This window comes from Nyctibius grandis, chromosome 1 (assembly GCF_013368605.1).
Source record: "Nyctibius grandis isolate bNycGra1 chromosome 1, bNycGra1.pri, whole genome shotgun sequence".
Taxonomy (NCBI): domain Eukaryota; kingdom Metazoa; phylum Chordata; class Aves; order Nyctibiiformes; family Nyctibiidae; genus Nyctibius; species Nyctibius grandis.
Genome location: NC_090658.1, coordinates 11195370 through 11339548, shown reverse-complemented (window position 1 = coordinate 11339548; position 144179 = coordinate 11195370). Strand labels below are relative to the sequence as shown.

The 144179-nt window shown below is 41.7% G+C and overlaps 3 protein-coding genes across 11 annotated transcripts in view; 2 read left to right on the top strand and 1 right to left on the bottom strand.

Moving 5' to 3' along the window:
- The window catches only part of EHBP1 (EH domain binding protein 1), a 240952-nt gene extending 220431 nt beyond the window's left edge, over window positions 1-20521 (top strand). For all 8 annotated transcript variants that reach the window (XM_068406149.1, XM_068406140.1, XM_068406131.1 and 5 more), the window contains 4 exons: window positions 11640-11739; window positions 12890-12963; window positions 19621-19735; window positions 19892-20521. In XM_068406149.1, coding sequence (XP_068262250.1) covers window positions 11640-11739; window positions 12890-12963; window positions 19621-19735; window positions 19892-19982 — 380 coding nt within the window. In that variant the 3' untranslated portion in view covers window positions 19983-20521. The remainder of the gene's footprint in view (window positions 1-11639; window positions 11740-12889; window positions 12964-19620; window positions 19736-19891) is intronic.
- A 4800-nt stretch (window positions 20522-25321) lies between these two features.
- On the top strand, window positions 25322-27600 carry OTX1 (orthodenticle homeobox 1). Of its 2 annotated transcripts, XM_068408699.1 has the most exons (4): window positions 25322-25418; window positions 25905-25919; window positions 26003-26154; window positions 26842-27600. In XM_068408699.1, exons 1-4 carry the CDS (start codon window positions 25322-25324, stop codon window positions 27598-27600), a joined length of 1023 nt encoding a protein of 340 aa, XP_068264800.1. The 2 variants fall into 2 exon arrangements, with proteins under 2 accessions (XP_068264800.1, XP_068264809.1); XM_068408708.1 differs by lacking the exon at window positions 25905-25919.
- Window positions 27601-33261: 5661 nt separating this feature from the next.
- Window positions 33262-139625, bottom strand: WDPCP (WD repeat containing planar cell polarity effector). Its single transcript, XM_068406821.1, is given in 17 exon segments — window positions 33262-34212; window positions 34215-34274; window positions 42465-42565; window positions 51458-51593; window positions 76442-76544; window positions 82326-82389; window positions 99430-99553; window positions 102125-102313; window positions 106476-107085; window positions 116159-116350; window positions 120783-120916; window positions 124534-124648; window positions 133827-133886; window positions 134137-134207; window positions 136771-136821; window positions 137783-137827; window positions 139547-139625. Coding segments are annotated over 17 exon segments (2163 nt in total). The 5' UTR covers window positions 139608-139625; the 3' UTR covers window positions 33262-34165.
- Between the last annotated feature and the right edge of the window lie 4554 nt (window positions 139626-144179).

The window sequence follows — 144179 nt, the reverse complement described above, 5'->3', positions numbered from 1 at the left end:
TCTGCCATACAAATTTGCACTGGGGAGGGATAAGCTAGGAGGAGACATCCTGCTCCCTAAGCCAAGTTTTGTCTTTTAAAAACAATTGAATTCACAATTCTCTTTGGGATTCTCAAAAGTAAATGCAGATTTGTATTCACCAGTGGCAGGGCTTGGGGAGGAAAATGATGAACGTTCAGTTTTGCCTGAGAGATGAACTCCATTTAAAAATTGTTTTTGTCACCGTCTTCAGGGACGCAAGCACACAGTGTGAAAAATAGCAGTGCATATGCATAAGGAGAAAGAAATCATCATGGTCTTTTCATATTTTCATATCTTACCTAAATCAGAAAGAATGAATTAATAACACCGTAAGTTTTATAGCAATTTGCCAGCCCTGCTTTCCTACGCTGTTGTTTTGCTTAGCTCAGCATGATTAATCTCAGGTGAACTAAAAACTTGCCAAACCACAAGGTGGTAGAGAGTTGTCCAACCATACTGTGAAAGACAAAGATGCACATGCCGAAGCGCAGCAAGAGAAACGACGTTATTACAACGGCAGTTCTGGAAAGACAGAAAACTTAAAAATATCGCTGAAAACAGCATCTTTGCCATTTACCTTTCTACATTTAGCATGAAAAGTGAGTGTAACTGTTTTAAAAAATTCTGAATATGTGAATGATACATATGTGACACTGGTTTGTTTTTTTGCTGGTGCTGGTTTGTGAGCATTGCCTGTTGGAAATACCTAACGATTAGGAGGCTAGAAGGATATCACTAATAGAAATTTGTGTTGGACAAGAAGAAAAGGTTTTTGACACAAGCACAAGAGTTAATGATTTTTATTGTAACATAACAGTTCTCCAAACTATGTATTGGTAGTTACTGCTTTTTTTGAAGCAAAGCAATATTACGAAGCACTTGATGAGATGCTTCTCTCCCCAGTGTTCAGGAATGTTAACTTGCTGCCAGGGTTATGGTAATGGGAGTTTTGGCAACTACCAAAACCCTGGGTGAAAGAAGTGCAACGACATTATGATCGAGATCTCATTTACAATATGGTGACTGTGCTTCTATGTTGCATACAAGTGTGACTGACTGACCTGAATCCTGCTGAAGCCCACAGAGCTCTGCAGAAATGCCTGCTAGTACTGAATCCATGGAGTGCAAAGCCATTCATTAAAAATTGTTAATGCAAATAAACTGGCATGCTAGTAAGCTGTTTTTCTGACGCGAGTCTTCAGGGTCCAGATCTTTCATACACAAATTTCTGCACAAGTATTGGTTTTGTAGTTGCCAGAATCATGCATTTGATGAGAGACTGAGAACTTCTTGAGGCTCATCAGCCTTTCTCCAGTTTCCCTTCTGTCATGTTGCCTCCACAGTCTCTTACTGGCAAACTCTTTCCTCTCCAGTCTCCATCTCCTCCCATTAGCAGTTCCTGTGAAACAATCTTGACTTGCTTTTGGTAAAGGAAGACCATACAGTCTTCAGCTGTAGACATGCTGGGCATTTGGAAAAGTATGGCCTTCCAAATGCCCAGCATGTCTACAGCTGAAGAGCTCCCACAGAACAAACACACCATGCCAAACCCTGCAGTTCACAGTTCTGACTCTCCAATTCACCACATCTCTTCAGTCTTAGATCTGTTGGTAGACAGAACTTCCCGGGAGGAGACCTTTCCAAGACCAGACATGGGCAGTGTGCGTGTTGAGCTTTCCCAGGCCAAGTTCATTAAATTGTTAAAGCAGCTCAGCAGCAACAATGACCATATTTACTTTTTTCTCAAAGTAGCACAGAATTGCCATTGGCTGGAAGGCCTGAACGATAAGTCAGCCTCCTTTCCGTGCACTTCCCTGGCTTGTAGCCTCATCATTGCCTTAAAAGAACTTGTCAACAAAGTGCTTGAAGCCAGCTTGAAGAAGAGAGCCCGAGCACAGCGCTGCACACATAGCAGGAGGCTACTCTGGGAGAGCCCTAGGTGCTATGAATAGACTTGCAAGCCTTACAAAAGTCTTGCAAGACCCAACAGACACTTGCTTCTTTTAACTTATTTCCATCTTTCTTTGTGGTATTGCAGTATAAATGCTCTTTCATGTGGTAGGCATAATCTTTGGCTTTATGCCTGGATGTTAGCTTTCTCTACAATCAGTGCCTGCCTGTAAAGAGAAGGTGAGGAGAAAGGCACTTTGGTCACCCCGGGGCTCCCAGCCCACAATGCCACTGCAGTCTGCAGAAAGCCCTGTTATTTTTTCTTGGTTTTCTCCTGTTTACCACCAAAAACACCTTTTCTGTCAAAACTGGAAATTGTGAGGCTCCAAAACGCCTCAGCCTAGCTGAACTTGCCCAGTTAGCCCTGGGAAGCTTTGGATCCCAGAAGTACTAACCTGCCAACTCCCAGTAAGAGTAGGCGTCTTCATTAACACCGGTACAAGGTCACGTTCAATGCCAGCCATATAGAATCATAGAATCATAGAATGGTTTGGGTTGGAAGGGACCTTAAAGATCATCTAGTTCCAACCCCCCTGTCACAGGCAGGGACACCTTTCCACTAGACCAGGTTGCTCAAAGCCTCATCCAACCTGGCCTTAAACACTTCCAGGGAGGGGGCAGCCACAACTTCTCTGGGCAACCTGTGCCAGTGTCTCACCACCCTCACAGTAAAGATTTCTTCCTAATATCTAATCTAAATCTGCCATCATCTCACTTCAGGCAGTTGCTTGGGTTAAATTCAGCCCTGTCCATTAAAGAAGTCATTTTACACTGTCCACCATCCCTTCCCAGCCCCAGGACAAGGTTCTGAAGGAAGTAAGGCAACATTTAGTAAAAATGGGATAATATGCTGCCTAGTAGAGCACAATCCAACAACTTTAAAGTTAGCTGACTTCTCACCATCTCACCTTACCCAGCCATCACTTGCCAAGTAAACAGGCAACTGGTCTATGGAGTACTTGTGAGCCATGGAGAAATTGCTGTCACTCATAACAAAGCATCCAACTCTACTTGTCAACCTGCAAGCAGAATAGTTCATCTGCCAGTCCGTCATCCCCTTCTTGGTGAATTTCCAAGTGTGTGAACTACTGTTTCTCCAGTAGCTTCAAAGGTTTGAGTGTATTGGTTAATGGTGCATGTTTCCTGTGCTGCAAGCAAAGGTCTGATACATACTTTTCCCAAGCCCGTGCTTCTTCTGAAGTTGTGCTACATGAGAAAATTGGGGCACGAAGAGTACCAGAGGGTGATAAAAGACAAGTGTTGGTTCTGCTCAGTGCTAGGATCCCTGCAGGCACTGTCATCAAGGCAGGAAGCATCACTTTCTTACAGGAGTCTCTCCAGATGTTTCAGTTGAATCTCACCTCTTGTTGTCTGAATTTTGGGCCACAGACTGTCTGTTTTCTTGGTCTGGATTGATGGTCCCACATTTAAAATATATTCATAATCTTTATCAAGCCCCAGCATTCTGTTTCTGTTGATTTTCTGTTATTTTTTAGTGGCTTCTATGTTGACTCGTCATGTAGAGAAAATCAGCAATCCTTTAGGCGATTCATCTTTTGTGGAAGTTTCAGTCCTGTGATAATTTTAGGTTGCCAAGACTGCAGGCCACAAATGTTTATCTTCCTGTGAGTCAGTCCCACTCCAGGTAGAATCCTCACGTGTGCTGAGATGTGGTCAGAACCCTGACCTTCTGTTTACACAGCTCTCAAAATTTTAAATAGCCTCTCTGATTTATTATGTTTCAGAAACCAAAGAAATTACAAGTTTCCTGCTTGATATTAAGCTGATTTGGTGTGTTCTTGTGATGAAGGTATTCCCTTGGTGGCAGCTCCGTTTTGTTAGGGTTACAGTACTTTTGGGGGCTCAAATAGAGTCAGACAATGCACTGCAATGTAACTCTGCCTGGCAGATTCTTGGCAGTCGTTACCTACCTTTATGAGACTCCATTGTGTGGACATCAATGTCTCCTTCTCAACTGCTCTCAGACAGCAAGTTAGTGGCCATGAATTTGCCTTTCTAATGTTCCTTAGGCATTTTCCCGTCCAGTTCAGACTTGGAAAATTGTGCCAGGGCTTCATCTGCTAGGTAGCTCTTCTGGAGTGTCATCTAAACAATGGTTTATCTCTTGGTGGCTATTCTTGTTCATTTTCAGTGACTTTTAATAACCAAGGAGGTCCTCCTTCAGTGAAAGGAAGGAGTATTACGGAAGAAAGCTGGGCATGGTAATCTGAAATGGCAGGCATGAAGCTCAAGGTGGAACAGCCCATCTATTCATGCTGTGGGGTGCCTACTGCAGTGTCCATTTTGACACTTAGAACTTTGAAGAATTATTTTAACCAAAATTCTGAGCTTTTTGACCAAAGGTGGTCTTCTGAGAGCAAAGGAGGGTGATTTTTTAGAAAATAGGTCTCTTTTGGGATGCCTCAGTTTCACTCAGTGAAAAATTGTGTATCACTAGTCGTTTAAAAACCTTCACCGTAGCTTTCAGTTGCGTCAGACACATTTTGCGGTAGGTCTCGTAACTCTCCTTTACAAAGAGTATCTGTTGTGAATACAGGCTTTTCTGCTTAAGTATTTGTTAAATTCAGTAACTCGCATTAAAAACAAGAGCTCATCTGTGCATAAGCTGTTCACAGTGAGCGAGAAGAGAAGACTATTAAAATCAGTGGGAAGTCCACCATTGACTTCTAAGGGTTCAAGACCTTCCATCAGCCTTTGTTAGCGATGTGAGGTTCGTCAGCTAGAACACCCAGCGTTGTTTCTCGTCCCTTCTCGTCTTTCCGTAAAGCTGTAATTGCCACAGTGGATCAGCCCCATGGTCTGGTCAAGAACGCTGGCCCGTAGAGGGACAGGTACGGGTTGAACCCAAGCAGGGGCAAGAAACTCCACAGGGGCTGGTTACAGGCTAACTTGGCCCCAGGGAACATTTCATTTAACCTCTAAAAATTAAAGGTTAGCTCATGTCCTAAAGCAGGAGGATCCAATTCTTAATTGCCGTGGTTTTTTGTTTGTTTGTTTGAATATTTATTGCTACAGCTTTGCCTTTCCATATTCAACATTCGACCTGTTTTAATTCTTGCTGAGCTCTTAGTTTCAACATTGCCTTGTGGCGACGAGTTCTACTGGTAAATCATGAGGCTTTGAGGAAAGATCGTTCTTTTTATCGGTTTTAAACACACCACCTTCAATTTCAGTGAATTTCCCCAGGTTCTTACAAGACGAGACACATCCTAGAACTATTCTTTATTTGCTATTCATGTTCTCCTTCAGGTAAACAAGCCAATCTGTCCGCTCGCTCCTAATACAGAAACTGGTAAATACTCATCCCCGTGATTGGGTAAATGCAACTTTTTTGTTCAGCGGGCAAATGAAGGTGGCAGGGTACGTTTTTTTAAAATTCTTCCCATTAAATCTGGGGAATTTGCTGGCATTTGGATGGCTCTCAGTGGTCATCTAGCTTCTGTCAACTAACAAATAGCCCAGAAAGAGGAGCAGAGCGAAGCTGGCCGGTTTTTGTCGTTATTTGCCCTGCTCTAGTTCACATGCGCTGGCATTCTCCTGCTGGCCTCTTCACCCAAGTGTGTTGAGTGAAGAAAGCTTCTTCTATTCTATTTTAAAACTGTGTGTAAACATCAGCAAATGGGTAAAGAATGGGCTCTGTCTTAAGTAGGTTGTTTTTCATGTAGTTCTGTTGAGGTAAATGGGGAGACATGGGGAGTTTTCTGTGTTTAACCATGACACCATGGCACACACACTATACGCAGTGCAAATAAAATTTAAAAACAATTACTGCTGAAGACGGCATACAAAGTGATTTCTGTAAACCTGTTATTTCTTGCCAGATTGAATGGGCTGGTTTGGGATGCTGATAGAAACCCTTTATTATTTATCTTCCGCGGGTTGTAATTCATTTTTGCACAACAGCTAAATACGTTTACATTTAAGGATTTTTAGAAAAATATTAATCTATTGGCTTATCTTGACAGATTTACGATGGTATAAAGTGTAGAGGAGTTACTGTGTTCATCCATTTACGCTGTAAACTCATCTTGTCCCTGCATGTTGCTGCTTTTTCTTCCTTTTAAGTGGTATTCACAGTGTTCCATAGCACTTTCTTCTCTGTTTTCTTAGCAATGTACAGTTTTACTATGTTAATCCATATTGGGTTTATCTAATGACTAGCTGCCCAAACGGCTTAAAAATGATGGGTCTAATGGCACATACACGTACTGATAGCTGGCTGAGCATAAGGGGTGGGTTTGGAAGTATTTTTAACAGGAAAGGAAAAAAAAATAGAAATTGTTTTTTCAAATTGTTTCAGAAGGGACATTTGTCAAGATGCTTCTTATTTAAATATTTACCAAATAATTAGCTTACAGTGTAAACTAAAATCCATTTGTAAATCCTGAAGAACGTAAAGGAAAAGGTATTTTTAAAAGACTGCCTGGAAGCTGTGTAATGTTAAAATAAGCTGGTTGCTTTTGTTGTTCTCAAAAATGGTAACATATAAACATGCTTGTAATTCTTGAGCATTGTAGATGAAAATTGGCTCAAGTTGGTTTTGAATAACAGTCAGGAAAATTATATTTGATTATGCGTGATGAACCACGGGAGAAAAGAAAGGGTTTTGGAGTGGGGTTTGGGGTTTTTTTCACTATCGTTAAAATTCTGGCTGTCATTAAAATTTATCCCAGTAAGGGACAAAATCATCAAACTTTATGCTGCAGCCTTGATTGAATCCTGCACAGGAGCTACTACAGCGCAGAATCACAACTCAGAAGTCAGTAGGAGTTTCTCGTATCTGTGGGCAGAATTTAGTGTCTTGTGCTATTCCAGGCTTGGTGTTGGGGTCGTTCCTAATCATTGAGGAGGGTTCTGGTAGATGTCAAGTGAAGAGAAGAATAGAGCACGCATCCTTCACCACTCAAGCCAGACAATGAAATTAGAAAATGGCACTGGGAGTTGCTGTGAGAGAATTCCCCTGGATTCCTAGAGGAAGAATAAAACAAGAATGTATTGATTAAAAATAAAAAGAAAATTAAAAAAAAAAAACAATTAAAAATCAGAAAGGAAGAGGGGAAAAGAAATAAACTAAAGAAACCTTGCCAGAATCCTCCTCAGAACCTATCTAATAATAAAGTCCGACAGTAAAAGCTGTATTGTCTTTTTACATAAAAGCGCATGTACTTACTGTTTTGTCTTAGTTTCTGTTTCTGCGTTTTTCAAATCTCTTACCGAGCGTTTTGCATGCGTCTGATGTTTGCGGCACTACGCGCTCTCATTTGAAGACTGTTTTCAGAAGTCATTATTGAACTATAGGATAAAAAGGTAGAAGCATAATTACGTGTTAAAGAGAATAAATATGTTCTGCTAGATAGTTAACCAGGTGAGGTTAAACAAGATAAGATGAATTCTGGTCTTTTTAGAAAGCTGACAGTCTTCATTTTAAGCTACAATGTAAAGTGCTTTATCCTGAGATTAGGTATTGTGGCAGAAGCTAAAACTGCCTTTTTCCCCTAACCGTGCCAGAATACAACCTCCTTTTCTTTTTGCGCTAACAAGACTGCTTTACCACCACAGCCCACTCTAAGTAATTAAATCAATCCTTTGTACTTACCGTATTCTCCTCTAGTGACGGTACTAGATCTGATTATATGCTTCATGCATATTCAAAGTACGGCACTGACAGCTCTTTAATGAGCTCTTACTTAATCAGTCCGAACAATGTTCATCTTGTTCTTTTTTTCCTCATACATTAGAGCTAGGGAACAGTTGGGGAAAAAAATGAAACATCCAGCATTCATTTGAAAAATATATTGTACTTTGAAAAGTGTCTAAGCTGGGGAAGTTGCATTCTGCCCTTTAAAAGTCTGATGGACAAATTGGATTACTAGTATTGGATTAAATAACAAATGGTTAGAGGAGAAATGAGAAAAGCTCGCTGTGATCACAGGCTTTAATATTTTTTGTTACTTATAAAGCTGAAGGGGTCTTTAACCAGTTATTAAAGTCAGGATTAATTTGTAATGGTCCAACTTACTAGCTTTAAAAGGGTTTTGTTGTTGTTGTTGTTGTTGTTTTTTATCGAAAACAATAGTGTAATGCATGTATTATGGGAAAAAATGTAAGTTTAAGATCTGTGGGCTATTTATAGATTTTCATCGTCTTGTACTGGCTCAGATAAGGGGTTTGCATGTGTGGGATCGATTTGTTCTCAAACATGTTTGTCGCTTCATTTAAATAATCTGTACTGTATTTTTTTTTCCCCAAGAACAACACAGATATCTTCCCAATTTTAATTTTCAAGCATTTGAACAAGTCAATTAAATACTTGTTTTACACTTGGAAAGTTGAAACAAAAACAACCCCAGCAGCAGCAGGGTTTTACAGAGTGAAACTGTGTTGAAGAAAGGCTTTTTTCTAAATTTTTTATTTTAGACATTGTAAATGTGAGTTTAGCTTGCAGTATCACTGCAGTAACAACACTCAGTTTTTCTTTATTGCAAGTGTTCTGCGTGCATCCTTCCACCAAGGAAAAAAAAATAGCAGTAATGTGCTAATGGCACTTTATTTGCTAAAAAGAGTTGTTTAAATTTTTTATATATGGCAGTTCATCTTTATTTCACGTGCCTGGGAAGAATCTGTTTCAGCTTCATGCGCAAGAATTTAAAAGCTGACGGTCAACAACAACAAAAAAATCAGCGTTGACTGCTATTAATATTGCACACATGTGTCATTTCACTGATCAAAAAGGCCTTCGCTGGGGTACAATTGGCCTTTTTCCAAATTGCAAGCTTTTTCTCAGCTTTTTCTTTTTTACTCTTTCTTCTTTTGTTGCTGCCCGGGGATTTGTGCCTATCGCAGCCGATATCACATGACCGGTGTCAGGGCATCACATGGGTCCAAAGCGAATACAAAAACAGATTAAAAATTCTCTAAAAACAATCAAGACTTTGTTAACTCACTTTTAAACCAGCCTATTCTATGGATATTGCGTGTGCTTCAGTGTCAGCGTGGAAATATCAAAATAGGCACCTGTTCAGATCTGACTTGACAGCTCCAAGCTTTACCTAGATCTTTTCTCGTTATATGTTGCAACTAACTTTATTTAGGAGGAATACATTAATAGAAAGAAGTTTATATCTTAAGTTTATGTTCTTACCCCGAGATTGCATGACACGAAATTCAAGTTCAGATCCGCCGTTGAGTCAAACTCCTTTGAAACATTTCTGTCTCCCGTTTCTTTTTCAAGGCTTGCAAAATGAAATGCAGCAAGAGCTTGCATTTATAATGGCATCTTTTAGCCAGAGATCTCAGACCACCCCAAAACCAAAACATTTAGTGTCCTAAATTGATTAAAATGTTACTATAGCCATGTGTGTCTGGTTCTGAGAGCTTTTTTTCACCAACAGTGTGGTAATCTCATGTGTCACAGAATAAACTGATCATTTTGCAAGGGGAAAAAAGCCATCTATCCCCTTTTTCTTGCCCTCTCCCCCAAATAAATTTCAGCTACTTTGTGCATTTCAATGAAAGCTTGCTAACATTGATTATCATCTACTTCTAAAAGCAGACCCCGTTAGATGGACCAGTACAGCAATGCCTTTGATCTGTAACTTAATAGCAAAGTGTACCTATGTTTTAATCCTCTTTGGGGGAGTGCTGAACTGGTGAATATTATTGCAAATGCCGTGGCGGAGTATTTTCTGCACAAAACCATAAGTTGGAGATCTTGGGGGAGAGCATTTTTATGTGACAAATTTCTTCCTTCATTACTCCATCATCCAGGAGCTGGACCCTGCTTCTTCTGCTTGGAAAAGGGCTGCAGGGTCATCCCCGCTTTAGGATGCTCTGCACTTCCCATCTTGCTGCTAGCAAATCATGTGCCCTAAAAGCACCCTTCTAGGAATGGTTTCATCAACCAGGAGCTTCCCAGGGTGATAGGTGGACGTGGGGGGATGTCTCACATCAGAAAGAAGAGCATGCCGAATGGCATAACTTTTTTTTACTGTGTGGGTCCACCAACTCAACCCCAAGCTGATCAGCTTCCCTGTTCATCTCCTTTTCCTTCCCTTGTGTGGATGCACCAAGCCCACAGGCCACAGCGGGGGGAATCAAACAGTTTGGAGAAGGACGGTGACCTTCCCTTACACGTAGCAGGGTCATAGCTGGGTGAGGAGGTGGTTCTCCATGCAGATCTGGGCTTGCACACTACTGTGGCGCTGGCGTGTGAACGTGCGTGTGGCAGGCACGTACGTGCAAGCATTTCAAACTCTCCCATCCGGAACTTGAAAGCTTTCTTTTAGAGCGAAACAATATTTTTTCTGGTGTCTTTCCAGCTTCTGGTGCTGGAAATTGCTTCTCTGCAATAGGGTCCTATGGTTTAAGTTAATAAGATCGCTTCCACGAGTGTACAGCACCTTACATCGGAGATTTCAAAACCCTTTACAAACATCAAAGAATTAACTTTTAGCACCCTTGCAAGACTGATGTGGGTGATTATCCCAATATTACACACAAGGTGCTTAAATGCAGAGATCTGCCCACAGTCTCCCAGGGAAGCAGTGTCAAAGCTGGGAGAAGTACTCAGAAGTCCCAGCTCGTGCTCCTTTGCCACTGTTCCAGGTTTCTTCCCACATTAATTTTAACCATTAAGAAGTGTGTGAGTTTCATAATTCAGTGAGGACCATATAGTCTTTGCTCCTCAGCTCAACTTGAGAGATGAGAATGGCAGGTCACTATGGAGGTGCAGTCTCCGCAAAGGACTTTGATGAGGTTTCTCCTAGTCCCCCAGCTCAGAGAGAGTGAAATTTGGCGGAGCGACCCTGTTAAGTAGAAAGGACAGTTGGGAGCCTTCTGGATGCTCGTCTGCCTTTCCCCTGCATGACCTGATGGTGCAGAGGTGGTAACATAAAAAGTCTTTTAGAGTCCATAGAGCATACCACTGCCTCCAGGTAGGCTATGGAAGGTCCTGATCCTGATCCTGCCTGGGAGGCAATGATGGACGTGGGCTGGGGAAAGAGGTGCTAGTCCTTGCATACACACGTGGGGACCCTTAGGCACCTGGACCCCAAAATGATTTGTATTTGTGCAGATGCGGGTTGAGGAGAGGAGCAGCGCTTTCCAGCTCATCGTCTGGAAGAGTGGCCATAAGTATAGAGAAGCTGAGCAGGTACCCGTTCCTTGGCCAAGGGTTCAGGATTATCATCTCCTCTGCAGCTACTTTGATCCTTACCACATCATCCTGACTGCGATGGGTTTGCATGGGTGGAGTGGATCTTGCCCACAAGGATTACTTTTGTGTTTGGAGGCCAGTGATGACCAGACATCTTTTAGCGGCAAGGTTTTTTTTCATTAGGAACTTCACAACAATATAGTTCTTTTGTGAGAATTTAAAAGACATAGTACTTTTTTAACAGGTGTTTATTTAGATCAGGGTATCAACATGATAAAGAAGACTAAAATGTGTGCTGAAGAACGGCTGCTTTCAAAGATTTATTTATGGAGCAAGCAGGATTGGGCAGCATAGTCATATGATGTTTTTACCATTTGAGAGTTCGCCTTATAATGCTCAATAATATTGGAGGCAAATACTCCAAAACCTGAATTGAAATACGTAGCTCAGTTTGTGAAATGCCACGTAAATAATGAAATTCTTTCCATTGCAGGAAGAAACACAGAAGAAGAAGAAGCTATGATGCAGGAATGGTTCATGCTGGTTAATAAGAAGAATGCCTTAATAAGACGAATGAACCAGCTTTCTCTTCTGTAAGTATGGATGGATACGTGTATTTACAAAAGGGTGATTTACTGGAATATTTACCCAGCAGGTAGATGCAAAACTTTGTTGTTTTCTTTCCATTAGACCTCAAAAATGGTCCCTCAAAAGTGAGTAGCATGGATGATTTGTGGAACACAGCGAATAATTTGTTTTTCTCATATTTCAGACTTGAAAATGAGAAGCGTGCAATGACACAAGATTAGCCAGAGCTGTGAAAAAAAATAAAGAAATATTAAGCACAGTTACATTTTCCAAGGCCCAACAGTAGAATAAAATTACATTTTAGAAATGAGCAAATAGGTTTGGATTGTGCCTTGGATATGACAGGTGAAGGCTATTTGGAGTGAGAGCAAAATTGGAGTCGCTACCTGCTTCGTAGAAATCCTCAATCCCATCCCTAGTTCAGCAGCACCCGATTGCTGAAAGGATATTAGTGAATCAGTCACGGTGCGATGATACCACCGATACTGCAGAGTAAGGACGAATAAACTTTTTTTCTCAGGCACCGGCGAGGAAGGGAGAAGACACTGCTCATTTTTAGAGGCGTTCTGCCCTCAGCGTTTCTTTTCCAGTTTCTTTTCGGTTTGATTATATTTCTTTCCGTAATGCCACCTAGCGTAGATGGCCTGCATACTTCCCTGGGAAGAGCCTGTGCTCACGAATTTCCTACCGTGTCTGAACTTGACAGAAGATTCTACCTTCAAAATATTAAGCTTTCTAATCCCGTGTCTAATTTTCATTATTCATTAGGGCAGAATGTATATAGGATAATAATTCCAGTGTCATATTATCTTGGTGAATAGGCTGATGCTGGAATTTGTAGATCTGGGGGAATGTTTTATACTTAGGACATTCCACAACAGCTGCTCCAAGGATGAATATGAAATAATTACGTCCTGTAGCACAATAGACTTAAACTGACGGAATTAAAGCTGACATTATAGAAAACGAAAAGGCCCTGTTACTGAATATGCCACCTGAGCAAGGTTTTAAGTTTGTGTATCATTTGTTTGGAGTAGCTTAAAGTTAAAGAGAAAAGTCGGTTACGAGTCCTAAAATCAATGTAAGTTAAAGGTTCTTTTAAGCGTTTAATGATTTAGTAATTAACATATTGATGAACTTTTGCAACTTGCCTAGGGAAAAAGAACATGACCTAGAAAGGCGCTACGAACTGCTGAACCGGGAGCTAAGAGCGATGCTTGCTATTGAAGGTAAGAGCGACACTGGGCACCAAGGGAAGGAAAATGCTTGCTGCCAAAGGTGGCTCCCTGCGAGTACCAAACATGGAGGCTTTTCTGAAGCCCAGTTAAGAATTAATGCTGATATTTACATCATTTTAAGTGACAGCACACAACAAACACACTGGGTCCGTGATCCCATTCTTAAGTTTTATTTGGGGGGAAAAAAAAAGTCCAAGATATGGGACAAAGAAATAAGGTCTCCTTGGAATAAACTTTGAAAACAAAGTGATGAGGAGGTAAAGAGTAGTTGTCCGGGGTTTATTATTTTTTGTCGCAGTAACGCTCTCCTGGCTTTCCTGTGGCGTCGCGCTGCTTTGGGTGCTGCAGAAAATGGAAGGGGTGACCCACAGAAGGGACCCTCCTTCCTTTTAATGTTTCAGACCTGTTTTACAACAGTATCTCACTGAGGGGAAAAAAAAAAGTCTCATCAGTTTTGGTGGTAAAACACTAGGTTTGCCGAGTAAGTATTTCATCACAAGCAACACCAGGATTAGTGCGAGCCTTTGCACAGATTTTCTCCCTTCTCCTGAGTTTAGTCACCTTACCTGAATGAAAACTCAGGGGAAGATTGACATGTGGGATAAATGAAACAATCGCATCCTTTCCATAGGGCTTTCAAGTGAATTGTACAATAATCCTGGGGATAATTCATAATAAAAAATAAACATCCAGATAGCTTAAACCATTGCTTGCATTATTTTCTTATTTAAATATCTTAAGTGTTTTCTAATGCTGCACCGCTTATACCTCTCAGTCACAAATGCTGTCTTATAGTTCAAAGATGTTTGCTTAAAAGTTAATCCTTTGGGCTCTGTAAAATGGACCTTTTGTCTAATCAATGCAAATTGATTTTGCTATTCTGTATTGACCTCTCAACCCTTTGACTGTCCATGGTAATTTCTTTCTTCACCTGATAAGGTACCTGATCCATAATAAATCAATTCTAATTAGTTTGGAGACTTCACTGGGAGCATAAGTTTGTAGGAAAAAAGCAGCAAGTTTCAGGTAGCTTTTTCATATCTCTCCATCTGTGGTTATATTTTTTGCATAAGACTATGTTCACTACATTCTTGCATAAACTTGAGTCATAAATATATACATTGCTTTCTGCAGAGACAAGCAAGTTTAATTGGGAATGATACTAACGAAGTATTTAAAACATAAAATACTCTAAAACCAGAGAGGAGTTAAGAGATACTGGCTTTAAGTCTGAAATTTCAATGCTTCATTGCCTCATATATGTTTTACTGTCTTGGAACGTCCTAGCAGCAGCCTTTGAATGTCTAGCAGCCTATGCCATTCACACGTTGACTTGAACAAAAATCTGTCCTTTTTTCATTTCTTTTTTGTAAGTTCAGAGGGAGATGCCAAAACCCAGGAAAGTCCTTTTTTTTTTTCCTCTTTTTTTTTTTTTTTTTTTTTTTTTTTGGTGCTACTGGTGATATGGTAAACAGGGGTTTAAGGAGAAAACATAAGTGCTGGAGAGTTTTGGTTTTGGTTTTTTTTTTTTTTTTTAATACGAGAAAGTCTGCATTTAGCACTTTAACCCTCAATAAGATTATTAGCCTACTAGAACTTTTAGCAGCTATCTGCATTTGCCTAAATAGCATATGAAAGGAGAAAAGTCTCCCAAGAAAATGCCTGCGAAAACTCAAAGTACACGTTTGTGACACCTCGCCTCTTGACGTGCGCGTCAGTGCTGTATCGCTTTCTGTGTCCGACATACGCTGGGCTGCAAAGATGCACTTTTTGGGAAGCCCCGGTAAAACCACACCGTTTATAATATGATTTCCCGGAAGAAGAAGCGTGGGCTGCCCAAACAGCCCGGCACTGCCTGCTCTGAGACCATTTAGGCGATTGCTAATGAGCACTTGGGCTCTGTGAAAGAGTTGAAAAGAAAAATCTCAGTTTTACCGGCACCGATTCCAAACCTGAAATATATGGGCAGGAAAAAAAAAAAATATATATAAAAAAACCAGGATGGGACTAGTTTGTTTGTCTAAAAGAAAGGCAGAACACACCAACCCAAACTGGAACGTAAAAAAAAAAAAAAAGTCTTTGAAAGGTGATAATTACTGTTTTGGTAAATTGCTCTAACTCTTCCACGCGTGACTGTGCTGTTTAAAAATCTATCAACCAATTTACTTCGCTAGTTGATGACAGGAAGAAAAAAAAAAAAGAAAAAAAGAAGAGAGCCTTGCAAAAGGTAGCAGCCTGCTGCTGGCAGCCAAAGGCGGTGTATCGGTGGCCGGCATGCCTTGCCTGCGCAGGCAGCGCGCGGGCAGCGCTGGCGTCCGCAGGTGCTGACCGTTATAGTGTTCAGTGATGTGCAGACCATGTCCCCTCGTAGCCAGCCGCTCAGATGGAGGCGTACACAGCTGAATGGCCTTTTGGAGGGTTACGGCACTTCACGCGGAACACATGAATGACCGAGGGTGGTAAAAAAAGGCATACTTCCCCCCCTCCTGTCTAGCGTAGAGATAAGAAAGAGAGAGTTAACGTGCTGCCTTCGTCCAGCTAGAAAGTGTTCCTCTCTTTTCCACTGCCGAGACTGCTCTGAACCGAGGAAGGCCTGAAATCCTTGACTAATAGGCCAAAGAAAATATAGGTTACGGGGTTTGTTTTAACGTGCGCGCACGGGAAGGCGTTTTGGCTGCCTGTGTGGGAGCCGGACGGCTCGTGTAAACAAGGTGCTGAATTTCAGAGCCTGATTTTTACCACGTCCGCGGCTGAGCAGCTGGATGCCTTACTTTCAGCTACCTTTCCTCTCGCTCCTTTCTTTTTTTTTTTTTCATTCGGGATTTAATGCCTCCTTAGAAAAGATAAGTTCATTTTTGCACACCTTGGGGTGGTGTGTTCATTTTCTGCCCAAGAAATGGATCTTCTTTTCGGATTTTGTACATCTTGATTTATTCTTGGCTTATAGTTTGAAGTGGGTGCTCTTCTAAAAGGATTTATGCATAGGTTCACTATTTTTGTAGTTATGGTTTATATGATAAGCTTTTTATATTTAAAATCAATATGTAATCCTGTGGAGGAGCTTATCCTCTAAAACCCCATTTGTAAATCTATTTTAGCTTTGTTACACCGCGCAGCCACAGTATTCCATAGATTGATTAGGTTCAGCAGCAGAATCCTATCAAATGGCCTGCTCTGATGATGATGCAAACTCTTTCAGGATTGCTAGTTGACTGGAACTAAAGATAAGACCGACTGCAATCCCCCAATGTGCTCTTTACAAAACTAGTGTTAATTTTCATCAAAGTGCTGGGCTTATTTATTATAGTGGCAAGGTGGACGGTTTTACTACAAGAACTTTTGACTATTTCTATTAAAGCATTTCTATGGGAACCAGCCGCCTGTTTGCTCAAAGTAATTATCAATTGAAGCAGTGTGGGAGATAAAAAAAAAGACAATATGAAGTCAATGAAGATGAATAATTGCAAACATTTCTACTTGAACGTGAATTTAGCAAACTCTGTCATTTTAAAATGCCCATCGCAAGCGGTGGCATGGGAGGCTTTAGCTTTCAACACTTTCAGCTCATATACAGCCTCAGAGCTTAATCCTATTTTTGTCGGGAGTGTAGCCTTTATAACAGTATTATTCTGAAATCTTCAAATTAATCACAGCCCATATTGTAGCTTCCCAGAGCTGCAGTCAGCCTGGGTAACTGTATGTGACAGGTGTTATAGGTAATCCTGGCTTAAAAGGCACAACAGGTAGGAATCCAACTTGAACACAGTTGCTGTTTAAACGTAAGGATCCTTCCCGAAACTGCTGCCCAGGAGTATTTTGTTGGAGAAAAAAAAATTGCAATGTAATCACATAGAAAATGTTATTTAAATACTTTGCGTCGGTTCCTCTTTTAACCATTTGCTACTTGACTGTATTTATTTTGGGAGGGGGAGAAAGTCAGACTCCTTTTCTAGGAAACAAAGTAAAAACGCAAGGGAATATTTCTGCCAGCAAGCTTTCCCATGGCGTATTTCAAACACTAATAATAAGCAAATGCAGAAACAACAACAACAAAAAAAGTTTTGTTCCATGAAGTCCTAATATGACGTTATTTACCCCACAGGGCTACAAAATGGGGCAACAAAACAAACGTAGGTCTTAGAAAGGGACTTAATGGAGGAAAAATAGTAGTGGACTGAGCAAAACCTGTACTGAAATATTTTGACTGATGTTTGCCGTTTCGAAAGCTGAAATTGCTGCTGAAACTGGAGAACTAGGGGGTGATGCAAAAAAAAAAAAAAAAAAGAAAAGAAAAAGGGTTTTAAAATAAGAGCTTTTCAACTAAGTGAAAGCCATCAAAAGTGCAAAATAATTAAATCGAGTCCAGGTAGAGATTGCGGGGGGGGGGGGGTTTAGGTCCCTTTTCATCCAGAGCTTCCTGTGCCCAGATGTGCGAGGGAGCCCAAGTCGCAGCGCGATTATCAGCAGGAGTGGGGGGGAAGTTAACCTGAAAGTTGGGAGCCACGTCTGGGGGAATTTCACACCCGTGAAATTCTCTGCCGTGTCTCTCTCCTCCTTTTCTGCCCAGCTCGCCGCTGTTTGCCCTTCGCAAGACGGGTATTTGTCACGCTGAGATTGCATTGCGCATGCAGGGGCTTTATTTGTGTGGGTAAAACCCTCCGGTTTTGGGAAGCTCTGGCTTGCAGAGGTGCAGAGCGGTGTGTTTTACACGGGCTGAACTGAAGGAGCCTTCCCCAAAAGGAGCAAGAGGGCAAGCAGCAGTGGAAATTGAGAGACCATGTTGAAAATCAAGCACCTAAAAGGCTGCTACCTAAATTAAAGCAGCTTTGTCGCAGGAGAAACAGCTTAGATTACCTGTCGTTTTGGGCTGGGAGCTTCAGTTCTGTGTACACCTGGAAAATGATTTCCTTAACAACAGTGGAGGGGAAGCAACACGTTTAGAAAAGAAAAAGAGAAAGAAAGAGAAAGGGCAAGAAAGAGAAAAAGGAAGAGAAAGAGAAAAAGGAAGAGAAAGATAAAAAAGGAAAAGAAAGATAAAAAGGAAAAGAAAGATAAAAAGGAAAAGAAAGAGGAGGAGGAAAAGAAAAAGGAAAACTCCTGGGAAGTTTTGGCCATGCCCTGCCAGGCCAATGCTCTGGGAAGAGCTCTGCCACTGCACCGAATCCCTCAGCATGCGAGATGCCGCCGTGCGTGTTCGCCTCTCCCACGCGTGTCCGTGCACACACGTCACCGTGGGTTTTCCCTGCGTGCGTGCGGACCCGTAACTCACTCGTGGGCCCGTGTGCCCAGGCAGAAGGCGAGGGCGCGATAAAAGCAGTTACACATTCCTGCCTTTCTGCTGCTGTTCCAACCTTTATTGCATGATGATGCATCTAATTTTTAATTTGTAAATACAAGGCTGAATTCCCTCTAGCACCACTTGCTTTCATAAAGCTTCTGAGCAGTTTGCTGTCTTGAATAAATTTGGCTTTGGAAGGGGGGTCAGGGGGATTTGAACCAGCGCATTCTTGCGGGGGTTTGCGAAGATTCACATGGTAACCGGGGTTGAGCATTGTTCGGGTTATCTGAATAAGCACCAGCCATGTGAGTTTTAACATGATCGCCCAGGGCAATGGAGAGCGAGGGGAGAAAGGCAAAAGGACTGCACCCTCTCTCCCCTTCGCCTTCGGGAAGCGCGGTTGGGGAGGAGGAGGAAGAAGAGGAGGACAACACCGGGCTGGTGGCGATGGCTTCTCCCGGTGGTTTTTTTTTTTTTTGGAGCCGGTGTCCTCTTTCCCTCCCGCTCCTCATTTGTCCTGCTATCTCCCTCATCATCTACTGCTCCTGCTTTTCATTGTTTACCTTCTTAATGAGGGAGGCGGGGAAGGCTGGGGCTTGACTGACAGCGACAAGCCCTTACGCTCTGCCTTGGAGAGCCGGAGGCTGCGGGGCGGCCCCGGGGGGGCTGCGGTGTGCGGGGCCGGGCCGGGCCGGGGGCTCCGCCGGGCCGGGGAGCGGCGAGAAAAATCCCTTTGGAAAAAGCGGCGCGGCCCCGTCCTGCGCTGCCTGCGCTCGCCGGGACCCCGCCATAGGGTGTAGCAAGTGTATTTTTTTACTTCAAAGGGGAAAATGCTAATTAACGGATACCTGCTTTTAAAGTGAACTGCGAAGCATATGGTGCCCAGTGTGAGATTCCTGCGGCTGCTAAGAGCAAGCGAGGAATTAGGAGAGAAGAGCCGGGGTGCAGGGAAAGGGGCTTTCCTCCTAGGAGGGGAAACTTGGTAAATGTCGGTGCCCGTCCAGGAAACACAGTCGTAAAAAAAAAACCTAAACTAAAAAAAAAAAACCCAAACGACCCCAGAGTCGCTGCTGAGTTCCCCCAAACCAGGTGGGCAGGAGGCGAAACGCCGGCGGGCTGTGCTTGGCCCCGCGGTGGCTCCCGATGGGGACAGGGGCAGCGCTCCGCCGGCCGAGCTGTGCCGTGCCGGTGCCGGGATGTACAAGGCTGTGCCGGGCCGGGATGTACCAGGCTGTGCCGGGCCGGGCTCTGCCGGGCCGCTGCCGGGCTCCCTGCCGCAGCGGCCCCCGGTCCCGGCGCGCCTGGCTGTGCCCCGGCGGTGGCATCCCCAGCATCTCAGCTCGGTTTTTGTTCTGTTTTTTCTCTCGCAGACTGGCAGAAAACCGAAGCGCAGAAAAGGCGAGAGCAGCTTTTGCTGGACGAACTCGTTATTCTCGTTAACAAACGGGACGCGCTGGTCAGGGACCTGGACGCCCAGGAGAAGCAGTGAGTCGGGTGAAGGGAGGTGTGGGGGGGGTCCCCGCCACGGCCCCCATGGAAAGTTTGGGCCAAGTCCGCGGGTGCCGTGGCCATGGCCGGGGGGGGGAGCTGGGCACATCCCGCGCAGCCCCTCACCGTGCCTCCCGCCGCTTCTTTCCGCAGGGCCGAGGAAGAGGACGAGCATTTGGAGAGGACCCTCGAGCAAAACAAAGGCAAGATGGCCAAGAAGGAAGAGAAATGTGTCCTCCAGTGAGCGGCCTTCCCGCAGCGGTGGCGAAATCGCAGCGCGGCTCTGTCTTAATGTTTTTAAAATGCCGACATGAGACTGGGAAAAAAAAAAAAAACACACACAAACAAAAAAAGATGTTTTGAACAAAAAAAAAATATTAAACTTTTTTTTTTCCATTTTCTTAGGCTGCGCCGGGCCCCGCTCCGTTGGTTTTTTGGTTTCCATTGAAGCGATACTCGCGTTGTACCATGGTTTCCTTGTGGGCTCAGCTCTCCTGCCGAAAGGGTTTGCAATGGAATCGCCGAGCCCCCGGGCGTGCGGGCGATGCGCAGAAAGAGCAGAAGAAAGAAAGTCTGTCCTGGTTTCTGTAGGTGGAGGAGGGCTGAGTTTTGAAATAAATACGTTTTTTTGTCGTAATAGGATTAGAGAGGGGGATATAGGAAAAAAAAAGTCATTGGGAATGGTTTCATCTAGTCCTGCCATATGTAATACTTAATAAGCTACCTACATTTTATAGTTAGGTCAGATCCACCCCAGTTATTATTAAAAATGTGCTGTATTTACCAGTGTTTTATTTCAGCAGTTTTACATTTCCCCGGGAGCAGAGCTGAGCTGCTCTGCTTTACCTGGGGGGTTTCTCCCCCAAAACCACCGCAAAGCTCGGGGAGCAGCTGCCAGCGGGGCGGCCCGGGGTAGAGCCCGGCATGGCCCAGCCCGGCCCGGGGCAGCCCGGTGTTTCCCCCCCGCATCCCCCCGTGGACCCGGGCCGCGCCGCCGCTCCGCGTTATTTATTGCTCCCGGGCCGCGTCCCCCCCCCAACCCCGCGCCCCCCAGCCCGCCCCGTCCGTGTGCCCCCACGCGTGTCCCGCGCTCGCATCGTCCCTTCGTGGAGCTCGTCTCGTTTATTTATTACAATACCGAGTCATATATAAAATTTTCAATAAAAGCCGAATCTTTCTTACCGTAACTGCCGCTTTGCTCTTTACCTGGGAAACTCCCTCCCTCCTCCCTCCCTCCGCCGGCCGGGGAGGGGTCCCGGGGGCCGGGAAGGGCCCGACCCCGCGGGGGGCAACAGGGGCTTCTCCGCTCCGGGCCGCTCCGGCCGTCACCGCTTCGCCGACGCAACGAAACCCACCAAAGGGAAAAGTTTTTCGTTTGTTTTTAATAAAACCCAGGTCGGGGAGGGGGAAGTAAAACTTTTCCCTGCGGGGCCGATGCCGCCCGCCGGCCGGCGCGCGGAATGCGCGGCCGAAGTCCCGCTGCGGCCGCGCAAGGAGCGCTCCCGCGGAGACCTGAGCGGGCGACGGGGCCCGAGTGAGCCCAAACCCCATGGGGACGCGAGTGCCGTCCCAGGAGGGACCCCCCCCGCCCCCATCGCCGACGGCTCCGGGTGCAACTGCGACCCGCCGCGCCCTCCCGCTCCCACCAAAAACCAACCCCCCCCCCCCGTGGAGGAGGGAAGCGCCCGGACCTGTGCGAGCGGCCGCCGGTGCCCGCGGGCTGTGCCGGGCCGGGGCCGGGGGACCGAGGGCTGCCCCGGTGCCTGCCGGTGCGTTTGGCCCAGTGCGAAGTTGGGGAGGATGCGCGGAGAGCCGGTGGGGCAGGGGCGGCGGGGAGCCGGCTCCGCCGTGCCCCTCTGCCCTCTCCCAAAAACACAGGGGCTGGGGAGGGGAGGAGGGACCGGCTGGGAGAGCTCCGCGGCCGCGGAGGGCAGCGGGGGCTCGGGAGGGGAGAGGGCGGCAAAGCCCGCGGCGCTGCCTGCCCGGCCGGGCGCCGGGAGCTCCGGAGCCCCGAAGCCGGGGGTTTTCCCCGGGGGTAGGGTGGGGCCGCGGGTACGGGTGGGCATCGACCCCCCCCCCGGGGAGGCCGGTGCTTGTCTGTTAACGAGAAAAATGTAACTCAGCCCCCGGGATGCGGGAAAAATAAGTGTCGTGTTCCCCCCCGTCCTGCCCCAAGCCCCCAGCCTGGGAACCATCCGAAAGAGCCCCCCCACCCCGTGGCCGGTCCGAGCTGCCCTCCCTGCCCCTGCCCCTGCCCCTGCCCCTGCCCTTCCCTGCCGGGGCCGGGGGGACGCTCTGCCCGGCCCCCCGCGCCCCCGCCCGGCCACCGACCTTACCTGGGCGCAGCGGGGAGGGCGCAGGCTCCGTCCGGCGGAGGGAAGGGGGGGTTCGGGGGAGGGGGGGACCGGCACCGTCACCCCGGGGGGCGGCGAGCCCCGTGCCCGCCCTGCCCGCAGCCCCCGGCTGAGCTTGCGGGGACGCCCCCGCAATTGGGGATTGGGCAACGGCGGTGGTTGTGGGGGGGCACAGATACCCCCCGGTGTGTGTGTGGGGGGGGCAGCCCCGGGGGGCGGCTGCTGGCCGCTGCCCGGCGGGACCGGGGCTGCCCCGGCGGGGCGAAGTGATGGGAAAGTGGCGGGGAGGGGAGCGCAGCCCGGCCCGGGAACTGCCCCGGCGGGATGGGGGCAAAAGGGGGGGGGTGGGGGCTGGAGAGGGGGAGAACTGCCCCCCCCCAACCCTTCCTCCTCCCTCCTCCTCCTCCCTTTGCTTTTTGTGAATGGGCCGCGGCGCCTTTGTTGAGGGGAGAAGTGTCCGTGTCGCTGACTTTTGTGGGCGAGCGCAGGAGCTTGTAAACCTCCTTTTCTCTCTCCCTTCCTCGGCCCATAGTCTCCCTCGCCCGGATTAGACGGTTCCCTCCTCGCCTGGAAAAAAAGAAAGAGGGGAAAAAGAGAAAAAAAAATAAATTAAAATGGAGGGGGGGGGGGGGGGGGGGGGCGGAAAACCGCGCTTTGGTCGGGGCCGGTGGGCAGCGCCTTTGAACATTAGCTCGCTTTCAGCTCCAACTGCAATTAGAGGGAGTTGATTTGGGGAGACCAACAAAAGCCGCGCACCGGAGCCCTCGTTAGAGGTCCGGAGCCGCTCCGCCGCCTGCGCGGCTTCTGCGCCCCACTCCGCACCCCCCCGCGTACCCACCGCCCAGCTCCGCGCCCGCCCCGCGCCGCTCCGCTTTCGCTGCCGCTGCGAGCAACGAGTCGGGCTGCGCGGAGCGGTGCGGAGCGGCGCGGTGGGTTCCATGTCCCCCCCCGCCCCTCTCCCCGCCGCCCCCGGGCCGCCCCCGCCCGCTCGCCCCCCGCGGCGCGGAGCAGCCCCTGAATCCAGGACACGCGGGGAAAGGTGCGGCCGCTGCTTTTTTATTATGATTTTAAAGCACAAAGTTTGGGCGAGTCTCCAGACACCGGGGGGGGCTGGACCCCTCTCCCCACCCCCGCTCCCCACACCGCCTCCCTCCGCGCCGGCGCAGGCGGCGGCAGAAACTTTTCCGCGATCCCCTCGGACGTCGGGGGCTGCCCGTGAGAGGGGGGCAGAGCTGCGCGGGCGCGGAGCGGCTCCCTGCCGCATAACTTCTCTAACGATCCCCCCCCCCCCCCAATCCCCTCCACGGAGATTACGCGGGGCCCTACGCACCCACCCCCTTTCTCCCCCGGCCAGCTCTCCACCGGGGCCGGGCCGGGCGCGTCGGCGGCGGGTACGCGGGGGAGCGCGGAGCGGAGCGGGGCGGAGGGGGGGGGTGGAGGGGTGCGGAGGGAGCCGTCGCCCTGCGCTGCCATTGCCCGGGCGGCTGTCAGTCAGGCGGGGAGCGGCCGGGGATTGGCGCCGGGCTGGTTACGCAGATGCTTTGCGCGCACATACAAGGGTAGGGCCGGGGGTAGGTGATCAATCCTCATCAGGGCCGCGGCTCCATCGCCCCGACAGCGCGGGCCGCCGGCAAGGTAACGCGGGGCGCCCCGACAAGTTGGGGGTGCGCGGCTGGGCTTCGGGCATCGCCCCCCCTCCTCTACTCGGCCCTCCCCCCCCCCCAACCCGCCTCTCACCTGCCTGACCCCCCCCGCCCGCCCCCTCCTTCCGCGCCCCCCGCCCGCTCCGCCCTGCGCGCAGCCCCCCGCCGCGGCGCTGGCTCCGCAGGTGGCCGCGCAGGTGAGGCGGGCGGGAGGTGGGCGGCGGGCACCGCGCTCCCCGACGGGGCGGGCGGCGGTGGGACGGAGCGGGCCCGCGGCACCGGCACCCGGGGTACCTGTGTGTGTGCGGCGGGGATCACAGCCGGGCCGGGGCTGCCCCCCGGGATTTTCCTCTTTCTCTTTTCTTTTTTCCCCCCTTTATTCGGCTCTTTCCGCCCCCTCTCGCCGCCCGGGACGGTCCCGCTCCGCCGCGTTCCCCGGCAAAAGTTATGCAACGGCGGGTCACGGCGCTGCCGCCCGGCCCCGGCCTGCCGAGGGGTGTCCCTCACCCCCACCCAAAACTTACCACCCCCGCGGGCCGGGATGCCCGCGATGCTGCCGGGGGGGTCCCGGCCTCGGCAGCGGGGGCCGTCCCCGGGGCTCGGCGGGGCCGCCCGGGGTCCCTCCGCCCTTCCCTCCCTCCACCCGCTCCCGCGTTTATCTGCTGTTTTTTACCACCGAGCTCCGCCGCTGGCTCCCGGGTGTCCCGTGTGTCGTGTGTCCCCCCCGCCCCGGCTCTACCGGAGCCCCCTCAGCCACTGGACGGGCCCCGCCGCCGTCCCGGCGCCCGCCGCCCGCTCGGGTGCTCTGCGCTTTCCTTTTTCCCTTTCTCACTTTTTAACTCTTATCCATTTCTAATTAAAACGTCCCCGTCTGCTCGCTTTTAAATTAATTATACTTCCCTCCTCTGGTACCTCCTTTTGATTCCTAATCCAATTATCTTTTTAAATAATTGCTTTATCTCTCCCCATCGCCGGGCACTGTTGCCTCTCGGCGCAACTCGCCTTCGTTTAAAAGAAAATAATAATAATAATAATTAATAATAGTAATAATAAAATTATACAACTAAAGGCCGCCTGCCCGATGTCCCCGGGCCGGAGTGGGCACAGCCCCGCGGCCGCCCGGCCCCCGGGGCGCCCATCGGCAGGACTTGGGGCGGCCGGACCACCCCTAACCCGCCTCTCTTCGCTCTCTCCCCAGGCGCTCCAGCCTCGCCTCTGCGCGGGGAAGAAATTCACCTTTTTTGTTTCCCGATCCTCGTTGTTGTTTTAATTTCTTTAATATTTTTTCTTTTTTCTTTTTTTTTTTTTCCCCTCCCTTTGCCGGCGATCGCCTGAGGACCTCGCGGCGGTGACGGCGGGACGGAACGAAAAAAACTACTTTTACACCGATTTTGTGCTCCGTTTTTTAATTGTTGTTGGCTTTTAATTTTTTTGCTGCTTGTTTGGGGTTTTTTTCGGGGATTCTTTTTGTTGGGGCGCTTTTTTTTTTTTCTCCTTTCCCCCCTCCCCACCCCATACTTTTATTTCTTTAATTTTTAATTATTTTTTTCTACGGGACTTTGGAGGAAACCTGCCCGGCTTTTAGCATGATGTCTTACCTTAAACAGCCCCCTTATGGCATGAACGGGCTGGGGCTGACGGGCCCCGCCATGGATCTGCTACATCCTTCTGTGGGGTACCCGGGTGAGTGTCCCCCACCGTGGTCCCCTCCTCATCCCCGCCGTCACCCACTTGTGCCCCGCCGGGAGTGAGCGAAGGGGGGAAAGCTCTGTCCCGGGTGGGTTTGGAGGAGCCCGTGGGACCGCACAGTTTGGGGTGGGCTGTGGGGTGGGTACCCCCCCTTTGCCCGTAGCCTGGGGTGGGGGCACAGCACTGATTCCAGCTGAATTTCCCCCCATCCTCGGGGCTCCTTCGTTCCCACAGGGATTTTTAAGGATAAAAAAGCTTTTTTTTTAAAAAAAAAGAAGTAGATTTATTTCGACACAACGAAATCTCGCTGCTGCTCCCACCGGGGCCGGGCCTGACCCTTCCCCAGCCCTGTGCCACTCGCCCTGCCCGCACCGGGACAGGATCCGGCCCCAGCGGGCAGTGCCCGGCTGCTGTGGGGCTGGGGTGTGTGGGAAACACCGCTGCTCTTCGGGGTCAGAGAGAGGGGGAGATGCTTCCCAGGCCCCTGCCCCAGTGGTGCTGGGGCTCCTGCCATGCTGGGGGGGTGTGGGAGATGCATGGGGACCTGGTGTGACCGGTGTGGGGGTGCTCGTCCTCAGCCACCCCGCGGAAGCAGCGGCGGGAGCGCACCACCTTCACCCGCTCGCAGCTGGACGTGCTGGAGGCACTCTTCGCCAAGACCCGCTACCCCGACATCTTCATGCGGGAGGAGGTTGCCCTAAAGATCAACCTGCCTGAATCTCGAGTCCAGGTACCGGACCTGCGCGAGGGGATCCCGCACCACTGTTGAGTTGGGGGAATGCGGGGGCACCCTGGCTCGGCTGGCGCCGCTCGGACCTGGCTCCATCCACACTCATCCCTGTTTCCTCAGGGCTGGGATGTGTGTGGGCTCCCGGCCACTTGTCTGTCCCACCATGGTGGCATCCAGGCAAGGGGGGGCTTTTATTTTTTGTTTTTATCCTCTTTTATTAATTTTATTTTTATCAATATTTTTCTGCCCCCCTCCACCTGCCCCAGAGCGTTAGCAGCCCCACTACCCAGGTGCTTCCCAGGGGTGCTCCCTCTGGCACTGTTCCCCAAATGCTGGTGCCCAGTGGGGTGGGATATGCAGGCAGCACCCCACGCAGGATCCGTCCCCCCAAACTGTTTTGTCACCGTGCTGGGAACATGCACAAGCCTGGTACACTCCAGCCACTGGCCCTGGGCACCCTTGCACCTGGATATGGGGTGGCCCAGGTGCCAGACGGGGCGGGTTTTTTTTTGGGGTGCGGGGGTGTGCGTTGCTAATGGCTGGGTGTGGGTGCTGGGAGAACTGGTGCTGGGGTGAGGTTGGCTGGGTGCTGCCGAGGTGAGGGGGGACGGCGGGGTGAGCGGGTGGCCCAGAGGGCCCCTCCTCGCCCCACTGCTTATCCCCCTTCACCCCATTTTCTCACTCCAGGTCTGGTTCAAGAACCGCCGTGCCAAGTGCCGGCAGCAGCAGCAGAGCGGCGGCGGGGCCAAGACCCGTCCGGCCAAGAAGAAATCCTCGCCGGCTCGCGAGAGCTCGGGTTCGGAGAGCAGCGGGCAGTTCACGCCACCGGCAGCGGCCTCCAGCTCGGCCTCTTCTTCCTCCTCCAGCTCGGCCTCGTCGGCCCCAGCGGGCGCCCCGGCATCTCTCAGCACCCCGGCGTCGTCCATCTGGAGCCCGGCTTCGATCTCTCCTGGTGCGGCGCCGGCGGGGGTGACGGTGCCTGAGCCCCTGCCGCCGGCTGCTGCGTCCTGCATGCAACGAGCCGGCCCCGCCGCCGCTGCCGCCTCCGCCAGCTACCCCGTCTCCTACGGCCAAGGCGGGGGGTACGGGCAGGGTTACCCCGCGCCACCCTCCTCGTCCTATTTCGGGGGCGTGGATTGCAGCTCCTACCTGGCACCCATGCACTCCCACCACCATGCCCACCAGCTCAGCCCCATGGGGCCCTCCTCGGTGCCTGGCCATCACCACCACCACCCGCTGAGCCAGAGTTCGGGCCACCACCACCATCATCACCATCATCACCACCATCAGGGTTACGGCGGCACCGGGCTGCCCTTCAACTCCTCCGACTGCCTGGACTACAAGGAGCCCGCTGCTGCCGCTGCTGCCTCCTGGAAGCTCAACTTCAACTCCCCCGACTGCCTCGACTACAAGGACCAGGCGTCCTGGCGCTTCCAGGTCTTGTGAGGGGCCAACCGCTGTCCCCACAAGTGGCCATGGACCCCCCCTCTGGGGTCTTCCCGCCGCCTCCCCGGCAGGACTCTGGCTCCAGCTCTTCCTCTTCCTCCTCCTCTCCCCTCTCTTCGTTAGCAGTGGCGATGCCCCCAGGAGGGTCCTGCCACCCCCCATCTCTACTGACTGATATTTATTTGCTTCCTGCACCCCTCCAGCGGGTTTATTATAATTATTATTTTTTTAAATGCAACAGAAGAGGAGTTTAAAAAAAAATTAAAAAATAAAAAGCCTAGCGTCTCCCCTTCTGCCCCCTGGGCAGAGGCGCAGGCTGGCTCCTGCCATGCCGGTGCCCCCCAACTTCATGGGGGGACCCTCACCCTGCCCTGGGTGCGGGAGCCCCCGGCTCACTGGTCCTGTACAGCCTCTTGCCGCTGGGAGCGGTGGGAACGATGTAAATATTAGGTCCGTTCCAGTGACCGTGATTATTTTTAGTTGATGCTGTTGGGTTGGCATTTATCTAGAGTCTAACATGGAACAGAACTTTAAAAAAAAAAAAATCTTTTTTTTAATTTTAATTTTCTTCCCTCAAAATGAATCTTTCCCTGTTTTTGCGTCCTCTGTCCGTCCTCGAGGGCTCCCTGCGAGCTCGGCCGTGCTGTCACGGGACTGGGGCAAGGGCAGTGGGGTGATTGATAGGGCAGCAGCAGCCTGCGGGGGGGTGCCCAGAGGGGAGGGAAGGGCTGCCCAGCTCATCCACAACCTGCAGACCAAAAAAACCAAAACTTTTGGAAAAAAATTAGAAAAAAAAAAAATAAAAAGGAAAGTAAAAAAAAAGTTCTGGTTTATTTTTTTGGGAGAGGGATGCAGGGGAAAGCAGCTCTGCTTTGGGGTTGGGGGGGATATGACTTTTGGAGGCTGTTTTTTTTGTTTGTTTTTTTTAGTTTTTTTGGGTTTTTTAGCCCCTTCCGTTGGTTGGTGCGTTGTCGTGGGTCTGGGCTGCAGCCCTGCGTGTGCGGCTGCCTTCCCTGCCCCAGACTGGGGTTTTCCAGCAGCTTTGCCTCGTAAGGGGAGAGGGACCGTGTCCGTGTCATTTTTGATGCCGTAACCCCACACTTACCCCTTTAACTGTAAGGCAAACACCCCCCCCCTTTCCTTTCCCCCCCCACCCCAATAAAATCCAAACTAATAAACATGGTGGTGTCCCGTCCTCCTTCCCCCCTCCCACCTCCTCTTCCCCAGGAAACTTCCCTGGGGGTGCTGGGAAAGGCTTCCTGGGACATCCCAGCAGGATGGGGGTGTGTGTGATGAGTTTGTGAGTGCTCTGCGGGAGTGGGCTGGGGACCTGCTTTTATGTTAGTTGGTGCCGTTAATTGGTGACTGATTTGTTGCTGCACTGCAGTGCTGGTGGGACCTGCGGGATGGGCAAACGCTGGCCAAACCGGCGAGTCCCCACCCAGTGGAGCAGCCCCACAAAGTCGGGACCCACAGGCAGGCGTGGTTGGTGGTGGGGTGCAAGGGCCACCCAGCCATATAGCTACACAGACAGACCGACCAGCCTCTGCTCCACTGTGCAGGTATGTGCACGGAGGGATGCTCAGCACCCATCCTTCCAGCCCTGGCTCTCAGCATTTCCCCCCTCAATCACGATCTAGCTGGGGAAGGAGGGGATTAGTAATTTTTTGTGATAATCTCCCCCTTCCCCCCCCCCCCCCCAGACTTTCCCCGCAGTTGTCGGAGGCTGCCCCATGCTGCTGGGGCCATTCCCACTCCCACGGGGCAGAGAGGACCACCGGAGCCACTGCTACACTGCCCGGGGCACTGATGCACTGGGGGTGGGGGGGCATCCCCAAATTTCCATCCTCCCTGTGGTCTTGCAGCACTGCCCGCTGCAGCTGGGAGTTCTGGGGCAATGCCACATGCCCCATCCCTGATGTCTGCGAACACCCTGGGGACAGCATGGATCATGGGGTGGGGGTGGGGGTGCAAGAGCTATTGAGGCACCAGCGTGCTCTGGGTGTTGGCTTTGGGGAAGGTTTGCCCCCCCCCCCCCGTACTCCCTGGCAGCCCAGTGGGGTGCAAATGGGGCTGGCAATGTGCTGCGGCAGCTGCTGGGAAATGGGCTGCAGCTGCAAAAGCAGCTGGGTCAGCCCCAGGTGCCACCAGCGCAAGCCCCATGCGTCCTTCCAGGGTCATGGCCACGGCACAGCCCCAAGGTGGGGGGGGTGGCTGATGGCCTCCAGCACCCCCACACTGTGCAGCAGGGAGAGATGGGAGGGGACAGGTGCAGCCGAGTCGATTTTAGGGGAATTTTTTTTTTTTCTATAGGGCTCTTTTCCTATATATACATACATATATTTATGTATTTTAATATGTATCTTTACATATAAAATGATTATTCTCTTCTGTAAGCAGCAGTGAGGCACTCAGGACCCCACAGAGTGGCTGTACCCGCAGTTCGAGGGAGGACCACGCGTGCTGGCTCCGGGTGCCACCACCTTATGCATTCCCAAGCCCTTCTTTTAAAGGGAAAAAGTTATCACAGCCCTCCTGGGGCTATAAAAGAAATAAATCTGTACTGGACACAATGTGAACTGAAGTTGCCTGCCCAAATTTAGTGAGCACCTGAGAGACAAGAGCCAGCAGGTGTATAAACCACCCCAACCCCCCCCCCCCCCCCCCCCCCCCCCCCACTTCATCATCTTTAAAAAAAAAATTACACACTCTTCATTGTCCTTAAAAGATGTGGCGCTTAGGGACATGGTTTAGTGGGACTTGGCAGCCGAGTTAGGTTTATGGCTGGACTCGATGATCGTAAAGGTCTTTTCCAACCTAAATGATTCTGTCATTCCATAAAAAAATTGTGTTTAATTATAACTCAGTGAATCAGCACTGCGGAGAGACACAGATGGGAGGGGACCCTGAATTTTTCTCCCTTGGTTTCCATGGCATGGTCCCAAACATCTTCATCCACCACCCCACAGTGCAGCTGGGTCCAGGACCTGCTTCAGGGTTTGGGTCTCCAAGGGGTACCTTTGTCCCTCAGGGGGATTCCCCCTCCCCCCCAAATCTGGGCACCCAGCAGCTCCCAGTGCCCCAGCCCAGTGGTTCTCCAGCATCCCCCACCCCACAATTTGGGCTGTAGGCATTTTCCAGTCCCACTCGTGCAGACCTGGGGCACGGCAGCGGGGCCTATTGCTGAGCCTGGCTGGCAGCAGGGCGCAGAGGAGATCTTTTCCTGATCACATCAAATAATGGCTTTGCCCTCCATGCCTGGCTTCATTTTTTATTTTTTCATTGCATTTCTCCCAGCCCTGGAGTTCCTTCAAAGGTCGACAAGCACGACTCCAGTGGGAACAGCTGGTTTGCTGGAAAACAGCTGAAATTGCGTATTTTTTTTTTTTTTCTCATATTGGGTAGAACTCCCCTGGAAAAAGAGTGTGGTGACTAAGCAGTGCAATGCCCGCTGGCAAGCTGAGCGTGGTCAGGCTGTGTCTCTGTCACCCATGGGTCGGTGCCAGCAGGGCAGGCAAGATGCGACTTGCACCCATCGGCGGGCGAGAGTTGTGCCTGGGTCTGGGGGGGCCCCAGCACCCCCATATTTTGCTAGCAGCACGCCCGCACCACTGGAACTCAGGCAGCAGCACAAACTTCTCCCACCGTGGGCTCCCCCGAGGCTTGACCAGGCGCTGCCACCCCAAGCACAAGTCTTGGCAGGTAGAGCGGCACATCGCCGCGCTGCTCGCTGCCCGGCTCCGGAACAGGCAGGGACGGGATCGCGGCGCTTTTTGGGCAGCCTGGTTGTGAAACAGTCACCCGGGTGAGTTGGTGCCTCACGTCTCCAGCAAGAAGGCTGCTGCGTGCATGGCGACTATTAGTTTTTGTTTGTTTTTTTTTTTTAAATAGTATATTTGCTGCTGGACCACGGTGGTGCCAGTGGCCAGTGCTGTGGTGACAAGACGCCCAGTTACCCAGCACAAGCCTGGTGAAGCTCCTGCCTCTTGCCTGAGTGCAGGCAGCTGCCTCCACACGCAAGCGCCTGCTCCAAAGGCAGCTGGTGCTTTCCTGCCTGTAAGTAAGTCTGGACTTGGGGTGAGGGGGGAAGAGGGGCAGAGGGGGAGAACACTCCCCAGCTTGGGCTGTCGTTAGTTTTTATGCTTGGTGCTTCACGGATCTGAAATAATTTATGATTTATTTGCTATTATCAGAGTATTTACTCTGTCGAGTCCCCACTCGGAAAGCTTTGCTTTTAAACACTCGGCATGTGGTGGGGAGCTGTGACAGGCGGTGATTTGTGTGCCCTTAGCAGTACCCGGCCATGCAGCGGTGGGCAGAGGCTGGGCAGGGTTGCTGCTGGCTGGGGTGGCTGACAGCCGTTTCGGATGCATGACATGCTTTGGGCATGCAAAGTGTTATGGCTGAGCATGAATGACATCGTTAAAAAATTATAAATTATAAGTTTCAGGAGACGTACCCACTAACAGAACTTATTACAGTTATTTTGCAGACAGCCTTTCTGGCAGGGCGCAAAGAAAACAGATGACTACAGCTGAATAAGGAGCCATCACACCCGACCATTTGTGGTTTTTCCCTGTGCTGTCCTCTACGTTAGCCAGCCACTGCTAATTCACACACTTTGCGCAGCAATTAATGCACGTAAAATCCTGCATTGGTTCCAAATCTGTTTGAATTTGTCAATAAAAAACCTGCCGGTGTAAGTCCCAGCCGAGGAACCTGCCATACTGGAGAGCTCTTCTTTCATGTCGTCTGGGCGAGCACAAAAAGCTGTGGGGAAGGAGGAGGGTGAAAATGGTCAGAGGGATAAAGCCTAAAGGAAAACATATGCCTATTTCCAGTTAAATCCCTATTCAACACTTCTTTTTTTCCAGGACAGACAGGACTTTTCCAAGAAAGCCATGAGAGGATTATTTTTTTTTACTATTTTATGAAAAAAACGTGATTTTAGGAACTGGCATTCTGGATCTTATGTACATTTCTAGTATCACTTCCTGTATATTTTTTAAGCTGAAATCCTCTTAGCATGCAAAGTAAATAGATTATGATATACTGAAGGATTAAGAATCACTGTCTGGTGTCAGATTAATCCCTCATATAGACCATCACTTGTACTGACAGAAATATGGCTGCAATTCAGCAAAATAGCTGCACGGCGCAGCAACGCACCGCGGCGCCTGACGCAGAACAAGCGCGCGATCGCTGGGCCCGTCCTCACGCTGCACGCATTTCAGAAATCACATTTGAATCTATAGGACATTAAAGGCGCGTCCCCCTCCAAGCACAGCCATCGCAGGCACAGCTCTGCACGGGGAGGCGATGCAGCCTGCTCTGTTTCAAAGCTCTCTTTATTAATTTTTCCCTGTTGAGCGTACAAAAAACCTACGCGTCGTAGCCCATTCGCTCCCTTCAACCTGCAAAACAAAAAAGTCTCCTTTGAATATGCTCACGGAAAGGATAAAATGCTGAAATGGGTCGGGAGTTGTTCTGGTGCGATCAAAACCGCCCATCGTGCAGCAGAAACTCAGCAGAATTTTGGCTCGTAGGGGAAAAATGGCTGACGGATTGGGAGCACAAATATTTTATTTGGGTAAATGCAGAATTTTTGTTAATAAAATACTTCTAATGGCTTGTGGTTTTTATTTTTTCACGCTGTGCTTTTATTTTCAGTCCATTCACCATACATATTTGTTTGGCATACAAAATTGTTTGTTGTACAAAACCAATTTCAAGAAGCTCTTTGGCTTTGGGTTGCAACCACCCAATGCTCTACAAAACCAAGATCAAGCTTAACCCACATGCGTGCCTACTGTAGAGTACAAAAATCTGCATCTTTACACACTGCACCCGATCAAATGGTGTGAAGAAAGACCCGCGAGGATGCTCGCCCCTCTCTTCATCATCACAAAAAAACGAGAGGGCTGAAACAGGTTATTTTACCTTCTCAGCGCATTTTCTCTTTGTGGTTAGAGGCGGCAGATTAAAATCTGGACTCCAATGGAATGATGTTTAAGAGGCTCTGCGTCTTTTTTTTTCAAGGCAAAATAATGGTTATTCAACTAAGATGATATATCTAGATATGAAAATTGAGAGCATTCTTCGAAAAATGCTGCCGACTGTGACAGGCTGCTCTTTCACAGAGGTATCCTGAGTGAAGATTTTATCTGCTGGTATCTCAATAGGACGGTTTTCAGAGCCTTAAGTGGAAATTCAAATCTGCTTCCAAGTGAAGATTGTTAAAATATATAATGCCCAAAGAATTACAGACTTTCCCCTGAGAAGTTTATGGATTCGTCCAACAACCCCCCTCCCAAATTTTTCAACGTTGCATTTGTACCATAAACAGGGATCCGCAATTTCTTGCTTTTTTAATGTCTTTGAATGACACCATGACAATGTCACCAAATTGCCCTCCATAAACAAACACGAGGCAGTTTGTTTGTGCTAACCCAGAAATAATTTGGAGGTCTCAGGGCAACACTTTTTATAAGCCTGGTGCTTCATCTTCTGCTGGTGGCTGGATTCAGGAACAGCTGGAATTTTGTTGAAGGATTTTCCGTGAACTTCACCACCTTGGTGAGGTTCCCCCTTTGCTTTGGCAGCAAAGAGGGTCCCACACTTGATCACACCAGCCCGAAGTGCACGACTTTGAGAGACCCACTGGCTCCGGTCTCCTGTGGGGAGGAAAATACAGGCAGGATCAGGCAGGGACAAGCAATGAGGAATGGAAACCTTGCATGGTCATTGGAAACACCATTCCAACCCAAGGAGAAGAGACAACTGCAGACTCTGTCCCAGTTTGGCCTGGGAATGGAGGATGCAGCCCTAAAGCGGTGGAGACTTGTCATGCATGGTAAGGCACCTCCCCCCCTTTTTTTAAGCCCTTTTGCAACCCCCGTCCCCTGCTGCTCTTGGGGAAACCAGGGGCTGCAGCTCCAGCGACAGCTCCCTGCGGTGGTGGACACAGGGTTGGGATGCGAGGGGCTGGGAGCTGAGGCTCCACCTGCCTTTGAGCCCCTGGAAGCTTCTTGGCAAAAGTGAAACTTTAGATTTTTGTTACCTTTTAATTAAAACATACTGCGAACACCACACGGCTGGGTTAACGCCAGCGGGTAGCGAGCCAGGTTTTCAAAGGTACGCGAGGATGGCATTTTGCATTCCTCATAGAATGCAAATAACATGATTTAAGCACAAATCCTCTTTCTGCGCTCGGTGCCTGTGCAGGGTGGAAACCCCAGCCCTCTGGTTTTGCAAAGGACACGACGATGGGGAGACCGTGTGCCACAAATAGAGGTTATTTCATAACATGGGCTAGCGTGCCTGCGAAACGCATGAGATACTTTGCCTTGGAAAGTGCTGCAGTCTAGTGAGTCACTGCTTTCTTTTGAATTACAGATGAGTCGCAGCCCTTCATGATGTGAAGAAAAAAAACTAGGTGTGGAGCTGAAAACAAAGGGAAATGTGTGTTTGTCCTGTCTTGGAGGGCAAGACACGCTGGCTAGCGTGGGAAGTGGGGTGGGCTCGGCCCCAGGAGGTGGCTGTCAGGGCTGAGTCAGGCTGCAGGAGCACTGGCAAGGGTGGAGGGGACTCCTGAGTGACTTCAGGAAAAGAGGAAAAAAAAAATTCCCCTAACTCTTGCAAGCTTCATAAGGAACTTTTACCAGAGCAGCAGCTCCATCTCATGGCATGTGCATTTCACCACAGAGATAGAGATCACCCTCCGAAACAGCAGTGTACAACCTCCCTACCTCAGCGCGGAGGCAGCACTAAAAGTGCAACGGCTCAAAACAAGCGCTGTGTGGACACGGAGTTTTGTTTCCAGCCTGTCGCTTGGTGCTTCCCGTGCAGGGAGATGGCGGGAGGTGGCCCTGCCACAGTACGACTCCTTGTTAATGCTCAGAGATGATTTGAAGATGATAAGAAAGCATCTCCAGCGTCCCATCTGAACCAGCGCTTGCATCCCAGAGCCCACCAGGTTATTCCAGCAGTGAAGCTCAAAGCATGGCATCACCGCCGAGACGGCTGCTTAGGCAGGTGTCTTCAAGGAGGTTATGAGTTGCTTTCCTCAGTAGCAGCCCTCATGGGGGGGACTGTGTGTATGTGCTTTGGCTTTTGGGTGGCTGCAAGCTTTCTGCGTGCTCTCCTTGCTCTCCAAAAGGCACTTGTTGGAGGCTCCAAAACATATGAAAGTGTTTTTTTTGCAGCGGAGCCACAGCAGTAAAGCCTTGAGGAGCATCAGTGGTTGAAGGTAAGGGGTGGCTCTTTTTTCCCTAGAGCTGTGTCAGTGCCTGATACAGAGGGGTTTCTGCTGGTGCTTGCTTTGGGGATCAAGGGAGTAGGTGGGAAGGTGAACGCAGGCTGGAGAAAAAAAAACCCCAACACATCATGTTTAACCATGTAGAGTTCAAGGTTGTTTGGCCAGGTCCCTGTTGTTCAAGGCTCAGAGTCCTGAGTGTATCAGCTAGGTATCTGGCCTGGGTTTTGTGATTTGTGATTTGTGCCTCTGTCTGCAGAGAGATTAACAAGAACCCAGCTCCACAGACCTACCTAGTTGCTTTTTCAGAAAAAATACTTTTTAAAAAAAAAACTATTTGCAAACCTCTCTGGTCACACTAAAGCAGACTTGGTGGTGTCGCATGGGAAGCCTGCGATGTGGCATCAAGCTTGTAGAGGTGTTTAACAACTAGAACCCTCTTCTGACATCTGCATCTTTTCTGCTGTAGCACCCTGGCAATAAAAGAAGGTGTAATAATTTGACGAGAGTTGATTTTCATAGCTCAGGAAGAGGGCTGTCCAGGAACAAGGGAAGCCAGCATCGCAGTGCTGCTGCCAATGGTAATGAGCAGCTAGTCATCCAGAGCAGGAAAACATGAATATCCTGACAGGAGAGCATCCACTCGTGCCCTGGAGAGTTCAGATCGTGGGGCTTTGCATGGTAATGATGTGGTCCCGCTCCGGCAGGTGACAGGAAGAGCGGTATGGGAAGGCACACCCTGTAATTGAAAAGCCACTAAGCCATCTCGGACCTGCAGGGATAGCAGGATGGAGGCAGTGGTTTGCATGGTCTCCTCAGGTCTGAGGTAGAATGGAGGATCCCTTTAGTCTCCTGAAGCGGGAAATACAGCGAAACGTCTTCCCCGTGCTGCCGTATCGCTCCAGGAGGCTACACTTCTCTTGGGGATTATTCTCAAAGGCATGATGAAGGTGGGAACGGACAAGAGTGGGAGAGAGAGGAATAAATGAAGGAGCCATGAGGAACTATTTTAAACACCTGTTTTTTCAGGCAGAGACTGCCCGATTCCAGGCTGCAGGAATGGCTATGAGGAAGGACATGTGTTGTTAGGATCCATAGGTACTGCTCCCTTTCACTGGAAGTGCCTTGTTTCCCTTGGATAGCATCATACAAAACCTTTCTGGCTGATAGGTATTTAGCTGAGTGACAGTATATTAACACAACCATTTGGTAGTCATAAGGCACCATTGGCTTCAGCACCTCAAGTTACCATAAATGAGATCATTTTCCAGTCCAGAAACGACAGAGCAGTTGAGATTCACGTTTTCCAAAGGGCCTAATTTGTACCAAGGTTGGTGACCAAGGGGTTTGGAGGCTCAGTTTTGCTTATCTAAGGCTGGGTGCTGCTAAATGGAGCCTCTTTGGACCAACCTGCAAAGTTGCCTCAAGATTAATAAATGCCGGAATAATGCAGGTCAGGAAGGACCTCTGGAGATCATCCTGCTCAAAGCAGCAAGAGTAGGCTGGGTCTCAAGGAGCATGGCCCTCGAGGCTCCCCCCATCCAATCTCCAGCCTTTCCTGGAAGACAGGACTGAACACGAACACCAAGTCCTGACCCCACCAAATATTGCAGATGGGATGCTCACTTCTCGTTTGCTTCTTTAGGGACATGGTTTAGTGGTGGACTTGGCAGTGCTAGGTTAACAGTTGGACTCGATGATCTTAAAGGTCCATTCCAACCAAAATGATTCTGTGATTCTATGATTCTATCCCTTGTTGCTTGAAGAGCCGTACCTGACCAAGCCATGCACAGGGCAAGAAAAATTGCAGCTTATCCTCATTCCTCCAGCAACTACCTATGCCATCCCCACCTTCGTCCTCAGTGATGGGATCCTCCAGCCACCTCTGATCTCAAAACAGCTTGGCAAAGCCACGTGATCTTCATTCGTCCTACCTGGGAGCTGAGATGGCTGCGGCAGCCCTCGCCCATCATCACCCATGCACCAAGGGGCTGCAGCGGGGGCACATGTGCCCTGTGCTACTGAAAAGCCACTGGCACTGCTGGGGGGGACACAGGCGGCCCCCACCATAGCACGGTCTTGCCTCTGAGCCGCATCTTGCATGCTGTAGGGCTAAGGCTTTCCTCTGGAAAACAAATCTTGTTCAACTGCTTGAGCGTTGTTTGGCTGTGTGACAGCCAGCTGCTCTGGCAGGTGACTGGGAACGCTTTGTTGCACGATCTTTACAGTTTCAGGGAGGAGAAACTTCCTCATAGCTGAGAGTGGCAACAAGCAAAGAAGACGCGTGTTATGACGCACCTACAAAAGACAGGGTCCATGTCAGATACATCTCCACCGAGGCCTCCATGGCCATTTGCGCTGGGGATAGGTCACTTCTGGCTCCAGCCTTTTGCCAGCGAACTGGCGAAGGGGGACAAAGCAAACCATCCGGCTCGCAGCTGCAGAGATCTTCCTGCAGAATTGACTGTGCAAGAAGGGCTGGGTTTTGGGTGTGCTCCCCTTGCATGGCACCGAGCCCAGTATTGTGAGGGCTCCCTCTGAAGCAACGTGCGGGAAGTGGTGGTGGAGGGACGCCAGCCTGGGGGAGCAGGAGGGTGAAAGTGGGACCTCGGGGATGGGCTGTCCATCAAATGCTGGCACTGATGCAGCAGGGCTGGTAGTGGTGTCCAGGTGTAGAACTGCTGCTCATGGTGGGTTTGGGTTGGATTTGGGATGGATTGAACCAAAGCCAGAGGTCAGTCCAGCTATAAAAGAGCTGCTCTGATTTGCTAGGTGCTGGTTCTTGCGTTGGCATCCAGTTGCTGCAAGACTTCCAAATTTCCACACGTCATTAAAAGTCAGGACAGAACAGCGCTGGAAATGTATTTCCAGAAGTGCAAAGTTAGTGTTGCGTGGATGGCTTTTCTACTCTGAAAAACCTGGTGTGCACAACAGGCTCCCTCTTACTCAGCAAGCCCTTTCCCTTTGCAGCCCAAGCGCTCATCGGAGCTGCTGCCTCCAACAGCACCACATCTCCCTTCCCTTGGTCCTGCGAGAAGCAGGGCAAGCTCAGCAAGGGTGGAAGTGCCCCATTTTCCCGTGCACAAGCAGCTCTGCAGTGTGTGGTGAAATCAGGGCACCTCCACTGGGGTCGCAGAGGTCACACTTTGACCCACCGGCTTTTAGCAATAGTGACCACTCAGTTGCAGTAACTTTTTGGAACCAAAGGATGCTTTAACCGCTCCAAGTCCTTAACGATGTGACAGCAAGGTTTTGTTCTTTGTATCACTCCCATTATACAGATTTTGCGCTTGTGGATTTTATTGTGATAGTCCAGAGCTTTCAAATGAATTTCTCAGTTTATTAATTCAGCCACTTACGTGGGGACAAGGAGCATCTTAGACACAGCTCAGGGGAGGAGCAGTTAACTGCTGGATAACCCAGCTGCAAACCCAGGAATCCCACCAGTGTCTCCAGACCATCACCGCTGCTATATTTTACTTTACTCTGGATCCTGAGACCACCGAAGCCAACAAAAGGCCACCAGGGATATCCTTTGAGTACGGGGATTTCCTGGCAGCACGACCCTGGTGCGGTGAACTCTGTCACCTGCTCCCCAGCCTTTCCCCATCCTCCACCCCGTGGAAATGCGCAGGGGCCTGCGGGAGGCTGCAGAGGTGGGGCTGGTGCGTGTTGTTCTCCAGCACTTTGGGACTGGTAGAACAGCTCTTAGAGCACGATTTTACTTGGCACAGGCTGGTTTTGTAATAAAGAAATAAATAAGTGCCATCCTGCTCTGCTGGGAGGTTGAAGCGTTTCCTTTCCTTTTTTTTTTTTTTCCAATGATCTGTTTGTACCAAGGCCAAACATTGAATACTTCGGCCTCAAAAAAAAAAAAATTTCCACAAGAACTGTAACTGGGAGGAGGCTAAAATACAGGCACTCTTCTGCCTTCATCCATGCTGCCGTGAGACAGCTTTTACTTTGTTTTATTTTATTTTTTCCTTTAAAGTAGAGCTGAAACAGTGCGTTGGTGCTGCATGCTGCTGACTCATCAGCTCTGGAGACAGGATCACACTACGTGTGTGCTCTATACGCACCCCCATCGACACCCAAGCACCTGGGGCAACAAACCAGCCTGGGAGGGAATGTCCCCAAGGGAGACAGGGGTAGCTGAAGGATTTAGGGGATGGGGTAGGGTCTCCCTGCCCACGTGGAGGTCTTCTCCTCCCCTCCTGCCCCAGTGAACTTCTTGCGGGCTGGAAGTGCACAAGTGCCTGAGCCAGCGCAGGAGAGGGAGGAGGACATAGGACTGGAGGCTGGTGGTGGGGGAAGGGATGGTCCACCTTTTTTGGCAGCACCTTGCACTTAAATCAGCTTAAAGCGATCATGAAACCCCGGGGTAGTATTTCACTCCTCTTTACTGTCGTCTTGCTCTTGAAAGCGCCAATACGAGCGCTGGCTAGTTTGTGTAAGATGAACGTGGATGGGGGACAATAAGTTCTTTCTTAGGTCCCATCCAACAGGCATCGGATAATAATAATTTTCGACTTTTACATGCTGCGCTCAATTCAAGGCCGCAGACGAAGCCCCGCTCTAGCAGTGCGGTATAGGAGCATTTCTACCAATTTCAGCGAGAGCCCTGCAGGCAGACAGCTTGCAGGGACAGGCTCGGGGAGTTGCAGGAAGCTGCAAAATAGAGTAAATAATAATAAGCAGAAATAAAAAAAATAAATCAGAAATGCGTTACCTGCTCTGACGGAACTGCTCTCAAATTTCCTTAAAAAAAAAAAAAAGGTCATCATGTTATTTACATTCCGTTTAACTCGCTGAAAAACCCAAACAAACAAGGGTACAGTATTAGGTAACTCTCTCACATTTTTGATAGGACACAGCTATTTTATATCCTGTTATTCAATGGATGAATTAAAACATTTAATATCTTGCTTATACAAGTCTATACACGTAGGATATGTATATTCCCTCAAACACTACACCAAGTTAAAGCAACCGTGATTTTTGTGGGTAGGGCAGTGTGGAGATGGGAGGCCAGCGATGGATCGGGATTCCCACATTGCCCCACCTCGGTGGGGAGCTGTTGCAGGAGTCAGATGCATGCATTGTGACAGCCGTGGCTGCAGCACACCTCTCTACCTGTAGTGAGGTAGCTGTAGGGTGGTGGAGCTTGGTACAGGCTGCCCGAGTGCTCATCTTGGTGTCTTGGGAGGGTTTTGCAGCCCGTGCGCTGTCAGGTTGCTGCTGGGGGTGCTTGAGGATGAGGCTTCGTGTTACAGCTTGAGCCGAATTATCAGCTGCCAACACCAAAAAGAAGTCCTGCTGCAGGCAATGTGCTGCTGCCCCTCACTTGGTGCTGGCTGTGGTGGCCTCTGATCCTCAGGCAAGGCAGTTTGGTTCAGGGGATGGACAAAAGAAAACAGATTTTTTTGGGCTGGGTTAATATGCTGGTGGCCCCCTCTGTGATCCTGCGAATGTGGGTGGAAGGCGGCGATAAGGGGGAAGCAGGACCTTCCTGTTTCAATGGTGGCAAGCTGCTAGTTCAGCTTCACTGTAATGTGGAAGCACACCCATAGCTGGCTTGTTTGAAACTATCTATTCCAGTTGTGGCTATAGGAACCGCAGTTACGTCTCGACTTTCCGTGTCAGTGTGCCCGGAGACTGGCTCAGTTCCTACATACCTGTCAGTACAGTGATGGGACACCCGGCCTAGGCAGAAGATAAAAATCCTCGTCTCACCCCTTGTGCAAATACTCTTACATATCCCTGCCTGGCTGACTTTACAGGACGACCCTTTAACCATGACTTTCTCGTGCTGGACTACTCCTCTACTATACCGTTGCACTACTTCGACTCTGCTATGATGGAGATACACTGCCAAAGCAAGACGGCCATGTCCATTTACTCCAGAACCCCCTGCAGAAGTAGTGTAAAATGCTGCTTCACAAGCCACGTAACTGAGGAGGCTCTGCTGCTGGCCATTGCACACCGAATAACAGAGCAGCAATGACCAAAAACCAATAAACACTTTGCCTGTCTTTGTTAAATTGTAAATAGCATTGCAAGATAAGGAGATTCATAAGAGCAGTTGATTTATTACAGAATCACAGAATGGTTGGGGTTGGAAGGGACCTCTGGAGATCATCTAGTCCAACCCCCTGCCAAAGCAGGTTTCCCTAGAGCACGTTGCACAGGGTCGCGTCCAGGTGGGTTTTGAGTATCTCCAGAGAAGGAGACGCCACAATCTCCCTGGGCAGCCTGTGCCAGTGCTCTGTCACCCTCAAAGTAAGGAAGTTTTTCCTCATATTTAGATGGAACTTCCCGTGTTTCTGTTTGTGCCTGTTGCCCCTTGTCCTGTCACTGGGCACCACTGAGAAGAGTCTGGCCCCATCCCCTTGACACCTGCCCCTAAGGTATTTGTAAGTATATTCTACGTTGCGAGAGCCAGTAGCTGAGTCCTGATGCCTCTCCCGGCTGGTACACACAAACCAAGTTCACGCTGCAATGCCACTGCCTTATTTTTCTTCCTAGATCCAAGATCTTTTTCAAGATAGCAACCACCATTATTTCTAGCTTCATCCCCATGTGCATATTTGAAAGCCACTCGTTTGCTTACCTTCCTGGCTGCTGGAAAAGGGTTTCCCTGTCAGGACGGCGGCGCGGCCATCCGATCCAGGCTCATGCTCGGTGTCCTCTGCCTGTCCGTGGCCGGTGGGTCTTTGAAAACAAAACAGAAGTGATAGGAGGGGAGGGAGCAAGGACTGAAGAGCTGGGGAGATGCTGCATAGCAGAGCAAAGCTGGTTTGTTTGTTTTCTATCTTTTCAAGTATACAGCAGCCTGTGTAATTCCCTGGCTACAAACTGTAGCTCTTTTTTATCAGATGCCAGTAAGTTTGTTGACTGAGTGTCACAAGGATCACTCATTTGGCCGTGCAGTCGCTCCAGCACCATCCTGTCATTCAACAATGTGGTGTAAAGCTGGTGGTTTTTTTGAGCAGTTAAGGTTTTGTTAACAGGACAGGCTGGGGATGTGCAACACACGCAGCAGGCGCCTGGCACTGCAGCAGCCCTGCACGGAGGCGGTTGGGTGGATGCTGTGAGAGGAGGATGTCAGACCCAAAAGGCAGATATTTGCAGTTAAACCCTGTCCCCACACCACTCCTGTCACTGAAATCCATGTCATGAAGGAGCTGCAGGGAGAAAAATGTCAGCTATGTGTTATGGGAAATGCAGATGGATTTTTTTTTCTTTTTTTTTGGTTTTGCTAGTCTCAGTTTCTTCACTCATCATTAATCTCTGTTTATGTAGGCGTGTGGAAAGGCAATCCATTCCCAAGGCAGTGGAACTGGAAATTTGGAGGTTATCTTGTGCTATCTCGGCTTGCCAACTCACCGCTCATCCTGCCGTCTGCAAACTGCCAGGTGCCCAGCGAAGTCCAAGGGAGTGCTGCCTTGGGCAAGAACAAGTCAAACCGAGAAAATAAAATAAATCTCTCAAGCCAGGCCAACTGGGATCCCCTTTGGGGGAATTCTCCTCATTTGGGTGGATTTTCCCCCTCTGTGGATGTTGTCATGTGAGACTCAAGTAGTGTTTTACTCAAGGGTGGCTTTCAGATATGACAGCAGTGTAGTTATGAGAACGAAAATGTGAATGCTTTTGTGCGGCACCCCGTTTGTTAACTGCCACAGTGCGAAATCTCGCTTGGCTTTGATAATACAAACAATACATTCCAGGCATAAAAAGCCCTTTATTACTGATGAGAATGTAAATAATTAAAGAAAAAGCTCAGATTTTCCCCACGCCTTTGTCTTCACACTACCAGTCGGGCAATAGCTATGCAAGCAGCTGGGCATCCGTAAAGCAACTAAAAGCAACTCTCCTCATCAGCTTTCCCGAGACATTTTTAAGCTGCAGTAATGCAACCCTTCCATCACGCTAAGCTTTATTGGTTTAGCAAAAGAAACTAAGAAACTTCATTGGAGACCAGATTATGCTGGTTGCAGAAATGGAGGGATTCTTCTGCTCTTCAACCCCATTATCTCCTCTGTAGTGTCTTGATCAGCTTTCTTACACACAGTCCCGGATTCTGCCGAGACCTGCAAATTGCTTTTTTGGCTGCCAAATTGCCATAACACTTCTATTTTTATGTTTTAAAAGAGCTTAAAACCCTCCATCCTCTTTGGACGTGTCTCTAAAATTGACCAGTACTGGGAGGATTTCATGTATATCCGAAGGCTTAGAAGAAGATGTTACTTCTACCGAGCTTCTAGTTTTACAGTCAACAGACATGAAAAGCCCAGCGGGGATAAAAGGAACTTAACCAGTTCTGTCTAATGCATATAAATCTACCTAAGAGCTCAAGGCACTGGAAGTACTCAATGCGCTACATTTATCTGAGTCTAAGATACAGAAATGGGTCTTCAGCCCACATGCCACATGTCCCATTTTGATGCCAAGTTAATATGAATTAAGAGACTGAGATGAATAAACAAGGTCAGTCTGGGCTGGGCCAAGTTGAATCAATGTAAAATAATTGTCAGTATTTTCTGTCAGCAACGCTGGTTTATCTTGGCTCGGGATTCTCGGTGCTATAGATTATAAAATGTTTTCAGTGGAACAGTTGGCAGACATTTTATTGATTTTTCTTTGTTTTGTGAATGCTGGAAAAATTTCCATTAAGTATACACACTGCTCATGTGACAAAGCCAAAATTGCTTTTCCAAACTTTTCTTTCTTCAAGTGAGCTAATGTGGTAATACGTTATCAATCTATCTAATTTAATCAAGGGGACCTTTGTCTGGAATCAAGGGGCCACAGAATGCACCTTGATGCACCTCAAGTACTTACGGGCTAATAAGAGTTAATTTTGTATTTTCCAGGTGCTGTATGCACGTTGACTAGTTAATTTGCCCAACACCCCTTTCAAGTTGGTAACGTATTATCTCAGTTTTATGGATGTAGAAATTGAGAGTGCAGCTTTGCACAGAGCCACGTATATCTGCCCGCTGTTGCATTCTTGATGCACGTGAAGCCCCTGTTGCCTTCACTGGGGCTGAGCAACAGCAAAGGATGAGAAGGGAGGCTGCAACAACCAGGCAGGATTAGCACTGCTGAGCTGCTGGATCCCACCTCCGTGATGAATCTCCTACACCACATCACCACATCCCCGCAGCACGCCTCTTAATAGAGTTACTTTGGAACTGGAAATTGCTAGGACAGATAGAGCAGCTTGTAGGATTACACATGGATCCGTGGCAGACTGTATTTCTTAGCCTATATTCTTGTTATTTTAAGACGAGGTTTGCTTCCTGGTTAAAGAGAACTTTTGAAAAAGATAATTGACGGTGGGTGAACAAACAGAAGTGCCATAACAGTGATGAACGCTTATTTTGTTTAATTGCATAAAACAATGGAGTAAGAGTAAGAAATCTGTTTAATGTTTGTTTTTTTTTCATGTGACACACAAAAGGAGATGCAGTGGGATAACTCTAATTCTCTCTTTACGCTGATTTAATAACCAGCATATACAGATATGAAAGGCTGTCATGCAGTTTTCTCTTAATGCTTCCTGAGGTTTGATCAGTGGTGCTACAGATTCAAAATATATAAACATGCTTCTCAGCTTAAATAAAAACCTTGTAGAGCAGTAGAAATATGTGTGTTTTTAAGTACATAAGCAACAGGAAAGTTTTATGATAAAAATCACTGATGATGATACATACTTTTGCCTTCTATCCTAATCACTTGTATTAAAATAAGAGATATCCTAATTAAAACAGGAGTAGTTCTGGTTTAGGGGAAGGGGACAAGATAGATGGACAATAAGCTAAAAAAAACCCAACCCAGCTTCACACACATCCTGACACTACCAACAAATGCAAGATATTCAAATCCACTTGCATTATGGTAAAGTAACAGAATAACACACTGATGGGGAGGAACCCCACACCGCAGTTATCAGTCCTAATGGCAGAGGAGTGAGTGCAGCCATAGCTCTGTGCTGACCCTTATGCGCCAGACTCTGGCACGGTTGCAGGGACTCACTAGTTGACTCATCCAGAAATAAGCTGTCCCACAGGGAGTCAATCAGTTCCTTTAATGCGTTGCCGAGAGGACCTTGGTCCTCTGAACAACAGCGTCCATATCTTCTGAAAATATTTTCCTTTTTTACAGGCAGCAAAAGGGTTACACTGATTAAAATGTTTCCACAAAGAGATAACAAGAACAATGAGAAAGAGGACAAGAACTGCTAGGCTATAACATATCTGACACTTGGAGGGACAGAATGGCAATGGTCAATGGCAAACACAAGCCAAAGATGAGAGCTTTGTCCTGTAAAATTATTCACTGGACTGTGCATCATTGGTGGTATTTAACTGTCCTGTTCATGGTAGAGTGAAAGAAACCGTGCAGCAAATAAAATGCCTCTATCTAGAGCATTGTCCTGAAATCTTTATTGCTGATAACTTACTCAGTGTGTGTGTGTGTGTGTGTGCACGGTTCGGAAAGTTGACTACAGTTCTCCACTGACAACACCACTACTGCTACTTTCATGAAATGTCATGGAGTTAAGCTGATTTTCCCTGTCTGTAAAACATACTTTAGTCTCAAACTAAGTTCTCTGCTTTCTGACTGTTAAGGCAAGAAGAGAAACCAGATTTTGCCTAGAATAAGTTCTCAGGGAAATAAACCCTTGAGATGATTTTATGAATAATCATTTTGGTTTCGGCCTTTTCTGTTCCTTTTCTGTCCCTCTCTCCATCCCAGGCTACAGCTTTCCCTGACAGGCAGAACAGCAAAGGAGATGATGATGTGAAGGGTTAATTGAAATGATTTCTTAATCATGCAGCCTGAAAAGTGGGCTTCTGTTACACACATGCAGATGTTAGGCTCCCTGAAGAGCATCAGTAACAAGGTTTATTAAGTAAGTTAAACAGAAATGTCTTCTGCTAGTCTTAACAGGGCCCTTAGTCAGGCTTCTGGCTAGGTGTAAATCATGAGATACACCTCAGCTGTCCTAAAATAAAGGTTCTGTTGAAGCTGAAATACAGGAAAGCAAGAAGTCTGGGTATGTGCTGGAGATGACCTTCCAGAAACTTGGGTGAGATAGATACAGATTTGGGAGAGTATCTGGGTCTGACAGGGGTGGTAGCGTTAGAAACGCCGTAATGTAGGTCAATTGATTTCACAGGTTTGGTGTGACTAGTTGGTACAAAGATGTAAAGCCAAGGCACACAACAAAAGACGCTGGGAAAGAAGAAAGAGCAGCCGTCAAACACTCTTGCTGAACACCTGCAAAGTCCCATCGTGGTGCCCTACAGAGATTAGGGGAACTGACACTACCCCGAAGATAGCAGAGCCTGGGAGTCGTGTCATGTACACTTGAATTCACGCAGGCCAAGTGCACATGAGCACCTGGCTTTGTGTGACCTGCAATTTACTTGTACAGGTACGGTTGTGGGGTTTTTACTGGAAGACTAATGACACTGAACACTGAGGGTTGACTTGCAATGAACAGATTGATTTTAGGTTGGAAGGGAGCTATGGAGGTCATCCAGCCCGATCTTCTTCTCAAAGCAGATTCAACTTTTAAGTTAGATCCAACTTCAAGGTTGCTTCGGCTCAGGTCTGTGACCCAGTGGGGACTTGTGATGGATAACAGCAGATATGAACCACTGGCACTGGCAAACATCCGGAAGGTCAGAAACAGAGCAGTAGTATGTTCCCTCACATTAAACTTGGAGCAATGCTCAGGAGTCCAGATCAGAGCTGACTCTTGTCACATCACCAGAAAGGACTGTATTCGCTGTAGGAAGTCACAGTACGCCAACGTGCAGGGGAATGAAGCAGACAAAAGCTATAAACTAACCTTGCTCCCCAGAATACAAACCAAGTCCTCAGAGACAATATCTCATGGATTTAAATGATGCTGAGGAGGTAAATCAACAAGTTGCCTACAGTAATACATATAAAGTGTGGCTGAAGTGACTTGGCCAAGACAGGAGGCTGTACTGTGCATGGGGTTAGGGAACAGAGAAGAATAGTAGTAAATCTATCACAAAAATTGAATTTTCTTCTTTTCTTTTTCTTGAGGGGAAAGACTTCAGAAGTAAATAGGAAATGATTCAGGATGTACATTTATCTCACTGGTGAGCAGAATACATAATCACCAAAGACTAGCGTTAAACAGCATGAGAAATGGAGAAAGTCAATAATGAAACAAAAAATGACCAAGCTAACGAACAATGAAGGGCCTTTACAGGAGGGAGAATGTGTCCTGATTATTGATTTTGAAACTGCAGGTAGTGGTTGGAGGCTGCGAAGAAGTGGACAGTGGAAATGTCAGATATGAACTTGTGATGTGGGAAATCGGCTAGAATAATAATGTTGCTGTGCACTTACTAAGATGCTCAGGTGCAAGCACTACACAGCTGCGATTTCATAAACTTCACTGTGTTTTAGTAAGGTGGTGGTGGTGGTGCCATTTTTTTGAGTGAATTCACTGAGGCAGCAGAAAGCAAATATGATTTAATTTTGGGTTCACATGTTGGATCAATTTAAAGAAATTTCCTCAAGTGCTGCGTAACCATCTATCTGTCATAAACTGTGTCCTCTGCCGATGTCTCAGATTAGGCAGCCGTATCTCTAGTATAGAATAGAATAGAATAGAATAGAATAGAATAGAATAGAATATTTCATTTGGAAGGGACCTACAACGACCAACTGCCTGACCAATTCAGGGCTGATCAAAACTTAAAGTATGTTGTTGAGGGCATTGTCCAAATGCCTCTTAAACACTGCCAGGCTTGGGGCATCGACCACCTCTCTAGGAAGCCTGTTCCAGCATTTGAACACCCTCTTGGTAAAGAAATGCTTCCTAATGTCCAGTGTAAACCTCCCCTCGCGCAGCTTCGAACTATTCCCACGTGTCCTGTCACTGGATGCCAGGGAGAAGAGATCAGCACCTCCCTCTCCACTTCCTCTCCTCAGGAAGCTGTGGAGAGCAATGAGGTCACCCCGCAGCCTCCTTTTCTCCAAACTAGACAAGCCCGAAGTCCTTAGCCACTCCTCGTAGGACATTGCTTCCAGCCCTGTCACCAGCTTTGTTGCCCTCCTCTGGAGGCATTCAAGGACCTTTACATCCCTCTTAAATTGTGAGACCCAGAACAGTACGCAGTACTCAAGGTGATGCCTCACCAGCGCTGAAAACAGCGGGATAATCACCCCTTTTGACCAGCTGGTCGTGCTGTGTTTGATGCACCCCAGGATGCGGTTTGCCCTCTTGGCTGCCAGGGCACGCTGCTGACTCACATTGAGCCTACTGCTGCCAACCAGCACCCCCATATCCCTTTCTGCAGGGCTGCTCTTTAGCCACTCCTCTCCCAATTTATACTTATGTGCGGCATTACTCCATCCTAGGTGCAGAATCTGTCATTTTGACTTGCTACATTTCATCCCATTAATCATAGCCCAATGCTCCAATCTTAGCCAGAGAGATAAAACATTGCAGTGACTGCAAACTGAGAACATCCTTATTTATGTAGGCTCCTAACACTCAAAACCTTCCTTTATTTATACAAATTTCTTCAGATGATGAAGTCTGATGCAGACTTGGCAGCAGATGTGTTACAGAAAACAAACTGTGAAACTGGAGGCAAAACACAAGCCACAGTTACGTGCTTGTAACCGTCTGTGGTTTTCTTTAAGCACAGAGAAGAGGTTGTTGGAGTCACCTGTGCCTCAGCAGGTGACCTTCCCAGCCAGTTGGCATTGTCACAGGGAGTGCCTTTAAAACTCAAATTTGTGTTGGCAGGCTTCAAGTGGCTGCGGCCAGCCAGGGGAGCCGTGAGAAGTTTTCTTTCACAGCTCCGCAAGAGGCAACCAAAAACTCCGGGCTCTCCTGAGGGAGGTCAGCTGCAAGCACCGGGTGTCGGCAGGCGGAGAAGCTGGTCGCGTGGGTGGGGTGCTTGCTTTACACTCACCAACCCGGCAAGAGGCAAACAAAAGCCTCGGGAAATCCCAGCAGTTTATGCAGCTCTGGTGATTGCAAGGAGCCACTCGTGAAGCTCAGCAAATTTTGGTGACCCACCTGGACAGGCGCAGGCAAACGTGGTCAAGCTGGGGAGCCCGGGAGTAGAGGTAAAGTTGAACTCTGCAATGTCTCTCCCAAGACGCCTGACGAAGGCAGACGCGGGACTGCCAGAGACGTGTGAGTCATAGCAACCTCCGAAAGGGAAAAGGTGAGCTGAAGGGAGGATAGCGTGTTTATACCTCGGGATCAGAGGCATGTTGGGATTAGTCTCTGCTCCAGTGCTCTGTTAAAGGAGCTCCTTTTATTGGAGCGCTAGGGAAGTCCTCTGTAGTCAATACAGTCTCCAGCATGATCTTACTGTCTTTATTATTTGCCCATATCAATATGGTGCTATCTCCATCCCGAAAGTTAAGACAGAATAATTGTGCACTATATTTTTAAAAGCAGACCCCATCTCCAAATCCATTAGATATCTCTGAAAGCTTTAGACCGTGTTCTGTATCTTAAAAGTTGTAGGCTTTGTACAAAATAAATATTTCACTAGTGGTGTGCAGCTGCTATAATGGATGTCATATCTCATACTGCAAAAGCTCAATCTCTTCATGTGAGGAAAGACAGAAAACTAGGTAATATACAGATTTTCAGAAGGAGAAAGAAATGTGCTTCTTGCCCACACGAAGAGTGTTCAGCACAGTTATATACAAATGATTAGGATGATTTATCAATGTGGAAGTTCAACATTGTATTCACATTAGATTTACTAAAAATGTTCCTACATACAGTAGGCATAGAACATAAAAATAAGTGCATCTATACACTCACTGGGAACAAAGAATTGTTTCTTTTCTATCAAGAATGCATGAAGAAAAATAAGAGAAATAAATGCTTTCTTAATCTTTGCAGAAGAGCTGTTTCATTCTAATTTCCCATCTGTTGCAAGGTGGTGTGCTGGTTCACTAGCAACAAAAGCATTGAAAAAAAACCCCAGTTGTCAGACCTGTTGTTTCTCTCATAATAGGTAAGTTTCAGGTTTTAATCAACTTTGGAAGAAGGGCACTCTCAAAAGATCATTCCGGGGATTTTGATCACAGGCTAGTGATAACCTCACACAAATCTGTAAAGATCATGTTAGGTTTTTAAAAGTTCCATTTACCACCTGTAACTGTTAATTCGCTGCATTTCCATTGCTGTACTTCTCTCTTCTGCACATTCATCAAGGAAGGCTGCATTTGGTTTAATTTGAAAATGGTTGTGCTAGTGCATGCTAAATGCTCACAAACTGCCTGTGTTTCTGGAGATTGCTTTGTGTCCATGCCATGTCCTTCTGCCTTCCAAGTTTTCCTTCGTTCCTGCTTAGTGTCTTAATGTTTTATTGTGTTTACAGTCATGATGCAGATGACAACTGAGGTCGTCAGGAAAGTTCAGAATATCAAACATACATTTCAAAAGTATTTCAGTTAATTGTTCCCCACATCCCTTTCATTTTCCTTTATGGAAATACAGGATATTCCTTGGCATTACGAAACATCTTTGATAGACAAACACATTGCCTGTGTGCCCTTTCCTGAGACACTCACCTGTGGGAGCAGCTCTGTGCTGGTGGTCTGATGGATGGACCAGGAGCAGGCGGGTAGTGCTCTCCTCCGTGCTCTGAGGATTGGTCAATGAAAGCTTCACGAGAAGGGTCTTCTTCGTCTGACTGCCCCAGAAGTTCTGTTAAGATGAATCAAGATACATCAGGCTTACTTAATTTAGAAGTACCAATCAAGTTGTCAACTGTTTGCCTTAGATGTCAATAAGGACAAGGGTGTCCTCTCTTGTAATGGATCAAATTGAATGGAAAACCATATGCTTATATAGCTTTCACCCTTGACTTTTCCCCTTGAAAAGGGGGCCAAGTAGTTAGCAACCAGCAACAATAACACGTCCAAGAGTTTTTGGAAGGGAGTGAGTGAGTGTGTGTTGGCTATAGTTAGCAAGGAGGAAATGCCTTCTCTAGAGTGTCAACTACAGAAGGTCTATCTGGCTGCCAAAGGCTGCTGCATGCGAGTATTTCAGTGTTGCCATATGGATCAAAGTCTTATCAATTGGACTGTTCCCCCACAACGGTATGTGTAACTCCTTCCTTTAAAAATAAAGACTTCCCTTAGCTTTGTTTCAAAATATTTTGGTTCACAATCAAGACCTGAAGGAGGGGTCTCCAATTTCCAAGTTCCAGTCTGAGCCCCTTGGGGAAGGAAATTGTTTGAAAATACCCAAACCACTTAAAAACATAGAGGAGGAATTGCATATTCTAGGTGTGAGACTTAAAATAAATAAATAAATCAAGCCCCAGGCTAGCAGAGTCTTGATTAAGAAAAAAAAAATCCTGTTACAGATAAAGACTTTAAAAGATTTTTCTCAAAATCATAAGACCCTTTTACGTTTTTTCTTTTTTTTAATCCTGTTTTTCTTCCCTTGTTCTCTGCCTTCCCGGATCCTGCATAAGCTAATCTGCACAATACCCATGGCAACACCATGGGCAGTGTGAATAATATAATGCTCTTGCGAGCGTTGCCATACTGCTAGTTTACATTTTGGCTGGAGACCCAGAATGCTCGTCGGCTTAGGAGGGCAAATCTACTTGTAAGCATTCCTGAAGCTCTGAGTCCTAAAAAGCTAACGCCATAAGATTGCTGCAGACTATTTCTACTCTTCATGCTACCCAAATATTATTATCATCTGTGGTGCGAGAGAGGGTGAAATACAGCAACCAATTTGGCTTTTTCAGGTGGAGCAATGTGGGGAATCACTGAAAACAAGCAACTCGGTCAGGGGCAACACACCTCCAACCATGCACACCACGTTACAATAAATAGAGGAGCTAAACTGGCCCTGGTGCAATTTCTCCTCTACCTTGAAGAAAAAATCCAAAGAGAAAGAAAGGAGGGGAGAAAAAAAGGTGTATGAGCAATGTCTATGTCTAGGAAACTCAACTCAAGGGCAAGTAAAGTAGGTTTCTCTGGAGATCTCTTCTTGGAGCCTGTTGCAGAGTGAGCAGCCAAGAGAAGGAGGGGAGCAATACAGAGAATTTAAAAAGGTGCAGGAGAAACTGCTCTGGGAAAGGGCTTAAACACAATTCCTGTTGATGTGTGTGTAGGCAAAATCCACCACCATTCTCGTGGGACAACCTTTAACAGCCTCTGCTTGGGAACACAGCTCTCACTGCAGTGCTTCCACCTGTGAACCAAGTCTTTGGTTCTGAAGAGCCTCGCTCTTCACTTGGCCTTAGCTTTTAAGGAGGAAAATGTTAAACTTTTTAGTTTTCTAAATGTCAAAGCTAAGATGTACAGTGTGAGTCACGCAGGTGTAACTCATCTTTATTTTCTCTTTTTTTCTTTTCCACCTACTCAGTAATGTCTAAGGCCTACAAAACTTACTCCCTTAAAGTTACAAACTTTCACCAATATACGATGTCCATGGCTTCTCCTTAGACCACTCCTGAGGCTGACCTAGCTCCAAGGAGCAGTGACATTTCAGAATGTAAAACCCTGAGAGATGCCGAGAGAGGAGCGTGTATTGAGAAAGGAAACAAAATAGGATTGGGTCAGCTTTGTCTTGGTGTCTTTCCATCACACTACTAATTTGCACTTTCTTGTACCTGCTGAGAACCAGATCTGAATAAATCACAGCCCTCTCATGTCAACACTTGAGTGTAACTCACGCACGTGCTCTGGGTGGGACCTAGCAGTTTTGTAACATGGAGTGGGCTACAATTTGGATGTATCCCATCCCCGTGTGGCATATTTCTAATATACGAATGCTACGAGCAATTATAACCATGGCCACTGACTTTGATATTTTGCGCTGTGAATGCAGCACAGCTATACATTGTTAAATAAGGCTACTGGATCCACAGGAACCTCATGGAAAACAGAGCAGTCTGTCATATGCAAGCACACTTGTAGCCAAAATTGGGGGATGAGGGGGGTTGTTACCCATGGGAGTGCAAATACATTTCTTTGCACTTTCATATCTAAATTAAATATCTGAAACTGACCTCAAGCTACGAGGATCGAGCCTACTCTAGTCTGGGTATACAGCTGCAGTGTTGCAGTAGAACATTAGATAGGATCAGATGCCAGGAGTGGTTCAAAGCCACAAAACCATCAGATATGAGCTCTAGAGTAAAGAAATAAACATTTTTGTTGTGGGACATTGGACTGTGTTCCCTGTGAGAAGTGCTACAGCAGGAAAAACAAATGCGCAAGGAACACTGTTTAAACAACACAGCCCTTCCCAAACCAGAGGCAACATATCCCACATTTAATTAAAAAGGGAAGGATTTTGGCAACAACGCCATAGAGGGTGGTGGTCCTCACATCTACATGAGGGTTCTGGCTAGGGTTCGGTACTTAATGAAGACTCGACTTTGTGCTAGCATTGGAGGTATCACAAGTCACACCTAAGATTTTGTATTCAGGTAATCTGGGATCTTCCCTTGGCTTATTGCACAATAAACTCTTGCTTTTCAAAATTCTAACCTAGTATTTGCTTATCATGTTAGGATCTGGGGATTTGAATCTGAATTTGAATTTTAAAAACTTGAGAGTTGGTACCGTGGCTAACGTTGTTTCATCATTGAAGTAATTTATCAGGTGCAATAACATGAATTATATTGTGCTAATAATCTTTATCTACAAGATCTCATTTGTCATGCTGAATATTAGGATGATGTTGTACACACACAATGGCACCATGCATATTCTGCATTTCCAAAATTTGCTGATATTGCCACATCTAGCGTCTCTCTGAAATAGCCAAATACTTTTCTTTACAAGTCTGCTGAAAGTTTTCCTACGCTTTAATGAGCAGGCTGCTCTCTGAACACTGTACACAGGTGATGAGATCTCATGCCTTTCCTGCTCATATATGTGTCATTATTTAACCGTAACCCTTCTCTTTTGGATCTGTGTCTGCAAATCAGAAGCTGTTTCCATTCTCCAGTATCCTCCACTGGACTTTCAGGGATAAAAATGCATTTTAAAATGTGCAATCCCACGGTAAAATGAAAATCTTCTTTCAATATTGTTTGCAAAATTGACAGCTCTACTTAACAGAAGCCGTTAAATTATTTACAAAGTAGCAGCTGCTCTTGTAAAAATATAGCCTTTATTTGGCATGAAAAATAAACTAGTTGATAAGCGAAAGATAAGCCATTTGACTTCTTCTTTGTGTGCCCGGCATGGTATGCAGAGCCAATTCTGTACAATCTGATGTTTACAGAGCAATCGCAATGTACGACCTCCTTAGGCAACAGGGACACAAGAAGCCTTTAAAACGCTGAAGCAAGCATTTAATCAGAACTCTTCATGCTGATCTTTGAAAAATTCAATAAGTTCAAAAAATGTAACTCCTTCTAAAGATAAAATATCAGTTTTTTGCTTCAGGAGTTGCAAATATATCCCAATGAACTCCCAGTGACCCACACAGACTTCAGACATACTGCTCTTTTTTTTTTTTTAAAAAAAGAAGTAAATAGTAGAGTTTTTCTGAAAGAAACAAACCAAGGTTCTGAAGAAATGCAAATGGATAAGCAAAGTGAGTGCTGTAAAATAGTATAGTTCAGTAATAACCAAATCACACTTTTTTTTAGCTATTTAAATTCTTTTTTTACCTCAATAGCTATTTCCATGTGAATAAGTTCACATCTCCTTTTATTATGCATTAACTTTTTTTTAAATTATTTTTTATTTTGACCTGTTGAAATCAAGCTCATGATTTTGTGAGTTTTTGTTTTGGTTTGGTATTTTTAAGGCAAATAACTGCTGCAGGAGGTGTGAGATTGAGCATGATCTCACGCATTATCAAGTTGCTTCACCTTAACTCTACTCCAGGTTTTCTCAAACTACATGAAGGTATTTCTAAAGCCACTGGGTAAAATTCTTGTGGTATCAAAATTAGTGGGAACTTCCATTGCTGACTTGAGTGTGGTCAGCTCTTTTTGCTGGCTACATTTGTTTTCCTGAAAACGTCTTTCTAAATAAACAGATTCTAATAAAATTGTTTAGTTTCAACAAATCCCTGCAGGGAAACCACACAGCTTTGTTTGTGTGTGTAGAAAAATATAACTAAAGTTCTCTGCTTCTTTCAGTCTAGTTTTCCATGGCTTCTTATCTTTAGATTATTTTTGTGTTGTTTTGTTAATTCCCAGTGCTGACATGTTGTCATTTGACAAATACAAATTATCGAAATATTGTTTTTATAGTACTTTTAAAAATCATTCAGAACAGCTGTTACTGCTGAGAGAGCTGGAAAAGGTACGTTAAAGCAGAATATCTCCCACATGTGTTGTAATTTAACAATTTGATACCTGAGAAGATAAGGCACTTCAATCACTACTAAGTATAAGCAACCTTTAATGGTAGCATAACATGTTATTATTTCAATAGTTGGATATTAGGCATATTAGCAGCAGCAAAACTGTTTCAGTGGGTGTGCCAGGAAATTTAAGAATTCAAAGAAAAGTTATGCGATAAAACTAAAGAAGTAGTTAACATTTATAAACAACTCCTCTTTTTTTTTTTTTTTTTTTCCGTAGCGTAGACAGTTATATTTCACTTAGCAGTCTTTTGCAGCTTGCAGTGAAACCTGGCTTTAAAACTTTCTGCAATGGAAATGCCAAGTCTTTACTAGCTCCGGCTGAGATTTCAATCTCCACTACTCATTTGCTCTGCTAGAATCATACATAAAATTAAGCTAACCACTATATAGGCTGAATAGCTCATTTTATATCTCCCTGGAGCCTAAGTAATCAGGTTCCTTAGGAACTACCTTAGCAGTGCCAATATTATTTAATTAAAAAAAAAAAAAAAAGGTGTGTCTTACAGGGTGATCCAAATGTGGTAGTACCAAGCTGTGATGGGTCGCCAGCTGTAAGAGAGCGAATAACCAAGGATTTGCTTTAATTCCAGGCCCTTTCACTTCAAAGGCTTGACTAGTGTCCCAGCAATAGAGATCTCGCACCTCTAGATTTTATCGGGTTTCCCAAACCACGTGAAGTTTGCCTCGTAACCTTGGCAGCGGGCAAGCAGCTCTCCTCTCGGCTGCCGATGCATGTTAGCAAGCTGGAGTGCCATGACACAAGACGAGCAACCCAAGGCTGCTATTGCTCAGTAATTACAGTAGGCACAGGAGGGAGGACATTCCTGGTGACTAGGCATTTTCTTTGTTTGGTAAGTGGTACTTTAGACCAGGTCTTTTTTTTTTCTTTCTTCTTTTTTTTTTTTTTATTTTAAGTAACTATCTAGAAATACCTGTTCTAAAGGAAAGCTGGGCAAAAGGTTCTGGAGAGCAGAGACATTCCCATTGTTTGGGGTGAAGGCTGCAGCAGTGGAAATGTGGGTGCACGCTCCAAAGCATCTCAGCGAAAGCATTCAGGGAAGACCTGATTGTTCTTAAGTGATGCTCTAGAGACTCCACAGAGGCAAAAGTGCCTCTGGCATTGCAAGCCCCAACCCACAACGGGCAAAGCAGGCGCTGCTGAACTTGCGTGTTCCTTCAGCTGCTCTTCGTGACGCTGGTGTACGGGGCACACCCTCTGCTTGGCACTTCCAGCCCAAGGACCGAGTGTCTCTGCTCCCAGCTTCCATCCTCCAGACATCCAGAGTAGGGAGATGTGCCGGCCGGACCAGGGGCAGGTAGGCTCAGGGGAGAAGAAAATCATTTCATGGGGTTAATTGAAAGAGAAATACATCTGCAAACACAAGATGCAGAATGGAAGCTTGCAAATAAATGCTGCCAGCTGGAAGCTCACCAAACTGATAAAGCAGAAAAGAAATTGAGGGTTAAATGTTTTGGATGCTGAAAGCTTGGAAGTTCAAAGAGGAGTTCAAGGAAACTCCCAGCCACCAAATCCATAAAAAGAGGCTCTAGGCAAACACAAGCCTTCTGCAGGACAGCTTTATCCCAAACAGAGTTTCCAAAAGGGAATGATTCAGATGAATGGTTAAGGGATATCTTTTAGCACCTGGGAGCTCTTGTGCAAGGGGAGACGATGCCCACAGGTGAGCTATGGCTGAGGGGCAGAAGGACTTGCTTCCCACAGGGAAATGGATGAGAAGTGCATCTGCTCACATTGGGTTGGAAGAACAATGTGTAGCTGTGGATGTATTTTCATTGCTTGATAGAAAGAGGCAGAAGGGAGCTGCTTCTCCAGGCCAGAAGGTGAAGGAAACCAGGGCAAGGCTGGAGGTCACTCTGCCTTCCCTGGAGCATCAGGTGGCTGGGTACTGTACCTGATGGTAACCCGGTTTTCACCAGGTATATAAGGACTGAGGGACTGCAACTAGAAACTCCTGTCTAAAACCCAGGGAGAAAACACCATTAGAAGGATACTTCCTTTTCCAAAGAAAAAATCTGTTTCGGGTCTGCATGGGCTCTGCTTTCTATGCAGTGGATTGGGAGTAGGAAAGCCGCCTTTTCCCACTGGACCAGGAAGCTGTACTCAAAACAGAGGATGGGACAACTGGTGATGTGGCTCTCTGATATAACACTCTCTGTTCCAGGCCCGTCTGGTGGTTTTGTGACAAGGACTCTGTGTTTCCAGCCCTGACCCTCCTCTAGAGGCTATACAACAAGAGCACCTTGGTCTTCAGGCAGCCTTTTTTTAATCAGCTGAGGTCAGAATCCTTTACAAATGAGATCTGCATCGTTATCCCATGCTACAGTGGGGTACGAGAGCAGCACGAGGACAGCAAGGCATGGCTGCACAACACTAAGGCTCTTAGTGCAGGAATTACGTTTACAGGTGGGAAAGTCTTAGTTGTAGTATCAACACTTTTTGAGCAGGTGCATAACTATGCCACAGTGCTGGAGCAAGGCTGGAGTTCAAGAGTTAGCTAATTGTATCTCTCTCAAAAAGGAATTGCCTCAGACCAGTTAATTTGTCAAGATAACGAATTGCGGCAATTCTCCTCATTTGGAGCTGGGCCACTAACACTGATCTGAACTGTATTTAAACTCTTGATGACAGAGACTGAAAAAGATATTGCAATACTGGAGGTACAGGTTCCTAAAGCAAAACTGCATGTACAGCTGGAGTTGAAAAGCAGCAAGGGCATGCGAGTACACATCCTGCATATCCCTTAGATATGAAGAAATTCCCTGGGGTGCTGACTCTGGTGCCTGGGCAGGCAGAGTTCATCTTGAATCTTTGGGAGTAACTGAGGTCCAAAAATGATAATATAGTGCCCATCAAGTCTCGATTTCTGCAACATGAGATAACACGAGCAGAATTTTTACCTCCTTCCTTCCAAAAAAAGAAACAGACCCCAAAAGTACTGATCTGAAGTTATTGAAGGTTTTCTGGTAGCCACAAGAAAAAACACCCTCTGCGGGCCTGATGCTGTGATTCCCACGGCACTGTATTCTCCCAAGCCCCAGGTCACTACCACATGTTTCTCTTCTGTGCAGCAGTAGACATGAAGAAGTTTGTAGGAGAGGAAAAGCAGAAGAAAGCTTCAGTAAAAATGCAGGCTTAGCCCAATGACTGTCCTCTGTTTCTGCTGAAAGTGAAGTAGACAGCATCAGGTAACAAGAAATGACATATGTTCTTGTGCCAGACCTCCTCCTGTGGCCGCCAGGCATTCCTTCCCCACAAGAGAAATGTGGACCAGAATAAATCCTGTACATTGACTGAGGGGAACTGAAAAGAATGAGGGATGAGCAATACCATCCCTGAAGGATGCTCCAGACATGCTTAAGTTGGGGAGCGGGACCATCTTTCCCTGAGCTTCACTGGGGTATGCCTCCAAAGAAGCCAGGACAAAGCCTCTGCTGCTACTGGCATCTCCTACGAGTGGAGTAGGACACATTGAAGTCTCTTCCACTTGTGCACCAGCAGTGCTTTATGGTATGAGAAAAAGCAGGAATGTTTTCAGGAATGATTTCATGCTGTTGGGTTAAGTAGAAATAATGTCAGGTAAAGACAGAGAAGTATGCAAGCCCTTTGACAAAGACAACCTGACTCTCACCTTGCATTGGCACACCCTCTCCGGGAAAAGGATGCACTGAAAACAAAACTGTTTGTTGATGGCTGTGCGACTATGTCAGTGCCTTAAAAAGCATCAAAATGAGAAATTAGCCAGACAGTTCGTTTCAGAATATTCCTGCTGAACAGCCTACTTAGGAATAACATTACTTTCCTTCTCATGTTGTTCAGAATAATCATTCTCTACCTGTAAGTCCACTTGATTTAGAAAAGCAAAGTAGCTTTTATTTTGGAATAAGCGCATCTACAGGCAGAGTTCTTTCAAAATAGCTAATCTGATCATTGCCACATGTAAACGAGCCCTTATAAATTGATGGGGATGGTAAAGAACTCGTGAAGGTATGGCCCAGGACTTCTTATTCAATTTGCAAGCACGCACTTAGACCTATCTTCCTCAGGGCTAATATGGTGATCAAGAGAGCTTACAGAGAGCCAGGTTCAATTTAAACAACATAGTCATATGTTTGAAAAAGAAATGAGCTTTTGAAAACTATCTCCTCCTTTTGTCCCCTCAAGTTCCAAGTCTACCTTGCTTGAGTTGATCCTCACTTGATTGCCCACAAGGTTGAGTCTAAGGCTGGTAGTGGCAGGAGATGTAGTGTGTGCAGCCTTTCCTAGAACAAGCGAGTGACTGATAAAGGGTAACTTTATGTTGTTTGCAGCTGGTTTCTTGGCTTCGGCTGCAGTAGAAATGTCTTGCTGTGCGCAGATTGCAAAGAGAGACTTAAATGTTAAGGTAGAAAACTATAGAAAGAACAGATCTTCGCAGGATGGGTTATGTCATCTTGTGCAATATGTAGGGTGCTTATCTGTTTTTCTTCCCAAGACTTTGCTGCTGCTGGAGCGCTCCTGGGAAAAAAAGGGCCATCTCAGACTGGAAAGCTGGGCTGAGGTTGCTCTGACTGCGTTTGTGGTGGCTTAGCGCATGTGTCCACACAGCGTGGCAGCAGCAAGAGCTATGTGGGAGATGCAAAGTGACCTAGATCAGCATCCCTAATTCCTGCAGCTGTGCTAGTTGCTCCGTCCTGTGGAAGTGTGATGTGAACCAAATACCAGTCATGTTAGAGACTGACCTTGTTTTCTTGGAGAAACCTGTGTAAAAATGGCTATAACAACACTCTTGACACTTACCTCACAGGATGTTGTGAAGCTTAATTAAATGTGCGCAAAAGCATTTTGAGATCCTTAGATGAAAGATGTTTTTATAAATGCAAATTATAATAATTACGGCTAGTAACCACCACCAACTACTGAAACAATTAATTCAGGTTGCCACAGGGCAACACAACAACGTGTGCAAAGAGGCATCAGCCATTTAATGACATATATGTTGCGTGAGAACTCAAAGCCTTAAACATGCTGTAAACAAAGAGGAAAAAACTAGACACTCGGGGCTTGCCCCTGCCGGGTGCAGTTGGTGGAAATTTCCTCTATTGCTTCCATCACCCCCATGTCTGCATTGCGACTCGTCCTCAAGGAGAAGAGCCCACCTCAAAGACTGCATCAGTGGGATCACTTTAGGTCCCTGTGATTTTTATGTTTAACATTGCGAGGAAATTGAAAATGACTGTAAATAGCCTGGCTCACAAAAATCGGGAAATACATAAATATAACTCTGTTTTTTTTTTTTTAATTCTCCCTCTCACCCCCCAGCCCAGCCCACTTACAGCATCACAGAATAGACTTTGGCTACAGGGTATTATCCAGCTGACTTTCCAAGGGTGAAAACAAAAGCTAAGCAATCAAGATGTGTCTGGCCAAATACTTAAAGGCCCAGTGCACACATTTAGCTGACAACTGACTGAAATCTGAACCATTTTGCTCAGCCTTTCTTGTTGCTTCAAAACTGATTTAGGCTTAAAGAGCTAAAACCTACAGGTGTTTAAATGCTCTCCCTTGTCGGCAGAACAGCCCCATCAGACATGGTCTGAGGATGCAGTCGGACTGGAAGAGATATCCAAAGACCCCACAGGTGAATCCCAAAGAGCAGGCTAAGCCCACCTGTGCCCCTCAGGCTTATTTCATTGCTCACCTTTAAAGACAAAAATTCAGAAGAGTAGTAGTTACCAAGCATCCAACTTAGCAAAGCAATTAGGCTAAATGCACTGCAGCTAGAAATTTAAGCAATGCACTAAATTTAATTCGAGAATTCATGGTCATAAGACTGAAACCTTTAACATTTAACCTAGCAGCAAATTAAATCAGCTTTCTGATCAAGTGAAAAATTCTATGCTATTGAAGTTTGAAAGTGTGAAGCACACACTTATTAAAAAGAGGGTTTTTTTCCTGTTTCTGCTAATGAAGAAAAACTTGGGACCAGTTAGTTGCCTAATCCAAATAATGGAAAAATGGGAATACTATCTGTAAATAAAGCCCAGATTACAAAATGGTATTGCTTTCTGCCTCTGCCAGACTAATGTGCTGATATTCAGTGGGTTTCAAGGAAAAAAAAAGTTACTCATGCTAGAAGGTTGTATAGACTAAACTTACTCCAATATCAATGAGCTTAATACCTGCAGAATTTAACAGGAGCTAGCTTTCCATGTACCAAAATTGAAAATGCTTCTATGTTATGCTTCTATGTTTTTTTCAGTCCCTTTAAAAATACTGACTTTCAATAATGCCCTTTGTGCTTTAAGAAATAGGATACTAAGTTGGGAATTTCTTGGATAAGTTTTCATAAAATGAGGGCCAAGTTTTCATCGGGTCTGTGTGTGTGTATCTGCATAGAAAATTAGCAGCTCTGGTGCAATGTATAGAAAACATGCTACACAGTAGGTACCGACATGTTATTTTAAACCTACGAAGTCTAAACCTTTACTGTGATGTGTATATAGGCAAGGTGTGTGTTTGCACACACATGCACACGTGTATATACACATGCAATATGCATACTGACATCCTGTTTCTAACCTCTCTTAATGACACTTATACAGTGCTCTGTTCAATGTCTCCTGGCTAAATCCTACGATACGAGATAAAACTTGGATGCATTCTCTAAATGCACCTCAAGGCACCAGGACATAAAAGAAGTTGGAGTATTAGAGCACATCTTGTTTTAACCATCTCCGGAGCACCCTGACTGACACTTTACCATTTACAAGAAAGGTGCGGCTGATAAAGCCACTGAAGCAGATAGAAGGGCAGGTCCTCCCTGATAGGCATTTACGGGCCGCCACTCACCCGCTCCAGCACTTTGCTGCACAGACTTGCCAATAACCACCAGCACATTCTGTGGTTCGGGTGCCCAAAGGCCTTAAAAGCTGATGTGACCGTATTGGCACCTGAAAACCCCAACTGATGGGTTGACACTTTCCTTCCCACCCCTTACCATTAGAAGAGACTAATTCAGAGGGAAAACATAAAGCTTTGGAAAGGGGACACACTACACTTCGTATGCCCTTTTGAAGGGGAAATGCAACCTTGTAGAAACAGCAGGTTTTTCATTCCCAGGCTGTTCCTTCCACTCCCTGGGAAGATCTTCATCTGACTGGCATCACTCAATTACAGAGTGGCACGAATATTAGAGTGTTTGGGTTTTTTTTTTAACCTCACAGAGCTAGTTTACACTATACGCTGCCTTCTGCAAACACAAATACCTTCTCCCTGCCTATTTAAATAAACTCCATCAGCAGAAGCAGTGGCTGCGGATGCTGCTTGGGAAGCTCAGAGCCCCGGAGGAAACTGTGGGCAGCTCCTGGCATTGCTTGTGCTTCTGAAGCTAACCAGGAGGAAAGGCCATGGGAAGCGATGCAAAGAGCTGACGCCTGATGCCAGGGGAAAAAAAAAAAATCACCATGGCCTCTGCTGGAGTCTCCTCGCTGCCCCATTTCATTCCCTTTCTTGCTCCTCTTCTTCTTGAAGTATTGACAACAGGACTTTGGAGATAAGATTCTGTCTCAGACAGACGCTCACCTTTTCAGAAAAAAAATTATTTTTTTTTTAAGAGAAGGTAATTAACCTAGACGGCATTCTCTGATATCTGTTGAATACAGCGTTGCTTGTCAGCCACTCCTTTCATCACTTTCATCACAAGTGCATTTTGTATCCATGGAAAGCAATTAATGTACAATAGGGAAAGTCTGCCCTTACAAAGCATCTTTCCACATTCCTGCATTGCCACAGCGATCTTTTTCTTTCCTTACATGCCACCACCAGTCCTTCTCACACAGACGTGCCTCACCCTGAGATGTTTACTATCTACCTGGTTACTGCTGTGTCCTTGAAGTCCTTCCTTACAGTCTGACTCTGCTCCCTCTGCTTCTTTGACTTCGGGTGGAAACTCTTCCTTGCACTTCACGTTTTGTGGGACATTTTTGGACTGGTTTAGGTTGCAGGTGGGGACTCAGCCCATTGCAGGGAGAAAGAATCAGTCAGAGGGAAACTGTAAAGAGTGGCTTGAAGCAATACCGTCTCTACAAGAACAGTGCTCAGTTTAAAGCAGGCTTACAGCTCTCTGCTGCTTTCAGGTCTATTTTACTAATGATTTTGCTTCAAAATCAGCAAAATTACCTTCGGAGTCACCTAAACTAACTCTGGGTGAGAGTGGCATGTGAGCAGGTTGTGCCTGGCCCTGGACCCTCTACTTATACCCACGCTGGGACCCCAATGGAGCAGGGGGTTCTCAAACTGCTAGCCCAGATGGCATTTTCATCTGCTCCCTTTGTACCACAAGCAAGAAGAAGAACCTGGTTTGAAACCACATGTGAAAATAAGGAGCTCTTCAATTCTGAAGTCAAAATAGATGTGTAGGATAGCAGGAACTTTCAAGCCCCCACCAGTACCAATATAAAGAAAGGTTTAATCATTTGCTATTTAAAATAGCACAAAGCAAGAGAGAGTTAGGATGCAAGTAAACTGAAGTATAGGAGACAGCTTTCTAAGCAAGCTGAGTAGCATAAGGAGTGGAAGAACAGCATTGTGGCAACTCTCAATATGAGAATGGTCAAGGATTACTTCACAATCTTGTATTAGCAGGTGGCTGAAGCCATTTAATCAGGCATCTTTTCTATTCCCAATGCCTATAATTATCTATTATAAAGACAAGGTCAAATGGCACATGAGAATTCTCTTTCTCCACCCCCAATTTGAAGGGGGGCAGGGCTACCAAATTTGGGAAGTCTTTGCTCTCATAGAGAACTGCAGCTATCCAACCTGGGGAACTGCAGCAGAGATGGTACCTGAGGATCCTTGCCTTGGCCAGGATTACTCTGGGCTGTGCAGTGCATGCTCAGGACTAACCACTCCTATGATGTCATGCAGTTACTAGAAAACTGGAAGTAGCTAAAAGAAAAGCCAGCATGCTCAGATGCTTATCACAGCAGCACGGTGCTACTTGAGATTTAATCTATCAACATAAAAAAAACCCCACCAAATTTAAGCAATGCTCACAACCTCTTCCATCTCAAAGGAGAAAAGAGGAAGGCAAAGCTGAATCGAAATGATCTTCTTGCACAACAGATTCCCCGATCCTGGTGAAGGCCAAGCTGATTTAGCCATTATGTTGACATGATCTAAATCTGATCAAAGTTAATGGTGGAAACATTTCCAGTTCCAAACATAAGGCAAAAAAAAGTACTTGAGGTATTCTCAATACCAGAGGCAACAGGAGAATATTTTTGAAATTAATTTTCTTCTGAAAATACTTTTTTTCCCAAAACTGATTTTTATTTTAAAACTGTACTAACTTTCAAAACTCCCATGTAACCAAAAACTGTTTGCTACCTTTGCCATCTTATTTTGGGAAATGCCTGAAACTTTGTTTAAAAACAATTGCAAACTCCTTAATATATGTCGAGTTTTTACTATTTCTTCATCATGCATACCACTGACACACCAAAATAAGGCAGTATTTCAGACACAAAAAGTTTCTTTAAAACTAGTTTTTAAGTTTTTATATCCTTTTCTTCTGAATGAGTGGAAGTTTTAGTTGTTTTTCTAATACATTATTTTAACCAACTTGTGCAGGACCCATCTATAAGCATCAACATCAGCAGGCATCAACTTACATGAGTAATTTAACATTTGCATATGGGCAAAGCAGTTTACCTCCTGCAGACTGCAAATTACTAACAGTATTGACTGTTTCTTTTGCCCCAAAATAGGGTGTCAGACCAGTGTGTGCAGAAGCTCTTGTCCTGGTTTTGTAAATATTACACTTCTTTGACAACTGCAGCACTGGGAACTTGAGACATGCTGAATGAAATGCAGACTTATATGTTAGTAAATAACTTCAATTAGGTGATGGAAAAACGCGAAATAAAATGTGTCTTGCTTTCTACCACCTTCTCCTTTCTCTCAGCTGCATATTGTATTTTCCCCGAGTGGAAAACGAGAAGTTTAGGATGGGGGTGGCATCCCTGCACACCCCAGAATAGCCTTTGTGTATCATGGTTGTTGTCACACTGACACCTAATGGCAGATATGAACTAGAGTATTACGGCTCATTTCCCAGACATGTATTTTTACCCTATGTCCTAAAAAATTCCTTCAAATTATAGAAAACAAGTGAGCTGAGAAAATGGCCTTCACCTGACTGTGTGGTTAACCTCTGGGAGAGCAGCGCTGCAAACGCGACAGCAGCAGGGAGAAGCTGAGGACGCGGTGCTGAATTAGGCAGGACAAGAGAGAGAGGCTGTGGCATGGGACTCGGATGCTACTGAAAGGATGGGCAGCCTGTCACAGAGAGCTCACACAGTCCCCAAAGGAAAACAAAAGCACCCAAGGCTAAAATGAGCTGGCCAAAATCATCCAGTAGGTTGGTGATGGCTGGAAAGGTCTAATTTCATTCAGTCCCTGACCTGCTGTGTGGTTTCTGATCCTGACGAGTGGGCAGCAAAGCTCTCAAACACACAAGGGAATAGGCTGGGACAGTGTAGTTAATAATATATGAAAACAAGGCATTGACTAGAGCTGATGCTCCCTTCAGGAATTTTTGAGGAAATTAGGAATTTTTCCGACATGTTTTACTATCATTTATTACGGTGATCAGAGTGGAGTGCTGTGGTCCTGATTCTTCTCTTACATACCCGAGAGGCAACAGCAGCGCAGTCAGTGGGACCATCTGGGCTTACACTGCAGACACACGGGCTCCGTATCTGCGGCTGTGAGCTAAACATCTTGCCATTTGGTGGCTAAAAGCAAGGGCCTAAGGTAAGCACTTCCTGGCTGTTTTTTCTTTGGTCACACTGCATCCTATGTAGCAAAATAAATAATTAATTGTAGCCGTATTCTTTCATCTGGTAATAAAAATTTGTGTTATTTAGGCAGAGGCGTGGTGAAATTTAGCAATGAACTTCAAGTGATGATTCAGGAGAAGTTTAGACCGGGTCTGAAATCCTTCCTTCCATGGGTTATGTGGCGCAGTCAGAGGGTGAGTTCATGCAAGGCTCCTGATGGTTCATGAGCAGCAACGCTTCCAAGTGATGTAAGATCAAGTCCTGGGGTTATTCTGCAAGGTTTCTGGGATAGCCCCAGAATCTGCTCTTCACCTGGGGCACTTCAGGCATATTTGGATATCTCCGGGGGGATTTTCAACAATAAGGACATTAGCAAAGGAAATGACTAAATTTAGCAGAGGTATATGAATAAGCATAGTATGATGTAGCAGAAGGTATGTTACATCAAGGAAAAACTATAAGCTAGCAGTTGTTATGAATCAGTGTTATATTTCTGAAAAAACTAGAAGTCATGTATAGGTTTTTAATGTAATTCTACAGGAAAGAATATTGTCTTCCATGTTCCTTTATGGTAAAAATTTTTAAGTTAGGTGGTTAATCCATGGTATCTAATTTATATGAGAACTATACTCTGACTTTTTACTGATCTTGTGGTATGCAAAGACTCAGAGGTGTGCTCAGAGCCATCACTGGTGAAGGACAGCAAGAAAGTCCTTGTAACTCCTGCCACTGGTTCCTTACGAGAAGCCCAGGCTGAGCTCTGAGCACCATCCAGGCAGGGCTGGTGGAGTCAGGCACGGCAAGCCTCCCCGCTGACATCAAGCACAGCCTTGCAAACACATTTAAATATGGGCAATAGCAGGGGGGGAAGCTGTGCCCTTCCAGAGGGCAGAGGAGAAGCAGGGACATGGGTGCTGGGGAGCCCAAGCTCCGGGGGAAGGCGGATGTTACAGCCAGGCCCTGGGCTGGGAGGGCAGGAGGCGGAAATCAAGCGGCTGTTGCATCTTTGGTTATCATAAAGATGAAAAGGAGGGACGTGCAGTGTACTTACAGTAAGTAACTAATTATAGTGATCACCATACATGCTTATAATGCATATTAATGATAACTTTTCATAATATTATAATATTTTGCCATTTCGTAATATCAGCATTGCAGAGAAAACCAATGCTCCCTCACAATCTACTTTTAAGACTGAATTTTACAGTTTGAAATCTAGCATGATTGAGGACTTCTGGTATCTTGAATGCTGTGAAAAATATTATTGAAGGGCAGATACACATGCATCAGTTCAGGAGTTGCAGCAGTCTCATGGCACTGAGATTTAAAGCAAAAAGAAGTCTTGGTGCAGACTAACCAACAGGAAGGATATTTAGGGAAAAGATATTTCAAATAGCTGAAATGAGAGTGTATATTGAAGGAAGAAAAAAGCCATTAATTCTGGATGTACTTACTGCCTTGTATTAGGCACTGTTGATCAGTTTTTCACCAAGACTTTTTCTTAAACAGCCCGTTCCTTTTCTTCTTCTGGCTAAGTTTGGTGCTTTAGAAAGCGCAAGACTGTCAACAGCTATGGGTGGCAAAGCTTACTGTCGGGCCCCGCTGAGCTTTTCCCTACAGCTTTCACCAGAGACACCCTGATTAGAATGTCACCAGCCCTGAGACAGGATTTTAACAGGGAACTTGGTTTTGTTAGGCTGAAAGCATTCAACAAGCACTAACATCAGGTCATCAAACACCTTCGATTTTGTTGTGGGAGTTTTTCAGGAGTGAACTGTCAAGCAGTCTCTTGTGCAGGAGTCTTTGGAGGAAAACAACCTCAACCTCTGATTTTGCCTTGGGCAATTCCATGATATCCCCATTTAAGGGCTTGTGGCATGGCTGGGGATGGTAGTGAAAGAGGAGGCAATAAATAAATAGTCTTTCAACGTTCTTTGTTTGATCAGAAACCAGATGTGCAAAGATTCTCATATTTGCAAGAGTTGGAGCTTCTGCACATGGGAATCTACAGCCTTCTCCTGATGATGACTATGCTATATCTGATAGCTACTTCTAAAACTCACCCACACAGGGAATATTTGGTGATAATTCTTCAGGAGGCCATTATAAAAAGACTTAATGTTGAAATATCGCAATCGAACGTTAAATTGACACCTCGCATCAGCTCACCATTATACCTCTTCTCCAATTCCTCTGCTGTCATGCCGCTGATGTGATGAATTGCAGCCTGTCACATCCCATTACATTACGCAGAACAAACAGGACAAAACACATACCAACTGCCATGCAACTATGTGTTTGCCAACTCTTTTCGGTGCATGGAAAAGCAACCGGTGAATTCCCTATCAGAAAACTAGAGGCTCAAGGATGGCTCTAGGGTGTGCGAGACAAACATGCCTCTGACACACCGTGAACATACAGATATGCAGCTCTCAGCCAGCTACAGCAATTATGAAAGCACCTCCTGTTGTGATTAGTTCTTGCTCTTTCAGAAAAAAAAGTTGCAGTGGATTCTGTGGCTGCTTATGTCACGAAGCGAAATAATTAATCTTGTGCTTGTGTTCAGATTTGGAGCTATTTTTATGACTGGCCAGAGTTCGGCTGTGTATGTGTAAATATAACACCCACTTACGTACACACACACGTGCATACTATGAGATGTGTGAATATACATTATGTGGCTTTTAACTGCAGCCTTTCAGCCTACATGTGGGCCTTTTGAAGCTAATGGGAGATTTACCAGGGGCTTTTTCACAGAGCTGTAGGCAAGACTGGAATCCAGAACACATAAATATTATACTATAATGATATAGTGTAGATCATCTAGTTTGACCTACAGTGAATTAGAGGGCATTAAATTTCATCCAGGTATCCTACACCACGCCAGAAAAACTTGTGTTTGACAAATGCATAAATTGTATTTGGCTAAAACCTATTTCCCAGAAAGGTATTCATTTAGTCTCCATGCAAAGCCACTTTCCATGCATCAATTTCTTTGATAGTTTGTTTCAACAGTTATTTTAACTACGTGTGCTTTTTATTTAAATTTACTTCAGTCTACAGAGTCAGTGCTGAGAAGTCAGATTCCTACTTAAATTCCTAGCTATAATGTCAATGGATACTTGAGTACTGACTTGCTTCTCTTTTCTTCAATGCCACGCCATGGGCATCCCTTCGAGATCTCTTATGCTGAACTACTCTTTATCATGTAACATCCTCACCCAAGGAATATCTCTGTGAATTGTTTTCACTTTTGTAACTTAACTTCTCGACATGTTGCCAGGGAAAATAAGATGTTTACTTGGTAATTAGTGTCATCTATTCTCCACGCATTCTCTTGTTAGTAGAATAAATACAGATCAGACTCAGACAACTCCTTTCAATTTTTTGTTCACAAACCAGTTATAGTATGTGGCTATAGATACAAAAAAATAACTTCCTAAAGCTGGCTCTTCCAGTTACTGATTTTCATTTTTTTCTACTCAACATATCGCTTAAAATGAAGGCAAAAAATGGTTAATCTATGACTTCTTGGTAAGACTGTTTCATATTAAATAGGCATAATTTTACTGCGACAGATATTACAAAATATGAGGATCATTAAAATTAAAATATGAAGGAGAATAGTGTCTTCATTTCAGGCATATAGTGGTGCCTTTTAAATCATGTTCTGTAGTGAGCAAGAATATGTCACGATAAAGAAGGGAAAAAATGGAATGCCATGATTATTCTAAAACTTGACACAAAACTATAAATCCCTTTCAAGTGAAGATATACAGATCTTTGCGTAGACCTCTGCAGCTAAGCAAACCAGCTAGCCTTTGATGTACTTATAATTATTAGGGGCTGAGGATTATGTCTTCAGGCAAAGCTGTCTAGCAGTGGGAAGGTATAGATCAAAACTGACATCATGACACAAGCAAGCAGAAAGGTGAGATGAGGTGGAGCCAAAAATAGTTTGGCATTACTATAGACCTTAAGTAAAACAAACGAGTCCACTTCTCGAAAAGAGCACAAGGAGGGAGGTAATTAGTGCCTGTAACCTCTCAATAGAGTAAAATCCTCACTACTAGTTGGAAAATCAAAAATGTAATTAACAAAAAGCTAAATATCAGAATAAAGAAGAAGATTCAGCAGATCCACTTAGCTACATAGGAACATGTTACACTCCCAATGAGGCAGGTGTGCCAGGCCATGAATTCAGAACTACCACTGCAACAGGCTTCCATGCCAGGAGTGCTGAGTGCCACTAGGTCCTCTTGAAACCAGGGGACTCAAGCAGTCTACATCAAGTAAAACGTCCTTCCAGACCAGGCTCTTTGTCATTTTTTTTTGTAGAGGGCAGGAGACCTGGTAATGCCAGGCCTACACATGAGCTTGTTACTTGCTAAAATCCCCATACAAAGCCCACTGAAGATGGTGGAAATCTTTTAATTGTGTTTAGTGGGCTCTGTATCAAATGCTGCATGTGGCTTGATAGGTGCAAGAGAGTGTACACATAAGCACAGTTAAATCACTTAAAATTACCATGGATCTTCAAAGACACTCATCCTGTGTGGCACAAAATTTAAAAAGTGCTTGTGGAAACTAATTTCTTGCCATAGGTTAGCTGCCAATCATACTTAAAAAACATTTTTCTTTAAAAATGTTTTTCTGGCTCTCTGGGGAAAAAGTCACATTATTAGAAAAATAAAAGCAAAGGATTTGATTTCAGAGGTTTTGATTGACTTCAGCTGAAAATCTAAATAAATAAATAGGAGATCTAACACTTACACTGAAGGGAGCAGAGCTCCAAGAAACTGTAGCATAAACAGGTGTCCCCTGAGTCTTTCCATATCCATCTGTGTATTGGATAATACCTTTTAAGCATGCCATAAACATGTTATACAGTGAAATAAAAATCATGCCACGAAATAAAAGGCCAAGATTCTCAGTTAACTTGAAACTTGATAGCAAAAGAAAGATATGTGGGCCAAGGAAGAGTAGGAATGAAGAAGGCTTTGTCATCAGCTTCAGAGAGGGTACATGAGGGTAAGGAAGAAGTCTGTTGCTTGATAGATGAAAGAAGTCATTATGGATCAGAAGAGGAACAAACGTTATCAACCAGGCTAACGCAGAGCCAGAGAAGGTTACAAAAACAGGGGGACAATTCTAAACACGGTCTTGAAATGCAACCAGGCTTGCCAGGACTGTCAGGAATAGGGGAAGATGTGAGTAAATTACAAGTGCTTTGGAGGTAGCAGACTGTATGCAAGACCAGACTGGTATGTCAGACACACTGAATGGAAGACAAAACACTACAGTATGTGTCATTATTAATTATCACAAAGAACATGTAAGCCATTCAAAATAAAATACTCACTCTCACAGAACAAAGAAGTAGTGAATAAATTCTCCACTTAAGGTTCAAACTGGTGATGTTCCTTGCCAGTAAGGTGAAACATTTAGGGCCCCTACATTTTGAATGTCATTTTATGAACAGTGTGGGAAATTAGACCTCAGTTTCTGTGAGAACTGATAAGATTTCCTATCTCACTTACAAACATCATGGAATATTTCCAGAAATGTTTTAAAATTCTATTTTAAGTGGAAAAACCTCAAGCGCTTTCATGAGACATTACTTAACCACCAAAATGTTAGTCAGTCCCATCTAGCATTTCAGAACAATGCAATTATCTCAACATCAGTGTTCTTATTAAGATACCTCTGTTAGAAATGTTGCCTAAACATTAGTGTTACTAATATTCTGAATTTAATTCTAAGTAGAAATACAAGGTTTCCCAATTTGCCTTTCAACTATGCAGCAGTTATCTGTCTTGTCATAACATGAATCCCATTTAGGTGAAAGCTATTGATTTGAAGGTTAAAATCATCTCGCTAGGCCCTAATGTAATTTGTTGGAAGTTGGCCTTGGGAAACTTTCTGACACTGACTACATATGCTCTTCGTTGGATATTCATTGAGCAATCAATGATGTCTGAAAGGCTGAGTTCTTCACCTTCGTGATCATTATTAGTTATGGCATTTCTTCACAGGCTGTGCCATGTCAGTTCTTTGCAACTCAAGTTTTACATTAGCAACCTACAGTTTACAGCACTGAACAGACGCACTCTTCCACCATGGACAATATTGTTCCAGGAGCGTATATATGAGGTTACATCCATAAACAGAATTTATTAGTAACCTACAAATATTGTTAATATTGAAGAAAGTCCTCTCTGTTTTAATCAAGTGAAGTGAGGTGCCCAGCATACATTTTAGGCAAGGCTAAATGAGAACTCCCTGATCTTGTTAAGGAATTCATAGATCTACTATGGAAATAATTCAACAGAAAATCTTTGGCAGAGGAAACCACAATATCTATGGCCAAACTACTATGCTCTGAAGGTCTACAGGTGATTTTACCGCATGCACCCAGACATTCTTAGCTTTGAAGGTGGCTCCTTCAAAACAGTGTGTAGCAAACCGCAATCATGTGAGGAACTGAGAAGAGCCAAAATTCAGAAAATTTTAAAATAATCAATCTATTTTTAGTTTTATCTTGACACAAATCTTGATCTATGTGAGAAATCTACCAATGATTACAGAACTCTGGATGACATTTATAAATTTCAGCTGAAATGATATTGTCGTTCTACATTACTTGTAGGAGCTTGAAACTTTTCCAAAAGTCTGAGTTTGAAATATATTATGTTTGAAGTGAACCCTGTACACAGAAATATCTTGACGAATTAAATATATCTGGGGCAAGATGGAGCACTCTCAAGGGCTTGGGAACCAGCCAGGAGCACTGACTCACGTTATTTTCAGGTAGTGTTGAGTTGAGTTTTGGGGATGGGCTAGCTCAGGAAGTATCATCAGTTGTTGATATATGAGAACGGTTCACATTTGCACTATTTAGGACCAAATATTATACTGTAATATATATATGAAATATGCTCTAGAGAGGCCAGATATTATTAAGGAGGTGTTCAGTATAACTTGGGATCAATAGCACTGATTGCACCTTGTTGCCTCTGTTTGCTTAGGTTGCTACCTTCTTGTAGAAGCCTGAAGTCGGTGCTTAAGAACTTTGGTGTTTGATCTGGGAAGCGTGACCACTGGTGAACTGAGTGGCTGAAAGCCCCAGAGAGCAGGGAATACATGAAGAAGACTGGGCTTAGGAGATGGTTAGAGGACACAGACTTGTTTGAAACTGCATTTTAAAGCTGCTGGCTCTGGCATGAGTTTTTCTCCCTCTCTCAAAATGTTAGATAACAATAGTAATTTACATATAAAGCACTTGTTATCTTTTGTTTTCACTGGGTCCACAAAGTTCATGCCTTGTGACAGCTTTTTTTGTTAACAGCAGTTTATGAAATAAAAACATCATCAAGAAAGGACGTTGGAATAAAGTATAATAAAACAAAACTTGTGGTTGAGATTTCATGTGTTTAAGGTGAGATCCAATCTGCAGTGAAACGAACTCATGGGAGATTCCTGTTTATTTTCATATGAAATGAATTGGATGCAAATTCATTACTGTTTATAGACTGAATCTCAGTGACAGTTTGCCCCAGGGGCATCGAAAAGTATTTTAAATCATTCTGATAGTTAATTATTCAGCAAATGAGAACACTTTAAAGACTTTATCATATAAAATGACTTTAATAATTTATGCTTACAAGGCATTACAGAGGTAACTGTAGGACGGATCTGAAGGAGGGGAAGACTCTGTGCCTGCACATTTATAACTGAATTGTAGTAACATGTGTATTACACCTGATATGTAAGACATTTGTGATCACCTCAGGTTTCTTACCTATCCTTCTCTTTGTGTATATGTCTATAATACTATATAAGGCTCTCAGTAAACTTAAATACTTAAATTTTATACTTAATAGCCTAACTTCAGGCATGTAGTAATAGCATTAGTTTGCAAGGAAATGAAGACACAGATTAAGGCTTAAATTTTCTGGATTAAGTGTAAGAGAATAGGTAATGATCAGATACAAGTCTTGGGTATCTTAGTTGTATTAGGTGAAGAGGACAACTACTTAAGAAGTAAGGGAAGAGAAAGAAAGGAGATATAACTGTACACTTTAAAGAGTGCCCAGTAACAGATGACCTAAACAAATGTCATTTTTGGCAATTCTAGTGATGACAGGACTTGTCCAAAGGCCCAGTTGTGGTGCAAAAAGTGCTCAAAGTGATTTAAGCTTGCAAGTGAAAGACCCTGAAGGAAAGAGTTCAGGACAGGCACTGCTTGATTTCTACTCTGCTGGAGAGGGAAGAAGGTGATACTGTATTGCATAGCCTTGAAAGTCATGGATTTATACAATATATACAAATAGCCACATAAACACACATACCTGCTCTCTGCATTTCTATATATTTGAATGGCATTTGCTTGAATGCTCTGGGTAAACACTGAGACGTACAGTTCTAAAAGAATCCTATGTTACCCAAGATCTCAAAGGTTTTGTGCCTCCTTCTGAATTTTAATCATATTCTACTTCTTGGCATGGGACAAGGATAAAAGCTCAGTGATTTCCTCTAATATTCAAAGATGCAGTAGAATAAGCAAAACAGCACTGTGCATATTTTATACAAACATGTGTTCTTTTTTTTCCCTTTGTCTACTTTCTCTCTGCTGGAGGTCAGCTACCTTAGACCCCTTCTGCTTGGTTTGTGCTATAGGCCTGAAATCCAAATGGTCTACATATTTGCATACATCTCTTCATGACAATTCAGAGGAAACGCAAGGAAAAAGTGAATGAGTTATGAGTTCCCCTGCCTGAAAAGTTGTCTGTGTTTGAGCTATTAGTCTAACCCTGCAATTTTTGCATTGATATTCCTTATGGAACAGCAAGAATCCCACTTCATGCCAAGCTGTTATTTTAAAGCCAGGATCTGAGCCTGTGTTCACATCAGTAAATGTTTCATCCGAGTGCTGCCAAAGTACTCATGATGTGACTCCAGTTATTGGCACTGTGCACGAGTAAATATTTTGAGGTGAATGAGATTGCCATACCTGGCCTTTAACGATGATATGCACAAAGATTTTCAGATTCAGTCCCTTACCTCTTGCACTCAGTTCAATTTGTACAGCCTGAACTTTTCTATACAGCCATAGTATAAATCTTTTTTGCTTCGTAGCTATTACATTGACACAATTCTCACGTGGGTATTGAAAGGCAAAGCTACGTTATTTTTATAAGCCTACCTCTTTAGTTATGAATAAAAATAGTGTCTCGCTTTCAAAGAAAACAATGCAATCGAAACGATAACCCCCCTACAAATATAACACGGTGTTGTACAGGACAAGTATTGATTAAAACAAAAAGGGCTTTTTAAACACCATTAATTCTTACCAATTCCAGTAGTTATTGATTCTGCATCAATGTCATTAGCCTTTTTCTTTGCCACTTCAGCTAGTGCCAATTCACCCTTATCTAGAGCAAGGTAATGGATGTCCTTTGGAAATAAAAGAGAAAAAAAAAAGATTAATCTAAAATGAATCTCATAGGAGTAACAAAAGGGATTTTGAAAGAAAGAGGTTCTTTTATTATTTAGATCACAAACACAGATGGAACTGATGAACCTACCATTACATTTTAATTCCCTCCGAATGCAAATTTATTATCGTATTTGTGCTGTTGAATACAGCAATGAATAAAACACTGACCAATCACGCACTGATAAAAGTGAAGCTATTGACTCAGTGTATGAAAGAAACCAATCTGTCTGCTTTTAAGGTAACTTCTGTTGGTACAACACGAATTAAAAGAAGGTTGATAGGAGGTATCTCTGTGTAAACCAGATCTGAAGTACTGGAACTCCTCTGGCTGACAGCCACTATTTGAAATGTGTTAAGGTTTCCACTTAGTACATGAGTTTTGGTGTAAAGCTCTTTGGGGATAAATTTTTGTTTGGAGGTTGTCATGTTACACTTACTGTTCTTTGAGTAAGGTGATGGTGGTCCTCCTTGTGCTGATATTGGAGGTAATAAGAGCAACAACGGTTGCTCAATGGTTTTAACACTCACACAGGTGACATGATTCCTTGGACCACAAAGGGCTTTCAAAAAATGCTGTCTAGCATGAACAGTTGCCAATGCTCTGGATCTAGTACTTAATCTAGGGTTAAAAATCAGAGGGCTGCAGCAGGTGTGTATCATTACATGCTGAATTGCAAGGCTTTTCATTGTGTGTTAACCTTTGAGGTGAAAACCACCTGTACTACATACAGCACAATTTGTGGGAGAATATATTCCTACTGACAAATTACAGTCTCACTGCTCTTGGTTTTGGCCCTTGAAGTAAAGTTGCATCTTTGACCATTAATAAAGAGACAATTAACTCCCTTCTCCTTTAGCCTCATGGCCACAGGCTGCTCTGTGCATGAACTGAGACATATGAAGTGAGGGAAGCCTGAGAACAGTTGGCAAAGTTTTCTTTCCCCACTTCTTTGCTGAAGATGTCATTTGGTATCCAAAGATTTAAGTCATTCCTGGCCATTGTTCTGCAATCTATCTGCATGTAGGAATTTAAAGGGAAAAAGAGTATTTGCTGGAAATACTGACCTCTGCATACCATAAAAGCAACTATATTCTCACTAATGCAGAGGATTTCAGGTGAAACTGTCCTCGCTGTGAATTTACTGCCACCTTCATCAATACGACAGAAACTCTTACAGGAAAAAGTGACCTTACTCTAGGAAGAGAAGTTAGATGAAAAAAAGTGAGAGTAATAGTGCTAGGAGAAAAAGATGCTGCTTTTATTATCCTCTCATTTAATAATAATAATTTAAAAAATGAAAACAAAAATAAGAAGCAAACTGAGAATGTTAGGGAAACTGAGACTGATTATGCAGGAAAACCTGGTACTGACTTGCAGGATCCCAACAGTCTGCAGGAGACAGCAACATTTTCTTATTACAAACACAGGTGTGACTTAAAAAATGTGCAAGTGTCTTGGAGCAAAGTAATGACTCACGAACTTGCTGCGAACTCTGTAGTTCCTCCTTTGTAGGTCTAACATGGCTGTCAGGAGAAAAGGGCCTGAGTAGCAAGGTATGATTTCTATGAAGATTAAACAGTAGATATTGTCAGCTTACTTAGATAACAATAGAAAACCTAAGGGCTCTTGAACAAGTCTGAACTTACAAAGATTTGAATGTATAGGCAGATCGTGTTCACTAATTTAAAATACATTCTGACTATGCTTAATGACTGTCTTTTTGTAGTTTAAACTAAGAGAAGTATTGTATACTTCAATGCAACTTTAAATAACAAACTTGGGGAGAGGATGGAAACAACTGCAGAGAATGACAAAGTTCTTTCAGTCAAGAAGTTGTGCATGCTGTGTGTATCCAAACATCTGTTACTTTCAGACCTTGTTTTTGCCCATGTTTTCTGTTTTGAGTAAAGAAATGTAAAGATGCTACATATCCATTGCTAACTAACAGGGACCTTCTAAGAAATAAAGATATAGCAGTAGGCTGGTAAGTGGCTTTCTTCATGGTCCTTCAAGTTGCTGTCATAAAGAATTAAAAAAAAAAATAGCTCTTGTCTCTATCTCTAAACAAGCATTAGAAACAAAAGATTACAGACATAAAAACTCCTAATTAGACAATTTCAGATCAAATTTAGGTGTTCCTCATCCAAATAAGCCAGCAAAACTGGATTTTTCTAAGAATGTATAACTCTCTGAGTAGAATAAAACTAGAAAATAAATAAAAGAGAAGAAACACTGGATTACAGGGTGCCTTAAAGAATGACAGAAAAAAAATAATTAAATTAGCTGAATATTCATTACAGATTTTTTCATACAATTATCTAAGAATTTATCAATCCAAAGATCACGTCCCTCTCAAAAACAATGGTGACAATAAAAACAATTTCCAGCTGCTTATCAGGAGTTTGCTGAAAGGGTTCTATTTTATCATTTAACAGTTTGATTACTTTTTGGACTACTTCCTTTTTACCTTCATCTTTTTAATTCACAGAGCTGGCCCTCGGTGAGCAGAAGTCATTTGAAACACTGATGTGCATTTGTCTATAGGATATTTCTGGGCAAAATTCCAACGTTTCTTCGAAACATGCACTTTCCTCATCAGTGTATCACCCAAGATCTGACAGTTTTATTAAAGTGTCTTTTCCTTGCATTTTTTGCTACCTTTGGTACGTGGGATGGCCTTTTGAATTTTCAGCAGCTGAGAGCTGGGAGCATACTACAAAAGGATTTCAAGCTAACAACCCTTCTATTGCTTGATCTTTTCTGTCACAGATTGGATCAGTCACTGTCCAATAAATGTAGCTGTTGTTCATGATATTATGTCCTTTTCAGTTTTATTTTTTTATTGAACTTTGTAGGAGATGATAATAATTGATGGACTTAGATGTGACGTGAGGGTAAAGCTTATGGAGAGACACAGCAGTGTATGTGTGTCTTGTTATGGCATCATACTAGTGACGCTATAGCTACAGGACTAACTTTTAAGCCTTTTTTTTTTCTTTTTCATTTCTGTGAAAGAAATTAAGACCTCAGATAGCATTCTCTCAAACTTCTTTGCAATCTCAAAACAAATAACAAGAATGCTGCAGAGCCCTGCTTGGTGAAAGAGATGCTGAGGATAAATTCTCCAAGACATAGGACATTTCCTTAGAAGTCTCAGGAAATGGGTATTCAATGTTTGCATCCTCCTCAGCCTCTGTTATATCTGCTCCTCTCTATCCTTTCCTTTTTTCTTCCTTCTCTGTTTCCCTTTAATAAACAGAGTTTTTCTTTCTCATTTCGCTTATGTCATCAGATATCTCTTTGGTCTACTATTTCTTCTTGAAATCCCATTAAAGTAACTGGGAATAAGGTGATGTGACTCCTACAGCCATCTGAGGTTTTATAAATGGATTTGGCTGGTCTGTAAAACAACAGTTCAAATAATTCACCTATATATTAGTTATTCCTACTGCACATAATGATAAATGCTTTCAATATAGGTAAACTCAAGTTGTATGTTATTAATTGCATTTTGACCTATATAAACAATATATACAAATCATTCAGTGTTAAGCAGAAGTGAAGGATGCACAAACCTTGCTTAGCAATAATATTGTTATACTAATACCTAGAAGGATGGTAAGTTTTCAGGGAAGAGGTGATCTAATTTCCACACAGTATTTAGTGCAATGAATCCCAATTCCCTAGAAATTAACATGGCACAAATAAATACTTTTTATGACCTATACACCTTTAAACTTCTTGAGCCGTGTACTTAGTAGTCTTGCAGCAGTGCCATTGTTAGCTTATTGTAAAGTTTGTTCATTAGTACCTTACTTAGGAGAAGAATTAGCAAAAGCACATTTCCCCAGAGGAGGCAGCGAGTTAACAGAGGATTCAAAGAGGCAGGTGTGTGTGCGCTGCTTTTTGCATAATTTAAGAGGAAACTATGAGGACTCTCAAAGGTGATGCAAGGAGAACAAGGACAATATAGAACTGGTTTCGCTCTCACAGTAATGTAAGCCAGGAGGAACTATGTGGAAATATATATTTATGTTTAAGAGCATTGGTGAGATGGGAAATGGAGAGTAGGTGTTGAGAGAGGAAAGGGAAAACAAAGAACAGATGGAGCTAATTTCTCTGTGAACATTGAAACTCCTCTTGAAGAAAGTCGGAGAGCCTTTTTGTTGAGAGGAGGACATGTTACCACTTGTGGAGCCAGGTACTGACAGTCCCTCCCTCTTGTTAGCAGCTTTGCACCCATCTCTTGACCCAACACTTGTGTTCCCCACCCTGGGACAGAAGTGGTCCCTCAGTCCTGCTGTCACCAGAGGGAAGGAAAGAGAAAAAGATCATGTAGGAAATGCTCTCATCCATGTGAGAGAGCAAGCCAAATGCTGGGTCATTTTTTCTGCCAGAATGGCTGAAATTACTCAGGGAGAATTTATTATCTGTATGGTGTGAGAGTCCCCGACAAAAAGCTGTAACCTGCTGCAAGCATGTTACAGTCTGAATCTTACACATGGCTGCAGCAGTGCTTAGATTAATTAGGTATAAAATTTGTATTGTAGAAGTTACATTCAAGAAAAAGAGAAAAAGGAAAAAAATGAGCTAAAAAGAGGAAAAATCAAGGAGAGTAAACACAAAACATGCAATGAATTTCCTAAAAGTCTGACACTTCCATCACATTCTTTTGATGCATACTTAGAAAAGTTTATCGCAGTATTCACATCTTTCTAATTAGATGGAACAAGCCAGATGATTAGAGCCGTGAAAAAAACATCAAAAGGTTCACATAACTTTTTATATAATTAGAAGGGAATTTTCATAACCCATAAAAGCAGGATTTAATTGTGTAATTTAACATACACTTTAAATATCAAGATCAAACTAGCAGGGCAAGTGACTTAATGGGATAAATGATATTAACATCTAGTGTCAAAGCTTAATTTAAACAACAGAATGTCTTCATTATGCAAAAGAGTCAAGCAAATGAATCGTTCAAAGGGCCTTTTTTTCAACAAGCCCCTTTCCTATTGTTTCTTTGAAAACAATAAAATCAGCTGTGGAGCAGCAACATGCTGAGAGACTAGGAAAGCACGATTGGCTTTGTCCATCTGACCTCACTGTGACATTGTGGTGCAAGATCTTATAAAACAAGAGCCTCCTGCAGAGCTCACACAGAGGACCTTTTAAGAGCTGGTTAATTTTACTTTTGTAGCTAATTAAATGGGAGGGGGCAGAGAGTGCATGAAATGTAAAAACCCTTGGGTTGATGCTGCTGAGCTTTGTTGTTTTAAAAGTACCTGTAGAAGCGTTCATAATTTGTCACTTTTCACAAAGCCCTAAGAGACGAACTAAGACCATTCAGGATCCCCAGGATATGGCCAGTTCTTGTGTCCAAGACTCAGCAGCTGCACTTCTTAAAGGAAGAGATTAGAAACGTATAAGCTTATTAGAGTGGAAGATGACATCCACCAACATCAGGACAGATGAAGAAGGGGAAAGTTCAAAAACATATACATTAATTGCTGGAAAATAAAGAATAGCCTTTAGGCCATGCTAGGGAAAACGTCAATGACCCTAAAGATACTCAATTCCTATTGACGAGTTTCATGATGGCAAAGGGCAAACCAGGTAGAATAGTTCTGTCTTCAGTATGTGTCTAAGACTGCAAATGACACAGATCCATTTTAATGTGCACAAAAGCTGACAACTAACATCCTGACAACAGCCTCTGTCTCCAGAAATGACTCACCATAAACAGGTCCCGAGCACCTATGTCAACAGCTAGCAGAAATGCTTTTTCAAATCTCTGATACCTGCAAGAAAAAGGGAACATGTCACTTGCTGAGGATAATTTAAGAGCTGCATCAAATTTCGTTAATGGGCAGATGAAGTCCTTCAATTCTCATCAAAAGTGATGCCAAAGCTTTACTGGGGAAACTTGATAGGCTCACACTCAGATTGCAGAACTATAAGGTAGGACAGTGACTACCCTTAAACTTCTTCATCATTTAAAACCTTCAGCAAGTGTTATGTTCAGTATTGAGTCCCATCAGATCGAGTTGAATATGAAGGGAGCTGAAGGTACTGTAGATCTTAACAAACTGATCCTTTGAAAGACACCAGCCACAACACAGATAAATGCTATCCCCAATAACATTGGTAGGAACCTCAAAATCCCCTACAGAAAAGAATAATCCCAAATCTCGTAAGACTTCAGAGGTCCTTGTAGAAGTTTGCATTGAGTTTTGTCCTCAGAGACCCCTCAATACAGCTCTCTGAAGATGATAATCCAGTTGAGTCATGCTAAACAGTCATGCATCCCCAGGGACTGAAAAAAAGGTAGGGGGTAACACTGCTTTGCCTCCTAACTCCCTCAGCCCCGTATTAGCACAGACTTCTGAGAGTTTTCTGAAGATCCTATGGTGAAGAAGATTGTGTCAATGAGGTAAAACAAGGGGAAAAAGAGCAAAATTCACAAGCAAAAATTACCTCTAAATGTGCTCTAAAAGGCACCACCTGAGTAACACCTAGAGATGCAGTGGAGCACGAAGGGAGCAGTGTGGATGTGGAACTTCACCTTTACCATTAACCCAGGAGGGCTGTGTCACAGCATACTGAGACCATTACTTTGGAGGGTTGAGGGCTGAACAACAGCTCCTTCCATTTGTAACGACACGAACTGCCACCTTCTTCCTACCCAGAGACTATACACCATCTCCTGGCAATTACAGCAAATACCTACATAGGATGGAGATACTGTGGAAGGCTGTATATACCCTTTTGTTTGCAATCCTTGGGAATTCCACAGAAGCAGGAGGAAACAAGCCATCCATCAAAAGCTTTCTGAGAATATATACAACATTGCACTGGCAAACACTAATCACAATGGGAAATTTTGCATCTCTTATACTAGATGTAGATAACCACTATGTCACAATCACTCTGTACTGTGAGAAAGTGATTCTATCTGTACACCTTTGCTTCTACTGCATGTTTTAAACCGTTTAAAAATACCTACAAAAATAGATTTGGTGATTATTTTTAGATATGCGAAACAACAAAATACCCCAGTTTTACTTCAGTTGTAAAGTAAAAGATTGATTCCTTATAGAACGATTTCTGTATTTTTCCCATTACTGGTAAAATTTCCTCCTTTTCATCTGTTAACAATTTCAACAACAGATCAGTTGTAGATGCTTGAAGACTGGGAAGGAGATTACTTCTTCACCCCAATGGGGAAAAAGCAGCATTGTGATTTCTCAGTGTTAGAAAGGTGTAGTTTGTGCTTACTCAATGAATATTGTCTGACAGCATCATATGGATGCCCGTATTTATACAGTTCTGTATCTTTAGGGTATCTTAGGAAACAGTGGGCAATGCTGTAGCCAGCAGGCTAGTTTGAGCACAGGGGAAACACTGGAATCCTCCTTCCCCTTGGCAGGTGAAGGAGTCCCAGATGATGTACCATACTGGGATACCTGCTTCTGGAGAAAACCTAAGCGGTTTTTCTGCCTCCCTCTTGCTACAGCCTTACTACTCTCTTCACTTTTACTGCACACTTGGAATGATTCAGCAGATTGCGAGATAGAGCCGCGAGGACTTTTCCTCAAGGAATAACATTCGTGACAAGATGGCATAATACGTTAGCTTAAGCAGAAAAGGAAATGCACTCTCCAGGTGAGGTTCCTCAGAGCTGGAGTGGGGAGTCCTTTCCTCCCTAAAGCTAATCTCCCTGCTATGTCTTCCAAGCACTAATTTGCAGCTCTCCTCACATAACCTGTTTATGGGAGAGGAAGAGATGAATTAAGGTTAACCTCTTGAACACTGGGGAACAGGTAGTGCACCACCGTTTTATCATGCACATCTATGTATCTGAAGCTTTTCAACATCCTTTCTATGAAGGATTTTCCACTAAAACACACTGTGTTGTAATGCTGCTTCTGAAGCTATGCTTTAATTAAGACAAATAAGTACATGTTAAAATATGTGTATCTTGAACAGCTATCATGTATATCTGTTTCTGTCACATTTTTCTTTTCAATTATGGATTAAATATACATTCTTAGTACTTAGAGGGGAAATTGGAAACCTAACAGAAACCGGCTATACAACTAGCTAAAAAGAATGTCTGCATCATTATTTTGTTTTTCCAAAGTTATAACTATACAGACTATTTGAATGACATTTGCTTCAGCCAAGGCAAAAATGCCTGCAACTGAAAAATGTAAAGTAACTTTTTCATTTGATTGACCTGCAGAATAGAATCATGGCCTTAAAGCTGTCATTTCTTTGCTGTTTCACAAAGATCTATTTTTTTTTTCTTTAATCAACATACACACTTCAGTGTCATTATGTCTCCTATCCATAAAACTGTGAAGTTAGTTCATTATTTTCAGATCTGTACTGAGGGAAAAAAGTGGGGAAAAAAAAGACTATCCAAGAAAAGCTCTTCACAAAACAAAAGAGCTGGAAATAACAATCACAGATACTTCATAAATTATTATAAATGGAATTGCTTTAAAATAACTTCAAGGTTTCAAACAAGAGTGACAAGTTTGCATTACTTAGGCAAACAGTATTAAATCACTCAAGAATGTCCAGGGTTTTTTGAACTAGCTTTACTAGAAGGTACTTGTTATTTTGAATCTCTTTGGCATGGAAGTTTTGTTGTTTTTATTCTACAAGAACAATTAGAGAGAGTCCTGTACAACATGAGACTGACCTCAAGCTAATAATGTCAGTTTTATAGGCATGTTTTGTCGTGGGAAGACCTCTTGCTATTGCTAGCACACTTCACTTACAGTTTATCAGCTCCTCTAACAAACAACCAACCAACCCCCAAGCAAAATGCCCTCCCTTTTGTTCTTGTGCTACAATTACAGGGTACAATATTTACTTTCTAAAATGGCATCTACAGCTTACTGGTCTTGAAGTGAGTGTCTTTCCACCCCTCCCTCCACCTTGTTATTGCTTGCTTCACAATAACTCCAGCAATCAAGACTTATATGTCTCTTGAAGAAGAGAGATAAGGAAATCTGCCTGCAAACCATGAAGTTCAGCCACTTGTTTGGTCAAAGTGACAGCCAACAGAAATATGACCTTTAAGATTAAAACTCTCAAACTGCGATTAACTATATAGGACAGATAGGAAAACACTTCCCTGCAAGCTGTTTAGAACATACCATATTAAGTTCAAATTCTCATATAATAAAATAATACTGTTATTATGTGCACTTACGCAACCTTTCTATGTATCCCATAAAAATTTAAAAAGATGGCTATTAGCATGTCTGTTGTATGGACAAGGAAACAAAGGGGAAACGTGAGTGATATGACAAGGGTCATATCGTCGGGGCAGAGAAGAATCCAGACCTGCCTTCCATGGTGCAGTGGCAGACCTGCTGCCTTCTTGTATTTTGAGAATATGACTTAACCGAAAAGATGCTAGGAAAGCATTTTATTTTTAAATAAAATATATCAGTAATAAAAAAATATAATGCTCTCTATTAACTTCAGAGAGGCTATTCGTTTCCCTGGCATAAATAAAAAGAGAATCAAATGCCCAAGGTTTCCTCTTGTTGGATGTTCCGAAATAAGGTGATTTTAAATACTGTAGATCACAACAATGTGCACAGATTGCAGCCTGCGAAGAAGGGAAAAGAAGTCTCTTCAGTTTTTATGAGAGGTTCTACAAATACATCAAAAGGCAGAATTTTGTCATCTGTATTCCACAACACCGAAATTGAATGTGGCCACTTACAGACAGAAATACATTTTTCAGGCTGAAAATGGTCAACTTGAAAATATTTGTAATATTTACCCATAATATTAAAACATCTCATAAGAAGTCTAAGAACCAGGGAAAAAGACTCATGTGGAGGCAGGAGGAAGGGAAGGGAGAGCGAGCTCATGCAAGCAAGAGAGAAATACAGTGCAAAAAAGATGGAAACATTTCTTTAGGGACTAGTTACAACCAACAAGCCTTCTTAGACATGCCCATCGACCATGTAAGCATATTCCTTGTGCTGGGCTGATAAAGGAGGGCTGCAGCAGTTTTTTTTCCTTGTCTTCAATAAGGGTACACAACATTTAGAAAATAATCTGCAGGGGAAAAGCTGTGGCACAAATAATATTTATAAGGCAATCTTTTTTAACGGAAGAAATTTCAGAGTCATCCTCATCTCACAGTCCAATCAAGGGCGATATGCATTCAAAAAGTGAATATTAAATATGCACTGAGCAAACAGAACAGGAAAAAAATGAATATTGAAATAATTTACATGTAATCAAACTACACTGAAATTAAGTTTTAATTGTTCAGTATTCTGTGATGCATATGCAGATTTTAAAGTATTCAGAATATCAATCAAGTGTTTACTTACATCAAGCAATTGTATTTAAGCATACAAAACAGATGATGGAAATATGTTCAATCAGCTACAGCTCCCAACATTTACTGCAGAGTTTACATGATCACTTTTAATTCAGTTATTTCATTTAATATTTCAATTTAATAGCACATTCTTTCATTCAATTTCTAGGCATCTTGCCCATTTCTCAAACACAATAATAATAATTATTCATAAAAGGAGCTGTTTCCCATAAGTTCTCATATCAGCAATTTTTGGAACAGAAATCATTTTCATGCTTTTTTTTTCTCAAAAAATGTTGTTATTATCTGAAATAGTTTCCTTTTAAATTAGACAATATTAAAATAAAGAACAATGTCTGTAAAATGACTCTGCACCCTATTTCAATGGAATTCTAAGCCAGAATAATTAGAGACTATCAGGTTAAAGAATGTAAAAATTGTGTGGCTAGGTTGCTAAGTGGTTGATTTAAATGGGGACAGATTGGTTTTCAATCAGCTGTTGAATATAACACTACTGATTTAGATGTGTAGCTGTATTTCAGAATACAGCTTCACAGCCCATTTAAAAAACCTTGGCCCAGGGCTTAAGTTCTTACATATTTCACATGAAAAATATTGATGCGTAATGAAGTCAGCACATCCTTAAACTGACAACCCTGAAATTCTATTGACCTTCAAAGAAATATTTTAAAATAAAATTTCAGTAAATGCTGAAGACTTGGATTGCTATGTAACTTTTCATCTAAAAATTATAGGATTAGTCAAAGATTTATATCCTTCATTTTATAGAGAACTCTGTAATACTGGCGCTTTTCTTAGAGTTCCTGGAGAGGAATAAATACATTAAGATCTCTCATTTCATTAAAAAAACAAAAAAACTTTAAACAAAAGTCAACCAAAACCTGATACAATTTTACCCTAATGAGTTCAGTAGGACACCTTATTTTAAATAAGACAGTTGCAGAGAAAATCAGACCACTGAATGCAGCCTGAAGACCAGGAACTCTCCAAAGAATCTATATTTCCCTCTATCCCCAAACTGTGAGTTTGTGTTTCAGAATCTCATGATTTCAGGGTCTTGGTCTCATAATTTTTGAATTTACTTGATACTCTCATATTATTTGCTTGGATAATAAATGTGGAAAACAGACTACCCCTGATACTACTGATCTCCTTTGGCAAAAATCAGTTAACTGCTGGGTATTAGTTTACTGCAGCTAGACTATTGCAACATCAATGTATGTGCAAGGGCATACCAAAAGTTTCACGTATCACAATCGTAAATCAAACCTTAACTGCTGGTTTTAAAAAGAAAACATTCTGTGAGCAGCAAAGAGTACTGTTGATTAGTTTCCTGTACTTGCTCCTATACAGGCCTCAGCACAGTAACTCTACCTGTTCCCTACGTGCCCTGCCAACATATGATCCTTCTCCCAGCAGGGTATACTCAGCTCCCTCCCAACAGTGGTTTGAGCAAGAGGCAACGTAGACTGTGTTTGGTGTTAAGCAGTGCATGTCTCGATTGGCAGAATGTATATTGGCTGAACTTTTGCTGTAGCTTTTGGGGATGGAGATAATTACCTGCATCCTACTTAATTCTAATTGGTTGTTGATTTTCACAAAACTGGTAGGCCTTTGTTTATTTCTGAGACTTCTACCCTCTGTAAAGTTGGTTGAGATTCATCAACGATTCTCTCAGTCAGTAGGGAACTGACAGAAGAATCAATGGATGCATTGGTAAGTTATGACCTCTGAGATGCTAGTGGTATTATTTTGCCAACCTCCTGCTATTATGCTACTAGTTTTTTAGATTATAAACTCTGGAACAGGATATACAAACCTCTGAGGGGGGTCCACAACCTTGTTGCCTTCTAAGATACTCTTTACTCACGAAGAGAAAGTGCTGCAGAGCACACCAAAGGCTAATGGAGAAACAGCCACCGGGCCTATATGTATGAGTCAAGGGGATAATCTTCTAAATTGTATTTTAGATGCAGAAGCTCTAAAGGTTGTCCGGGTATAATCTATACATCCCTTCAGGCCCAAATTTAGCAAAGCATTAATGTATGGGTTTATGACCTGTAATTTTCTATGGGTCCTAAATATGGGCATGTTAAATGAAGTGCTGGATTTGGGGCCTGAGTGACTTGTTTAAAAAGAAATCCCTTATGGAACCTTTCAAAGTTCATACACAAATATATCTTAAGTAAAATTTAGTGAATAACCACGAGAAAATTTCAAATGGGCACCAATATCTCAAGTCACTCAAACTCTCTGTTACTTGAGCTATACTGTCAAATTATGTATCTCTGAACTAAAGGAAGTCTACCTATAACTTTATAGATTGTTGGGCATAGAACTGAATGCCCTTCACATCAAAGGGTACCTTCTGGTATGAAGCAAGGAAACAAACCAACCAACCAAATTAAAAAAATAGGAGGAAAGAGAAAACTAATAAGGGGAGCCAGACAGTATGACTCCCTGGCCAGAGAAAGCCCTTGAGGGCTGTAACTGGCTGTGAATCTTGAAGACATTCCCAAACCAAAAAAAAAAAAATAATCTTACCATGTGATTCCTATCTTCTAGGATGATATTCCACTCTAGGAAACCTAAACGTATTCTTGTGTGAAATAGTTCAGATGACTCTATGTTAAACATACAAGCTTCTTCTCAGAACAGATTTTCTATGTTCAAAGAAAAGCTGTTCAGGCATTTTTGAGTCAGATTTTCAAGTGAATCAAGTTAATTTTTGAATGAAGCAGTTTAGTAAGAAGGCACCATTTGAACTTTTAAAACACATGCTTAGTAATAGTCTAGATGTATGAAATATATTAGAAAAAGTAGCAGTTTTACATATTAAAAAACCTACATCATTTATTTGTTGACCTTTGCTCAACTAACTATAAAATAGCACTAGTTTAAAACTATAGAACTGTCTTATGTCTAAACCAAGGAAGTATTAGTAAACAGATCCTGATTCTATGAGCGTTTGTGTCACACACTTCCTGTGTGATGCTGGTCAATCATGTTAGCCTGGATTCTTGTAGAATGGGGTTAGCCACTGAAGAGGACAACCGTTGGAAGCAACAGCAATGGTTTCCTACTGTGTAGCATAATTCTTTCATGTCTGTCAAGTGCTCTGAGACTTTCAATAGTAGGTGCTATAAAAGACTGGAGAACAGCAATTTATTACTATTTTAAATTATTATTATGTAAATTGAAACCATGATGGTTTGTTTCTTTTAAAACTAGATTCAGTCTTGTAATGTGTACTTCCTTTGAATTTCCCACACTCTGTATTTCCCTTTTTCATACTCATTTTCCTTCAAGAGAATGTATTTTGTTGCCACAGCAATATTTCCCTACCTTGCAACTTTATCATAGTGGCTTTCCTTCAGGTTTCTCTAAGCTGCAACTAACACCCACCTGGCCAACACAGCCTCCCCCAACCTCTTACTATTTAGTAACTTCTCAACAGTCTATCTTTATCTTTAAATACAGGCACACTCCAACATACTCTTCCGAAGTACTCTGGGCTAAAAACAGATGTTAATTAAAAATGCTGATAAGAGTCAGTGACACATGTTGTTTCACATTTATTTTACTCAACCCTGTCTGTTAAATCCTAGTCTTTACTGCATTAATTCACTTCTGCTTTTCTGCTCTTCCAGCTTTATCCCCCTCACTCTGGTGATCATATAAACTTAACAGTATGTCTCGAAAGCTGTATTTTATTGAGCAAACATATCAGCATGTCTACACACTAAAGACAGCTCTATAACAGAGGCCCAGTATCATCGCTATGGTTAAGGATGAGTTGCTACCTCTATAATAAATCCTTATTGTACATGTGTGATATCTCTGCAATTTCAAATTGCAGCAGATGGAAATTTGGTATTAAAGTTAAGATGAACAGGCCCTTTTCCTCCTTGACTTTCCATGAGGTACAGGGTCAATTCTCCCTCATGCCTGACATTGCATAACATGCGTTTTTTTAGTGCTAAGACTTCTCAGAGAAATTATATTAGCTCAATATCTTATAAAGCTGGCTGCCTAAAGATAAATACCTAATTACAAAATCACCATGCAGGGCCAAATTCTGAATCACTTGTTGAGTTACAGGTCCATTAGAGCATATTTATTTTTTTCTATCTAGGTTTGTCAATAGCCAATACTATTTCTTTATAATAAAATAATGCAGTGGTAATGCTCACAGAATTCCCACACATAAGAGCTCCATTACAGCAAATATAGCCACAGGGCAGCCAGAGAAGAAGTCCTCTAGAACTTTGATCATACAAATTTTGGCACATTTTTTGAGGAAGCAAAGGGAAAACTAATGAGTATTTTATGCTTTTTCTGCATAGCTTCATGTACAAGGACATAAAATGTAAGAATGACCATTTGCTCAGACTGAAGGTACATTTAACCTAACATCTTGCAAACAGCTAGGTGCCTATGAAAGAATATAAAACAGGGCAAGCATGTGGTGATACTTCCCTAAGTAGCCTCCTAAGTCTCCAATAATTTGTGGTTCAGGGGTTTGCTAGGCCAGAGGTGGTTTCTATGTTGGTATTCTTCAGTAAATTTCTATTCCCTGAACCTTGCCTTTCAACTCATATGAACTTTTATCTAGTGCTGGTCATATATTACTGTTTATCTATCTATAGTATAATCTCTTTTACTGATACTTCAACACTTACAGTGTAAACTAAGAAACATCCCCATCCTTTCCTGTCATGGCCAGCTGGTCAAAAGGGGATTTTTAAAGAGATCTGCATGCCTATCTGCTTTTTGTATCTTTCTGTAAACCTTTTCTCATATATTTTTACGAGTCTTTGTGCCTCTCACCTTCTATTACAGAAACTGTATCTGAGCATCCAAGATCTTTCTGTTAACTGGCCAGTAATAATGTGATACAGGAGATAGACATTTACAGTGAAAATCTTTCCATTTATCTTCAAACAGCTCACGTTTACATGGCTAATTTAAGCTAATCAGGTAGGCTTCCTTTATAGTTAATTGATAGGGATAGGCAGAGACGTCTGATTCTTCATGCTTATCTTAGACATCTCGCTTCGATGGGATTACTCATCCTTTGGGTGCCCATGTCTTTATACTAACTACAGAGGAAGCCCAGATGAGCATGTAGGACATCTAAATTCTACATTATTAAGTCAGGAGAGGTGAGGTACACCCCAAGTCACTACATCCAATTATTGGACAATTGACTATTGCTGACTTTTGTTCTCAATTTTATTTATGGTATCCTTTCCTTAGCAGGCTCTTTGGTTCTGAAGAACCATAAAAGGGAGCTCTGCATTTGAAGATAGGAAGCCTAGGGCTGCCTGACTGTTCAATTAGCTCTTCCTGGAGGGTACTGGATGGAAGTGGGAGAAAAGTCAGAAAACCAAAGCTCTTTAGGAAGGAAAACAAACAATTTTTTGCACACAACAAATGGATTACAGATTGCCAAGCCATGTTCTGTTCTGATTTGATGAGCTGAGTTCAAGACAGAATATTGTCAGATGGTCCATATACAGAAAAGTGAAGTGTAATGGTAGGGCTCAGGAAGACTCTGAAGATGAATGGAGAAAAAAGTATCTTGGTAAAGAGATGAGACATGAATCAATCTGGAAAGACTGCAAGGAAAAAAATCACATCTTAAATTCGGGTTCTCGGTCAGGACCTCAAGAAGAGATTTTTGAGTGTCGCTCCAGAAGGAGATACCATTAGTGACTAGGTAGAGTTGATGGGGAGGGAATAACTTATGACCTGCAAAGAAAAGCTGAGGCTGACTTACTGCAGCTGCTCAAGGGTGGAGATGTGTTGTTACGAACTTATTCTTGAGGTTTTGTCCATGAATATGGTATATTTGCATTGTTTCTGTACTTGAAGTATGCCCAAAGCCCCTCAGATTTCAGAAGAATTGCACAGCTGGTACAGAAGGAAAAAGCCATCTTATGAGGGCAGATTATCAGTTACACAACACAACACACCAATGGTCTCTATGTGGGCTCGGCTTCTAAAAGTAGCAATATCAAAGTCAGATTAACCAGCATGTGGGAATAGCCTTGGCACAAAGAACATTAGTCCAGCGTAGCTATTCTGTGTTCCTTTTTTCTAGTGCAGTCCCATGGGTGGGGACGTAGCAGAGAACTGGAGGACTTACTGCACTCTGGTCCACCAAAACAGCCATCTGTTGGTGGCTGTGAGAAATAGCTCCATATTAGAGTAGCTCTGTGACTGCTCTAAGTGTGTAGCAGGGGCAATTTTTCCCATGCTCCAAGCAATGTCTCCCATTAGGTTCAGTAGAAAATCTTGCCCAAATCTCTGACAGAGATTTCTTGTGGTTTATCTTCATGGGTTTTTATTCTCAAGCAATTATGTCATGTCATTTGTTCCCCCCAGCCCCGAAATTTTGCTCAATATTTCTTACATTGTAATCACCACTAGAGAAATAAATCATGGAGCCATTCCTGTGGCACCAAAGCATCTGACTGAAATTGAAAACTGTTGTGGAGCTGGTTTAAGAAAAAAAATCATTAGCACCATAGGACTGAAGCAAAGCCATTCTAAACTTTTCTTGAGATATTTAACCTCTTTAACTGCAAAAATAATCTAGTTCCATTAAATAGGTGTCTTTATTTCTCGCTTCTAAAACAGGTCAAGAAGCATGATCAGGGGAATCTTTTCATGTGCAGTTCCATCACAGCATTTGAAATTCTCATTTATCAGTGTCGTGGTAATATGAAAACCTTTGGTTTTGATCGTTTTCACAAGATGACAAAAAATGACTCTTCAAAGTCCTCTCCAGAAGGTGCTACTTTAGTCAGAATGCTGCTACTGAACTTACTCCCATAGAGATGAATTCTGTTCATGTGGCCACCATAGAGAACCTGACTGACATCAGTGGTCATTTTATCTGAAGGCATAATTTAATGCCTAATGGGTTACCTGTTACCTTATGAATACAAAAGACATTCTTAGTCCTGAACCATGTCATCATTAATGTTTATATATATTTTGCAACACACTATGTACCAATATAATTATAGATTGTACTTTTAGGGTGCTCTTAAAAAGGATCATAAAAGCTCTTTGCTCACTCTGTCCCTCAGTTCCATACAGTTGGCAGCACATGGGATTGGGAACTATTCCTATGGAGTTGAGGCATTTTTTCACCTTTGATTTAGGGTCCTATTTAGGATGGAATACTCACAGTGAATATCTACTTTGTAGATTGCAGTGTAGTGATACGGGAACCTGCTTACCAAGGGGTAGTTAGTACTGCATAAGTGATGTACCTGCAGGGCAAAAGACCTTTATTTAAGTTTTTCAAAGGTTGTCTTGGACTTAAGTGATAACTGACTGTGTCAAGGCATCATGTCAGGTAGTATCGCAGTACACTTCAGAACTCTTGAATAGTGAAGTGATTCATAAAAATCAGTACTGGCTGAAAGCAGATCTCCCTTGATGCTAATGACCACTTACTTTCTCATCTCCTTTATGAGTGTTTATTTACAAAGGAGCTCTATCAAGTTCTGTGTGTGAAGTCATACCACTTTATGAATGTTCTGCCCAACATGCAGCTAAATTCTTCCTTGCATTTAACGAGTAGCATCTTACATTGAACACTAGGAAGAGTACATGACACTTCTGAGAAGAATTGCAAAGGAGTAAAAACAGTAACAGTAAAAACATGGCAGGCATTTTCATTTTTGGATTCAGCCAAAGGAGAATCTTTAATGAATCCATCCAAAATTCTACCAGTGAATGTGATCAGAGCTCCACTTTGCTCTTGAAAGAAGTAAATGCACTATCTTGTTATTTACAACAGAGCTTTGCTTTGTGGGGAAACATTTGTACTATGGGAAAAAAAAAACAATTACATTCTCTTAATAGAATTATCAGAGAGAAGGGTCCAAATGGTTTTGAATCTTAGTATTTTTTCATGTACAAGCAACAAACCAAAAAGCTCCTTAAACTGTGTATTCACAAACACAACAACAAAGGAGGAAAGGGCACAGCAGAAACACAGAGCTGTGGCTGTATTCTAATTCTACAACTCCTGAGCTGCATTTCAGACTTCACTTTCCAGCCCAGCCTTTACCTCCAGCTCATGCTATGTTACTTTCTCACTGCCTGTTTGAGAGAGACAGAAAAATTTGAACAAAACACAGCAGGCGTATGTTTGTGCCTGGGTGTGTGTGTCAAACAAACAAGATAATTTCATGCATTAGAAAATATGACAAGTACAATTTACGAATGCTTGATCAGAGTGAAGCAAAGCCATGAGTCAGCGATGCCACAGTTAACGAGTGAAAAACTATTCCATCCCATTCCATGTTCTGTACACGGGTAGATGAGGCTGTTATACAGAGGCAGGAGGTTGTGCAGCCACTCCCCCATTACACAAATACACTTAGTAGGCAGCACTCAACAAAAGGGTGGGTGCAAGAAGGTTACAACTCCCCAAGGCTTCCTAATAAATCCACCTCTGCTCAACATTTTACATAATGATATAATGCATTATATTATTATAAGCAGTGACATCATAATAAAATACCAGAGTGCTACTCAAGTGGCAAGGAACACCTAAGATACATTTCTATACTTGTAATTCAGTTCCTGTATTTTTTAATTATAGATAAGAATTTAAAGCAAAAATAATTATTCATTCCATAAATACTGTTGTAATGGATCCCTGGCATATAATTAAGAGGCCTTTAATTTTAATTTTGTATACTGAACGCCTGGTTTTGGAAGTATTCCATATTCTATATTCAGGGCCTATACCTGCAATGCTCTAAGCTTCTATTTTCGTGGAAGCTGAAGATGCTGCACGATTTCCAAATTTAAGAACTTAGTTTTTATAACGACAGATACAAATAACAAGGCTGCGTCAAACACGTTGCAAAGCGTTTTCCTTCCTTCTAATTGCAATCCATTTCAGTCGTGCTGTCAGTGTTCCTTGGCCCATCTCAGGTTGCAGTACCATTTTCTAACCCATACTTGCAGTGCAGCCAGTAATGATGGAGCATCTTCTTTATAAAAGTGCCCAATACCTAAAAGAGGGAGCCTGCCATCACAGCATTCAGCATTTTCTAGAAACCGATCTCTTTGATGGCAGAAAAATAGTTAGCTTATAATCTCACTGATAATGTGAGAATGGATGTCTCCAGTTATTTGCAACTGGGTATACAACCTTTCAGCCTACAGTAAAGATTAAAATCATTGGCACATGATTATTACTAGGTGAGGATAGCCTTTCTGAAAAGGTAACTGTATTTCTCAATTCTAGTAAATGCAGACACTCACATCTTAAAAAAGTACAGCAACAACTGGCACCTTTTTGGCAGACTCATCAGGCAGGTCAAAGATTGTCTCAGCATGTAGAATGAATTAATATTTCTCTCCCAAGAGTGGGTCCTTCTAGAAAAGGCTTAAGGCAGATTGGTGGGGCATTCAAAGGAAAGCTGGAGAGGGAGGTGAAAACTTCTGTTTACATGAACATTTTTCAGATTTAGATCTAGAAACATTTAAGTGTTTTAATCTTGTATGAAAGACTCTGCCCTTCCCTGTCCATCCCTGATGTGCCTGGTCTCCTCTATAGCCCACCACACACATCCTAAGCTGTCTTCCCCCATTTCGCTCTGTACTCCCGCTCTGCCCTTTTGCAGGACTCTGTACGTCCCCAACCCTGCCTTTAGTCCTTTGTCCCCAATTCCTTGTCTTCTACTCATGCTCCTATCCCCACTTTCCTCACTCTTCCTACCTCACTTCTGAGTTTCTCCCTGTGTGTTTTAGCTCCTTATCCTCTAGATTTAATTTCTGTGCATCTTCTGCTTATTTTCTCTGAAGCCCAAAGGAATTGCAGGAGGCCCGACTATTCCAAGAAATATTTTTTGAATACCAGCCATACTTATAGTGCACATAATTTAGGAAGCGCTATGTTTCCTCCACTTCTTGCTGCAACAGGGTACAAAGAGATCACTTTGCTTTTGTCTCCTCATGCTCACAAGAGAGTAACAAATGTCCCCTAGTGCTGCATCAAGTTGGCATTGACAGTTTACAGTGCATCTGCATTCAAGTCTTCTAGTTTGGTCATGCAGACACATCTGCGGTAACACAATTCAGTCTGAAGAGATTCATTAACTCTTTGTAACTAGCCTGCAAGTATTTAGTGCCAAATGAATAAGGGTAAAAAAGTGAATAAATCAAACAACAAGGGTTGAGACAGAGAGCATAACTGTCTTAAAATGGAGCCTTCCTGACACCCAGAGACAGTTGCTGTCTCTGACTAACAGGTAGTGTGGGGACTACTCCCATTTCAGTGTCCTCAGGGGCATAATATGGTGACCTGAAAGGCAAGAGCGTAGCTCTCTTCTCACTTTTCTTCCTGTTCTGAACCTATAGTTGTAAATGCAGGCTGGCAGAAGCGGCTTGCCTTGCTGGCTCCTCACAGACAGATGTAATAGCAGCAGCTGCAACTTTCGCATGCCTGAAGGAATTAGTGTGCATTGTGCCTCCCTATGATTCTCCTAGACATTGCATCGCACCTAGATGGCATTCTCTCACCCAGAACCATGGTTTACCCATTCCTCCAACAAATCTGTAGTACTCTCTGCTTAGCCTACATTCAAATCATTCTGGTCACTTAAGAAAACATCTAAAAGGAAATAAACACCAATTAAGGCACAGCCACTTTAATACAATAAAGATCAGCTCTGGACATCATTTCCTTGATGTCTATCAGATAAATCTCCCATTTTTGAACATTTCATTTTGTACTTAGATTATGTCTTCTCAGATAAGCTTTAAGCATTACCATCTGTTCTGCAGCAATCACATGATCCTATCACTTTGATTCAGTTGAATACAAATCCGTTTGACAATAGGGAAACAGCAAAATAACACACATTTGTTCCAAAAAACTGCCACAATAGTAGATTGTTCAGGGGCTGCTTTATAGTGGAGGTAAAAGACATGAGGAAACTCTCCTACACACCTCCTGTTTGTGCCCCATACGGTCCAGGCAGCATTCTGACACTGAAGCTTCTTGTTTGCTAGGGGGATTGAGTCAGTGTTTCAGCTGTGTTCAGCAGCCCCAAGGGCTGAAAGCTTAGCCAAGGCCCCATGCCTCTGCATGCCTGCTAGCATTTGGAAGCAAATCCTGAGTCAGAGGGAATACACCTTTCTCTTGCAGATGTAAAAGCACCATAGTTACACCTCTCAGCAATCTCTGAGGCATTCTTTCCGCATCTGTCCTCTGCAGGCAACTGGCCCGCAGCCACTACTGTTGGCCATTGCAGCAACAGATCTTCCCTGCTGGTTTCTAGGAGAAAGGCAAAAGCAGAGTTTGCTTTTTGTGGCCACTATTGTGGCCACATCTATTAAGAAAACTCCAGTGAAAGGCTGGTGCATATTATGCAGGTATTTGGAGCATTCTTCTACTTAGAATAATTTCCCCTTTGGAATGAACCTGTTAGCAGAAAGACGATCCTATTCAGATTCAAAATGCAGAAGACAGTATAAAATATTTCTCTTTAAGATTTGAAAGCAGCACAAACTGTACTATCAAAGTAACTTGCAGTTCCTAGCTTTGCATATGCAGACAACGTATATAATCTGGATGAATGACTGAAAAAAGGTGCATTGTAAGTCTTCTCACTATGTCCATCCACAGTCCTCCTCAATCAGGTGTTACAAACATTGTAGCATTCAGAAGGTAATTTCTCCTTATTTTCATGGACTGGGTAATTCTCAGAGGGAATGTTTCAGCTGTATTTGTGGTTGAACATATGAACAGGTTAAACTGCTGTATATTGATATTTATAACTGATTGAAATTTAGGCTATTAATTTATTATGAAGGAAAAATATAGCAATAAATGAATGTACTATGAATTCTAGCTGAATTTAGTATTACGACTTTTCTAATGTCATATAATTTACAGATTAACGCAACATTTCATTTTCTCCTCTTATTTTAATGGCACTGGAAACTCACTAAAAATTACTGGAGTATGAATTTCTGTATGAGAATGTTGAGGATGAGAATAACAAAATGCTCAGATTTTAATGGTGCAAAGACAAAAACGTCTTGGACCATGCACTGTTCATTTGCATTTTAGCATCTATTTAAACTCAGTGTTTTCTCCAAGTTTGTAAGCTGTTTCAATAGTTAATCTGCAAGCAGTTCGTGAATATAAATCTCACAGAAGCATGCTATCTTTTTTCTACCAAGCTAAAAGGGAAAGGGTGATTCATTTTAAGTGTATTGATGATAGAAGAGCTCCGAATAGCATTTTATCTGTAATACTGTACTTGAAAGGAACGAAGCGCAAGTTAAACAAACTAACAATGAATGCATTTTTTTCAGGGGTGGTCCTCGTGGAAAATGTTAACCACATTAAAGCAGGTTGTTATTGAAAAATGTAATTAATTTTAAGTTGATAGAAGTTGAAACTGTCATTCACCTGAGCAGGTGGTGGAAGAACCTTCTTGCATATCTGCTGATTGGGTCCCTGTACTCCAGCACGGTTGTTTCCAAGAGGGGTCTTGTTGGAGCATAAAAGGTTCCAAGGCTTGCCTCAAGCTGTGCTGTGGAGTTCAAACACAGCAGCAATGAAACAAGTGAAACTGTTTCATTTACAACAGGTTGCTCATGTTTGCAGTCAGTCAAATTCCTCAAACACTGATGAAATGTGATGTTGTCGTAGGACAGATTAAATTAAAATATGACAGAATGTACAAACACAAATGTGCATATAAATTTTCCCTTGGAGGCAGAGTTGACAATGACTTTGAGCAACAAAAGCTGTCAAAAGGACGAAGAAGTCTGTAACACATCAAGTTCTCACCAGCAGCGTACAATTAAAAGTGACTCATAAGAGTAATACAGTTTGAACAAGTTTGTCCGGTAGAGATCAACTCTCAATTAGCTCAAATCATCTTTGTCCTCTTGGGCAAACAACATGGAAGTTCAGTTTTTCGGGGAGTATTGCGTTAGGTCAGCAGGTGACAGAACCCTTCTTGTGATGGCCTTGAGGTCTAAGGAACCTCCTTCAGCCAACAGTTCTTTAAAAACTTTAAATAAAAGGGTCTAGAAACCCCAAGGGTTTGACTCTCCTACAGCGTGTAGTGGTGGGAAACGGGATAAGCCCCCTTGTAATCAATAAAATAAAGCCCTTTTGTTACAGAAGTTCTCTCCACTTTAAATACTTTCTGACTGCTACACTCCACAGCTGGAGCTCTTAGGCATTTTTCTACATGTTTTTAATATAAAATTATAAATAATACAAGAAAATACACAGTATATGTTTGTGTCCCACGTGCTGAGCTAAAAGGAAATTTAATGATCAATAATATTTATGTTATGTGGCTTCTGCTTGAGAGTTAACATGTAGTACAAGTCCTTATAGGCAGAACAGGGAGAATTTGCTATATATTTGCTATATAGGTTCTCCTTTCAGAGTGAATGTGCAAACTGCTACTGTTAATCAGAATTTTGTGGAGGCTTTAAAAGCAAAATATAATCTATTGACTCATTCAGCAGACAAAATCTCATTGATTTGCCACTATTAACGTTTGTTTGAACTAGCCATTTCTGTATTTAGTGATAATGGTTCTTTATTACCAAGCATAGTTACATTTTATTTTATTAGGTTTGATAGCACTAAATGTGCTAATAGTACTGTGTTAGGAACACAGGCAAACTGTTAGTAAATTAGGTTTTGCGTTATCTTAAATCTAGACAGTAAGATAAGTTGAACTTTAAAGGTATTTTCTTTCAAAGCAGCAGTCAATTTAGATTAAAATTGAATACAGCAGTACCTTTGCAAAAACAAGCCATACTCTCTTGCCATTGCCGTTTTCTTGACAGCATGTTTTGTACTTCTGAAATATTTCAATGTACATGGAATACGAGTAACCACTAGCACAGTTACAGATTCATTAGGTAGCCCAGCTTGATGTTGAAGGCTAAAGATCTCAAAGATAACTGCCCCATCGCTATAAATAAAAGGTCCCACTGGGTTTTGCTAATAAAAAAGAAAACAAATTACTATGCCAAATTTGTTAGATTCATATAGAATAACTCCTGGACAGAATGAAATTCCATCTGCTGTAAACAGTGTTAGAGAGCTGCATGGGGGGGAAACACACAGGCATCTATTTATAATGTGCATATTTTTACAAGAGTTTGAAAACAAGCCCTTTTCATGGGTCCTTTTCAAAGCATGTTTTATTTAGAATTGATACGCTATGTTTGCAATGCAGAGATTTTTTTAATCAGATCCCCCAAAATGGGATAGCTGATGGCTTGGCAGCAATGTAGGACACCTTGGAGTTTTTCTATCATTAAACACACCAGAATCCTAAGTATTCTTTCTTGCCACAAAAGATGCCTGGTACCCAGCTGTCTGCCTGCTAGACTGGAGGATAACAGCTTCACTAAATCAAGGCACTTCAAATCTTGAAGTCTGTTGAGTTTCAAGACAGACAGCAAATCAAGAGGAAGGCATCACACCAGGCTTCAGCAGAGACGAGGCTGAACCTAAAATTCATCATTTCTTGTGAGGGAACCCAGCTACTACTGCAGGGGGCCAGAAGATTACAGTGAGGACAAATGCTATAATCCTAAAGGAGGCAGCAGAGGATAGTGTATTCAAAGCCTTTGGATCCTGTAATGAAAGAATGACCGTTCAAAAGCACCTTAAAAACCATGCTAAAATCTCTTGTCCCCATTGCAGGAAAACATCCCTCCTTAAGTTGGTGCTGTCTCAGTACGAATATATAACAAACATTTGAATCTTATATTAACTAACATTAGTCTGTAACATAAGCTAAATTTATGCAATGTAATAAAGTTACAGCACATATAAGATAGTGCTATATATATTGTCATGCCTATACAAGATATATATTAAAATATGCATTATTTTAGTATCACTATTGATACAAATGAACTAAAATGCAATCAACACGTTGATCCAGATTTTATTGAATGACTTGTCTACATACAACATTTGATTATGGAGTACCATAATCTGGCTGACTGCCTGGATTCTCACTATTGTCTTCTTTATAAAGTCAAAAAATATATTGCCATAATCCACATGTGAATTACAAAGACACCACAAAAATACATTAAAAATAGAATCAGTCCCTTACCTTCTCTGTCTAGTGTAAGCTTTTGTTTAAGAAGGTGATTGACAATGGCACTCAAGCATATGTAACACTGACGACCCATTGTGTTCCAGTTCATGATGTTCAGGACATTAATTGCCTCGTGTATCTCATCGTAACGAATGTACTGGTGGATGATTTCCACAAGGCCCAGTTGTCCTCTTGTGATCACACCTTTTACAGGAAATATTAAAACCAAAGATAGTGTTATGAGTATGTAAACCAGTAGCTGACTACTTTTCAGCACAGTTAAAAATAATTGCTGTTGGTTAAAATTAGGAAGTTTAAGTTAATGGGTTTCACTATTAATTTTTTATGTGAGACACCTCCTTATTATATTGGTGTATTTAGACTGAGAGTGCTTTGGACAGCAGAGAAAAAACATCAGTGAACTTCATACACAGAGGTTGAGCCAATGCAGCCAATACCTATTAGTGACAACATCATGTAATGAAGTTTGTTTTAAAACCAGCTTATTCACAGTTTATCATTATTGTATTTGAGGTAATAAATTCACGTTCCTAGCACCTCCTTCCTGGAGGGAAATACTGCTGGACAACACTAGAAAATAGCATTTCTCTCACAGAAACGTACCTACGTATACAAGTTTACAGCAGCTCAAACTTCAAAGCAGCAGTTACTTGATTACTCTCCATATTGCAATCGCTCTAGAACTTACTTTTGCTTGGCAAAATTTTCTAAGTGAAGCATTTCTTCTGTGACAGGATATCATGAAAGATATCAACGTTTAGGGACCTTTGAATCACAGTTGCATATGAAACCAAGAACAGGCTCGCCGTAAGGGAAAAAAAAGAGCAACACATCGCTCACTCCTTGAGCATATGATTTATCTACAGCACTCTGTCTCTGAAAAGTAGAAATTAAAAGACTCTCAAATTTTCTTGACTTGTAAGTCTCAGCTTCTGAACAGAAAAGGTGACAGAAAAGCTGCAGAGAGTAGTGTTATTTATTGTCTCTGGCTACCCATGTGATCGTGTGACAGACCACACATGGCATTTTAGCAATTCTTGCTTGCTTTGGGTCACTGTGCTATAGTATTCTTTATCACTACTGCTCCAGATATTAGAAAGAGACCAGAATAAATTTACTGTTCCCCTGTCTTTAAATTAAAAAAAAAATAAAATTATTTTCTCAATGTATATTCTGATGTTGTTTGTCAAAACTAATTTTAAGGAAAAAATTCTGATGAGAAAGGGAACAAGCAGAAATTCAATACTGATATTAAAGCCATGGGATGGCTGGGGGAAAAAAGTCTGGTAACAGAGAAAAGCAGACCTGATATATAGAAAACATACGTCAAAAATTTTCAGAAGTGTAGTTGTGAAAATTTGTGATGTAAAATAAGAACTGAAGAAAAAAAAAAAGGTAGATGAAAACATCTGACTATAGCTCGAGGACAAGTAACCTGCTGAGAACTTGCAAACACAGATCTGATGCTTTGTGAAAAAAAAACCTTACATATTTATTTTTTGTAACAGAGAAGTACTTTAGTTTTGTAGAGTCATTAAAGAAAAGACATGGTTGTCTATTTTATTTCACTTCACATTTGCATGTATTAAAGCCCATGGACATTATACTGTGTAATACCCATGTTTAATCTGTGTATGTGTGATAATACCTAATTGTTATGGCAGCCTTTATTCTTCCTAAATGTTTAGTGTTTTTAAAGTATTACATAAGCTGGGCAATCTTCACATTAATCACTAAGTGAAGATGAAAATACTTATTTGCATGCTAATTAAATATACTACTATATTTAAAATGTTTTTTGAGGCCAGCAATGCTGAACCACTGGCACCAGTACCAAGTCTGGCATTATCCAAGATCTGGGTTGACATCAACGACAAGAAGCCGCAATAATTTTGAAAATAAGTTTGGCATTAGACACCAAAAAAATTTGCAATTAATGTTTGAGGGTAAATTTAATATGAATCTTTTCCTGAAATAAATCTGGCTAGACAGCACAATGGAGAATTCACAGAACTTGTCCAAAATCATATGTCAGCTGGAAGTTAAAAAACGTATTTGCCTATTCTCACTGACATAGTTTCTTAACAGACTTTTATGGGAAACAATTCCAAGCCATGAGTTAATTATGGATTTTATTTCAGGCCTGAATGCCTGTCTGGGTTTTGCTGTCATGGACCTCTAAATTTTCCATATAATTTATATTTGCATTGTTTCTTAAATAGCGGAGAACTAAAAACTGCTGAGGTTGGGAAGAGGGGCTGACTAATCAACACAGCATTACCTTGGTAGTGTGGCAAACTGAGAAGAAGAGTGGTAAAGCTGAAAACCAGCGTGCAATAGAGAAGAGCATATTTTTGCACAGTGGACTACAAAGAGGAAGGGAGGGAGGGAAGGACAGAGAGAGCTTTGCCTTCTTCCTAGAAGAGGTTTTACAGTAATTATACAGAATGAATTTTAAAATGTGATAACTTTCAGCTATAGAGGTCAACATCTTCCCATTTGGATGCTTGACTTCTCCTGGGTGGTGCGCTTCCAGGCAACCTGCTTGGGAAAAAGAGGTGACAGCCAACTCACTGCCTAATTGATTTAGGAACGGTGCCCAGGGAGACAGTCCAATTAAGTTTACAAGCTGGCAATTAGTGGGAAAGGCCTCTAAATCCCTGCACTGAGAGCCTGCTTGCCTTCGTAAGAACATAAATGTGCTAAAGATAGCAAGGGGAAAGATGTGCTTTCTGGAAAGCTGTTGTGAGAAAACCCCACAAGGGAGGACTGAAGAAAAGCAAGGTAGATGTGGGTAGAGTGCTTTCTGCTTGACAGGTAAGAGGTAATTTAGAGTTTTTTTTTTTAATGGCCAACATGCACAAAAACATCAAATAGCTGTTATAATTAGTCTTCTGGGGTACTCTGCAACTATTAAACCTGTCATTGAACATAATGCAGCTAAATTATCTCAAAATAAATGATAACTTGTAAACAGTTTTTCACTAGTATTTTTGGATAACAGTAATAATCCAGATCAGCTCTTTTAAAACTATACAACTATAAGCCACTCCAACATTTTTGTTGCTAACATTCTATTATATTAATTTACCTTTTTGCAGTGGCATACTTAGTTAAGTTTTTTAAATTCAGTCTTTCAAATGTTTAGGTCTGCAGTACTTTTAGACAGGATTTTTCCCCACAAAAGCACATGCATGTCTCAATCAGTAAAGAAATAAAGTAGATTTTCAAACCTTACTGTCACCTAGTTTTTTTAAAAAGGAGCCTTCTTCCTAATCTCAATAGCTTTATACAAAGAATCATAAAAAACTCCTGTAAAGATCTACAAAGGCAATCCTGTTTCCTTGGACAGACAATGGGCAAAATGCTGAAATTTTCCAGGATGAGTATATTCGACATGGCTGTCTGCCCTGCTGAAACACTGGCTTGGTAGTCAGAAGATTTAAGCATGATTGTTTTTTTTTTAGCTCTCACAGTGGGTTTGCACCACTGTAACTTGCCTGACTTGAATGGAATGAATACAGTTCTCACTGATGAGCAACTGCAGGGGTTTTATTCTTAGTTCAGCCACTGACTTGTTGTGTAACTCTTGGAAAGCCTTTTAGCTTTCCTTTGCTGCTTCTTGTTATTCTGTAAAATGAAGATAGTTATGGTTTTACCGTCTTAAAGTCCCCTTACACCTAAAATGAGAAGCGCTATATAAATTCTAAAATTAGGATTATTACTTCTTCTTTTATACACAACTCCTGGAAAATTAATTGAGACACCAAAATTCTCTGAAGGTTATGAAAACCTTCCTTCTTGTGTGAAAAGTCTTCAAGGAAAGAAGTGATGTGACTTCATGTTCTGAAGTCAGGAACAAGAGAGTACTGCAACAAATACACATTGTAATGGAAAGGAGAGTTGTATCATACACACAAAAAAAATAAGTTAGGAAAGAAAATAGCATTACTATCTTATTATTAAAAATAGCTTATTTTAGCTCATTAGGGGTATTACTACAGAATGAATACCATTCCTAAAACTACACAGTACAGAATTAAAGAATTTTCAATATGAGAAATTGTTATGCTTTATTAGACTAGCAGGAAACATAATGGGACCCTGACCCAACAACAGATCAGGGTCCTATTCTGTCAGACCTCACATGAAAAGATACTAAGTAATTGTGAAACATAATGAACTCCTTGGTCCACATCTTCAGATATCATTGGAACTATGGGCTTTTAAGGTTATGGTCCCATATATCTAAAACAAGAGTGTTGTTTTCAAACTACAAAAAACTTGTGAGGTACAGACGTCTCCTTGAGAGCTCAAGGTTCAACAGATGTGCTCAGTAACTTACCAAGTTTAAAGTGAAGTACTCCTAAGGGTCCTTTGTCAAATCTAACCAACAAAAGATCATGTATATCTGTGCCATCAGTGCTGGCAGATGCAAACTGAGGAGCAGCCCACTGGATCTGGATGAGGCTGCTAGGCACGTCAAAGTGTTTACTGAATTGCAGAGTTGCCTCAGGTGAATAGTCTTGTGCCAAGAGTTGAATTTTAACTGGGGACAGTGCCGTGTCAAAAAGCTGCAGCTCCCCTTGAGAGCTGCCAACCATGAATATGGCTCCAGAAGGGTGGTAGGCTATTAGGGCAGGCAGCAGTTTTGCTTGGGCTAACAGAGTCACTTGGTTGTAGGCTTCATACAGAATTATTGACGAATCTTCACAACCCAGGACTAGTTTGTCTTCTGTAACGTCTCTGCAACAGCTGATGGCCTTGGATTGTAGAGGTATTCTGGTGACTGCTGCACACTGAATCTTGTTCCTAACACACTTGTAGACGCAGCTGTCAGCCATGGGCTCTTTGTCTGAGGAGATGGAGTGCTCTACTGTGTAAACCTGATAAGGCTGATTAGTGCTGAAGCTAGCATCGAGTGGATCCCATTCTGTACGGACGTAACTCAGGACCTGAAAAACCAAAACGTTTTGGTAGTCATTTGTAACAATTTATTCTTACTTTGATGATTTAAAAAATAGACTGCTGCAAATATGCTTTCTCATGGGTCAGTAAGCTAAAAGAAACATGCGTTTTAGAAACAGAGTTGTATAATCTAGTGTTTTAACTTTTAAAAGGTTAATTCCTTTGATTAAAAACCCCTGCAATATAGTTCGAGCCTTATTTGTTTGTCCAGAGCATATAATAGGTTAGCAGAATAGAAGATAAAAGAGGGGATGGTCCTTACAGCGTCAGTAAAAGGAGAAACAAGCGGCTGACTGATACAAAAGAATAACTGATTATTCACAAGTGGAGTAGGGGAGAAATCCTCAATTTCTGGAAAATCCCCAAATTTCTGGAAAAATTTGTAATAGGTTACTCTGAGCATCACACATAGAGGATTTTTGATTATTTGCTCTGGGCCATGGTAACAGAAAATATTTCACTGTAGTGGTAGAAACAATGGCATGTTTAAACAATGTATACTATACATTGCCAAATAAGTAGGTGGTAGACGTTCTTTGGTGCCATATAGCTTTAGATGCAGAATAAATGAATTTGTGATAGCAGAAAAGGGGGACCATTTAGGGGTACTTTGTTGGGGTCCGCGCGAGGAAGGAACTACAGCACACCAATATGGTGCTCTAGTAGCTTCTTTATTTTGGTTAACACACACTTTTATAACCTACATACTCTCTTATGTAACGGTCACACACTAAGCTATTGGCTACAAGTATTGTCCATAATCTGGCTGCGTGCCACCTCTACTGTTCTAATTGGATACTTACTATAAACTTAAGCAAGCCACATCCCTATGCTTTCTTGCTATCTCATGCTGTTACATAACAGTGTACTGGTATGTTCTCTCTATAACTTTCCCACGGTCCAGGCCCCTACAGTACTTGAAGGTTGAATGAACTGGAAGAAGAACACAAAGGCAGAATATGATACAAGGACAGCAGCTTGCAAAGAGCAAGAATTTGTAGTGTGGAAACATGGGAAGTACCATAAAGTGATGGAGGCAACAGTGGAGTCCAATGAAGATTCGTGTCCTATAATATGTGGGTTAGAATGAGAGGTATTATACAAGACTCGAGCAGGGAAAGTGTGGAAGAAGTACCAGATGTAAATAAGTTACAAATTGGCTTACGAAAACCTATTTCTCTGAAAGACAGAGAAAAAGAATGTCTCTAGAAGAATGAGAGCAGTAGAAGTCAGTCAGAAACTTGCTGGTGTTTGTTCATGCAGAAGTAAAGAGTGAAAGGAAAATGTCAAACTGAGCCAACCCCCACCCTCAGGTATACCCATAGCATTCTTTACACTATAAACTAAAGCTGCTGACCTGCCACTAATTTTGGAAGCCCCTTCTTTTGAGTCCAGGTGGTATGCAAGTACCATTTACACAGAAAGGGGTAACAAATGTGATTAAAAGGCAGAGAGAGGGCAAGGGAGGAAATCTGGAAATTTCAGGTTGAAAACAGAAATGCATACATAATGCTAAAGCAGTTTAAAGTTGATTTCCACAGATCACAAGACCAACTGAACGTACAATTTAGCCTTTCATCCTGCAAAGGAGGAGAATAAGAATTAAGATTTTTTTTTTTTTTTTTGCATACCACCCATTACTTCAGAAGCAACTGATGAATTTATAAACAAGTTATTCGGGATGTTGATCAGACTGATTAGGTTGTTTTGTTCTGACAGTTTACTTATTTTGCTAGCAAAAGGGTTTCTCATTGAAAAGAAAGAAAAAAGGATTATTGCAATTCTGTGGCTGCAAACCAGCTGCCAGTTGATAAAAAAGTCTCAGCTAGTTTAAGATGAGTAGGTAGGGACACACAAAGAACCACTTAATGCAAAAGCATTTAATACAGAAGTCAGTGCATCCAACTTGTGAAAACCAGGTAAACTGATTTCAATGAAGAGCAGTGATCAATGAAAATATACACCAAAGAGGAAAGAAAAGATTAAATTACTTATACAGTCTGAAAAACATTTTCTCACCTCCACCGTTCCCTCACCGATGACTTAGCCTCTGCAACTAGTCATTTATGCCCACAAAATGTGCAGTGGCTACTGTGCAGATGTTAGAACTGCTGAAATGTGTAGCTTATTAGGGTGTTAAATTGCATAGCAAGGAAACCTGTAAAAGAAGTTATTGTGGACAAAGGATTACTGTGACCACAGAGCTCTGTAACCCCAAATAAAGACAAGGTGAAGTGTTATTGTTTGTTCTGCAGTTTTCCCTAAGAAAGTAGAGACCCAGGTAGCTGCCTTTCAAATATGTGAAATAGAAATCTTGCCCAAGCAAGTCTTCAAAGCTTCCATAACTTCAGTGAAACGAGCCTTGAGGCCCTCTGGGACTCAGATTTCTGTCTTCGTGTGGCAGGTTTCAATGCACTGTATTATTCATCTACATATTTTGATCCAAAACCAGCGTTCCTCTGTGGACATCTCCTCATAAGCTACAAGAAAGTCATGAAGACCCACACAATAATCAAACCTATGAGAGATGAAAGACTGAAGAGAGACTGGCCTTGAAGTTTAAGACAATAGAGAAGAAAACATGTGAAAAATGGATTTTAGAACTCCATAGGAGTGACTGCTGGAAAACAGCAATGGAAATAGTCACAGAAAAGTAAATGTTGTCATCTGATCATTTGAGAGGCAGCAACCAAACTGAACCCAATTAATAATTTTGTTCTGCCTTGTTAGAGTAGAAGTGGGACAAAAGGTTGCCCTCTACTTTGAACTTAAAGAAAGATCTTATACTGTGAAAGGCTAATTTAATGAGCCTTGAGATGAGAAGTTTCCTAGCTTCACATAATTTCAAGAGCAGATCCTTGAAATGAAGTCTAGGGTAGGGCTGGTTGATGTATATAACACAATTCTAAACTAGGGAAAAGTTCCTGCGAGGAGAGAAAGACTATTTGCTGCATTTCAAAACAGAAGTTTTGACATAATCTTTAAACAAATTAGGCTTAAAGGAAACTTTTCTAGACACCGCTGTTCATATTCTGGCTGAAAACAAGAGAAACATTTCTCCTTAGATTGGAACAGATAAGCTGCTTCTCATGCATCAGTGGCCTCATGTGCCTCTTGGAGGAAGAGTACCAAGCTGAGAGACCTCTTTGTTCTGGTTTCCAGTTTTGCTGAATGTAACTGGTATTTGGCACTCTGAAGGGGAAAAAAAAATGGATAGTCTCTTTCATCTGAGAGGGAGGATTTGAGTTTCTCTTTCAGAAATTACTTTTATTATTAATTCTTCACGACACTAACTGGAAAACTAAAGCAGAGAGATATACAACTACAGAAACATGTTAATAAGGCTAAGATAACGCTTTTGAAAAATAAGAAGTCTAACAACCAAAACATCTGTTTTTTCCAAGAAGATGGTACTCCAGTACCTGCCAATTGTTTTCCTATCTGGTAAGTAGCCACATGCTAGTAAATGTGGTGCACATAGTGCTTTAGCAGCCCATTTGAAGGAATCCACTGGGATTCCTTCCCGGTGAGCGGTAGTTCTCTGGAACCCTAAAAGCGAACATTAAATAGCAACATATCTTGAAGTTAGCAAAACATTTGCTTGAGGAATGGGAAGTCAAATGCTGGAGGAGTTCCCTCAGAAGTGGGTAGGGCAACGGTAGGATTTGCGGAGGAGGGGACAGGGCAGTGGATCTAAAAAGACAGAGCTGTCATATCACATGGCAGGGTGTATAATCCCATTCAACGTTAAGTGCTTTCCGTAAATCTTGGACTAAGAACTTAGCCTTGGATTTCAAGGGAAGATTTCTGGAAGTACTTTGCACGAAGCAAAACCAATTACTTTCTGTAAAATAAATAATTTAAAAAATCTTAAAAGTCCCTTTTAGTTTTGGAACATTTGGTAGGTTTGGTACACTACAAAAACATAGTAAATGTATTTAAATATTGTCCACATAATTTATGCATATTTCCCTTATTAATGTGGCAGTCACGCATGACTACTGCACATTTATATTGTTTTCCTCTTGCAGTACTGGCCTGTGCTCTGCATCAGCTAATCAGCAGTATGAGGGATACTGTACGTGTCAAGTTCTCCAATCCTAGAGTCAGAAATCACAAAAATCCAAGTAAAGAAATCTGTTAATCTTTGTAAATAAGGTGCCTGAATTATGCTCGTTAAAATACTTTCATTTTATGTTTGAAAGAAATAATAGCACTAGCTTGTGTGTGCAGTATCACTCTTCTCAGTGCAAATCTTTGAACACTTAAAATTGAAGTATTTTGCATAAAGTGCTGGGAAAGGATAAAGACCACATATCAAAACAACTAAGAGTTTTAACCAGTAGTTCTTAAGCAGAAAATTGGCTTACCAGGCAGATATAAAAAAGAAAACAAAAGAAACAAGACAAATAAGCTTGCTGTGACTGAATTGTGTGTATTTCAGATGAGAAATACGTTTGATTTATTTTATGAATGTTAAAAAAATGCTTATTTAATTTCACACAGTGAGGCTCCAAATAACAACAAACACTTTAATTAGAAACGTAGAGTGGGAAGTCTAGTGCACACTAGAGTGAAGTAGTTTTAAATACAGCACTGTGAAGATGGAAGAAAAAAACCCCTATTTTTAAACATTTCTAAAATAAAAATGCAAGGTTCCTATTCTAGGTTACTGATTTGGCTACATTGTGTTTACAGTCCCACATGCAATCTTATTATTTAGATCTTCAGCCAACACTTATTCTTATTTTCTTTCAAAATTTATCATCATCATCTTTATCCCATATTATTCATTGAACTTTTAACCCAATGTGACAACAAGGATTTTACATTCTTTGCTATATGTGTGTGAGAGGTATTTCAGCTATTCAGTCACACACCGTAGATGTTTTTTCTGAGTGCTACAGTAATTGTAGGACAGCACACTCATACAAGATCTGCCGTGTTTATTTCAGAAGTTTGAGGCACAATGTGGAAGCAATAACTATTAAATATTATCTCCTGGGAGAAAGAAAAATAATATTCTCTCTCAGGCAAATTATTTTTTCCACTAGATTGAAGTATAATTTCAGTGATTCACACTAGCACTAAATGGAGTGAAAATAAACATGGCAAAGACAAATGCAAAGTACTACAGTAACTGAGCCCTGGCATCATCACCTCCTGTTAATTTATGTTTGCAGAATAAAGTTCATGTTGATTTTAACATGACTTTCTCTCAAAGCATTTAATCCAAGGATGATTTCACATCAGATCCTATTTATTCATAGCAAATTGTTCGAAATGATTTCTGGAAGATTCCTTTTCTGGTTTTGAAATCAAAATACCAGCATTATCTCCACAGGGAGACAATTCAAATAACATCCTTGATCATTGGTACTTTAACAAAGAAGAAACAAACAAACCCCAAATAATTAAATAATAACTTGGAGAATGGATGAGTTTACTAGAGGAAACCAATGCATGCAAGAAAGCAGACAAAGGTTCAATAGACAAATAGTCCTGCAGCAACATGACTGCATGCACATAAACATATATCGCACACTGAAGTAAAGTCATATGTTAAACAGAAAAGTGCTTTTATTTCTTCAGGGGAGGATTCCTCACCAAATCCTATACCATTTAACATAGTAAACACTGATCTCAGAAAAAAAAATATGAAGGGAGTAAAACAAGTCAAGATTTGCAAGGAAAACGTTACTTCTGTTTTTAGAGGAATAACATCTACCTTTAGCCTTAATAGTAGCAAATGTTAAAACATAAAGCCACACAGCACAATTCAAATCAAATTTATAGCGTATTTAAAATGTAAAAAGTATTTCCTCCATTAAGTTGTAAAGCTGCTTAAGTACACAATACTCCAAACGCTATATGTGCCATGTGAATCATCCCAATGCAGAACGTGTAGTTACAGGATATCTTGATGAAGGGCTGAGTTGCCTTGTCCCAGAGCTATTCCTGTCCTCATCCTAATAAGCACTCTTCTGGTGGGCATTAAATATCACTCAGAAAATTCTTCCAGGGAGGAATTAGTATCACCTAAGTGCCCCATTTACTTTTGCTCTGCTACAACACTACGAGTGTGAGTAGCTCGCAGATCTTTTTGTGGTTTTCGTAGGTCAGAACCAAGGTGCTGCAGAATGGCAGTGGGTAGCACCCATTCATTTTCTTGGGTTTGGTTTACTTTTTCATAAACCCAATATGCCAAACAGCTCTTTACGGGCTAGACATTCAGCAGTTCCTGCTTTTCTCTTAATTCTAGATAATAATGCTGTTTTATCCAAGTGACACTACTATTTTCAAGTAAAATATTGGTGGTATTATTTTACTACACTTCTTTTTTTGATACTACACTTCTTTTTTGATAAATGCTCCAAACTGAATCAGTTCATGCTTCTCCTTCTTCTGTTAACAATAATCATTTACTGGGAGAAAATTCATATTATTGCTCAAATATGACAAATATGGATTTACTTTCATGCATAACAATGGCACGTCCTGTTTTTATTTCAGGTCTATATCTGAGGAACACCACAAATGGTAAGGCAGTAGAGGCAAAGAGAGGCAAATAAGCATGCTTACAGAAACACTATATTTTTGTGGTATCTGACCTAGAGAGTAACTGTTTAGAAGCTCTCTAGAAATGCTAACTATGTTTTTGCTCATGTTTAAGTTATCAAATGACCCTCAAAGTTAAAGGTATTACGTTAAAGTTCCCCTCCCAGACTCTGCAGGGGAAAAATGTACCTCAGTTAATTGCAGATTGGGGGTTGATGCTACTTCTAGAGCTGCTGGTTATGACATCCCCCATCCATGCACAGGAATTTAACTACTGCCCATAAGGAGAGCTAGAGATATCAAGAAAAAAAACAAACAAACCGTACCATAGGTTACATGTCATGGATACACAGGGGAAGCGTATGGGCAGACTGTCTTGAGCCTTACACAGAAGCCCACTGAGCATCTAAGAGATAAGTACATGGAACAGACTGACAACCAGCAAGACAGTTTGTTATCTGTATATGACTAAGTTTTCCAAAGCCCTGGCATTGTGCTTGGTATTTTACTGACAAATACAGGAAAAGACATTTCATCCCAAGAGCTTAGAATTAAAACAGACAAGTACAGGCAAAGAATCAGAAAAGGGAAAGCAACTGAACAGTTAAATTTGGCAGTTCTGCTTTTAAAAATAATTTTCTTATATTTATATTACAATACAGGCTAAATTAAAAGGATTATGAGTTTAGGCCTAAAGGCTCAGTGAATGCTTATTATCATTATTGTGTTAAGCACCAGTGATGTGCTTGGGACTATACTCGACAGTCTCAGCCCTGAGCAATTTAGAGACTAAACCAGAAAAGGATAAAACAAGGTGTATTGAAAGATGCAGAGCAATGCTGTAATTTGGAAATCTCCCTATAATATATAAAATGAAACGGAGAAAGCTTTAAACTGACAGGGTGGTTTCTGTGAATTTCTTAGAAGAAACGAGTCTCTAAAAAATATCTCTGAAAATAGATTGAAGACTGCTACGCTGGCATTCGGGAGATTTCTGGAAGACATGGGAAGGAAACAAAAGGCATGGGAATGTTGCTGCCAGAACCTGGACGTATGGAAGTCGTGGTAAGGAATAAGGTCTGAAATATTAGTAGGATGAAGTTTCATAATATCAAACTGGCACAAGGAGTAGGCTGAAAAAACTTACAAAGAACAGACGCATGTTTTAGCTACCAGAATAATTTTTGTATGTGATTGGGCATAGCTGCACAGTGAATTGAGAACTGCAGGTGTATATCAGGCAGAGGAGAGAGATGAGTCAATGATGACCGCTAGTGGAGAGAGGTCAATTGAAAAGAAGTAAAGGCGGCAGAACTGGAGGTAATTTAAACTTAAATTCTACAGTGACTAATGACTGAAATAAGAAATAAAAGCTGTCTCAACTACTTTTTCTCTTTTGTTTTCAATATATACAAAATCCCAAGGGAAAAAAAGTCACTGAAATTAATATTAGTTATCAAAGTAACAATTCCAAGACATTAAAACATTTACACCTTCCCTAATTAAAGAGAACAGGATGTTGTTTATAAGAGCACCTTATTCTAAAATGTTACTTCGGGTTTTTCCCTACAGCGAAATAGCCTACAATAGCTACTCCAGAACAGCTATTCCACAGCTGATCCTCAAGTTTGTGCTCTTCTCCCACAGTCGGTGCCTTTTCAGTCCATATTAGTAGTGGCTTAAGCTAAACTCAAAATAAAACTCCAAATGCAGGAGCATCTATACAAGATGCTAGTCCAGAACAGCTTTTACATTTTAAATTCAGGCTCCAGTTCTTTTCAGAGTATGCCCAGATAGCTTCACTTTTAAGTCTTTACCTAACATAAGAAACTGGATTCAAATATCTTAAATAGATTAAATAAAAATGAAATAGATGAAATGGGAACATCTGCCCAAAAAGGTAAGCTAAGCAAGTGTCAAGAAGGTCAGCTTGTAGCCTTGTTCTAACTTGTAGCTTACATTCCCACCTGTAGATGAGGAATTTTGACTTTCTCTTTAAGAAAAAAAATGGTCCCTGATTTGATCAATACTCAATAGCAACAATTTAAGCAGCATCTGGGTGTAGCTAAAATTTTATAATAAAACACTTAAAATAGATATAAAATGCCTATCAGTTAACATTGCAGACAACGTAAAATAACTGCATTAGACAAGCATGCAACAGCTACAGTTTCTAACTCAGGTTAGAGTTTTCTAGTGGCACTCTGACCCTTTTATTTTCAGTGCTAGCAGCCCCAAAGCTATTCCATTATAAAGACCTAACTCCCTTATTGCATTTCTCAGATTGCCAGTTTTGATGTGAAAATAGTAAACATACTAAATAAGGTGCTTTTTTTCATTAAATAACGAACCTTTGTTTTTAAGATTAGAATGGCTGATCTTCCTTTCATATGTTTTTATCATATCTGTTCTCTATATCTACCTGAATATGCATTTAAGTTGAAGATTTATTTCTTTAGCAAATCTGAAAAAATCATGTAACAAGAGAGTTCAGCACTTTACCTCCAATTTGCCATGTGCACAGCCTAATAGCAATAGGTTGGCTCTGTCCCTCTCACAGGAAATAGGAGACCAAGGCCATGCTCCATCACTAGTTGCTGACCACCAGCAAATGACCATATCTCTCATACAGTTTATTGCCAGGTGACGTTTCATCCTTCTACCTTCTGGTCCAAGTATATCAACATAAGAAATCTGATGGAAGAGAAAATGCAGAAAATATTTGAGGTGATAAAATAGCACAGTAGGAGCAATTGGGAGCATTTACTTTGGATGTGTGAAAGAGAATGTATATATACACAGAGGGCTACGTACATCTATCTTCATATAGGCTGTCTGTAAATGTAAAAAATATCTCCTCAGACAGAAAAAGACACGCTCACACTTTTATCTATGGGGAGGGGATTGGGAAGGAAAGGAATGTGAGTTAAGAAGGAATTTACTGCAATGACTCCAATCAATACCAAAATGTACAGTCATGGTTGCTTGACAGCATCGACCTACACATAGGATTTAAGCTTAGCCATATTAAATGACAAGTTCTGCAAAGCTGACCAGGGAGCTAAGGCTAGTGTTTAAGACATAATCAAATATTAAATATATTCTACAGTGTTTGAGCAAACAGATATCTTTCTTTTTCCTCCCTAAATTAAGGAATTCAGATACAAACATCTGCTTTGCAAGAGAATATATACTTTTCTGCATAATGTGGATGAGCTACAGCATCATGCGTAAAGTTTATGCAGCTCTTGAGAATTGTGCCTCTTTCTCAGGAAGGATTTGTGGAATTTATTATTCAAACTCTGTTATTTTGGAGCATGGTTATTTGAAAACATGAGCAGTGCACCATCTGGGTGACACATGCCAAGGAAATATAGATTGCACCGCATTTCTGCTTAAGGAATTAATGGAAGGTTGATAGCTAGGGGAAAAAAAACTATCTCGCCATTGCTGGTCAGCAATAATCGAACCACTTTCTGGGGATTAAGCGCATGGCTAAGCCTACTGGACCAGACACTAGCAAAGGGCAGGGGGTCTTCTTATCAGAGAAATGCTTCTGGAGCCAGTCTCACTACATGACAGATTGCTTTCATATTCCTGTCTGCAAGGCAACAAAGGATGGCAGTAATGCGATAATGCCAGAGTGCAATGGGTGTTAAGAACCCGTTGCATTTATGTATTGTATTTAGTAAATAATCAGGCTCATCCAAATTGTGATCTCACCACTCAACCAAGGCCATTAAAATCAAGGTTAATGCTTTAATAATCCTTTGCTGTTTTTTATATGGTCAAAAAGAACCCTTTTCTATTTGCATGGTCATAATATTATTGACCTCTTCATCCCCTGAATACACATCAAAAGGAACTGAAATCAAAGTAATTACCGATGTTGTTCTCTCATGGTAAACACATTTAACTCCTTGTACTGTCTCCTCCCTTTAGTAAATTGAAATGGATTAAAAAAAACACAGATGGGAAAAACTTGCAAAAGGTCAATATTTTCAGAATATCCTGTGTTTTACTTGTCAAAATACTCTTTAGAAGTGTAAAGATAAAACATACATAAAAGTTAACAGGTAGCTGATACGTGAATTAAAACTATATATAGTTAATTTGGTGACAACATATTTATTAGGATGAAAAAACACAAATACTTTCACAGATATTAATTAGTGTTGTATTGCAGCGTTAACTGTTCATAACAATTTCATGTGTAATAACAGCCACAAATCTTTTGTAAACCTTTACATCTTGCATTAGACACAGCACTTTCAAACACGGACTAATGCCACTGAGAAAAGGCAAATGATAATAGTTGTTTTTATATTTTGCTGGTCTTCAAGACTGTAGTGATTCGTACAATAAGTCTTCCTTTCTTTTTTTAGAAGTGTAAATAAAAATCCAAGGTGTTATCATTTAGAAAAGAAGAGGATAGAGAAAGTAATTCTTCTATTTAGGTATGTATTGTGTAAAAACCCCAACTTTTGGATAAATATCAAACTGTGAAGAGGAAAGCATGGTTGACTTGTTCTTATTATTGATAGCACTCTGGCAGTCCAGTACTGCCTAGCATTTCCTGCCAATTTTGCCCACCATGAGGCTGGACAGTGAACAATGTGAAGTTGCTTTTGTCCCGGTACCAAAGAAATTACAATGTAAATGTGATAGAAATTCAATTATATCATTACATATGATTGTAACAAAGCATTTTCCTCATTTTAGAAATGGGAATTTAAACCCAAATATTACATACATTTCTCAAGGCTACACCAAAAGTCAGAGGCAGAGATGAAAGCTACAATCAAATTTCCTGAATCTTAGCTCCATATTTTAATCCCATGGTAGTTTTATACCAGTGCAAGCTACCTTTTAATTCAATTTCTCTTGGAAAAAAAAATCAACACTAAGGAACTGGTTTTTTCTAAAGTGTGTGTTGTTACAAGTTGAGGACCATCTTTTGTTTCTTTTGTTACTACTGATAGCAACACTACTGTTGACTGTGTCTGTGATCTTTTAGCTTTTGTAAGTTTGACCAAAAGCAACCACAAAGAACTCTAATTCAATGCAGAGAGCTGACATAATATTATTGCAGTAGTGAATAATACTTTCTGCTGGCTCACACTGGTGCAATTTTGAAGATAATAAAAATTATATTTAGCTGCCTAACTAGCAAGCCTCACACAAAAGAACATTCAATTAAAAAATGCAAATGCCTTTTTTGGCTGGCAAAGAAATAATCCATAGTGATTCCCACTGATTTCAAGAGAACGCGAAGTTAACATTGAACATGGAGGCGTTTCTAGAAGCTCAGCTGTGTCAGCAAAGAACTGAACATAACAGCCCTATTAAAGAGTATAACAGATATTTCTGGTTTCCTAGTGCAGAGTGTTTTCTATGGATTAGGCTTTCCTTCTTTCCCAAGAAAAAAACACCATAACCATTAGATCCAAAATGTGTCCAGCAATACCCAGAATGAAAATATATTTTCTAAATGTAAAAGTAAGGAGCTATGGCCCTCACAATTAAATGATGAAGACAGTCTTCAGCTCACCACAGCTTCTTCATTGAAAGTTTAGAACAATTAAAAAAAAAACAACCCACACCACACACGACCCTTGCTTCTAAAGCACAGCCTTACAAACACCACCGTCCAGGCACAAGCGCACATCATTTTAAAGTAAACTACGTCTCAGCTCAGTTCCTGGTGAACAGTGAACTGTCTCAAATCCACGTTATAGAGGTTGGATCAATCTCGCAAACACAAGTCATTGCTGAAAAGAGGCCCTGAACTGAAACAGCCTGGAAAATGTATTAGATATTCATCCTAGCAGAAAGTATTTCTACCAAGCAAGTTAAAACGTAATACGGCAAAACTTAAATTAAACACATCCTTAAAAAGCTTGCTTTGCAGATGCAAACTCCCTTATGTGAGGAAGCAAATTACTGAGGGGTTGTCAAGGAGAAAATATTTGCTAGCACAAGATTGTTTTCCTTAACATTTATCCAGTCTGAAATAAATACACTCTCTCTGCTTACTACCTCTTTCCACCTTTCTTGGGCAAAGGCTTGCCTCTTCTTCATTCTTGTAGTGAACTGGATGCAGCCCCTTTCCTACTCTGCCTGTTCAAAGTTAATTGCCTTTGGCTGATTATTTTTTCATACTGTTGTAGCACCAAGCACTTCCACCTACGGTCAGCCACTGCCCTGATGTCAAAGAGCTTATGGTCGAAATAAGTTATGTCCACACAGCCCAATCCATCCAAGACACAGTGTAATTCAGCTTGAGATGAGCTGGTTTCAACTGACATCCAAACTGGCTGCTTTAAAGCCAGCTCAGCTATCTCTAGACTACCTTTCAGCTACTGCTGTGACTGTGGTATAGACACACCCATACATATAGGGCTGGAAAAAAAGGAGTATTTTAAACTTCACTGTGTACGTAGTGAATTGAGATACATAGGCACCAAGTCACTTGCCCAAGGTCACATACATAGTTTGTCAGTGGTGAGAAACTCAGCTTCTGTATCTTGAGTCCTAGCTCAGCAGCTTAATTGTAAAACCAACTCTCCCAACAATACTTTTACTGTAACTAGAGGGAAAATTAAGATTTCTGCAAAGAATTACAAGAGTCTTGGAGCTCAGACAGATGACTGAATTATCATAACTTCATGAGTTCGTGTACATCAGCTGAGCCATAGTAATTGACCATGCATGCATTTTTAGCCCACAGCAAACAAGAGGTAAAACACATTAGCTTAAATCTTTTACACTGAGGTTTACCATTACAGCTTTTCCTTCATGCTTGTTAGACGCTGAGAATGTGCAAAGGGTCAGTTACTGCTGCTCAACTGACACAAGGTAATCTGTTAAGCAGGGATAACTCAACTGTGTGTCTGAGCCCTTAACCTAAATACAGTAGAAAATTGGATCCCTCTTGGCACAGTATTTTAACTCATTAACTCAGAATGCCATGTAATTTTTTTTGACTTTTCAATAACTGCCATTTTTAGAAGCTGATCAGTTATATAAAGCTTTGCAATTTATACTGCTATACAATATCAGCAAGTAGCAGTGATTCATAATGTAAAGTTACTGCCATATTTACCATCACCATTGACAGCTATACCTTAAAGTCCAAACAAGAGAGTTTTTCCAGTCTTTTGTTTACATCAGGAGAATCCATTTTCTTTGTAAACTGAATAAAGCAGAGTTGGTTATGGTCCTCAAATGACAAGATGATGAAATTGTCTGTAAGAACAGCTGAAAAACAAATAAAAATTGTCACCACTGTAATACCTGTTTCTAGTAACAAAACAAATTACTGAACCCTCCACTGAGACATTGCAATAAGCAATTTTTTCAAGACACTGTCTTAAAAATTACACTGAAGCCTCTGTAATCTCCTAAAAGACATCAATGTGTCATCCTGCCAGGACCTTGTTGGAAATGAGAAATAAAGCCTAGGGAGTACTCCGATTACATAAACCTGAATAAATTACCTCATATCAAGTTACCACTACATTCAAATCTATGTTTTATGCCCTTCCACATTCATTTTCATCTCTGTTCAGCCTTCAATTTTTTTTTCCCTACAGTAACATCCACCAGTATTTCGGAAATGCACCTAATACAGCATAGCTTGTGTTAAGGATTATAAATTAGTACTTGAGGTGTATTGGGTATTTTGACATTGTAAGGTTCTGGGTGCTGCTGCAGACACCAAGGAGGCTGTTGCATACAGGATTATGCTTTAGAGGGGTTATAAATTTGTTGAAAGCTTCACATGGGGGTACCCAAACAATACAAGTAACCAAGATGGAACAGATGGAACAACTCCCTTGGAGTCTGGAAAAGTGCAGTGGAATACCTGCTGTTATCATAAGGGGGTGCTAGACCAAAATAGTTCAATATAGAAGTGAATAACTAATTTGACAATTAAAATTAATTAGACAGTAGTATCTAGGATTTTTTCCCAAGTGTTATCCAGTTATCCAAGCAGCGCCCACATTTAAAGACATTTCTAAGAATGAAGTGAGTCATCAGGGTAACTAGTACCACGTCACTAAAGAATTGTTAATGAGAATCAGGTTTAAAGTAGAGCTAGTAAGCTGTTTACTTCCTGAAAACTCAGAAACCTCTGCTAAAAGGAAAATGCCAAGTAAAGTGGAATTGGATTTAAAAACAAACAAACAAACCCCTGCAGAACAACACCTGAAAAACAACAAAAAAAAAAGCATTTGGGACTAATATCCTAGATTCTTAAATGTCTTTTATACATCCTTAAGTAGATTGACAGTTTAGTCTTACCTATAAGCTTACATATAAGCAGTGAAAACTGCCTACTCTGCTTTGATTTAGTCTAATTTACAACCAGTTTCATTGTCCAATAGTACTCTGAAGTATCTGGTATGCAAATGCTAAAGCGTAAAATTTAAGGCCAAATAATTGCCTTTGACATGTATCATTAACAGTACCTTTTGAAAAAAAAGAAGAAACGGTGATAAAGTATCTGACATGGTAAGTTAGAAGCTATAACAGAGGTCCTAAACACACATGAAAATTCAAAGCCACTGAGTATAGTATCCTCAACACACACACAGTTAAAATATTTTGGTATCCTCACAGACACAGTTTACACTAAAGATGACCTACAGCACACCTCAGATGCTTCTGAAATCTGTTTCGTTTGAAGGAAAGAAAGTAGGATTCAAAGATCTCTGGGCAGGTGTGGAGGAGACTAGCAGTCCCTTGATTTTCAGTATCTGCGGTTGTCTGGGGCAGGAGTGGAGACCAGATCAACATGAATGCAACTAGGGGCGTAGTTAGACCGTTATTCAGAGAGGACTCATATGCTGCAGAGTCAGATTACCCTAAAAAGGCAGGCGGTGTCGTTAATATTCTATACACTAGTACTGCAAGACCTTGGTGCCATAAAATAATTTAGAAAATGAGAAATACTATTTTCTTTTAGGAAAGTGATTTTTCTATAATTTCTAATCAAATTAATTTTTAAATTTTGCCTATAAATAATAAAAATCAGGAGGTCTTTATTAGAGGCAGGAAGATTATAAATGCAATCTTAGTTCTGTATTTTGTGCACACAATCTGACCTTTATTCCAAATATTAAGAGGGCATGCTACTCTGAGTTAGAATTACAATATTTTGTAAGTAATTTTGGCAGATTGTAATCTTATCCATTTCTACATACACACAACTGTTAAAATAAGAACTATTATTTTATATAGACTTCTTGTATTAAATATCAAATTTCTTTCAGCCAACTTTATAATCACAACCCTAATTCCAACCTAGATTTGGAAAGACACGCAATTATGTTGGATTAAAGTTAATTTATTCTAGGACAACATTGTATCATGGTTCTCACATAAGGATAGTTCAGTATAAAAATTGCTATTTTGAACACTATTTGTGTGGGTAACAAAAGTATTTTCTGTTGTTGTTCATGAAAAAAAATGTATTGCAGTGACAGGTATGCGGCTTTTGCTTTTACTGTACAGAAGCAGTCCTGTTTCACCTTCAGACATGGGTATTACCAAACACGGAGGTTTAAGAAATTCTTGAATAAGTGAAAATAAGGACAAACCATTATATAACATTATTTATAGCAGTTTGAGTGGTATAACTGTAGGAAAACATGTTTGTTGCTTTATTATTGCTTTAGTTGTAAGCTTTTTCGGTTAGCAGTATTTTTTTTTAAATATTAAGCCAATGTAAGGTAAGATATGTATAACTTAATTATGTATTTATTATTTATGATTTTTTTTAAAGAGAGAGTATTCTAAATAAGTTCTACAAGACAACTGCAATTTGGGTTTAACCTTAGCTTCCATGCTTTCCTACTTTTTGTCAACTGGATGGAATTAGTAATCTAGTAACTTAAGTGAAGAGTGAAAAAAAGAAGTCAAAATATTAAATATGTTTTACACTCTCTGTGTAACTAGCTGATTAAAAAAATGAGGTTAGGGTTAATTTTTTTGATACTAAAGATTCTACTAACACAGTTACATTAATGTTATTTTTCAAGACTAAACTACAGTATACTGATAAGAAAAGATGAGAGGGACACAGTATTGCAGCTTTCTTAAATAACCAGACCAATAGATGCCTGTGTATGGAAGAAAATAAATCATTAATGATCAAAGCTAAATCTAGAGTATATTCTTACTAAAAGGATGTAATTTGGGTCTACTTAAGAATTCGGAAGATAATGCTCATGTAATTTGGCTTGCACCAAAATTCTATGTTCTTGATGATGCGGATGCCAAGATACTGACACCTGGTTGGGTTCTCAGTGGAGCTCTGTAGACACACATTGAAAAAGCCATAGTCGTACTATAAAGCTGTTGAAAACTGGTACATTTTCATAAGTTTTCTTCTTCATTAAACTAAAACTTAATTTTTAGCAGTCACTAGTTAATAACAATAGTGAGATTCTGGAAATCTAGAAACTAAATCAGAACACCTCCACAAAACTAATGTTATCCAGACTTTTCTAATAAGTAAATATTTTAATAATAACTATGCCATGTAATTAATCAGTTGGATAATGTTTGTTTCTGTCCCGTTTTCACACTTATGAAATAAACACGACAAGTTCAAATGGCGTGTTCACAGTGATTAAAATGTGTAAGAAACTGAATTTTAGAAACTCATTCAGTATTTGACAAGCCTGAAAACTTTGATAAATATTATTCTTAAAGTGCTCTTAGTCCTGAGGGTTGTAACTATGGCTTTACAGGCAATTACTTGTTGTGTTTGCAAGTCCCCAGTGGCAATAATTAGTCTACCTGTTGACATACTGTTTCTCTACTCTATTGTTAATGTAGGCAATTGATTTGCACGTGGGTGTAATTACCATCACTGATGGTGTTGGAGATGAGCTTCCCCACCAGGGTCCTGTCAATCACCACTTTCTCCAGCTGTGGCCCAGAAAGGCTTAGGGACACCAATATACCCGAGTGAAAGAGGAGCTAAATCCAAACAGTGAGAAAACAAGACATCAAGGATCATTAGTAAAGTGAAACGTTACATGGTACATATTAGCAGCTGTCCATTACATAGTAATATAATTTTCAAAATCACAAAAAAGACTTATGGTTGATGCGAAGATGTCTTATAATGACTTTGAAAGCTTTTTCAATGAAAGGGAGAAGTGTAATATGACACTGAATTATACAGGTACGAGGATTACAATTGCTGACCACTTGAAGAAGATGAGTGCTAAGTCCCCAAATGTTGAAGAAAACGTACTGAATTAATCTGTCAAAAATGGAGATAAAAATTCTGTCCTGAATGAGTAAAGGGATGATGCTGATCACTCTGTTATCTACGGACCTGATTTTTTCCTGTACAAAATAACTGCATAGCCTGCATGAAAAAACATACAAAGCTGGGCTTCATATAATTTTATATTATTATCACAGATTAAAACCAGCACCTTTTGCTGTCCTTGTTAATTCTGATCATTCTTATATTGTTTAACTTAAATAAAGGTGCCTTATCACACTGATAGCTGTGGGCTCCTAATAAATCCATACACTCCTTGCCATAAGGTTATAGATGTCTCTCTTAGAAAGAAGGAATTTAAACCATTGGACAGAATAGTCAGAGGCTTATTTCAGAGTTAAGTGAATACTTCTGCCTAATTAATCTCAATTAAATGATACATATAATCTTGAAGACTAAGTCACAGTACTTATCAGCTCCTTTTGATGCCATATCTTGTATAAGAAAGACAGAATGCTCAGTGGGAGGAGTTATGAAAACCCATTTCTTTTTGCATAATTAAACCATTAAATTTAGTAATTTTCTGAATGCAACTATTACAGCAAAGAAATTCAGAAAATAAACCCCATAAAATTCCCTGCTCTGTTGTGAGTTGATCTCACCTTGCCAAGTTACTCCAGTAGCAGGAGTACATGAAAAACTTTATTAGAGAGAGATTGTTTTCTTAATAACATGTTAAAAGATAAAGTCAGGGGTTTATAAAAAAATTTCTGACCATATTAATAGTTTAACTCATTGCCAAACTTGGGTTCTACAGAAACCGTGATGTAAAAAAAGTGAAAAAATCACTGCTGTGACTGATCTTCACATGCAGTACTGAAAAATGTATTTTAATGTATCTTCCAGTGCCACCTCTGATCCTACAAGCTGCTAGACTAGTTGACCTCAGTGTATAAGTTAAAGTTTCAGGGCAGCTTTCATTCCTGCTACATGGTAGCAGGTTCATCTCCCTCTAACCAATTAAAAAAAAAAAAAAAAAAAAAAAATAATTCTTTGTTCACTAGAGGCTATACCAGCCCTAAACTTGCTAAACAATCTTTTCTGCCAAAGGAATCCTCAGTGGAAAGACTGTTGCAGAAACGTACAGAGGGCTCACCAAAGGCCAGAAATCTGGAATTGCAGCTCTTCTACCGAAGAGCAGATTTTTAAAGAAAAAAATCTTTTTTAAAAACTTACTAGAGAAATACTTGCTCTTGTAGTAGAATTTGGCATAAAAATGCCTGTTTCTTTTATGCTAGAGCTGTGAGACAAACATGGTTGCAATATACTTTTTAGTACAACACATCGGTACATAAACACCAGGTGAACTTCCTTGTAATGAGACCTACTGGATTGTACAATAAATAAAAAGTACTGCGGACAGGAATGTAGTGATCTAATTGAGCTTGCCTCTTGTGCAATGCTCTGCTCGCAATAATTTAGCTATGAAAATTCTCAGTTATACATTATTTTCTATATTACTATAGCTCTGTGCTCTCTGTAGCAAAGAACAGGACAAGCATATTTAAACAAATCACCTTCTTGCCCTGACTAATATCTTTAACTGACATTTTTCCAATCTATCTTCCTGTCAATTCACTGTATCACAGAATCACAGAGATCACAGATCTTTTCAAACTGTAGTTTGAAAAGAAATTCTAGTAACGTCTGAAATAGAAATAAAAAATACTTGTGATGCGAAATTAATTTGTTAAGAACAAATGATCACTGCCCATCCTGCCAAAGTCTAATCATGCATTTGTTTGATAAATATATATAGTCAAAGTTTCAATGCTCCCTGTCATGACAGATGTCCTTTAAGGTTTTGTCCTAGTAAAAATGTTAGACACAGTTACACTCATGCTGCTTTTATTACAATCTTTCAAAACTTCAATTTATCCTTATGTTGAACTTAGATTAGATAAAATCACAATTTATTTCCAACTTGATAATGTTAAGTCCAGCAAGGCTTGACTATGGTTAGCTATAACTGTCCAAAGAACCTAGTGGAACAAGTGAGGGTGGAAACCCAGAAGCTGACAAACTACGATGCAAGCAATGATCAAGCAAAATTACATAAATACTCTAGAAAGATCAATTCTAACTTACTGAATGAGTATCAGCCTGCCAGACAAGAGTAAACCACCCTAAATCCTTCATTGTTATATGCCAACAAGAGAGCTGGCACAGTCATATAAATAAACTCTCCAACTTGTGTCTTCCACAACGCCTTTGCTTGGGAGCTATGTTCTTCCCTCAGAAAACGTCACTGTAATGGCAGGTTGTTCCCAATAACCTAAGTGAATCGAAAGTCTCTTTGTAGCCTTCAGGTTATATACCACCCATCCAGGCAAAGAGGAGAGGCAAAACACAGGAAAAAATGTGTTTTGATCTGTAGATGGTCAGTGATTTTGAATGACTGCATTATTGAATGTGGCCACATGCTTGTCATTCTGCTGACACCTAATATGTCCATCTAATACGCTGTATAGAGACATGCTTGCAAACTCTTGGCTTGAGAGCAACAAATAAGGTTAGGATTCTTCAACTCTTAAATGTTTCGGGGTGTAAATTCACCTTACGCCTATATGTTCACTTCCTGGTAATGACATCAATCACACCTGTTACAGAGCTAGAACGGAAATCTATGAAAACTGCTCCAGCGTATGATGACAAGACATTTACATAAATATAAAATATTGTGCTAATGGGTGTGCTTTGCTTTACATCTATAAAACTAGTCATTAAAACAATGTTATGTATTTTCAATATTGCATAGATCTCTACACTATCAGTATGGCATGATAGAATGACAGAAAGTAAGTAAAAATAATATCATTTCCATGGCTTTTGTTGTTTCTCCCATTGCGCTCTCTCCTTTACTTTTACAGTAAAACATTCTTTCCCATTATTCTCCACAGAAGTTGGAGATACTTGGGCAAAACTTAGATTTTAATTTAACAAATTTTTTGCTATAATAACTTACCATGGTTGGTAATATACCTGTGCTCCACAGGTTTAAGTCCTTCCCTCTAGGAACTTTAGAGTCTAAATTGAAAAAGTAAATCAGAGACCTTATGCGCTATACATAGCCACGTAAGGTCAGTATTTCTTCCACCTCCCTTTAAAAATCCTTTGGATTAGAATGGGTGCTTTTTTTTTTTAAATAGTTCTTAAAGTTTACCATGAAATACAAACAGGTATTTAAATAAAGCAGGGAAGGGGTTGAGTCACCATCCCTGAAGGTATTTAAAAGATGTGTAGATGTGATGCTTAGGGACATGGTTTAGTGGTGGACTTGGTAGTGTTAGGTTAACCATTGGACTTGACGATCTTAAGGGTCTTTTCCAACCTAAATGATTCTATGATTCTATATTATCTTTCATCAAAAATACTCTGTAAAAGAGAAAATATTTATGTGCTCAAATGGAAACTTCACTATTTAAATTCCTTAATCACCGTGTAGTCTATGCAAAGACTGTTACATGATAATAAGATTTAGGTGCTGTTATACACAAACTTGCATAATTAAGCTCATATTTTGGTGGATGGGAGCAGTCCAATCATAAGCACAAATGACCATAAAGCAAACGGGGAGGATTGCAAACTTGGCTTGAACACAGATACACAGTGACCCAACTCCAAAAAGCACTGCTCAAGGGAATTGCCCATCATGCTAAAGAATAAAAGCAAACATAAGAGGCATTATTTACACAAGGCACAAAGTCATTCCATCTAACAGATATCAAATTAGGGAAAGAAGCTCACAATAATGAAACACATCACAAATTTTTCAGACTGAAGTACTCGAATGTGAAAAATAGAAATCAGAAGAGTCATCTCTACAGCTTTAACAGTCTCAAGGTATTCCTAAACAAAACATGAAAGCATGACTTCATACCTATTGGAAGAATAGGCATAGCCTTTGTACTTGAACATAGTCTGAGTGAAATATTTGGGCATGTGGTCATTCTACATGCTGGGAAGGAAGGGCCTTATTTCTGTGTTACTGAGGAGTTGAATGTGAAGACTTTGATAGAAGGTATTATGTACTTTGTGTGCCAAAAATTATTCTCCAATGAGCAAGAAAGACACAAGAAAGAGCAGTTGATACTCAGGGGAAGACTTAGCCCTTCCCTTCCCCAGCAGCAAAGCACTCCAACATGTATTTGAGACACTTTTTATTAAGCAACGGACTTAAGTACAGGCTCATGACTTACGGATTTTAGTAGAACTTAAGCACGTACTTAAGTGGATTCCTTTATTCTCGGAAGCCTTAGCCCTTGACTCCTCATTCATGCAGCTTAGCTGCTTATCAGCCCTTCTACCTAAAAAGATACCTGCAGAGCAAAGCCAGGATTTGCTTCTATCTGATTAAAATTGAAAGAGAAGGAAAATATGCCTGTAAAAAATATCGCTGCAAACTGTTTCCCCTTACAGAGCCCAACCAAAAAAGGAATATGCAAAAGGAGAAGAGATTTGCAAAGCATTTCTTGTTCAAGCAGGTTCCCAGGGTTTTTCCCCACCTCTTCATTCCAGATTGCTTTCTTAGCCACCCTACCGTAATTACTCTGTTGCATGCCTTATTGCATATGAAGTTATTGTTGTTACACGTTACTGTTTCACAATAATCAATGCATTTGTACTTCTAGCTCCAAATCTCTAAAACCACACAACACGTTAATGGCTGTGATCAAAAGCAACCAAAATAATTTAATATGAGGGCAGTGTTCCTCTTAGTAACTGGTGATGGGTACTAGCTTCTCATGTATTTTAGCCAGAATGTCTTGGTTTTTATATCAAATGTGCTACTCTATATCACCACGTATCTTGCTAAATCAGTTTGCTTATGGGCATTGTAGCTGATATAACAAGCCATGTCAGCAAATATTACTATGTATCTCAAATCAGAATACAGTTCTAAGTATGTCAATGATGGTAACATAAAAACCATTCCTATACATATGTAAATTGCAACACAAATCAAATCAAATCAAAGTAATTTAGCAAAGAATATATACATCTTTTTCACTACCAGGTAACAGATATGATTCACAGCTAGTGCTTGGCTTTTATACAATACAATAATTCAGTGTTGGCATGTGTTTAATTCTACATTGTAATGCAAATGTAAAACTAAAAAAAAAGTTGGAAATCAAATGTTTTGGCTAGATCTCATTAATTTTTACTACCTTATATTGTAAAACCAAACCTGAACCAATGGCATCATTTCATAGGATTGATTTCATGATTTTGTGGCAAAACTTAAAAGCATTCCAAAGAATTAGAGAAGGAGACCAAGAGGAAGGGAAGCAGCCAGAGCTGAGTTGAGTAAACTCAACAATATTGATACAATTAATTCCTTAGATTATTACTCTTTGGCAGGGAAAGCCAAGGAGTAAATTGTTTAATTATAAACAATACAGTGGCATCTTATTGTAAAGACTTCTTGTCTTTTTTTTCATCATCCTTCCTTTATGGTCTATTTATTTTCCTTTGACACCAACTAACTGAAAATTACAGGATTATTTCAGCAACTCATTGCAGGTCATCAAAGTTGGGGTTCAGAAGTACCACACAGAAATGGTGTGCATTCAGATCCTATTGGAACAAGCAGGAAAAGCTAAAGAAAAGACCTCAATCCTTTAGGGCTTAACTAAGCTCTTTTAAATAGGAGAGCAAGCTCCTTGACAAAAATCCCTGTACAGTCTAGGTTATGTTTACATGAACTGGCACATCATCTGTTTCAGAAGCTCTAAGCAGTACTAGAATGTATACTTATGACTGCAAAAATAAAGGTCAATGGATTTTTTTTGGCAATGGGCAAGGAAGTAAATATGAAACTTCTAATGCACTGATTGTACTAAAAAAAAGCGATAGGAGAAATTTTGATGCATAAAATGAAACATAAAGAAAGGCAGAAAGCTGGGCCAGTATTGTAGTTGTTCTAGGCATACTGATATAGAAGAGCCAATTTTGAGAAATATGTTCATGCAATGGACAAGATATTCTGCATGCAAACTAACTAGATTTTTCATTGAGGCATATGCATGAAGTCTAATCGGTCATTTGCACACAAACAGTTAACATGACAGCACACTTATTTTTAGTAGATGCATGTTTAAATTTATAGCCCCCAACTTTTGCCTGTGGGCTAGTTAGAAGCTGGAAGTGCTGGAGGAAGCAGTGAGGGATTAGGAATAGTGATGTTTAAGTTCCAGAAGGTACACTAGCAGCAGTCCTATGCTTGTTTTTTCACAAAATCTGAGGGAACTCATACTACACTTTTAAATGATAGTCGTCTTATCATTGTATCACGTTCAGATTTTTTTCCATTTGTTCTGTCTTACTAAAGGTACAACAGCCATTGAGTTTTTGGATAGCACATTGTTATTGCAACACAAAAGGAACTCTTCCTGGTTCAGCTAAAGATGTGGCAGAGTCAAATACATAGAACATTTATTGAGAAATGTGATGGCTGTTGAGTTAAATATTTTAATTTCTATAAATTAATTTATTTGACATTGTATTACTACTAAAAAACAAAGAGCTAAAACCAAAGATACTATAATTAAATCATATACTCAGATTTAGCCCAAATCACTGAAAATTACAACAGTCAGGGTAATTCACTATATGCTCTCTGTGCTGTTTGTCTGCCACATTGCTTTCTATTACACTTGAAAGTTAATGCAAACACGGACTCTTCTTTTTGCACTAGCAGCTGCTCTAGTATCCATCCAGAACAGCATGTGAATGCAGTAGTGCTATCACATAGATCGCACCATTATGTGATAAGCAGTTTCTGCTGAAACAGTGGATTAGTCTCCTATTTAGAATGAAAAAATAAATGTACAACATCTTTTGCAGAAGCTTCAGAACATTTGTATCAAAAAGGGAGAGTCCAGTTATTCCTACAAAATGCTCAAAGACAGATGAGCAGCAGAAAAACAAACCGTTTGACATAAAAATTGATAGAAGATAGCTTTTCTGTTCTAGACTCTCCCAAATTATTCATTTTTCTCTGTTTTATTTTCACTTGTTGGAGAATTTATATTTTCAGGAAGACAGGAAGTGGAATAACACATTTGTTTTGGCAGAACATTCTAAACCCTGTTGGAGACTTCAATTATCAGCCATTATTATATAAAAAAAATATTTTGTTTTGTGATTGAGAAACCAAAAGCAGAATTTAAGGACAGATAAATGATTATGATTTTTATCTATAACTTTAACTCTGGCTTTGTTATAAGCTATACTGTCACTTCCACTCTGGCTATACAAGCCATCTAAAAAACCCTAAGAAAAAAAAATTTATCATGCTACCCCTTTACATGATTCAATCCAATATAAAGCCAGACATAATATACTAAGATAAAAAGATCCACCTCTTTTCTTTCCCATCTTGTACAAGAAATCAGTAAAATTGTATTTGTCTCCTTTTTGTTTAGGTAAGCCTGAAACTTCTTAGAGGATGATATAAGTCAAAAAAGAATTTTATACAGAATTGATAGTCAACCAAAGGTGTTATAAAGGCAGAGTGATCACACTTTGGCAAGAAGTTCACTGTTCCATGGTACGTATTGGTAAGGAATGCAGGTGGATGCAGATAGATGGGAAGGGAAGGAAAATGATAGAGGGAGAATGGATGAGGGAAGCAAATGAAGAGACAGCAAACTGGGAAGCAGATGAACACACTCATAGCTAATTGACTCGGTATTTCTTAAACAAATTCCTTTCCTAATCACAACAATAATAACAGAAAAAAAATGAGTCCTCTAAATTAGCACACAATTCATATTTAAATCAGTTCTAGAAGATTAACATTCACAAATATAGACTATATAATCTGTATGCGAATGATATACATTTACTAGTGATAAGATCTGATAGGCAAAGGTACCTTAGACAATAATATCTTTGTTATTGATACAAAAAGACTACACATTATTTGGCATGGCAGGTATTTAAAAATTTTGATATTCTTTCAGACATTTCTAGAATTTCAGCTGCATAATGTTTGAATATTTAATATTCATTCTACTAACACACACTTGGAACTATGTGAATTGGAAGAAAAAAAAATATGAATCTGAAAAAGCATCGAAGTTAGAACACAACATTTCTTTTTAGAAACAGTATTAGTAATATTTACAAGTATTCGTCATGCCAAAGCAGCTTCAAATACGATGCACATTCCTCATGAACAATGATGACTGCAGAAATGTATAAAATACATTACATATGTTTTTCAGAACAAGCTCGTGATTAAGGAGCTAGAGCATATGTCATGTTCAGATCTCCCATCCATCTACCCTACTGTTCTGTGTTAATGAGGATGTGAAAAACTGTTTCTTCTATACAATATGTGGAACTTATATAGACAGAGAACATAGTTACGTGTGCCACATGTCACAATATCTTTTGTTCCATAACTTGATTAATGATCCAGCTGGTTAAGAGTTATAGCTTCCCTCCCATATTATGCAAGAACAAAGTAAAAAGATTTGCGACAGACATGTAAATAATAAGATATAAAAACGTAACGTAACATAGATTCCAGACCTGTTTATCTATTTTAACTGCTCCCTCAGCCTGCTGTTTTGAGGTAAGGGATGCTTTCAGTTTCCCCAAATAATAATTTCACAGAATTAGGGCCCTTTAATGTAATTTTTCTTATTGATAAAATCAGATTTTTCTTTTGTAGCATCTATTTCAGGCTAGAAATTTAAATAAACACAATCTAGGCAATAAGAGTCCATACATTAAAAAAACCCAATGATTTTCTGTGTTAGCTAACATTTTAACACTATTGCATCAATCACTGAATGGCTGTTCGGCTCCACTGACTGAACATTGCAAGAGCTTGTCAAAACATTTTACCTGACAGATATGTTTGTTCTTCCATTTGCTCAGCATACATTGACTGTTTTGCATTACGTCCTAAAGGACAACAGAAAACAGAGAGTGGAGTTGGCAGTACACATTGTCACTATCGGTTAACATACTTCTGATTTTCAAGTTTATAGATGAAGCATGCCACACAAAGATGCAGCTGTTTTAGAACAGCCTGACAGACAAAAGCACATTTATCATCACTGGGAGAGTTGGATCTTTATGAAAATTAAAGCTGTTGAAAGAGGTTTGAAAACCGGATTATATGTTGCTGTACTTGAAACTGTCTGAAACATACCTCCACCTCCTTGAGTGTATCTCGCAGTTTGTCTGGTCGCTTGTTTTTCAGTATCCAAGGATAATCTCGAGCTGGCAAATAAAAGTAAAAAAAGAAAAAAAGAAGATAGAGAAACATGTATATATAGGCAACTATATATATATATATATGTGTGCGTGTGTGTGTGTGTATATATATGCATGTGTGTGTATGTGTGTACAAACATACATTTACATATATAAAAAAAAAAAAGTTCTTCAAGTTGAGCTTCCTTTTCTGTGCAAACACAAAATTAAGATTTCTAGGAGTTACCCTAAACGTAAAACTTACCTATAATCGGAAGGAAATGGCTCTGATTTCTATTGGTTTGTATTGTCAAATGACGTCCTTCTGAAAGGCTCTGTCATAGGAACAGTTAGCATAAAATACCCACACTGACCATGACTTCACCATGGCAATTGTGCACAAAGTGCTCAGGATGTAATATCTTACCCAGCTGCTAAGCACTTGCAATGAGAAAGCATCTCACATTCAGTATGTTAACTCAGATTCAAGTTATCAAATCCTAAACAGATACTATTCTTTTGAACTAGCATTTCATCGCATAATTTCAAAAAGCAGGCACTAACATGTCTGCAAAATATATATGCATGAATATATGCATATATAGAGGTATTAACAACAGGTAATTGTGAAGACCGTAACTTATATTACGGAGTATAGTTATTTATAGGATTTGTTCTTGAAAATTTGGTCTGAGGAATCTGTCAAAGTCAAGCAAACAGGAAACCGCATGGCTGCTAGAGTCCTTTAACAAATGTGTTAATGTTCATCAAAATACTGTAAAAATTCTGGCCTAATACATTAATCCTGAAACCAGCAGGCAAAGCTTCCTCTGGAGTTGCTAGTAATTGGCTTGATTCATGGCTGAGAATCAGGCTCTAATAACTTGTGAAATTTCATCATTTAAAAGTGAGCAGTTTTCTGTTCCTAAGTACACAATAAAAAGCATGAGAAACTGGAACACATTGTCTTTTTAAAATCTAGCCTATTTAAAGGAAATCTGATGAAAAGTTTTGAGCTCCAAGCTGTCAGTTTGTATGCCAGCTTCCAGACTGAATGACTTAACAGTTGTGTTTAAACCTCCCTGCAAAAAGGAGCTTACAATAGAAGTGCTATAGAGTGAAAAAATGAAGGATTTCATATATCAACAAAAGAGCACACCAACATACAACTTCTCTTTGTATTTTACTGGACTGAAGCCATGTTGGTGGAACTGTTATGATAATATTAATTAGGCATGTAAGATCACATTTTCAATGGGTGCCTTCATAAATACTGGAATATTTATCCACATATGCAAAATGGGAAATTGCCTGTACAGATACCAAACTATATATACAAATCAGCAGCTGTGAATAAAGTTACTTAGCGCTCCTCTTTAAGAAATGTGCTATACAATGCTTCGTGCCCAGGCCACCCCTATATTTACAGCAACAAGGTACAGTAGCTTGTGTTCCTTTTGCATGTCACATGTATAAAAGATAACAGTTGGGGCTTCTGTATAACGGGGTTTATCTGGGCCTGCTTCTCTTTTCATACAGGCAGCACCTGTAAGATAATGCTACGCAGAGCAAAAGGGACGAAAATCCATTATGCTCCTCCCTACTTGTAACCCTTTCTCACCTCCTCACCTTTACAGAGCTGTATTGATTCTGACTGACACACAACCCTCCACAGCGGGTGTAGATTTACCACATGGTTGCATGCACCTTTATACCCATCCCCAGTGAGGCTTCAGCCTGCTCCAAACACACCTTACGGTGTTGCAAATAACTTATGCTTCCGAAACACATTTTGTCTTCAAACGCATGCACAATTCCATGTGAATTTTCATAATGATTAGATAAAACATTAAGGCAATTCTTACAGCATTCATACTACTTTGTGAAGTCGTCTAAAAATCAATTAGATTTTTCAGAGTTGTCATGTAATGTTGTTTGAACATTAATGAATGCTCTGAGCAATAATAACTATGCAGGAATTGTAAAACTTGAGCTAAAGAAAAGTTGTACTAATATAAAAATCTTTAACTGTCACAGTACTGCTGTGTGATAGTATAAACCGAAATTGCTTTTAACCAGTTACTGCAGGAACAGTGTAAATGTTTCAAAGCTAAAAGCGTTCTATGAAGGCAGCTGATTATTAACCTGGAATTTGATTTTGGCTGAAAGCATTTTAGTTATAATTTTCAGTTTGGAGGCAGTTGACAGAGAGCCAATTCCCAATTTCCCAGTTCAAGAGCTGATTAGGAAAATGTTTATGGATCATCTGCTGAGTAAATTTCTTAAGGAAAAATCTGGATTGTTATTATTTTTGTGATTCCTCTTGACAATGGATTTGAGAAGCAATATACACTACCATGCTTAATGACACACACAAAAAAAACAGATTGCAAATATACCAGAAAGGAATAATTACAACTTTTCAATTGTTTTGTGCTGTGTAGTTCTGTGACTGTCTGTCTCAGATGGCATGTACAGAAAGTTACATTGGAAGCAGTCTGAGGTTATTTTAATGCTTTTCCAGGGGCATCACCAATCCAAATTAATCATTTGGTCTTACTGTAACAAGAAACTCAGAAAATGTCCTTACATTCTGCTAGCTTTTGCTTCTCTTCTAAGTAACCATGCTTCATCTGTGATGCTAAAGGAAAGAAAGGATGAAAAGATGAATGATAATCCTTACGACTGCTGTCAGCAAATATTAATATTAGAGAGAAGATTCACACAGTTTGATAAAACACAGAAATTTACAAAAAATTAAGACAGCCCCAATGTTTTCACCTCGTAAGGCAGATATCTTAAATTTGCAGTGAAAGAAAGGCTTATGCAGCCCAACAGGTGGGCCGGCGTTACTGAGCCTCCAATCTCATCAGATAGTGAAGTGAGCTGCAACTGAACCCAGAAGAGAAGCTGAGTCAGTCCGTCAGCAGAGCCACGGAGACAGCGTATTAACCACGAAACTCAGCCCACGGGATGCCCGCACAAGCCTCCCACTCCAACCTGGCCGCAAAGAGGAAGTAACTCTAGCTGAACAGACCTTTTGGCCCACGGTGAAACTTCGAGGATTAACAGGATTAATCAGATAAAGAAAATTGATCGTTGACTCTGAAATGGCCATTTCAGATAGCAGGTAGGGCTGGATGCAGGAGGCCAGGGCTGGCACTCCCACGCGTTCACGATGCCCTCTGCTGGGATTCCAGCAAACACCCAACTGCCGCAGTCCAGCCTTGGACTGCACCGTCCCTCCCAATGATGTTAGTAGGATGTTTTGGTATTCCACAGCAGGTGAAAGGGATGAATAGAATACAAAATATAAAATATAAAAATTTAGAGTATAAAATCCCACTGAGGTCTCCAATGACATAAAGGTTGTTTTTATGTAAATATTTTCCCATTTCTTTTTCTTCTGTGGAACAAAAAGATTTTAAATACTCTGACGTAACTTGGGAGAATCTTTTTCTGTCCTTCCTTCCTCTATAGAAACACAGAGCCATATATTAACAAGAAATTCGAAGTCGCATTTTTCAGAGCAAGCATTCAGTGTCAAAGATTGAACATTTGGAAGTTTTGTTTAGTTTTAGTTATGGTTATTTATATTTTACCTGGTTCTTTCTTGTCAGAATACTGGTGGATCCCAATATCTTCATCTATACAATTGAATGTAAATATATTTAATTATGTATGTGACACTGGAAACAAAACACAACTTAGTAAGCAAGGTTCAGCATCTCAATTTTTGCTAGCTGGAGCAGAGCGTTAGGTGTTAAAATACAAGCGACAGTGGAAAAACTACAGCATATACTCTGAATACCAGTAGGACTTTCAAGAAGCAACAAGCAAGGGCTGAAGGAGAATGTGACAGGTCCTTACATTTATTTGGAGCTGTCGTTTCCCTCACATACACTTTGATTCTCTTCCAGCTGCCAACAGCAAAAGTATTTTTACCATCTTCCTAATTAGCATCTTTTGTGTTCTTTCACGAGGAAAGGTAAGAATCATGGTGAAAAGTATACCTTAGAATAACTTAAAATGTTTTCTGATGACTGACACAGCTGAGCTAAAGACAATAGGATATTTTTAAGATCCATGAACTCATAAGGCTGCCTTTTCAAAGGATCCAATATTTTTAATCCACAGGTATTATTGTCTGTCTGCCTGGTTCCCATGACAAAGAAATTTGGATGTTTCAGGTACATTGGGACTGCAAGCCACACCAGCCAGTTCCTGATGCGGCTGACTGGCAATACTTAGGTGTGCCACCACAAGCTCCACCAAGTAGATCTACGTATGGCTTTAAGATGTATTGTTTTAAAATAATTAGTTTGACACCGCATCTGTCTCCTTCTAAACTCAGACAGGGACATACCATGGGGAGAAATTCCTTACATGGAGGAATGTAGGAAGGCACTGCAAAGGCAGGAAGCTTTCAGAAAAAGGGAGCAGTCCTCCCACTGCCTCAGAATTTTAGAATGAGGTTTGTAGGCAATGAATAAATGGGCAGAGAGGAAGCAAGAAGGACAAAGGCGGAAAACAGGCACAGCAGGCCACAGTACACTTTTAATTACAATAAATCACTACTATGTGTTTACTTAAACCATCAGACTTTTCTACAAAATACAGCTTTTGACTTTTTTATATTATTGTTGTTACAAAACAGTTCTCTCACAAAGATGGGACGCCAAGACATATTGAGTCAATATTTGAATAATAACATTCAACTGAATATTCATTCATATTCAATTGAGTTGTCAATTATATACAAAATAATATTTCAACAAAAGTATTGTACACTACAACTGGCATGAAGTGTCATAAATAATATTTTGGTATGGTCCACTTGTAAACCAGTGGGGGATTTTTTAGTGTTATATTTTAGCAATAGCAAGGTAAGATGAATGAAGGTAATCTCTACATGGCTAGCAATTAGTCATGTATCTCCTGCAACAATCAATTAATAAGATAAATATATCCTTGTAAGTATAAAATTTCAAGTAATCATGCAAAATACCCAGAACATGCAGTAATTTTTTATTTTCATGCTAAGTACAAATCACAATGCCTCTGAAAATCACTTGACTATAGATCTTCATTCACCCAAACTAGTCATTAAACTGAAGCTTACAGTCAAGTAGGGCACAGCTTCCTAAAAAAGAAAATGCATCCAATTAAATATAATCTTAACATTTTTTACTTGAAAGGATGCTCCAGTTCTATGATGTGATAAGCAAAGAAGCTGACCAAGTTCAAACATCATTTTGCTGCCTGATTTTCTTTCCCCTAAGTATAAAAACCACTTCATTTGGGTATTCAGAATTTTATATCAGTTTAATATTCATCAACAAGCTTTGCTGTTTTGTTTTGCTCACCTCTAATACGTAAGTTAGTCTTCAAAGACCACAGAAACATCTCAGTCAGGCAGAAAGACATCTGGTAGCAGATGGAGCCTTAGCACTATCAAAAGAAGGAAAGAAACGGCATCAGCAAATTAATTACCCTCTATCATCAATGAAACTGCAAGTATTTTGGAAACTAAATGCTAGAAGAACCTAGCAACAATGATATTTTTTATATGTAAGTTGTAGTTTTCAATCACAATAAAATGAATAATTCCTGGGAAAGAATAGGATAAGAAATGTATATATGTCTATAGAAATAATATAGAGAGATAAATCAACATTTACTGAAATTTACAGCTGCTCTCACTAAAGTAAATAACTTTGTGCTTGATGCTTCTCATACCCACATTACAATCTCTTTTTACTGTATGGTTATTACCTTTACATACACAAAAGTGAAGCCACTACTTAAAGCTCTGGCTTAGATAGGAGAATTTGACTTTCAGGCCAAATTTTTTAAACACTATACATCAGGAAGTGTCAATATAGTCAAGAAACAGTTTTGAACATGAGATTTGCCGACATTATTTATAGTGCTAAATATAAAAAAATTATGTCTTTCTAAATAAAAAAGAGCACTTACAGTAAATCAATTAGAACTGACAAAACAACAGATGTGAAGCATATAAAATACATGAGTTGAAATAATGTACGTTGACTAGTTATAACCTGTTTGCTGTGGGTTTTTTGAACAATCCATCTGAATATTCCCACTAGAGGATGTGTTGTGTTTCAAAGAAGCACTGGAAATCTTCTGAGACACAGTAACCAACAGACTTCCCTGAGTAATTTCCTGCAGTGCTGTAGTTGTAAGTGGGCCATCAGACCAATTCCTTTCACTACTTTCGCTAAACCCAAGAATCCCCTGAAAGCTGGACTCAGAAGGGGAGTTATACAAACACAGCACACTTAAGAACCACTGTTGGTATGTTACTGTACTTGAACTTGTTTTCTTTTTTGAAGTGAACTCTTCATTTCCTTTCCATTAGTGCCACCTAGAAAATGAATCAATTACAAGACGATTGCAGAATCCCTATCACATAGAGTATCACAGGTTTACTTCAAGAGTGCTATGATGAAAAATACGTGCAAGAATCTCAGGTAGCATCAAGGAAGCTATCAACATCCCAGCAGAGCTATGAGACCTTGAGGTATTATCACTCAAGCTAATACGTATGTTTTGATGCACTGCCTAATCCACTGAAATAGCACCAAGTGGAAATATCATTTTCTTTACACTGATCCCCAAATGGACAAAAACTCTTACTGATTTACTAAATCCCATAGTTCTCTTAAAAAAAAAAAACAACAAAAAATAAAAGCTCACAACACACATCTAGTAAATGGAATACACTTTCAGCTTGGGCGAGAATCAGGTTTTGAAAAAATGCAAGATTAGTAGCATGGTGGTCTGTTGAACATGTGAACCTTTCTGGTATAAAAATGGATGAGGGCAGCCTCTCATTTTCCATGTGGACAGCAGTAAAAGGAGAATGTACGTTACCGTTTTCTTACTTGTTTTCTCTTTTTTTACTTTCTTACTTCAGCAAGTGAAACAAGCCTTGCATTCCCCAAGGGCCATAGATCCTAGATTAGAATCTCTCACTAATAGGAAGTCATTGAATTGAGTGAACTTCTCAAAATCCTGTCATGGTTGGACTAAAAAAAACCTACAAACCTTTGATTAGCAGATGATCTGTTCAGCTGGAGAGATGTCCAGAAGACAAGGTAAGAGTAGAAGACTTTGGCATGACAAATAATCTAACATAAATTCCCCAAATTACTCCAAAGCTCTCGTGTGTAGGCTCCATGGGCCCTTTTAGTTGTGTCCTTCTATTGAATATAAAGCTATCCCATAATGTTTTAATGCTGCTGTGTGCCTTCCAAACTGATAGATCAGAGAAGACTTTCAAGTCCTTATTTTTTCACTGAGTGTCAAAGACATGGAGGGAACTCTCCAAAAAACAGAAGGAAGCTTTCAAATGAGCACTAAATACTCAGTGTCCAAGATACGTACTTTTAAAAAATTTGCCCTCAAAAATGAGAAAAAAATAAACTTTGTAAGAAAATGTTAAAAACCTCAAAGACTTCTAAAGAACTGCATTTCAGTTCTGCACTGAAAAACCTAGATGAAGCAAAATTCTCCATGTACCTGAAAAGGGAAAAGAGATTTTGTCAGTTATTCTAATTTGGACTTTAACTTTTTGCTTCTCCCTTTCTTTGGACTCCGAGCACTCATAAACCAGCTAATTATTTGAATGCTGTTTACTGTTGTGCCAATGAGAATGGACATCTGCCCAAAAAGTACTGGTCCAGTCTAACAATACTCTAATCTGAAATAGCTTCTGATTAGTTATAGCCTACAGGGGAAAAAAAAGGAGGAGGGGGGTGCGTAAAGAGAGAGAAAATTTGCTTCTGTAACAAAATATGGTCATTGTAAAGTCTGAATATTTTGTTCAGAGGAATTATTCGTTCTTGTTCCTTTTGAAGGAATACACGCCAACTTTCAGTTATGCAACTACATCTCGCCATTTACCACATCATTATATTCCAGCACAATGAGGATGAGGATGACGAGGCTGATCATGACAAAGGGATCTTTCTGTATTTGAAAAGTGCTTCTCAGAATTTACAATGTTCCTTTAACTACATGAACTAAGCCCTGCTATTGCAAAGAGGTAGGTATGAACAAATAGAAAAATTCCTCACATTGAGCTTTAAGGACTCCATCCCTCCCGCTTTAAAATTGATCAGAATTTGGGAAAAAAATGGGATAAAATAACTCTATTGTTAAGGTAAAACTGGAATTCAACTTAATAGCTGGTTCTTTTTCTGGCTCATGCAACACTGACTGTCTGCTTTCACAATATCTCCACAAACAATAGGCAGGGATATTTTGGTGGTTGCAAAAGCTTACTGACAAATGGAGATGTTCTGCAATGGTTAGCCTGCTCCAGTATCTGTGCTAGGAGTGCTTTGTTTAAAAAAAAAAAATCCTCAGTTTAGTAAATCTTTATTTAACCACTGATACAGAAAATAACCATCTGGCCACTTTGTAACATCAACAAATGCTGAAATTGATACCTAGGGTCCACTCTGACACCTTCAATATAGCTGCTGTCATGCCAAGTAATTAGGAACTATGCACTGCATGAGTGATTCAGGGCACTGATACTGTATTTCTCCTCTTTCCACACAGTTACCTGGGAGAGTGGGATGCTTGTGAAAGGCAATGCCCAGCTCCCGAGGCAAGTGCATCCCAAGAACATGGACCTCTGAAAACGTGTTAGGAGTGACCTAGAGCTAGAGAATAGGAAACGCTGACTAAAACAGACCATCTCAGCTTTGTGGTTTACATGCCAGAGGCATGGCTTAGTGTCACAACTCTATCCCAAGTGCCCCTCTAAGAGTAAATCATGTATCTGCCAGGCTACGGGACAGCGATTGATGACCACCTGCCTATTCCGCTGAAGATGGGCCAACATGCTCCCAGAAATCCAGTGCTCCTAGCAAAAGAGCAATAAACAAGGGGGATCCTCTCCCAAATATCGCTGTGGTTTGGGCTACACTCCCAGGAGCAGAAACAAGGAAAAATACAAAGCTAGTCAGAAAGCAGGTACCTCTATGCTACAGCAAAGTTACAAAGCTACCGCAATAACGTGTACACATACGTGTACAGGTGCTTCAGATGTGGGTTTGGGCAGATTTTATAGGACAAAATGCCCAAATAAAAAAAAGTGCTGCAGAATCCATTTTCACTACTCACATGGTATCAGACTTTCTTGAAAAAAAATACTATACCAGGAATTATTTTCTAAGAATCAGCACAGGCCACCCTTTTGTTTTCTCCTACTCCAGATTGCTTTCATGTTCTACGGGTCGGATTTTTTTCAGAAAAATGGAAAATGAAATATCCACAATGGACTCTAATTCAGAAAAATATGTACTTTTTCATTTGACTTCGGATTAATTACACAATAGCTCTACTAGCTATAGATTCCAGAACAGATTACCCTCGATCTTAGTTCTGCCTCCCTTCCTCCACCCCTCCAATGTTAACATCCTATCTCTGGCATCACTACAGCTCATTCCCAATGTCTGATTTGTAACTCAGACACCAAATGTTCAACAAACAAGGCAAGTCATCAAGTCATCCTACACCTTATTCGATGTTTCCGTGATATAATATTTGGAGCAGAAATCATTGTCTGTTTTTTCTTCCTCTTCATGACCAATTTCTCCTTCACCAAGGAGAGAAACTCCCTGCAGCACAGATATCATTCAGAAATGTAATATTTGACTCTGTAAGAAAAAGTGTAGGTCGAACTATGTGCATTAGATCAGTAGCTACTTGCTGTATGCTTTAAGTAGATACAACAATTTCTTTGTGTAAAGCATATAAAATAAAATTTTAAACATAATACCTTTTACATTTTTAGCTACATCAACTTAAAATTTACCGTAATTATTCACTTAAAAATAGACAAGCACAAATTTTTCTCAGTCATGTTCCCATAGATAATAATTGCAAAATATTCTCCCAATCTTACAAGATAGGGTTCCATTTTTTACAGTTGTGTAAAGCCACAGCTTGTTTGATCCA

Bases quoted from the DNA above. Each gene is read 5' to 3' on its own strand.
- OTX1 (XM_068408699.1), top strand. From the start codon at position 25,322: ATGATGTCTTACCTTAAACAGCCCCCTTATGGCATGAACGGGCTGGGG. The intron at 26,155-26,841 runs GTACCGGACCTG...TTCTCACTCCAG, and splicing joins TGCCTGAATCTCGAGTCCAG to GTCTGGTTCAAGAACCGCCG.